The sequence below is a fragment of the Hyperolius riggenbachi genome, chromosome 2 (assembly GCF_040937935.1).
Source record: "Hyperolius riggenbachi isolate aHypRig1 chromosome 2, aHypRig1.pri, whole genome shotgun sequence".
NCBI lineage: Eukaryota > Metazoa > Chordata > Amphibia > Anura > Hyperoliidae > Hyperolius > Hyperolius riggenbachi.
Window position 1 is genome coordinate 202,015,672 of NC_090647.1, and position 124,650 is coordinate 202,140,321.

Here is a 124,650-nt window from a genome sequence, read left to right on the forward strand (position 1 = left end):
CTCCTTCAGATGGGCACCCTCACTTAGGGACAAGTTAGTAAGGTCAGATTTGGGTCCTTGAGTTGACAATGTAGGCACGAGAAGGAGGGGAACTTTCCCCTGTAGGGATTGTGTCCAGTGCGGAAATGTTTTGGGTGGTGACTCTGTCCGACACCCTCTGAGTGGAAGAAATTTCCCACTGAAAGGTTTTTTTTGACCGCAACTCTAAATTTGTAGTATATTGCATAAAGTGCCCATGTGGGCTATTATATGTGGGCCAAACCACTCAGAGGGTGAAAGATAGGATCTCTGCCCACAAATCCGCGATTAGAAAAAAACGAATGGAACAGGCAGTTTCTGCCCATTTTACTGAAAGGTCACATGGGGAGGCATCATTACGCTTCCAAGTATTATAGCAGATTCATAGACAGGGGCGTTCCTAGGGTCCTTGGAGATCGGTGGCACCTGGGGGCACTAGGTGGGGGCTATGTGCGCGGAGCGGCAAAAATGGGCGTGGTCATGCAGTGAGTGGGCGTGGCCATGGGTGGGGCCAATCGTACATTAGATTAGGACAGTGGTGACAAACTTTTTGGAGGCCCAAACTGCAAGCCATAAGTCACTTATCTATCGCAAAGTGGCAACAGCAATTTAAACTAAATACTATACAAACGTTTTAACACATACATGAACATTATGGAAAATCCAAGTTGAAAAACTGAAAAGATAAACAATTTCATCCATCCTACTCCTGAAAAATTATATTCTTTTTTTAGAACCTCCCAGTTTTATTTTCTGTTTTAAAATGCTAAAAAAGTAGGTTTAATGCTATTGTCTCATATGATGATGATCAGGGGCGTCTGTGCCATTAGGCAACTATAAATTTTTGCCTATAGCGCAGTTGGTGGCAGTGGGCGCTCCTCTGTGGGTCAGTGTTTATTTATTTATTTTTTTTTCCTTCTGCATTCAGCCAGCCAGGTCGGCGCCGGCTGTGACAGGCAGCTCAGCCTGTGCCCGGGCGCCGCCTACTGGTCCGCCCCCTTCCTCGAGTCTTCTCCATTCAGAGCCTCCGAGTCCGAGCAGTTGCAAGCCTGCACGCACGTTAGTTTATATGTGCTGTGCAGACAGTGCGTGCTGGATGCCGCCTACTGGTCCGACTCCGCCCCCTCTCCCCGCCGCCCCCTCTCCTTCTCAGACTGTGCTGATTGCTGAGCGTGCGATCGCAGCACGCTGATTTATTTACACACTCGGCGCCGCCCCTAACTCCGCCCCCCGCCTGGCTGTCACACGTGGGTAGAAGTCTAGAAGAAGTGACGCACCAGGGCGGCTGGCTGCTACATGCAGAGGCGACACCGGCTCACAGAGTCACAGTGAGTGCCCTCTGCTCTGCCTCTGCTGCTCGCAGCTATTGATCATTTTTTTATGCCCCCCTGGCTGGCCCTGATTACCCCCCCCCCCCCCACGCTCACCCATATATCCCTTTACAGGCGGTCAGTGGCTCCTCTCTGGGTTAATGGATTAAATAATATAGGCATTGGCATATAGCATCATGCCTGCTGCGTGTGGGTTTGGGCAGTCTCAGAGTCAGAGGGAAGGAGACATACATGCTGCACAGTGCACAGAGTGTGCGCACACAGTCTGCAGAGGGGAGACAGACCCTCATAGTGAGTGGCGACTGGCGTGCCCCCCCTAATATTATATGCCCCCCTCTCCCCTGGCTGGCCCTGAGATTTCGGGGGGGGGGGGGGGGGGCGCCACAGGTTTTCTTGCCTGGAGTGACAAAGTTGCTAGAAACACCCCTGATGATGATTCAGCTTTTCCCATAGTCTCGCAGTTAGCAATCATGTGACCCCCAACAAGACAAATTCAGCAATCATGAGGCCCCTATCAAGACAAATTCAGAAATCATGAGGCCCCCAACAAGACAAATTCAGCAATCATGAGGCCCCCAACATGGCAAAGTCAGCAATCGTGAGGCCCCCAACAAGACAAATTCAGCAATCATGAGGCCCCCAACAAATCATGAGGCACCCAACAAGACAAATTCAGCAATCTTGAGGCCCTCAACAAGACAAATTCAGCAATCATGAGGCCCCCAACAAAACAAATTCAGCAGTCATGAGGCACATAAATAGACAGCATTTCACATAAATAGGCAGAATGCCCCCTTAATATGGTAGACACCTCTCACCTGGCTTCTGAATTCTCCTCTACTGGCTGCTGTACCTGGCAATACTGTTTTTGGCTGGATTGGGGATGATGTGTGAGCTGAAAGGCCTGGCAGTGATGCTGTGGCCTGGCTGGCGGTGATGCTGTGGCCGATGTTGTGGCTGGGTTGGCTGGCAGTGATGCTGGGCTGTGCTTGGCTGGTTGAAGTAAATGCTGGCCTGACTGGTGGTGATGCTGTGGCCTTTTTGATAGTGACTCTGGGCTGGTTGGCTGGTGGTGATGCTGGGCTGGCTGGCCTGGATAGTTTAGGTAGCGACAGGTGCCCCCTAGTTAAGGTAGCGCCAGGAGTACCCCAGTTTAGGTAGTGACAGGAGCCCCCCAGTTCAGTTAGTGACAGGGGCCCCCCAGTGTAGGCAGTTACAGGAGCCCCCAGTTTAGTTAGTGACAGGCACCCCCCAGTTAGGTAGTGACAGGCACCCCCCAGTTAGGTAGTGAGTGACAGGGTCCCCCAGTTGGGTAGTGAGTGACAGCAGGGACCCCCAGTTGGGTAGTGAGTAACAGCAGGGACCCCAGTTAGATAGTGAGTGACAGCAGGGACCCCCGTTAGGCAGTGAGTGACAGCAGGGACCCCCGTTAGGTAGTGAGTGAGTGACAGGGACCCCCGTTAGGTAGTGAGTGACAGGCGCGCTCCCCACCCCACCTACCTTGCCGCGTCAGACCTCAGGATCAGCGGGCGACCCGACCAGATAGAGCGGGCGCTGGGCACAAATATGCGGAAGTGATGTCCACTAGGTCCTAGCGCCCGCTCTATCTGGTCGCCCGGCGCCCGCTCTATCTGGTCGCCCGGCGCTGATCGAGGTCTGAATGGCAGCGGGGACAGCGGAGCGGCGCAGGACAGAGCGGGGCAGCGGTGGCCGGGAGATCAGTGGCACCCCAGGACAGATTGGGGGCACGGGCCCCCCCAAAATAGGGCTAGCGACGCCCCTGTTCATAGACCAAGGAGAGGTGGAGATCGTTTAAAATTACTCCTTAAGGGCTGGTTCAGACGGACGCTTGCGGAGCGTTTACCGCAAGCGTTCGGACCGTCGCGGTAAACGCTCCCATTCAAGTGAATGAGAGCGTTTACACCAAGCTTTTGCGCGCTTTTACCCGAACGCGGCGTTCGGGTCCCGATTTTCGCGAGCGTTCGGGCTGCCCCTGGAAGCAACATGTAGCTTCCAGGGAGCGGCCAACCGCGACGGCTAATGTTCCCCTACGGGAAAAAAAAACCGCAACAGCATCACGACGCGACCGAAGGCTACTGAAAGCCTGACCGCTCAGCCGCCGCAACGCCCCCAGACGCGACGCTACGCAGACGTCCGTCTGAACCAGCCCTAAGGCCGAAGCATGGTGGATCAGACAATTGGGGACTTTACATCCCCGGGGTCTAAAATGGGAATATGACCTGTTACCTGTAATCTGACTTTATTGATTAATGTAAAGGTTGATCGCCACATTGCAGCCCATTCCATATTTTTTCACTATTTTTGTCATTTTGTTTTTAATTAACCCCTTTATCCCTCTTTTTATAAAGTGTTTTCATTAAAAATTCTTTTTTAGGATGATAGGATGGGAGTACTCCACATCTGGTGAACAATACCTGGATATTCTATTCTACTTTGCTGTCCCTCAAATGAAACCTAAATGCGGCGGTATGTATGGATGTCCAGGATTTTTAGGACCCATGTGTCTATTGGTATTTGATGAGAGCTAATGGCAAAGCAGAATTGTATTTTTGAGGTGCATTCTCTTATGTGGCCACTAGATGGCATTGAATTTATCCATGCGTACATATGTGTAAGTGATGCGTAAATTTGTGCGCATGACGCTAATGCGTCTTGCGTGATAATTATGGGACGTTTTGGGTTTTTTTTTTACGCGTCTAATGCGACCGTTTTTATGCATGAATATGACGTTTTGGAGTGTGATTGGTAGACATGACGTTTTACACACTCCCAATTAACGGCTTTTCAAATTTGTCTATCCAGGTATGTGATTGGATGTTTTGGAGTTTGCTTCCAGTTCCCCATCAGGTCCACCTCTGTTGCGATTGGCTATAGCTTAGGGGGGAGGGGTATAAATAGGGTTTAGGCAGGCAATAGTAACATGCTTTCAATCGACAAAGAGCGGTTTATCCGTTTAAAACGGCGACAGTTCGTTGTGACTAGAATTGGGCTGCAATGGAGGCGTAACCTATTCTGGAGGAAGTCCTCATGCCATTGTATGCAGCTAAGAGCTATACTTACTACCAAGAGCTATAGTTACATTCTGGGAGTCCGGATGTCATGGCTATTTTTATTCACTCTTTTTTGTGAATAAATATTCTGCTTTTTAAGAATTGGCAAGTGCTGTTCCTCTTTACTTTTTTGCTTGCATCAAGTCTGTATCAGCCACACAGGCTAGACCTGGCACAGCCGTTGAAGCAAGATAGGTGTGCTGTCCAAGAAGTACGAAACATTCAATACTCTTATTATAGTGAGTGCCCTATCATTACACAATGTTAGAGAGGGTGCTAGGAAGTGCAGTGAGTTAAGGTGACCATTAACAATATTAACAATACCCTTTACTTAATTTTAAAGGATACGTCCAAGGTAACTAAAAAAAAAAATGCACTTACCTGGGGCTTCCTCCAGCCCCTGGCAGCCGTCCTGTGCCCTCGCTGCAGCTCCGGTGGCTCCCGGTCTTTTCCGGTGCAGATGTCGACCTCGCCAGGGTGGCTTCCAGGTCGGCTTCTTCTGCGCTCCAGCGTGCGGATCACGTTGTTGCGCTGATGTCATCTGGACTGTACTGCGCAGGCGTGCGAAAGAAGCCGACCTGGCGAGGTCGGCATCTGCACCGGAGGAGACCATGTGCCACCGGAACTGCAGCGAGGGCACAGGACACCTGCCAGGGGCTGGAGGAAGCCCCAGGTAAGTGGAGTTTTCTTTTTTAGTTACCTTGATCGTATCCTTTAAGGCCTATATGCAGTTTGCTTATTACATTTTTTTTTTCTCAAAAACATGAACTCAGTGCACTTTTGGGGAGAACATTAATCCACATAGGACTTAGTAGTCTTGAATATTACTCCACTCTTCTAACTAACCATAAACAAGAATGGTATTAATGGATACAGGCACACAGTCCAACACCAAAATTGCAGTTTAAAGGATACATCAACAAACTGGAAAAAAAAATAGTTTCACTCAGGCTTCTTCCAGTCCCTAGAAATCTGTTAGGTCCCATGGCACAGTTCTGCTGTGCACCAGGCCTCTGCTCTACCCTCTGTAAGATCGCGGCCTGCGACCTCTCATAATCGCTCTCCTGTTGCTGGGATTGCCTTGCACTTGCGCAATTCAATCCTCTGCACAAGCGCAGGGCGCGCGATCATGACCTGCCCATGGCCAGAAAATCCCAACCTGGCCACGGGTCGCAATCTCATGGAGGGGAGAGCGAAACCCTGGCGCAGAGCGGAACTGCGCCATTGGACCTAACACACGTCTAGAGGCTGGAAGAAACTCCAGGTGAGTGAAACATTTTTTTACTGTTTGCCAGATGTATCCTTTAAGCATCATTGCACTCAAATGCGATGGCTATAAAATTATCTGTTGGCTAAATCAACCACTTTTTTTTATTTGTTGGCTGAATAAACCACTGCTTTTTTATATCTCTTGGTACAATAATACCATGTTAAATCTTCCCTGATGTATTTCCAGAATCTGCATCTTTTTCCCAAGAGAAGAGTAAATTATCTCTGCTGCAATGTGAGGAATGACAGTGTCCCTAATGCAGTACTGATTTTCAATTTTTTGTTACAAATAAAGCCAGAAAAACTCTTATAGAGGCCATGATCTTTTAAAAGTTTCATACTTACTGATGGCCACACTGTAGCACCAAACAGGTCTGTGGATTCCACTATTTTTATCTCATGGTCCACATATTTGAAACCTTCCCAAGCTACACAAGTGAGGTAAGGTGGTACAAAACGACGCTCCAGGATTTTGGGCACTAAATGCTCATCTTTGATGTCATTATCTGCAAATCATTTAAGAAGGTGTGAAAGATTTATAGATCTGCTACATATTCTTTTTCATACAGACTAAAGTTCTTGTAATTTGTTTAGACATACAGTACGCGGTTAAAGGGGAACTGAAGAGCGAGGTATATGGAGGCTGTCATGTTTATTTCCTTTTAGACAATACCAGTTGCCTGGCAGCCCTGCTGATCCTCTGCCTCTAATACTATTAGCCATAGCCCCTGAACAAGCATGCAGCAGATCAGGTGTTTCAGTGGTTCAGACTTATAAGTCTGATCTGACAAGACTAGCTGCATGCTTGTTTCTGGTTTTAATCAGATACTACTGCAGAGAAATAGACCAGCAGGGCTGCCAGGCAACTGGTATTGATTAAAAGGAAATAAACATGACAGCCTCCATATACCTCTCTCTTCAGTTCCCCTTTAAGCAGCAGGGAATGCCATACTATCCAAGGAAAAAAATGAAAAGTAGGGGAGAATATTTTGATAATTCATTTTTTTTTTAAAGTATCAAAATATGAATTGGTTCTTAATCGTATTGGAAAGAACACATAGACCATAACATTTAAAATCACTAAAAACATATGCTCTCCTGTGCCAGCATGAAAAAAGTCAATATAAATGCATTCAATGCTATCTAATAAAGTGCTATATGTTTACAAAAAACTGTGCAATATCATTATGTAGACCACAAACCACATGAATTTTCAGGATTTCTTCTTGATAAAGTGGGGTTGTGGTTGTGGAACCTGTGGAACAGTCCATTCTGGCATCCTAACTGCTACCTACCCCTCTCCAGCTCCAGCACCTGGTGCCCTCTTGTCCTACTTGGGTGATGTTTACACTTCTCACTGCCTCACACTGTCCCCAGCATCTTATGCAATTTACTCCTTGATCCATTGATCCATTTGACTAGTAATTTGTGTCATGTGATTTATGGTTTACGTAATGATATTGCACAGGTTTTTTTTGTAAATAGCACATTTTTGCATTTATTGGATAGCACTGAATTGTCTCTAGAACTTGGGTTCTGACAACACAGTGTGTTCTTATCTGAACACACCAGTGTGTCACAAATAGGTAGTGGTACGAGATAATTAAGATTATTGATGCATTTATATTGACTTATTTCATGCTGACACCGGAGAGCATATGTTTGTAGTGATTTTAAATGTTATGGTCTATGTGTTCTTTCCAATACAATAACAAATGAATAAATATTTTAATACTTTTTTAAACCAATGGAATGGTGCTTTATATATGGGTGACCTCTTCGCCCCTACTTTTCAAATGTGTCTAATACACTCATAGCACACCCCCTTCGGTTGAGTGAGGTTACATCCCCCCTCCCCCTTTCCTTATATACAAGGAAAAAAAAGACACACACATACATATATAAGTAGAAAAATATTTGTTCTACTTACATAACATATGTATGGTACTGCACGGGCAGCATGGTGGCGTAGTGGATAGCGCTCTTGCCCTGCAATGCTGGGTCCCTGGTTCGAATCCCAGCCAGGTCAACATCTGCAAGGAGTTTGTATGTTCTCCCCGTGTCTGCGTGGGTTTCCACTGGGTACTCCGGTTTCCTCCCACATCCCAAAAACATACAGCTAAGTTAATTGGCTTCCCCCTAAGCATACATAGACATAGGACTATGGTAGGGATTAGATTTTGAGCTCTTCAGAGTGACAGTTAAGTGGCAAGACAATATACTCTGTACAGCGCTGTGGAAGATGTCGGCGCTATATAAATACTAAATAATAATAATAACATAATAATTGTAGTGTCCACAATTTTATTTCAGTGAATTGTATATAGTAAATATATGAGTGTTCTCGTACTTCTGCATTTGCATCCCCATGTGACTACCGGTATATAGTATGTGTGGCGCATGTGTGACATCACACACACGCCCCCACATGCTATAATGCCGGTAACCACACGGGGGATGCAAATGTGGAAGTACGAGAACACTCAGCGCAGATGACGGCAAGTAAAACATACCTGCAACGGGGGAGACATATAACATTAGTGGGACAGCGTCCGGGGTGGTGAGGTAGTGTGACAGCATCACAAGGTTGATTCCCACAATATTTCATGCTAAAATCGATTGAGAATCGGCCTGTGATTTATGGGGGCCAACAGATCTCTCTCCAATCAGATTCGATCAGAGAGAGATCTGTCTCTTGGTTGATCGGCCGCCAAATTTTCTAGATGTATGGCTCCCTTAAAACTAATATTTCCTATTAACTCTCATTAGGCACATTCTTTTCAATACCAATCACATTCTGCATAGTTTTGATAAAAAAAATGTAAATGAATTTTGATCTTACCTTCTCCCTCAGTCATTGTGATGAAGACACGATCAACTGTTTGGTTAACTTTTTTAATCATGATTGCTGTAGGAAAGCAAAACGATTATTATGTTTATTCTTAAAGTAGCTCAATAAAATACATTTAATAGTAGTGTCTGTAAAACTTCTTAATCCAACCTAAATTATTTCACGGTACCTATCCATTCAGCAGAAAAATGCACAGAATGAAGCCTCAAAACTCTGACCAGTGTGACCTGGACTCATTCCACTTTACAGACACACACCACGGGGTTTATTCACTAACAATAGTGCTGCCAAACAGCGCGAGAAAATTACTGTTATGAGCGCTTGTAGAGCAGCGCAACTTACTTTTTACTCCGAGCACGCTAGGCGTGCTAGTGGCAGCATAGCGTGCATAATAAGCACAGTCAGAGGAGCAGGCGCTGAGCACACGCTATGCTGTGGCAGTGTAACATAGGGAGTGCTGGTAACTTATGCCTGCTCCTTGCCAATAACTGGCAAAGGACCTTGCATAAACGCTGCCTGCCCTGATCTCGGCCTGTCTGACCACGCATCGGTATTGTGATTATAATTTCGTCTGGATTGCCTCAGCCCATAGGCCTCAGGTGACTATTCAAATATACTGTGTCTGCATTACCTTTCTGTGTTTGGTGAATGCTATATGCCAGGTTGTATGCCACATCTACCTGCAGGGTTGTGTAGTTTATTGTTAGGTAGGAGTGTACGCAGGTGTTAGGGCTGGGTTATAGGTCAGTCATATGAGCATACAGTCTGACCTATAGCAACAGCCAGACAAGCCTGACAGTAACTTGCACTATACGCACAACTTATACGTGCATTACTGGCTCCGCATTAGTCAGCAAGAAATGCACATTGGTTATCATTCATAAAGCATTTCCGCATGCGGAAATGCTTAAAACAGCTGACTTTACCGAACACTCGAAAAGTATTGCATTCATAAAGGCTCTTTCCGCATGAAAAAATGACACTACCGAGCAGAGTGATAAAGCACCGCCTTGTGCAGTGATTATCGGAACAAATGTAACAAAATGTAAATTCATAAAGAATACCGCAAGCAGTATGAGGTCGGGAAGTACCGCTCCCTCTGATGATCTGATACCAATGTAAAGTGAACGGAGACACAGACCTCATAGGCAGCTGCAGTAGAGCGGAACACGGACAAATGTATCAACTCGGCTGCTTCCTGTGCTTCCGCAAGCCTACCGCCAGCCTAGTTTGGGAATCTCCGCACTGCTATCGCAACTGGATACATTTTTATGAATTCTCACCCAGAAGTCTAAAATACCGGCAGCGGTGTTTTCCCGCATTGATTCTCCTTACCAACAGCTCCTTTATGAATGATAGCCATTGTATCTGTAAAATATATGTTGTGTTTTATAATGTGTTACGCTATTTATGTAACCCCCATTAAGCATTACTGTATGTGTGCTTTCTGTGTAAGTAAGTATACTGCATTTTTCTGAATACAACCCAAACTACCTACCTATTGCACACTATATCAGAACAGCATTATACAATATCTGGGACACATGACATGAGTAGTTTTAGGAGAGTAGAATCTATTGGTACTTGGATAATGCTTTGACATTTGGTGATCATCATCAACACAAGCAGTCAGCCTGGCAAAAGGCTAACAACCTCTGACATCATTGACAGAATATTTTGCAACTTAACAGCAGTTTTCTTTTAGACCAGTCATTCATACATTGTCAGCTGTTGCATGTTGATTAATGTTATATCTACAACTCATTAACCATTAGAAGCATGACATTTTGAATCAGGATGATACCATTTATTGCCTAACTTAGAGGTAAACAAAAAGTAAGCTTTCAGCTAATAAGCCTTTGTCTGTCTTCTTCTTCAGCAACCAAATCTGAAGATGGCTTATTAACCGAAAGCTTACTTTTTGTTTACCTTTAAGCTAGCCAATAAATGGTATCATCCTGATTCAAAACGTCTTGCTTTTACTGGTGGCTAACCCATACAACACTCTACTGCTTCTATCAACCATTAGATAAATGTAACTAAAATGTTAAATCAGTAAGTCATTGCTAAATATTGTTTTGCCTTGTTTGTACACTGCTTCTAAACATCACTAAATGCAGATTAGTTCAGTATTGCCTCGTGAGGTTAATGCGGTTTTTAATGAAATAAAAATTAACCAAAGCATTAAACAACCCATAAATAACTAATAGGAAAAAAATATGATTAGTTTCCAATAATTAATAATTCAAACTTCTACTTTATTAATAGATGATTAGAAATTCAAACTTCTACTTTATTAATAGATGAGATAAACGTTGCCAGCCAAAGTTGCCAGATTGCGTTGAAGTGTACCGAGTGTACTAAAATCCAGGGATATTGAAAATCGATCAAACAGCAGGGCTGCACTGTTTAATGCCATGCAACACTATGGGCCATCAATCTACTTCTCCTGCTCCACCCCTGATCAACCAAGTTTTCCATCCTGCCCAATCGATATGTTTGATCGATTTTTGGTCAAAATTGACTAAGGGCCTGTACACACTGCTGCGCTTTTAAAATCGCATGCGTTTTTTAATCGCAAGGTCTTTTGAAAAATCATGAAAATCGTGAAGACCTGTACACATTGGTGCGATGCGATTTTTCTATTTTCATAAAGGCTTTGCGATTTTAAAAAAGGAGTGCAAGTGCAGCAGTGTGTACAGGCCCTAAAGGTTGATTAATCTGACATTTTTGTGTAATTGATTCCTAGCAGATTTGATCAGAGTGTTCCAATCTGCCAAGAAGTGAAAAGGAAAATCAATAAGTGTATGAGCATTGTAAGAGTTCTTGACCACCTGGGTAAGGTTTGTTTCAGTTATGAAGCCACACCTCTCTGTCTCTTGTGCTTTATAAGAGAGAGAAGGGAGAGAAACTGGCAATTACCCTCTCATCAATTACAAGAGACACATGAAAGTAGGGTGACGTCTTGCTTCCCTGCAGAGTGCTGAGGCTCCCTTGATGATCAGAGCAGAAAAAAGAAACCCACCCATTAGAGTAGCAGGAAAAAAGGGCACCGCCTGAGGGTGAACGAAAAGGGCGCCGCCATAGACTTTAATGCAATTATCGTTAATACGGCAAAAAAAGCAGAAAAAAGGGCGCTGCGTTACATATCGTTAACAACATTAGAACATAACAGTTTGTGAAGTATGTTATCGTTTTAGAAGCTTGCAATGGTATATTTTTTTTCATATTATTTTGTTTGTTTGTTATCAAAGATATTATCATTTCTATGTGGAAAAAGGTGTTTCTGCAGAGGGAGTGGTTAGGGTTAGGCACCAACAGGGGGAGTGGTTAGGGTTAGGCACCACCAGGGCGACGGTTAGTTTTAGGCACCACCAGGGGGGTGGTTAATGTTAGGAACCACTGGGGAGGTAGGGTTAGGCACCACTGGGGGGGGGGGTTAGGGTTAGGCACCACCGGGGGTGGTTAGGGTTAGGCATCACCGGGGGTGATTAGGGTTAGGCATCACCAGGGGTGGTTAGGGTTAGGCACCACTGGGGGTGGTTAGGGTTAGGCACCACCAAGGGGGAGTTCTGTGTGAGAGTAGGATTGGGTTAAGCTGTATTGCTGAAGTACCGATTTTTAACGTTAATATCTTTTTGCTATTATTTCCAGTCTGTTTTAACAACAGTATTTATCGTTAACAAAGTTTGACAACGATGTTTATCATTATCAGATTTCGTTATCCACTAGCGCCATTTCATTATCCAGCCGGTCCCTTTTTTCATGCACGCATGCTTAGTTACAATTATGAGTTGCATAAGGTGGGAGAAAAGTGAGAATTTTGACAATTCCTACAATTATATTTTAAAAAGCTATAACCAAGCATTCCGCCTTTTCCACTTATGTAAAAAGGAACCTGCAATTTCTTGCAGGAAGAGCCACTAATAATTGTCCTGGAGCTGATAAAACATTTAAAGGACCACTAAATTACTCTGTAAATTTTAAAATGCATACATATAAATGTGCATTTCACCCTGCGTAAAATGAACTGTAAACTACTATTTTCCTACGTTGCTTTCAGATCTGTCAAGTTTTGTACTCTTCATGGGGGATTCTCAGTTATTTTGTTATTTACAAAAGCACTTACTGAACTGCAGTTGCAACTGGCCCAACTGGCAAAATAGTGTGCAAATGGGTAGGAAAGCTGACTGACATCTTAGTTACAGACAGTCTGGACACAAAGGAGAAACGTTTGCAATTCATAACTTTAAAAGCACACAAAAATGTAAAATGTATAAAATACGGTTGTAGTTTTATTCACTTTCCAATTCTATATAGCTTCATGGAGTTATGCTTTATAAACATCATACACATATGATAGAAATGTTTTTACATTCTGTATATGAACAAAATTAAACATAATGCAAATGCTTAATAGCAATTTACGCCTTTATTCAACAAGTTGTAAGGATCCATTCTGTACTGTATTAATATCACAGCATTAAGTGCACTTTTGCTTTAAGATATTAGTTTTATTTGACATTTGCATCAGCTATTTATTCTCTGTGACATGACGTACCCACTTGACGACTTCCATACAGAGTTATGCATATTAGTGTTTTCATGCTGGGTCATATAGCCATATAATAGGACACTTTACCTTGCACTTGGCACACAAAGCCAAGGGGATGTCAGGGCAATCCATACATTCCTTGATGAAAGACTTTTTGGATGTTGGCCTTACAAGTTTTCTCCAGAGACCGTTCACTGTAAGTCAGACAGTGCTAGTGTCACACTGATGTTTCCCCTACAAGGACAAGGCTAATGAATGGCGACAGCTGCACCCTGGACACAAACTGGAACATCCTATCTGAACATTCCTGAAAAGGCTGAGGATGAAGTTCTGCTGAAGACAGCTCATTCTGACCAGAGCTCCGGGTGTGGGGGGAAGAAAAGACTGGCACTACACAAGACTCTGTACTCTTCTGTATTATACCTTTGCTTTTCCATGGTCCACACAGGTTATGATTGTAAATTCATAACATTAAATTTCACTCAGTCTCTCCTAAAAAGTTATATAGTACAGCAAAGAAATTCAAATACATAAAAAAACTGAAAGAACTGTTAAAACATCTGAATTTGTTAATGCCCAGCTAAACCCAAAACTGAATAAGGCAAATATTCTCATTGTATGACACATTGATAGGGCTGCTCTCCTTGTGAAAAATCACTGGCTCTTGAATTATAAAGGGGTAAAAAAGATATACTGTATATACTGTCTCATGCTTTAGGCTATCTGCACCTGCAGCACTTGTATTGGCCTGAGAAAGATGGCAGTTGACCCACGAAATGCGTTGCCTGTGCAAGTAAATTTCTTCTCTTATGAGCTTGTTATTTGTCATTTATTTAAGGCTGTCACAGCTTGAAAAGGAGCATCCTATGCTCTGAAATGTTGCTTTTAGGTGTTATTCTTGTAATAAAGAGGCATAATTGAATTGGATGATGTCAGCTCCTTTTTGTTACATATGATAAAGTGCAGCAGAAACAAGAGACACTAGGGGGAGGTCCCTGCCCTTGCGAGCTTATAGTAGTGGGGGTGGAGACCAAGCGGTTAGCAGAAGAGGCAATGAGCCTCCAAATAAGCTTGTCTGAAAAGGTATGTTTTAAGAGTACATTTGAAGGTTTCCAGGCTTGGAGTATGACAAATAGGCTGTGGGAGAGATTTTCAAAGGAGATAAGTTGTTACTGAGAATTCCTTGATGCGGGGATGAGAGCAAGTGGTGACCAGGTTGGACGACAAGAGGGCCCCTTGGGCGTAGTGAAGGTTCCGGGAGGGATGGTATCTGGTGGAATGAGGAAATGTAATGAGGTGGCAAATTATCTAACGCTTTGTATGGTAGGGTTTAGGAGTGTGAACTGGATCCTTTGGGTAACTGGCAGGCAATGGAGGGATTTGTAGAGAGGGAAAGCATCGGAGGAGCAGGAAGAGAGGTGAATGAGATGGGCATCATCAGTAGGGACTGAAGAGGTGTCAAACTGCTTTGTGGTAGACCACAGAGTAGGGTGTTACATAAGTCAGGGCGAGATATGATTAGAGCATGAAAAAAGCATTTTTGTAGCCTCCTGTGAAAGGAAGGGATTCTAGGGAGATCTTTGAGATGAAAGTAGCAGGAGGTTGTTAATGTGTAAATTTGTGGTTTCAATGAGAGCTCAGAGTCCATAGTTAACCCCAGACAGCAAGCTTTAGGCGTTAAGGTTATTTGGGTATTTTCTAGATTGATAGTAACTATAGGTGGGGGAGCAGTTGGAGAAGGTAGAAATATAATTTCTATTTTGCTCATGTTCATTTCCTTTTTCACCTTGATTATAAGGTCCAGACTCAACAAGTATCTCAATTCTCTGATACATAAGGATGAGGTGGGGATTTGTTGCTTTTACCATCCGAAAAATGATCAACATAATCGGGGGTTCATGCCCAACAATTATCTGTATTAGCTATTTTGCTCATGTTAAAGGGAACCTAAAATGAGAAGGATATGGATTTTTCCTTTTAAAATCATACCAGTTGCGTGACTCTCCTGCTGATTCTGTGTCTCTAAAACTTTTAGCCACAGCCCCTCAACGAGCATGCATACTGAAGTCAGATTCGATTAGCTGTATGCTTGTTTCAGGTGTGTGATTCAGCCACTACTGCAGCCAAAGAGATCAGCAGGACATCTAAGCACATTGTATACATTGTATTGTTTAAAAGGAAACCTCTATATCCCTCTCAGTTAAGATTGCCTTTAAGTTTGGGAGGATGACATGAACGTAGAGACAGCAGAGACTCGAGATAAAAGTGTAGAGAGGTCAGAAGCGGAGAAATAGATTTGGGTGTCATCAGCATAGAGGTGATACTGGAAACTAAAAGTGCTTATTAGTTGTCCCAGGCCATGAGCGTAAATGGAGATTAGAAGAGGTCCAAAGATAAATCATCAATGCACAGAGGTCACCAGCTGTTTTGTGCACTAACACATCAACAGGACCCTAGACCAGAGTTGGTATCAATTGTCAATGCAGAGAGGTTGACAGCTGTTTCCCATATTAAAGCTTTATCAGGACCCAATACCAGAGTATGGATTAATTATTAATGCAGATAGGTTGACAGCTGTTTCCCATATTAAAGCTTTGCCAGGATCCAAAAGCTGTTTTGCACATTAGTGCTTCTGACTCCTCTCACATACTACCTTAAATAACATATCACTTTATTACCTCCTACTTACTCAACACATACTGTAATCATGCCAGTTAAGATTAAATTGTTGATGTTTGTTTAAGTAGACACCTCTTGTAGATTTTTTTGTAGTCATCAGGTGGTAATAGAAGGTGGCTCCCCTTTAGTAGGGTTACAAATACAAGCCTTCTAGCGCTCCCCATTGCTTTATTTTCAACATCCTGTCTACCAATTAGCTCTCTGCCGTGGCAGGCAGCTGACACAGCTGAGGAATCACATTACAACTTGTGCTTAGTCACAGATGAGGGGGAATTAGACAGGCTAAACTCTCTAAATATATAAAGGGGGTATTTCCATACGTTTTCTTTCTGCCTTGTGCAAAAGTTCAGGTCCACTTTAACTGGGGTTTAAAGTGGATCCAAGATGAATTTTTACTCATTGCATAATTGTGTTCCTTTCCTATTGTTTATAGGGCATTCCTCAAGTCAAATACTTTTTTGTTTTTGTTTTAGTACTCTAATTACCTATAAACTGAACAAGCCTCGCCCACAGGTTTCAGAGAGCCTTGGCAGTAGCAAGGGCTCATGGGAGCTCAGTCTGGGCAGGAGGAGGGGGAGGTATTACTAGCCAGAGATTTCAGAGGCAGAGGGGAGGAGGGGGGATTAGGTTTTTTTTTCAGAGGCTGAGTGCTGTGTGTAATGTTTACAAACAACATGGCTGCTGTCATTGTATCAAAGGAAGAAATGATCATATTCTATTGAAGCTGTTTTCAGCTAGATTTGCTGAGTAAACTATCTAAACTTTAGATAAGATGTATAGACAAGTTAATTGTTGTAGTTAGTTTTTCATCTCGCATCCGCTTTAAACATTTTCAGATATGGCTAATGCAATTTCTGACACTACCACGAGAGATGCCACAAGAGTATGTACTTTTATTTTCCTGTTTTACTGGGCGTATTTAAGTCAACTACACTTTTACATAATCCCAAGTCTTTTTAGATATCTTTTAATAGTGATGCAGTGAATGGTACAATTGTGTTAAATACATTTCTTCAAAATGAGACAGCACACAAATTGAAGGCTTGCATAATATTGTAGAAATGAAATTCACAAAATAGTAAATGCATGTGGTGCCTATGATTGGTTTTAGTTTCAGCTTTGACAATCTTGTAGAAGGTATCTATATCCAAAAGCAGGCTATTTTTAGAGTTACAAAGCATTGCTATATCAGCCTCTGTAAAAGTAGCCGATCCGCCAGCTGAATTATTTGTGGCTGGCAAAACAGTCATAACTGTAAAAATGGCAAGTGGTTATTAACAGATTCTTTGCTCTAGCAAACACAGGGGCTTCTTATGAAGGAATGTAACTTTACATCTTTCATGGTGAAAGTAGGCATCTTGCTATCAACTAATAGGGTTGGTCTATGAGATGCAAATAGTTCCATGTCGATGCAAAATTGTATGCTAATTTTAAGCAGATGTATGCAGCTTGAAAATGGACTAATCAAATGCTGCTACTGACCTTGAACTTACGCATTTGAAAAATGATTAGCAAATTAAAAAAAAAATCCCTTTGTCAAGCATCACATGGCTGCCACTTACCCTGTACACTAACTGCAATCATCCACACCCATGCCGCTGATGAAAGCCTGCGTGTGGCACCACAACCGCCACAGACCACACTGACTAAGCAGGAACATACCCTACGCGAAGTGCACATTTCAGAAAATGGTGACATGCAAAGTTTGTACGCCACTGCCACTCAGAATGCCAGCAGCTACACCATTCCGCAGTGCCAGCAGTCGGTGTTCTCTATTCCACAGTGCCAGGAGATTTGTGATTCTTTTGAGAATCCAGCATTTATTGGGGTACATATATTCAGTGATGTAAGCGGCCTGCTCACCAACAGGCACTGTGTTTAACTGGCCCAGTTTCATATGCACACTATCCTATATAATAAAACCCTACTCTCTCTGCGTCCCGTGTCCCTGTGAGTGTCCCATCTGCGCTCTGCGCACGTGAAGGGACGCAGAGACAGTGAGGGGGAGTGACGTGAGCCGGACGGCCAAGGGGCGGGCGCACGCGACGGGGGCACGCGCGCGGCTCGGGTGTGCGTGCGCGGTGGGCGCATGTGCAATGAAGACCTAGCCCGTTTTTAAACGAGCTTAGGTTCACTAGTCTTATACAATAAAATGCAAGTGTCCCTGCGTCATCAACTGAATGGTGTGTCCCTGGCTTTTTTGTTCTGAGCATGTGCGCAGCCAGGGCAGTTAGGACAGCGGCCGGGGAGCAGGGACACAGGGCCAGATCTGACAGATTGCTGTGTGTGGTTCACAGAGGTTCTCATTGCATTGAGGAAAATAACAGCTTTTTCCAACTGCCAAGCAAGCAGCTCCCTGTGTGCATATATTTCAGACAGTGGGATGGGGAACGAGCAAGCGGGACATGTATGTGCGCGCATTGCGGGGGGTTGCGGCTGTGACCTAGCGCCCGTTTTTTAACGGGTGGGGCTTTTTACTAGTTTTAAATAAAATTTGCAACACCTGCAAGGGGGCCACACATAACTAGGGCACCTCATAAAAATGCTGAACCTTTCAGCACTGGAATCGTTAAAAGATTGCTGCTTCTTATTCTTTGTTTTACATGTGTCCTAATTAGCAGCTTTACCACCTAGTATCCTGTTGCGAGTTTGGTAAAAGAAGATTGCTACTGGTTGCATCACAGGTGGGCTTTGATTGCAGCCTATCAGCAGCCACTGAGAGGTTTATATGTAAGGCGTGCAGCAGAGGGTGACGTCACAGAATTTACCCGCAAGGAGAAGGTTAACGCTCCCGCCCATCCTTAGTCGCAGTCCAAAAGACTTTATTGGGGGTGTGTTACCTCTGAAGAATGGCAAATATAATGGATAATATCGCCCAGTCGGGTGAATCATTTTGTGTTAATTAAATAAAACCGTGGTTTGGTTTTTAAATTAATTTTGAATGTATGGTTGTTGAAAAAATATGAGCCTGAAAATTTGTGCTTAGTAAATAATCGATCTGTAAACCCCAATAAAGCAGGCCGCAAACCAGGGGCATAACAATAGACCCTGCAAGGGATGCAGCTGCAGGGTGGCCCAGAAGCCACAGGGGGCCCCGTCCTGAGAGACTGACAACTCAGGGCAAGGAGTGAAAAAAATTTCTGCTCTCTGAACAATTGTTCTAATGACTACATCCGCTCAGCCACCGATAACGAATCATACAAAGTTTGGTAGAAGCAAATGAAGGGTGGTCCGTTGTTGGTCGAGAGCAGAAATGCACACATCAGACAAACAAACAAACGTTGATTCCGGTGATACCTTTAATGACTAACTGTACATGGTTTATTGCAAGCTTGCAATAAACCATGTACAATTAGTCATCTAAGGTATCACTGGAATCAACATTTGTTGGTTTGATGTCTGCAAAGTTTTGTAGACTAATATTTGTAGACAGACCCTATTCAGTGTGCAGGGGGAGGGGGCCCCAACCAAAGTTTTGCAGGGGGGGGGGCCAGTGATTTCTAGTTACGCCCCTGGCCGCAACCTATTATATCCTCAATCATTGTAGGGTTCTTATAATGTTACGTTTTATTTGGCTAATAGGAAATGTATTTCCATGTAAATGTGCATCTCACTGATCATCTCTGGCCTGTATATACATGTGTAGTGCTCTCTCCAGGTTCTTTTATCCACTGTGACTGATGGAAACTACTCTCAGCTCAATGAGATACAAATAATCCCGGGTTGATGAAGAATTCTATTTTCAAGCTGCATAAACTTGCATAAAAATGTGCATAATTCTGCATCAACTTTGAATTATTTGCACCTCGCTGATCATCCCTGCTCTCCCCTTCACAGTTTATGAAGACTTTCCAGCTCACTGGCCAACAATCTTAGCACTAGCAGGCTGAGGGTATCCTACATGGACCAAAAATACTACAGGCAGTGCGTATTGAAAAGGCTTTCAGTTAAAATGCAAAGATGCCATTCAGAGATTCAGCATAATTATTTTATAGTGCTTAATGAAAATAGAGATGCCGGAAATATTAAGAGAAAAGGATTTAGGAAGCAAACATAGTAAGTGGATTAAAAGTGGAAAAAAAAAAGAAATACTACAGTTCAAAGTCCACATTGTATTTGGTAAGGTACAGAATCCAGATCAACTTGTACAATAAATCTTAACCTTTGTATCAAGAATCCCTATGCTCCTCAGATTGTTCCTGGTAATTTTACTGGTGAAGGAGATTTCTAGAACAGCTCATTAGCGACAGTCAATGAAATAGTAATTATTGAGTTATGGAAATCTTAGATTCATTTAATGCAAGTTTACAAAGTTTGTTATTGGACCAATCAAATGAAGTAGCTGTTGACCTGGACTGGTCTAATCCTAAACAGCATAAATGTAACATATTATTTGCATCATCCCAAAATTATTAGCATTTCGGTTCACCACTCCTACTGTTTATGCAGCCCATTTTACCTGCTACCTGCAAAAGGGTTTGTTCATTAACGCTACTACAAAATCCATTTCTGACCTTTGTTACAGCAGAAATTACAGTGTTTTTGGAAGCCAACAAGCTCTATATTAAAAAATTCCATTAATTTATAAAAAAAAAAAAAAGTAAAAAATGGCAACTAGTGGATCATTAGAGATAGCCGCTAGTAGAATATCAGTAAAATTACCAATATTCTACTACTTACAGTAATTCCGATAGTAAAATATCAGAATCCTTACACATATTTTACTATGACATAACCTAACCCTACTCTCACACAGAACCCTCCCTGTACCGATGCCTAACCCAAAGACTGCATAAACTTACATAAAAATTTGCATAATTCTACATCAACTTTGAATTATTTGCACCTCACTGACCATCCCTGCTCTCCCCTTCACACTTTATGAAGAATTGTATGTCTATTTATTAAAAAAAAAAAAGTGGTGTCTGAGCTTCAGCCTTCAGTCATTTTTCACCTTATGAATCCGAGCAATTTTCACCTCCCATTCATTCGCCAATAACTTTATCACTACTTATCACAATTAATTGATCTATATCTTGTTTTTTTCCGTTACCAATTAGGCTTTCTGTGGGTGGTACATTTTGCTAAGAATTATTTTTTTCCAAATGCATTTTAACAGGAATATTAAGAAAAAAATTCATTATTTCTCAGTTTTTGGCCATTATAGCTTTAAAATGATACACACTACCATAACTAAAATCCATGTATTTTATTTTCTCAGTTGTCCCGGTTATTACACCATTTAAATTATGTCCCTATCACAATGTATGGCGCCAATATTTTATTTGTTAATAAAGGTGCATATTTTCAGTTTTGTGTCCATCCCTATTTACAAGCTTATAATTTAAAAAATAATAGTAATATACCCTCTTGACGTGCATATTAAAAAAAGTTCAGACCCTTAGGAAACTATTTGTTTTTTTTTATTGTCATTTTTTAAAATTAAACATTTTATTTGGGTATATTTGGGAGAGTGTCAGAGGTAAACCGTTAATTTTAAATGTAAGTGTATATCTAGTTATTAAAAATGGTCCTGCAAGCGTAACATGTACGCTTACAGGTAGTGCAGAGGAAACGTAACACTTAGAAAGATCACGGCTTCTCATAGAAGCTGTCGGTCTTTCTAACGGGGACTTAGATCAATGAAGGCGAACTGTGTTCCCCTTTATTGATCTCCAGGCTAAAGGGCAGCAGCACGGGAGTGCGTGCACGCAAGCGGCCGTGGGAGCACGCAGCAGAGCAACAGCAGACTTTTGGACGTAGCAGCGTCCAAAAGGCTTAAATGGTTAATCCCCCCGCCCCCCCTGGTGGTGCCTAACCTTTGAACACTGTTAATCCTGCTCAGGAGATTTGGGCGCAGCCAGCGCCACCATAGGCCGTAATAGGAATTACGGCTATAGCAGCGCACAGGGAGTAACTTTGGCGCTGTCAGAAGACGGAGCTGAAGTTACTTTTAAAACACAATAAGTCGGCTTCCAGCAATTGCTGGAAGCCGAATTATATCATTCCCCACCATCCATGGCAGCCTGGAGGGGGAATAGTATTTAGCGCAGCCAGGACTTGTGCAGGAGCAGGATCAGCCATATACCGGCTGTATCCTGCGCCCAAGTCTCCTGCGCCGATACCTATCGTACGCCAATGCCTAAACTTGCCCCCACATGGTGCATAACCTTAACTCCTAAAGGACCTTCCCACACCTATACTAACACTACAAACCCCCACCTCCCAACCGTAACCCCCAAATTGTTGCCCTCATAGGCGGAAATGTTAAAAGGTGCAATCAGCGGCTCTAAACATTTAATAGCAACTATAAACAGCTAAATAAGTGTTATAAGTGGCTATAAATGGTAAATAGCAGCTATAATCAGCTAATGCTTGATATTTTATCGGGCACCCAAATTACCATTTATAGCCACTAATTGCGGCTTTTAACATATGGCGGCGCTGTTTTTAACAGAGCGCCTCTGGTGCCCTTTTGACCTGTTTTAATAACTCGTGCACAAACCTGAAGCAAGAACTTTTCATTCTCAATCCAAAGCAACCAGGATTAATTATCAAAGTTTCTCAAAGCAGGAATATAACAAAAACTACAATGGCGCAAACATTTTTTTTCCCTTTCCTTTCAGCATTCCTCATTATGGCTAGAAGCTTTGCCATCTTTCAGACAATTGTATCAATCAATCAATCAATCAATCAATCAATCAATCCAGGCATGCTTTGCCAGAACACATGGAATTACTGTGACCACACTCACTCATTGTCAAAGCACAGACCCGGTCTCTGTCAGCATCCCTACCCATCTACTTCTTCATTCTTGGAAAATATTTTTGGGCAGTACATATTATCACTAAGATCCCTTGCAACACTCACGTAATTGGAACTCAGGAGTTTGAGGAGTTACAGTTTAACATTTTTAAACCTCTGCTGTACCTGAGGTCCAATGCACCTGGAGAACACTAAACATGCAATTCCATTATTTACCTATCCTGGAAGCCAGAACACTCTTTGCTCTTGTCACCATGGCCGCTAAATCATTTCTGAAAGTCTTAGTATGGCAGCAGCGGGAACTCACAACAGTGGAAGTAGCGGAGAAATGTAATCGGTGTGGAGAAGGTTATGGCTGATGTTCTAAAAAAAGACCCCATGACTTTGTAAGAGTAAAAAAAATATTGCAAGAGGTCATACATACATTACAGACCAGCAAAAGGTGACTTTACCTTTCATGCTCTTGAGCAAATTTGAACACAATATTTAATTTGATGCTAGCCGTTTTTTTTTCCCCTTGGTATTGCAAAATGATTAAAGAGGAACTCCAGTAAAAATAATGTAATAAAAAAAGTGCTTCATTTTTACAATAATTATGTATATATGATTTAGTTAGTGTTTGCCCATTGTAAAAGCTTTCCTCTCCCTGATTTAGATTCTGACACTTATCACATGGTGACATTTCTACTGATGGCAGGTGATGTCACTGGAAGTAGCTGCTGCTTGCTTTTTTGGCAGTTGGAAACGACTGTAAGCAGTTATTTCCCACAATGAAACGAGGTTCACAGACAGGAAACTGCCAGGTATATGGTCCTCACAGTTTCCTATGGGAGGGGTTTCACCACAATATCAGCCATACAGAGCCCCCTGATGATCTGTAAAGCCTCATACACATGGGCCACAATTGTCGCCGCAACCACGTGGCACGCGCGTGTTGCGGCGACAGGTCGCCTGTGTGTATTAGGCGCGCGCCCCGAACCGTCCCTACTAAGAGCTGTCGCCAGGCGATTGACATGGTCAATCGTTGGCAACAGCTGTCGCCGCAACTTCGCCGCAACAGTCGCTGGTCCGCCGTGTGTATGCGGACTAGCGACAGCAACACACACGAGTGAGCGGAGCTTCCGGCGGGGGGGTGGGACCTTCGGCGACAGCTTCCGCCGAATCTCTGTCCCTCTGTGCGCCGTGTGTACGGCTGTTGCACAGAGGGACCTGGCGACGAGCGGTCGCTGCATTTTGGGGGGGGGGGGCGATTAGCTACTTTTGTGCCTCGTGAGTATGAGGCTTTAGTTAAAAGGGATTGATTTCTCATGTAAACCGGGCGGGGTATCAGCTACTGACTGGGATGAAGTTCAATTATTGTTCATACCTTCTCTTTAAAGGCAAAGGACAAGCAGGTTTTACATTTGCACAAAGACAAAGGGTATTAAATATCTTATGCAATACAAAGCATGTGTTATTAAACATAAGAAGTCTCAAAATGTCCATATAATCAACCGGTTAAAGCATACCAGAGCTGGAGTCTATATTAAAAGCGTTCTCCGTTCTCTTCCCATCACCTCCTCAGTGCCCTAATACCTCCACAGCAGCTCAGTTCAGGTCGCTAGAGTTAGGCGGTGGTGCACAGGCGCGCGGCCAGGAGCGCTCTGTGAGTGTGCACAACAGCATGATGACTCCTGATTGATAAAGGGATCCATTTTCTGATGATAATTTTGCAAATTCGTTTCCTTTATCAATCAGAAACAGATCAGTTAGGAAATAATCGCCTGATCTCAGTCAATCGGACCGGAAGTTGCATTGTGTGTTCCCAGCATATAAAATTAGAGCAATTTTCACATGTAGTGAAAGTGGATGTCTAGATGTACTGGTAATATACCATGCAAATTAAAATGCGCACATGTGTTGTAAAGCACTCTCAGGCCAAATTCTAGACATAGTTAGCAGTACATACAAATATAACAAGTACTATGAATTGTATTGCAAATATATGCCTTTTCTTGCTATAAATATTAGCTCATGAATAAATACATACTTTCCCCATAAATCGGAGCCCAAGGTGCTATCTCTTTAAAACCATAAATGGAAGTCACAGCTTTACCACATGCAATCTTTCAATAGGACAGTCTTTCAAGTGGTCAATCTAAAACCTAATGCATAAATCATTAAACTGCATCCTGGGAAAGTAGGTAAGCCACTGCAGGCTAACCTCCTGGATGTTTATAAAAGTGCACTTATGCAATAATTACTGATCAAATACTCCTTTCAGCCATAGCTGAAGCTCCATATAGTTCTTGCATATACAGTATATGCAATGACTTGCATATATGGTTTTAAAGGGGTAGCACCTTGGGCTCCGATTTATGGGGAAAGCATGTATTTATTCATGAGCTAATATTTATAGCAATAAAAGGTATATGCAATACAATTCATATTATTTGTTAAGGTTGGAGTGTGCAAGAGCCCACAAATACTATGTTTTTTTTATAATAGTGATCAGTATATACTAGTTATTAAGAAATTAAAATTATATTTAAATAAACCCAGCACAGTATACAATATACCCACTGGATGTGACTTCAGGACAGTCTTGTATAATGCCCGGTACATGAGAACTTCATGTCTGTTGCATATAAAAAATATTACATTTGCTTTATTTATGTACTGAAGGCATTTTGCAAATTTTGCACTTTATTTACCATGATGTTTTACCTCATGCAGTATTTAAATGACTGCTTCATTATTTCACTCAGTATTTTAAGGATTTGTACAGTTTCTCATTCATTAATTCCAAATAATGTGGGGGATTTGGTAGTCCAAATCCCCCACAGAAGTGGTAACAGAGGAATACTGTTGCTTGAAGCAAAACCGGTGGCCGTTTAAGTTTCAATGAGACAAATAAACTATACTGCTTTTTAGCTAAATATTGTTTTTTATCAATAAAACATTTTTGATAACTACTGTAAGATCATCGTTGATGTCTTATTGTTACACGTATGTCTCTCTCATTGCTGATCTATGCCTCTTTTTGCCGCTCCTAACTTGTATCCTTAACTTTCTTTCTCGGTTTGATCTGACCTAATTTCTCTAAGGTTAGCATATAATTGATTAGTATGCTTGTTTTTAAATTGGTGGTTTTTTTTGCTATTTATATGTTTACAATGTTTTCTTTGAGGCACTCTACAGGGCTGAACCCCCCCCCCCCCCCTAGCTCCCATGCCATCTGGTTGCCAAGGTAACCACACTGGGGATACAGCGTCTCACGTTACTGCTATTTGACTGGCTTGGGTGAGCCAGCCTGTGATTGGCCGAAAGTCCTGTGCTAGGGTTGGTCAATGTGACCCTTGTATGTACCTGGAAGGGGCATTCCTGGATATGGCAGTAAATAGCAGAGCTGAGCGGATACTCGGTGGCTGGAAAGAACAGTGAGTAAACGTATTTATACATGGTGGGCTCAGCTGTGCGGTTTTAACCCTATTTTGGCCTCTGAAGAAGCGGGGAGAACCTCATAAAAACAGCTGTCAGGCTGATTTTTCACCCCCAGTGTTGTCTGATGATTTCCTAAGAGCTGAAATAAATCTTCTACTAGTAACTAGTGCCTGGAGCTGTTCTCTGTTCAAGATTGGATTTAATTGTCCCTGCCAAGGGTCATGGTTTGATGCATCTGGATGGATCTATAGGTGTGGATGCCAGGCAGCATTGAGAGCTATCCACCCACATTTCTTCTATCTACTGTTATTTCAGTGCATTGAAAATTGAAGCCAGATGTTATATACAGGGAATGCAGAATTATTAGGCAAATGAGTATTTTGATCACATCATCCTCTTTATGCATGTTGTCTTACTCCAAGCTGTATAGGCTTGAACGCCTACTACCAATTAAGCATATTAGGTGATGTGCATCTCTGTAATGAGAAGGGGTGTGGTCTAATGACATCAACACCCTATATCAGGTGTGCATAATTATTAGGCAACTTCCTTTCCTTTGGCAAAATGGGTCAAAAGAAGGACTGTCAGGCATGGACTTACCCCCACTGCGGCTAGCAGCATGAACGCCGCTCTCGGGGCGGACGTCATCGGGACTCCGAACTTCCGGTCCGCCTCGGCTGCCAGCGCCGCCGGCCAGCGTTCCAGCCGCATGTCGTCACAGCAGAGCAGGGCAACACGCTCACGCACGGAGCGTCATGCCCTTTATGCTCTAAGGAGGAGGCTTTCCTAATCAGCCTTGCTGAGTCACTCCCGCCCCCTTTCTGACGTCATCTGGGGGGTGGGGGTTGCTGGGTTGACAGCCTGCATTTAAGCAGCAGACTGCCAGTGCTTTTTGTCCGCTGTAGCGATCACACTCCTGTGTTAGCTCTCGGATCCACAGAATACTTATATATTGGTTACGCCAATATATAAGTACTGGAAGAAATATACCATTGTATTTACCTGTGCCTTTGACCTTTTGCCTGTTCTTGACCTCGAATTTTCTCTTGATCCTTTTGTACCGCTGCCTATCTGATTTACCGTTGCCAACCTTGCTGTGCCCTCGTTTATTCTCTTGCCTATTGTCTCTGTACCTCGTACCTCTGATCTCTGTTGCCGAACCTTGCTTGTCGACCATCCCCGTCAGCGGGCCCGTGCCGCTGGACGGAAGTCCGTGCTCTGTGGGCCCTCGTCACAGAGCAATACGCTATTACTGTTTGCACCAATCACTACACATTATTTGGGTGGATAGAGGTTAGTTAGTATATCGGATTATCGGTGAGACTGCAGATCACTTATAATCGGGTATATATCTGTATTTCCGGCGATACTGCAGATCACCGGTAATCAGACACTCTCTGTCCTCACCGATTGCTACAGAACGTGACAGTACAGCGGACCATACAATATGGAAGCTCTGGTCCAGCAGGTTAATACTCTGACGACAGTCGTTACTCAATTGAGCCAGACCGTTAAAGACCAGCAGGTCCAGCTCAACCGACTAGCAGAGGTTGTGCAAAACTTGCAGGCGCCAGTTATTCCCGCACCTATATTACCTGTCGAACCTAAAATGCCGTTGCCCATACCGTTTTCAGGGGAACGTTCTGATTTCCGTAATTTCCGGGATCGTTGTCAGTCATATTTTCTGATGCGTCCCACTTCCTCTGGTTCTGAATTACAAAGGGTCACGCTCATAAAGACCCTCCTACAGGGCGATTCGCAGACCTGGGCCTACAGTTTACCCTTAGGTCATGAGGCCCTTAACTCTGTTGAGAAATTTTTTGAAGCCATGGCGGTCGTATATATGACGATCCAGATATTTCCGCCACGGCTGAGAGGAAACTAAAAAGACTCAGACAGGGTCAGAACTCTGTTGAGACTTATGCTGCGGAATTCCGCAAATGGTCATTCTCCACCAGGTGGGAGGCACAGTCTCTTCTGGATAGGTTCATGACGGGGTTGGCTGACTCCGTGTCGGAGTTGATGTTAAGTCACCCTGAACCCAGAACCTTGGATGAGGCCATAAGTCTTGCAATTAAGATAGACCGCAGGGTACGCTTTCACAGGTCGGCCAGACAGCGACCCATCATGCGGTTTCAGCCTGCCACAAGTCTTCCTAGTTCCCCTTCCACGGACGAGCCCATGCAGTTGGGCCACTCCAAACTATCTGAGACAGAGAAATTGAGAAGGAGGAAGAAGGGTCTGTGCCTATATTGTGGGGAAAAAGGTCATATCGCGTCTGTTTGTACCAGGAAGGCGGAAAACTTCTCCGCCTAGGGTTAGTCGGGGGTACTACCCTAGGCGAGAATTCTGTACCTCCCAGAGATAAGGTCTTATTACCCATTTCCATTTCCTGGGACAAACAAGACAAGTTACTGCAGGCTTTTATTGACACGGGCGCTGCAGCCAATTTTATGGATTCAAATCTGGCACTTAAGTTAGGCATACCGGTCATCCCTTTAGAAAAACGTATCATAGTCACCGCCATTGACGACTCACCATTACCGGATAGTCAAGCTGTCTCTGTCACACCTGAGTTAACTTGTACCGTGGGGGTTTTACACTGCGAAAAGCTACGATTTTATCTCATTAGAATGCCGTCTTGCCCTATTATTCTGGGCTTGCCCTGGTTACGTTTGCATTCTCCACAGATTGATTGGGCTTCTGGGCAGTTGCTGTCCTGGTCATCTTACTGTCAGAAGCACTGTATATCTAACGTCCCGCTTCGTTCTACTCACCTAGTTCTTCAGGGTCTTCCTCAGCATTACGTATCTTATGCCGATGTGTTTTGTCCACGGTCTGCTGATTCACTACCACCTCACAGACCGTATGACTGCCCGATTGAGCTCAGACCTGGGACCATGCCCCCCAGGGGTCATCTTTATAACCTCACTGGCCCCGAGAAAGTGGCCATGAGGGAATACATCCGGGAGAACTTAGACAAGGGGTTCATCCGCCCCTCCAGGTCACCCGCTGGGGCAGGGTTCTTCTTTGTAAAGAAAAAAGATGGTGGTCTGCGGCCCTGCATCGACTACAGAGCTCTCAACGCCATCACGATTAAAAACCGTTACCCGCTGCCTCTGATTGATGATCTCTTTACTCAGGTCACAGGTGCCCAGATATTTACTAAGTTAGATCTCAGGGGAGCCTACAATCTGGTCAGGATTAGACAGGGTGACGAATGGAAGACAGCGTTCAACACTCAGGACGGGCATTACGAATATTTGGTCATGCCTTTTGGTCTGTGTAATGCCCCCGCTGTCTTCCAAGAGCTGGTTAATGATATTTTCAGGGATGTAGTGGGGAGGTTTGTGGTTGTTTATTTGGATGACATCCTGATCTTTTCTCATAATATCAAAGAACATAGGTCGCAGGTTCAGTATGTGTTGCTTAAATTACGCGAAAATTCATTATATGCCAAATTGGAGAAATGTTTGTTTGAGGTCACTGAGGTTCCATTTCTACGTTATATGATCTCCAGTTCCGGGTTATCAATGGATAACAGCAAAGTCGCGGCAGTTTTGAACTGGCCTCAACCGGTTGGTCTGAAGGCTTTACAACGATTTTTGGGTTTTTCTAATTATTACAGAAAATTCATAAAAGGGTATGCCTCTCTGATAGCTCCTCTTACTGACATGACGAAAAGAGGGGCTAATACTATCAACTGGTCTTCTGAGGCCATCTCTGCGTTCCAAAGCCTAAAATCAGCCTTCTGTTCCGCCCCCATTCTGCACCATGTCGATTCTTCCAGGCCATTTATCGTGGAGGTAGACGCATCTGAGATTGGTGTTGGGGCAGTCTTGTCGCAGTACTCCGGGTCACAAGGGAGACTTCATCCCTGCGCTTTCTTCTCAAAAAAATTTTCTGAGGCAGAAAGGAATTATGATATCGGGAACAGGGAGTTGCTGGCAGTAAAGTTGGCTTTTGAGGAGTGGCGACACTGGCTTGAGGGAGCGGAACATGTGATCACAGTTTATACGGACCATAAGAACCTGGAGTATCTGAAAGGGGCTAAGAGATTAAATCCTAGGCAGGCACGTTGGTCTTTGTTCTTTTCTAGGTTTGACTTCATTATCACGTTCAAACCTGGAAGTAAAAATATCAAGGCAGATGCTCTTTCCCGATGCTTTGACATAGAATCAGTACTACCCTCTGAACCAGATCCAATTTTATCTGAGAAAGTTGTGTTAGCCAGTATAGACTCAAGTGAGGATCTTGCTTCTGCCCTTCTTCCTCATCAACCGGACAGTCCGGCAGGGAAACCTCCTGAGCTTATGTTTGTGCCTTTACAGTTCAGATTACAGGTACTGCAGCTTTTTCATTCGTCTAAACTAGAGGGTCATCCTGGAGTAGCCAGAACCAAAGAGTTGTTGTCTAGAAGTGTCTGGTGGCCCACTTGGAGGAGTGATGCTGAAGAGTTTGTTGTCTCTTGTGCAGTATGCTCACGGAGCAAATCCTCACGAGTATCTCCGGTGGGTACCCTCCTGCCTCTACCCATACCCTCCGAGCCCTGGACTCATATATCCATGGATTTCGTGGGAGAATTACCTCCTTCGGATGGTAATACGGTGATTTGGGTTATTGTTGATCGATTTTCTAAGATGGCTCATTTCGTGCCTTTGAGGAAATTTCCCTCCGCTAAAGAACTGGCAGATCTTTTTGTGATCCACGTTCTTCGCCTTCATGGGGTTCCTGAGAACATAGTGTCTGACAGGGGGGTGCAGTTTGTCTCAGAATTCTGGAAGGAATTTTGTAGGGTACTGGGGATCACCCTCTCGTTTTCGTCCGGTTTTCACCCCCAGACTAATGGTCAGACAGAGAGGGTGAACCAGTCACTGGAACAGTATCTCCGGTGTTATGTGGCGGACAATCAAACGGAATGGGTCCAATACTTACCATATTCCGAATTCGCCCATAACAATCTTCGGAGCTCTTCCTCGGGGTTTTCACCCTTTCAGATTGTTAATGGAAGATCTCCAAGGTTTTCTCCCCTTCCGGTCTGTACTTCCTCTTTTCCTGCCCTGGAAGCCTGGCAGGAGACGCTAAGATCTCGTTGGAAGGAAGTAAACGCTAATTTGAAAAAAACAGTTTCTCTCCAGAAACGCAGGCTGACCGAAGGCGTTCACCCGAGTGGGAGTTCTCTCCCGGAGATCTTGTCTGGATCTCTACTCGGCATATCGCCTTGCGGCAGCCATCAGCGAAACTTGGGCCTAAATTTATAGGTCCATATCCTATAGCCAAAAAGGTCAATAGAGTATCTTATCAGGTAACGTTACCCCAATCTATGCGTGGGGTAAGAACGTTTCATGTGTCTTTGCTAAAGCCCGCGGTACATGTGGACTCTTGCCCTTCCCCCGTTATTGTGGACGGCGAACCTGAGTATGAAATCGAGAGAATTCTGGATTCTCGTTTTGTTCGGAATTCTCTCCAGTATCTGGTTCATTGGAGAGGATATGGTCCTGAGGAGAGGTCCTGGGTACCAGCACATCGACTCCACGCACAGGAACTCATACAGGAGTTTCACGACTCTCATCCTGATAGGCCTTCATTAGCGCGTTCGGAGACCACGCCTCAGGGGAGGGGTAATGTTAGGCATGGACTTACCCCCACTGCGGCTAGCAGCATGAACGCCGCTCTCGGGGCGGACGTCATCGGGACTCCGAACTTCCGGTCCGCCTCGGCTGCCAGCGCCGCCGGCCAGCGTTCCAGCCGCATGTCGTCACAGCAGAGCAGGGCAACACGCTCACGCACGGAGCGTCATGCCCTTTATGCTCTAAGGAGGAGGCTTTCCTAATCAGCCTTGCTGAGTCACTCCCGCCCCCTTTCTGACGTCATCTGGGGGGTGGGGGTTGCTGGGTTGACAGCCTGCATTTAAGCCGCAGACTGCCAGTGCTTCTTGTCCGCTGTAGCGATCACACTCCTGTGTTAGCTCTCGGATCCACAGTATACTTATATATTGGTTACGCCAATATATAAGTACTGGAAGAAATATACCATTTTATTTACCTGTGCCTTTGACCTTTTGCCTGTTCTTGACCTCGAATTTTCTCTTGATCCTTTTGTACCGCTGCCTATCTGATTTACCGTTGCCAACCTTGCTGTGCCCTCGTTTATTCTCTTGCCTATTGTCTCTGTACCTCGTACCTCTGATCTCTGTTGCCGAACCTTGCTTGTCGACCATCCCCGTCAGCGGGCCCGTGCCGCTGGACGGAAGTCCGTGCTCTGTGGGCCCTCGTCACAGAGCAATACGCTATTACTGTTTGCACCAATCACTACACATTATTTGGGTGGATAGAGGTTAGTTAGTATATCGGATTATCGGTGAGACTGCAGATCACTTATAATCGGGTATATATCTGTATTTCCGGCGATACTGCAGATCACCGGTAATCAGACACTCTCTGTCCTCACCGATTGCTACAGAACGTGACAAGGACTTGACAGGCTCAGAAGAGTCAAAAATAGTGAGATATCTTGCAGAGGGATGCAGCACTCTTAAAATTGCAAAGCTTCTGAAGCGTGATCATCGAACAATCAAGCGTTTCATTCAAAATAGTCAACAAGGTCGCAAGAAGCGTGTGGAAAAACCAAGGCGCAAAATAACTGCCCATGAACTGAGAAAAGTCAAGCGTGCAGCTGCCAAGATGCCACTTGCCACCAGTTTGGCCATATTTCAGAGCTGCAACATCACCGGAGTGCCCAAAAGCACAAGGTGTGCAATACTCAGAGACATGGCCAAGGTAAGAAAGGCTGAAAGACGACCACCACTGAACAAGACACACAAGCTGAAATGTCAAGACCTGGGCTAAGAAATATCTCTGATTTTTCTAAGGTTTTATGGACTGATGAAATGAGAGTGAGCCTTGATGGGCCAGATGGATGGGCCCGTGGCTGGATTGGTAAAGGGCAGAGAGCTCCAGTCCGACTCACACGCCAGCAAGGTGGAGTACTGGTTTGGGCTGGTATCATCAAAGATAAGCTTGTGGGGCCTTTTCGGGTTGAGGATGGAGTCAAGCTCAACTCCCAGTCCTACTGCCAGTTTCTGGAAGACACCTTCTTCAAGCAGTGGTACAGGAAGAAGTCTGCATCCTTCAAGAAAAACATGATTTTCATGCAGGACAATGCTCCATCACACGCGTCCAAGTACTCCACAGTGTGGCTGGCAAGAAAGGGTATAAAAGAAGAAAAACTAATGACATGGCCTCCTTGTTCACCAGATCTGAACCCCATTGAGAACCTGTGGTCCATCATAAAATGTGAGATTTACAAGGAGGGAAAACCGTACACCTCTCTGAACAGTGTCTGGGAGGCTGTGGTTGCTGCTGCACGCAATGTTGATGGTGAACAGATCAAAACACTGACAGAATCCATGGATGGCAGGCTTTTGAGTGTCCTTGCAAAGAAAGGTGGCTATATTGGTCACTGATTTGTTTTTGTTTTGTTTTCGAATGTCAGAAATGTATATTTGTGAATGTTGAGATGTTATATTGGTTTCACTGGTAAAAATAAATAATTGAAATGGGTATATATTTGTTTTTTGTTAAGTTTCCTAATAATTATGCACAATAATAGTCACCTGCACACACAGATATCCCCCTAAAATAGCTAAAACTAAAAACAAACTAAAAACTACTTTCAAAAATATTCAGCTTTGACATTAAAGGGACTCCGAGCTCACCCAAAAAAAAGAAAGTTGTACTCACCAGGGGCTTTCTCCAGCCCAGTGCTGGTCGGGAGGTCCCACGCCGGCGTCCTGGCTCCTCTCCTTCTCCCCGCTCCGGAATGGCTGACAGGCCGCAGCCTGGGCGACACTCGGCAGAGTGTCGGGCTGCTCCTTCCGCGTATGACGCGGCTGACGTCACACGCCAGCCGCCTCGCGTCATCACGGCGGCCGGCGTGAAAGTACTGCGCATGCGCGCTTTAATCGCGCATGCGCAGTACTTTCACGCCGGCCGCCGTGATGACGCGAGGCGGCCGGCGTGTGACGTCAGCCGCGTCATACGCGGAAGGAGCAGCCCGACACTCTGCCGAGTGTCGCCCGGGCTGCGGCCTGTCAGCCATTCCGGAGCGGGGAGAAGGAGAGGAGCCAGGACGCCGGCGTGGGATCTCCCGACCAGCACTGGGCTGGAGAAAGCCCCTGGTGAGTACAACTTTCTTTTTTTGGGTGAGCTCGGAGTCCCTTTAATGAGTTTTTTTGGGTTCATTGAGAACATGGTTGTTGTTCAATAATACAATTATTCCTCAAAAATACAACTTGCCTAATAATTCTGCACTCCCTGTAATTAGCAGTTGACTCCCTGTAATTAGCAGTTGTTTTATGGTGAACTCATAAAGTGTATGACTAAAAGATTATCCAGATAAAAATGTGTTGATTAGGTATCATTTTTTCTTAAAAGCCTCAAAGCAAAATCCTTTGATGCTTAATTTCAAACTTTCCAATTTCCAATCGGACCTGAACTCAGAATGTCCTCTCTGCTTTATTACAACTTGTGATTAGACACAGATGAGGGGGCATTAAAGTGGATCTGACATCTGAGATTAACTTTTACTCATTGCATAATTGTGTTCCTTTCCTATTGTTTATAGGGCATTCCTCAAGCCAAATACTTTTTTGTTTTAGTCTTAATACTCTAATTCCCTATAAACTAAACAAGCCACGCCCACAGGTTTTCAGAGAGCCAAGGCACTTTCAGACAGTAGCAAGGGCTCACGGGAGCTCAGTCTGGGCAGGAGGGGGGGGGGGAGGGGGAGGGGGGGGTATTACTAGCCAGAGATTTCAGAGGCAAAGGGGAGGAGGAAGGAGGAGGGGGGATTAGGTTTCTTTGCTCAAGATGCAGATAAGCCTGCCTCTGTGTAATGCTTACAAACAACATGGCTGCTGTCATTGTATCACAGCAAGAAATAATCATATTCTATTAAAGCTATTTGCAGCTAGATTTGCTGTGTAAACTATCTAAACTTTAGATAAGATATATATACACAAGTTACTAGTTATAGTTAGTTTTTCATCTCGGATCCGCTTTAAACAGGCTACACTTTCTAAATACATACAGGGTGCATTTCTCTAGGTTTTCCTTCTGTCCTGTGCAAGAGTTCATGTGGATTTGTGTCATATGAATGAAATTATGAAAACGATTTATTTAAAGCGGAACAAAACCCAGGACTTTCTCTCTGCTCTAAAAGAGAAGCAACAGTATAATATCCTTTACAGTAAAACATTTTTGTTACGGTTTACAGATCTCTTCAGAGACGGTGTAGAACTTTTTACTTTTTCTGGGAGCACATACAGGGTTAAACCTCCTGTGTTTACATATACCTTTGAACTTGGCACAGATCATAGAGAGGCTCAGCTCAAATTACAGTGATTTATTGCTTCCAGATAAGGGAGCCTGTTATCTGTAAATACAAACAGGGTGAGTTCTTCTTTGTTTTCCTTCATACTTGTGCATAGGAATGGTGCCCATACACTTACACGATTTCCCACCGATAAACAGCAAATTCGATCACTGTGATCGAATCTGCAGTGAAATCGATGCGCAAACGCTGACCGAACCACCGATTTCCATCTGAAATCGATTGCCGTCAATCTGTGCGCGCAGAAGATTTCCCTCGATCGCCGGCAGGTTGGTAGTGAGTCGATGGCGCAGTTCGAATGTCTGATGACCGACGCAAGCGGCAATACATTACCTGTTCCGCCGGCGCGTGTCCCTTCGCGCGCTGGGCTCCGGCTGGCTTCGCTTACTTCCTGTTGGGAGAAGTTTAACCACTTGCCGACCGCACGCTTATACCGTGCGTCGGCAAAGTGGCAGCTGCAGGACCAGCGACGCAGTATTGCGTCACCAGCTGCAGGCTGATTAATCAGGAAGCAGCCGCTCGCGCGAGCGGCTGCTTCCTGTCAATTCACGGCGGGGGGCTCCGTGAATAGCCTGCGGGCCGCCGATGGCGGCTCGCAGGCTAAATGAAACACAAGCGGAAATAATCCGCTTTGTTTACATTGTACGGCGCTGCTGCGCAGCAGCGCCGTAAGGCAGATCGGCGATCCCCGGCCAATCAGCGGCCGGGGATCGCCGCCATGTGACAGGGGACAGCCTGTCACTGGCTGGACAGGACGGATAGCGTCCTGTGCAGCCCGGTTCACCAGGGGGGGCCAGGTAGGAGAGGGAGGGGGAGGATTTTGACCGCAGAGGGGGGCTTTGAGGTGCCCCCCCCGCAACACCCGGCAGGCAGGAGCGATCAGACCCCCCCAGCACATCATCCCCCTAGTGGGGGAAAAAAGGGGGGTGATCTGGTCGCTCTGCCTGCACCCTGATCTGTGCTGGGGGCTGCAGAGCCCACCCAGCACAGATCAGCTAAAACAGCGCTGGTCCTTAAGGGGGGGGTAAAGGGTGGGTCCTCAAGTGGTTAAACAGTAGAGCTGCCTCTACTGTTTAAACTTCTCCTGACAGGAAGTAAAATAAAGCTGGTTCCCAGAGCCCGGAGAAGAGACAGCGGAGACCGGGGGACTTACGCCGGCCGGATCAAGTAATGTATGCAGGGGACGGCGGCGGCAGCTCCACAGATTTTGAATCGATTTTCTTAGTGAAATCGATTCAAAATCTGTTTGCAGTGTAGGCAGCCAATAGATCCCTCTTTGATCAGATTTGATCACAGAGGGATCTATCTGCTGGTTGATCTGGTGGCAATCGACCAGTGTAGGGCAGCCTTTAAGCTTTATTTCCATGAATGCTTTAAGTAGTTTTCTTCTTTTCCCTCCTTTTTGTCCCCCCCCCCCCCCCCTTATACATTAGTATTTATGAGTCATTTCACTCACAAATTGGTAATTTAACTCAAAAGTTGTTACTTTAAGTAGAGTTCTATGGAGAGCTGGACCTTGTGAAATATATTTACAGGATTCAAATACTAGAGAGTATAAAAGTGGATATGCATATACATGGACTGTCAGTAGCAGGCAGGCACTACTTCACTTGTATGGTAACTACCTGGGCTGGTCACTCCCTTGCATCTTGCTACACAGGTAATGTCTGCATTTGGAAAGGGAGATATGGAATAAAAAATAAAATAAACAGAACTTATTGTTTTATTTTCTATTTACCACTCCTTTACCACAGCATTTCAACCCATTAGCAGTGCCAATAGCATTATCTTGTTTGAGATAATTGCACTACTTTTGACCTCAATCGGCAGAACTCATTGTGCTGTAAATTCTTTGAATGCCTAGGAGAAATATAGAGAAACTGAAAGCAGAATTCCTCTGCTATTGTCTCACACTGCCCCCTAGTAACAAGTGACCATAAATATATATTACAGCAGTACTAATTAGAAACAAGAAAATGTAACAAATAAAAAAATATGCTAACATAAATTGGTCTCTAGAACTCGCAAGCCTCTAAATCAATTGGCTGCTAAAAGGTTACACAAAGGCAAAAACGAAGATATTTCCAAATTACTTTTTTATCATGAAAAAATACACATGGCAGTAAGTCTGTAATATTGTCAGTGTGACAGTGTTCATAGTTCAGTATAAAGATGTATGGTTTTATTCAGCTGACTAAATTGCTTAGATATAGGTTATAATTCCAACATTCATAACCAATGCTAAATTTCATTTCTACATAAATGAGACACAGAAAGTTCATGTGCAGCATATGCTCTATGACAGTTCTGACATATTCCCAAGCTTATCTCCTTCTTCCTCTGGAGGACCTTGGCTTTCTCTTGTTGCCCTGAAACACGGGCTTGGCAGAAACCTGCACAAACATTTCCTCATCCTCGCTTGAACTGCTGGTTTCTACTTTTCCTGCCGTTACCGGGACGTTGGCACTGCCATCTCTGCTTGTATTTGGTCCCTTCTGCTTTCCTGCACCAGTGTTTGTGTCTTTGCGGTCACCATCAGAGTCAATAGGTGTTTTTTTTTCAGGAGAAGCAAATGTTTTATTTGCAGGGCTAATAAACCCTCCTTCCACATATACTGCTGCAGAACTGACTGTTTCAGCCTTATTTTTCTTCTTCCCACGCTGGGATTTCTTACTATTTCTGTTAGCTTTACTTCCTTTGTGGTCTCCATGGGAATTTTCTTGCTCCATCAGCGTAGTGGCTTCTTCTACCTCTGCAGCATTACTGTCTTTTTCCTTTCTCTTCATGCAAGTTACAGCTCTACGCAGCCGCTGACTCTTCAGAACATGAGTCTCTTGCTGCTCTACGTGGAAGAAAGAATCTATCCGGGGCTGGCTCTGACAATAAACAGATTTTAACATGAATGCATTAATACACCTTAAAAATGCCCTATGTAAGCTTGTGTATAGGGGCTCTTTATTTCAAAGGGCCAGCACATCAATTTGCACCATTTGTTTTAAATGATATTACAGACTTAAAGTGAATGGGAACCGGTTTTTAAAACTTCATTTGAATAGAGGACATTTCAGCTTTTTATTTTTCTCTGTTATTGTGACCACTTACCCCCCTCTTGCTGCCTAATTGAGCAGAAATACGCTTTTATTCACTTTGACTGTTTCAGTCGAAAAACTCGTGGTTTGGAGGAGGCAGAGCTTCTTTCCCCGGCTCTGTCATGTCTGACGTTCTCCACCCCCTTCCCCGCCCCTCCTGTCCACGTTCACTTGATAGCGCAGCTCTGTGGTCTCCCTCACAGAGTGCGCACGTCCTCACATCACGTCTTCCTGCTCACTCAGCATCTTAGGAGACGGCCGTTCCGTTCTCTACACTCTGCTGTGACACGTGCACACTCGCGCTCTACAGTACGTGCACATGGCCGCGCTGCACACTACTGTCCTCTCGCAGAGCCAAATCTTGCGCAGCTACAAGCGCTGTTAGGCATACAGGAAAAGGCTGCTGACCCGGAGGATAAAGTAAAGGTCAGTAGCCATCTTGGAAAGCGGGGGAAACGATTATGCGGCAGAATTACCAGTAATACCAGTAAGGCACTATGTTTTTAATTTGCAACAAATACATGTTTTTATTTAAAAAAGGAAAAAATCGGATTCCCATTAGCTTTAACAGAAATCTATAATGAGCAGGGTATAAAGGCTGCCATATTTACTCTACTTTCAAAGAAAAAAGGTATCAGTGCATGCTTTTATTTTATCTCCAGAGGGTTGAGTCACACAACAGGAACAAGTTAGTGAAGCCAGAGCACCTGATCTGCATACTTGTTCTAGGTCAGCGGAAACCGCTCTGAATCCGCAGAGTTTCCCCGCAGGCAAATCGCACAGGGAAACTCTGACATAGGAAACTATAGCGCCGCCGGCGAATCGCTTATCCTAGCGATTCGGCCGACACTGGCCACAGATTTCGCGTGGGAGGCTGTGAATCCCATAGCCGTGCATGGCATGGCTTCTGGGATTCGCCTGTGATCCCGCACACCCGGAAGTGCCGCCGCGAGTCTCACTGATGCGTGCGGCAACAAGTGGATACGGGCTGTCAGTGCTACAGGTTGAAAATCAGCAGCCAGGCAGCTAGGTAGGATTTTTTAAAAGGCATCGAAGATATCAGCTTCTGTTTCCCTCAAAATACAGATTTCCTTTAAATCCCAGAATAAATATGTGTATGCCTATGGGAGATGGCATCAGTGAAATCTGTAGTCTTCCTAAAGCTACGTACCAATGGCACAATTTTATGAATGTTTTTTCCTGCAACAGGTAATTTTTTGAGTTATGTGTGATCGTTTTCACAATCTCGCGATGTGGGTATGTGTGCACGACTGAGCGAACAACGCTTTGTGATGCAGGGTGATAACCACCATCACAGCGTATCGGATCATTAAGATCCCTGACTAATCTCGCACAAAGTGCTGCAATCGTTTCAACTCTTGTTTGCGCCCGTCGTGTGCCTTCGCGTGTTCCCGTGGGTCGAAAGTTCGATCGGGGAATGCTCGTTTGTCGGGCTGCGTCACTGAGTGTTCCCTGATCCATCTAGCAGAGGGTACAGGGTATAAGTCTACACATTTGCTGCCATTTGTTTTAGATACTGTATTTATAGAACATAACATGGAGCGTACTGAATCATACCCATCATTTCCAATAAAAAAATTCAGACAAAATGCCATGGGGGCAACCCAATTTCCAAGTGTAATTCCAACTGTGTACTAATTCCAACTGTTTGCATTTTCAAAGCCTCAGAACATGCTGCTGTCAGAAAGCTGCCAGACAGGCTGCCAGGAGGAGGTCAGCGATTACAGGGGGCTGGAAGAAGCCTCAGGTAAATAAAAGAATACTTTTTCAGCTTGGCTCGGTATTCCTTTAATTAAGTAATTCTCAAATCAAATCTCTGGCACCAGAGCAAGATGCAAGACAAAACTGTGAAGGATTACCTGTTGTGTATTTAATTGTTTCAATACTGGCAAGAGCACGTCATCCGTCTTTGACCGATACCAACCGAAGCGGCTTTCACAGAATGTATCTGATGTTAAGAAATCATCACCATTTTGATTGTAAAGATTCAGTTCATCAGTTTCATGATGATTGCTATATTATGTAATACATATGCTTCAGGCCCCATTTACACTTGCAGGTGGAACCTGCGTTGCGTTACTTTATTTTTCCACAAGGGGACACAAAAGCAATGGAAGTCTATGGAGACTTTCACACTTGTTGCAGTCCATTGAGAAAAGCTAGAAGTATCTAATCCAACGTAAGAGCTGCAGTGTGTTACTGCAAACACCACACTTAATGCATGGAGCTTGGGGTAATACAAGTCTATGGGCAATGCACGTAGTGTAAATGACAGAGTGTGGTGCAATACGGCGAGCATGTGCGGACCAACGGGAATCCCAATGACATTACTCCTGCCCAGCAGGAAGTACGTTACTTGGGGGGCTATGCATATGACCCTGTCCGCGCACTCTGCCACAGGGTCATATGAGTGACATTTTTTGCGGTGTGAAGCAGGAGCCGCATCACGAAAATTTGAAACTGGCCTCAAAGTTATCTACTTTTTAAGATAAATCAGACAAGAAGACGACTGTCCAACTATCGCTCAACCATTATGGCAAATACAAGAAAAGTGAGTGGGGGGGTGGGGTGGGGGGATTGTCTGTTTTTTAATGTATTGATATTTTTCTATCATTATATTAACCACTTTACCCCCGCCCGTACCAATTTCTCCGTCCCTTTTTCCATCCTTTAACCCCCAGGGACGGAGAAATCCGTACTTTCCGCGTTCCCGACGCTGTCGGCGCTCCCGCTCGTAAACACGCCGCCCGCCGCTAGTAAACACACCGCCGCTCGCTCGCCCGGAGATCAATGAACGGGAAAATCCATTCCGTTCGTTGATCTAAGCCCCACAATGATCCGCTGCTCTCCTATGGGCAGCGCGATCATTGTGAGAAAAAACTCACGTGTCCAGCCTCCTTATACTGCTTGAATTAAAACAAAAAGTTACTGTGGCCATCTTGTGGCCAAATAGTAAACTACACCCTACACATTTTTCACATACAAATAAATGATTTTTTTTGTAATTAAAAAAAAATTAAAAAATTTACAATTAAAAAAATACATAAATAGTTACCTTAGGGACTGAACTTTTTAAATATTTATGTCAAGAGGGTATAACACTGTTACTTTATAAACTATGGGCTTATAATTAGGGATGGACGCAAAACTGAAAAAAATGCACCTTTATTTCCAAATAAAATATTGGCGCCAAACATTGTGATAGGGACATAATTTAAATGGTTTTATAACCGGGACAAAAGGGCAAATAAATTTCATGGGTTTTAATTACAGTAGCATGCATTATTTAAAAACTATAATGGGCAAAAACTAAAAAAATAATTATTTTTTTCCCCACATTTTTCCTATTTTCCCATTAAAACACATTTAGAAAAAAATAATTCTTGGCATAATGTCCCACCTAAAGAAAGCCTAATTGGTGGCGGAAAAAACAAGATATAGTTCATTTCATTGCGATAAGTAATGATAAAGTTATAGACGAATGAATGGAAGGAGCGCTGAAAGGTGAAAATTGCTCTGGTGCTCAGGGGGTAAAACCCCTCAGTGGTGAAGTGGTTAAAAAAAACAATTATTTAAATCCCTATAAAAGTTTAGGTAAAAGGGCACTATGGCGAAAAATTGTAAAATGTAAAATATGTGCAAACATAGACAAATAAGAAATACGTTCTTTTCAGAGTAAAATGAGCCATAAATGACTTTTCTCCTATGTTGCTATCAGGTAGTAAAAATCTGACATTACCACAGGTTTTGGGCTAGTCCATCTCCTCATGTGGGATTCTCAGCAAGGCTTTTATTCTTTATACAGCTATTCCCTAAAAAGAATTTAAAACGATGCTGCCCAGCTTCCCTGCTCGCTACACAGTTTTTTTGGCAGTTGGACAGAGCAACTGCCATTCACTAAGTGCTTTTGAAAATAAATAAATCCTTGAGAATCCCCCCCATGAAGAGATGGACTAGTCCAAAACCTGTCGGTAATGTCAGATTTCTACTACTTACTGTAAGTGATAGCAACATGGGAGAAAATTAATTTATGGCTCATTTTACTCTGAAAAAAACTCTGGAAAAAAACGTACTTCTTATTTGTCTATGTTCACACATATTTTAAATTTTACAATTTTTCGCCCTAGTGCGAATTTTTTTTTTATCACAGCAAGGTTATTGGTCACAAGCTCAGCACACATGCACACGCACAAGCACTGTTTAGCCCAGGTGAATTGGTGAGAGCTATGCACCACATTACAGTACAGAGAAGGGTTGTAGCACTAGTCCTGATATGGTTTTTTTTTTTGCATTAAACTTTAATACACATTTATGACAAACCATTTTTTTACGCATAAATTAGCACACGCTCCCTTCCTAATATGAATCAGGCCAAATGATGTGAGCCAATCTAAAGGAAGGTTATTATATATTCAGTTGGCTTATAACAAAGCTCCAAAACACTAAAGACTGTTGGCTGTCCATTCGAACTATATCCATTAAAAACCATTTCAGCCTTCTGGACGTAGCAGCAGCTTGATTCCTCTCCCCTGCAGAAAAAGCGACAACTTCTCTCAGAAGCTTCGCTTTTTCTGGCTCTTGCGTCCCCGTGCGTCCCTCTAAGCGTATATGTTACGCTTAGAGTGATGTCATGTAGACAAACTCATGGCTGCCATCTTGTGGCCAAAAAGTGAGACTACAACTAAATGTAAAAAAAAAACAAAAAACAAAAAAACACATCTTGACATAAAAAAAATACTGTTTACATCCCACCCTCCCAAAAATACCCAAATAAAATGTTTAATATAAAAAAACAAAAAACATTACAATAAAAAAAACAACAACATGTAAATATTTACCTAAGGGTCTAAACTTTAAATATCAGTGTAAAGATGAAATATTTCTATTTTTTTTTTTTTAATTTTAAACTTGTAAATAGTGATGGATGCAAAACGGAAAAAATGCACCTTTATTTCCAAATAAAATATTGTCGCCATACATTGTGATAGGGACATAATTTAAACGGTGTAATAACTGGGACAAATGGGCAAATACAATACGTGAGTTTTAATTATGGAGGCATGAATTATTTTAAAACTTTAATGGCTGAAAACTGAGAAATAATGATTTTTTTTCAGTTTTTTTTTCTTATTCTTCCTGTTAAAATGCATTTACAGTAAAGTGGCTCTTAGCAAAATGCACCACCCAAAGAAAGCCTAATTGGTGGCGGAAAAAACAAGATATAGATCAGTTCATTGTGATAAGTAGTGATAAAGTTATAGGCTAATGAATGGGATGTGAAAATTGCTCGGATGCATAAAGTGAAAACGACTGAAGGCTGAAGTGGTTAGAAGAGTTTGTTGTAGGTATACGATGATAATAATGGTGTGAGCAAAGTAAAAAAATTACCCATTTTATGAGTAATTTTAGTTTCTCCCAGATCTTGTCAAGACTCATGATGACAAACCAACTGTTAGCTGTACAGATGCATCATGCCCGTTTCGCCCATTTCCAACTGGCTGCTCGTGGCAGAAGTATCTCTGTCAGATGTGCCAGTGTGACACAAGTGGACCAGAGCCAAAGCTTGGGTACAAAATTAGATACTTACCTAAAGAAAGGGAAGCCTCAGGTTCCTATTGAGGCTTCCCTCTGTATTCTAATGTCCCCGTCGCTGAGCGCATACCCCCAAAGACTAGCGACAATGCATTGTTGCTAATCACCTCAGTGCCATGCAGCTGTTCTCCCTGTATTGTGGCCGCATGAGTGCGCTTGCACAGTAAGCTGGAGCCAAGGGCATGGTGCTACTGCTCATGCGTGGCTATGTTTGCGTGTCTATTGCGCTGCCACACTGCAAGACAGGAAGTAGTGCAGCCTCGATCTGGAGAGGAGCTCAGTGACGGGGGACATCTAAGTAGCAAGGGAAGCCTCAATAGGTTCCTGAGGCTTCCCTCTCTTAACCACTAGGCGACCGCGTCATGCCGATGCACGCAGCGACAGCCCCAGGACCGCCTAACGCCGATCGGCATAAAGCCCTTGGGGCGTGGTTTGCAGGAGATTGCGCGCGCCGATTCATGCTCCGCTCCGCCTTCAGTCTCCCCGTAGTGATAGCCGCTTGGAGACTGTTAGACAGCTAAACCGCCGTCTATTAACACAGTACAGCACTGCGCTCTAAGGCAGCGCTGTACTGGGGACAGCTGTGTAACACAGCTGTCCCCCTGGGGGACACAGGAGCGATCCGCTGTGATACGCTGAAGCCTATCACAGCCGATCGCTGTAATTGGCTGATGGGGGGGAAGGAGGGTGGGAAAAATAAATAAGATTTTTTATAATAATAATAAAAAAAGAATAGTATTTGCAAAAAAAAACAAAAAAAAACAAAAAAACATTGGGGAGCGATCAGACCCCACCAACAGAGAGCTCTGTTGGTGGGTAGAAAAGGGGGGGGGGATCATCTGTGTGCTGAGTTGTGCAGCCCTGCAGCGAGCCCTTAAAGCTGCAGTGGCCCAATTTGTGAAAAATGGCCTGGTCTTTAGGGGGGTTTAAGCCTGTGGTCCTCAAGAGGTTAAGGTGAGTATCTGATTTTAATCCCGAGCTTCGGCTCAGGATCGTTTTAAAGTGTAATTTTTGCAAGTTATAACAAAAAAATAAATAAATATCTACTGGAATTTTAGTGTTAAAGTTACACAGATGTAAAGTGTCACATGAAAATGATACTTGTCCTTATGGCAATATATAGCGGAGCAATACAGTAAAGGATATTTTCTTATTTGCTCCAAGTCTGGCCTGCCCCAGGAAAACGCTCCTTGTGAGTCATCTACCACTGGTTTCAGATATGCATCAGCTACAGCCTTGTTAGGAAAGCCAGGGTGTAGCTCCAGATCCCGGAGTTTCTTCTTCACTTTGGTATCATTTGGATTTGGCCTCATTTTCTTATTTGCTTGAGCTTCTGTCCACCATTCTCTAAAGAAAAAGAAAAAATAAGTTAAAGCCATCCTCGCATACTCAAAGACACCCTGGCAAATGACTATCTCCTGTAATCCGAGCAATCGGTAAGCAGCTGCTGCCTCTACAGTGCCATGTCTTCCAATAGGGCTGTTTTCCACACAATCGCATTGCAAAACACTAGGTACACTTTAAACTGATGGAAACCAAACAGGGATGTTTCCATTAGTGCGCTTCATTTGCTATGCGATTTTTCGTTTGGTGTATTTTTCATACGACTGGCCGCCTATAAAAAGTATAGGAGCGCAGGAAAATCACATAGCAATTGCGCTGCTATGAGATTTTTCCACAATTGAAATTATTTTCCTGGCTTTTTTTTTCTCTCTTAGAAATCACAAACTGCAATTGCGGCATACATCCAACTGATATCAAGACTGAATCGCAGTAGTGGAAATAAGTTTTTTTTTGTATGTGGAAAACAGCCCATATGCCAATATCCTTTAAAGTGAACCTGAGACGAGTAGTGTCTCCGGTTTCATACTTACCTGGGGATTGTCCCTCACTGTCTGCAACTGTCCCCGAAAGCCTGGCCGAGTCGCGCTCCGTTGCACATGCGCAGCGCTCCCGTCACACGTGCAGTACTTCTGCGCAGGCCGCTCCTAGAGGAGAGTGTGGCGAGGGAGCGCGCCTGGCCGGGCCACGTATGCGCGATGGAGCATTACTTGGCCAGGCTTTCGTGGGTAATTGAAAAAGTAGAAAAGCAACAGGAGCGCTCTCTGGTGCATTAACCTCTACTTTAATAGAATCGTAAAAGTTAAAATTACAAGCCAGTAGCGGGGATACATACTCCGTGCTCCGGCGGTGTCAGTCAGGGGGTGGGTGGTGTCTCGATGTCTGCGCCAGTTACGTCATTACGCGTTTCGGCGGCCTGCGCCTTCGTCGGAGTATCTATCCCCGCTACTGGCCACAGCGGGTTAGCAACGTGAGGTGATAGCATCAGTCAGATGGTGGATCGAGGTAGTCCTTGACATATGTGATATGCCTGAAAGTGTTTTAATCTTGTAAGTGTAATTTTAACTTTTACGATTCTATTAAAGAGGTTAATGCACCAGAGAGCGCTCCTGTTGCTTTCCTACTTTTTCAGACATCCACTTGTATTCCCACAAGTTTAAGGAGCAGCAGAGTCTGGGAGCAAAGGCCCCAATACTTTTGTCCATTGGATTGATCGCAGTGGAACATTTGTTTGTCTGTTTCGGGGATAATTGCTGGTGACAGGAGTCACCCAGGGAGATGGTGAGGGACGAGCAGCCTTAAGGAAGACCCGGGTAAGTATTGTACTAGAGACGTTTCTCATTTCTGGTACACTTTAAATACATTTTTTTTTAAACCTACAGCTGATATATTACAATTTGTGATATTCAGAGATTCTGTTTAAAGTTCTCTAAAGTGTACCTGAGACAAAAACCGTCTCAGGTACCATACTTACCTGGGGCTTCCTTAAACCACCTTGAGGCCGCTCAGTCCCTCACCATCTCCCTGGGTGGCTCCTGTATCCCATTGGATGGCCTGATAACCCGGCATAATTACACTTCATCACGCATGCGCGACTCATCCGCGCGCCCCCACTGCTGGGAGCGTAATGCGTCTGGGCACTCCCGGCCACAAGAGCATGGTGGGGGCACACATGCCTCTGGGCAGAGCATGCACAACGAAGCACGATTCAACCAGGCTAACAAGTCTTCCAGCGGGGAACAGGAGCCACCCAGGGAGACGGTAAAGGAACGGAGAGGCCTCAAGGGGGCTTAAGGAAGCCCCAGGTAAGTATGGAATCTGAGGTTCACTTTAAATATTTCTGAGCAGTCATACCAGGAAAAGTGTGCAGAAGGATATTTCATAGGCTGGTAAACTCACTGTGTATTGCCCACAAGGGAATAAGCTAACTGAATCAGCTGCATAAGGATGAAATTCTTATATTTATTACTATCACCTTGAAGAAAGGCACAAGAAAAATGTATTATTATTACTTAAAGAGAAACATCAACAATCAAAATAAAAATATAAAATTTACTTAAACTTCAGCAGAGATTCCAAGCCGTGTCCAGGAAATTCATTCAATACCTCCATGGCAGACACATAGCCAACAGAAGGTATTCCTTCTGTGTAATCACTGCCCATCAAATAAGCTAGATTAATTAGTTTATGTCGATCTAGTCCTGTAAATAAACAGCAATTTAAAAAAAAGGTTAATGTAAGCAGTAATATCATCTAAAATGACAAACAGAAAACAGATATATCATATTTGAAACATTATTAGAAATAGCATCTAGTAGTTTACAGTACTTCATATTTTATAAGTGAAGAATAATAAATCCTATTTATAGATTTTTTTTCCACAAACAGAAACCATTTGGCTTCAAGTGCCCTTTCACTGCCCAAGTCTACTTTCATGTATTTTTCTTTACACATCTATACAGCACTTTCACTTTTTTTCTCAGCATATTGCAGAGAATATTGAGAAGCTCACACCCCCTGCTGAGTCTCAAAAAGGGATCAGAATTTGCACACTATTTTGGCAGTTAAACTGAGCAACTGCAGTTTAAGAGGAACTCCAGTAACAATAATGTAATAAAAAAGTGCTTCATTTCTACAATAATTATGTATAAATGATTTAGTCAGTGTTTTCCCATTGTAAAATCTTTACTCTCCCGGATTTACATTCTGACATTTACCACATGGTGACGTTTTTACTGCTCGCAGGTGATGTCAGTGGAAGGAGATGCTGCTTGCTTTTTTGGCAGTTGGACCCATCTGTAAACAGGTGTTATTTCCCACAATGCAAGGAGGTTCACAGACGGGAAACTGTCAGGACCATTATCCTGACATCACACTGTAAGAGGGGTTTCACCACAATATCAGCCATACAGAGCCCCCTGATGATCAGTTTGTGAAAATGAATAGATTACTCATGGGAAAGGGAGTATCAGCTACTGATTGGGATGAAGTTCCATTCTTGGTCACGGTTTCTCTTTAAGTAGATGCTTTTGTGAACTATCTAAGAATCTACCATGAGATAGATTAATCCAAAACTACCGGTAGATATAACTGTCAGATTTTCATGGGTTAAGGTTAGGCATCCACCTAGGGTTAGGCGTGTGTGTGTGTGTGTTTGGGGGGGGGGGGGGGGGGGTTAAGGTTAGACACACACACACCTAAGGTTATGTCTTGAGGAAGTTAAGGTAAGGCGTGGAAGGGGTTAAGGTTAGACACCCACCAAGGGAGTTTTAGTGTTAGGCATCTCCTGGGGGGTGCTTAGTGTTAGGCACCACAAGGGAGGGGGGTGGTTTAGTGTAAGACATCAAGAAGGAGGGTTCTGTGTGACAATAGGGTTAGGGGAGTGCATAGTAAAATATAGGTAAAAATAACAGATATATATTTTACTATACGAATTAAGTAGAAGAATTAGAAGATAAAATTACCAATATCCTACTATAGTGGGTAAAAGAATATTGGTGAAATTACTGATATTCTACTATAGTGGTAAAAGAATATTGGCAAACCTATAGATATCCTACTATAGTGGGTAAAAGAATATTGGTAAAACTATCGATATTTAACTTCGTGGATAACAGAATATCAGTAAATTCCTTGCGGTGCTATTTTAGGTACGCTCATTCTTTCACTTCCTTAGTAAGGAGGAATTACTAGCGCATTTGTTTCATCTTTGTTAACAATGCTGCTGAGCTCAGATCAGCAGAGTGACTGGTAATTTGAACTATGCAGAAATGACTTACGAGCTGACAAACAGTAGCTAAGCCTATGGCAGCCACCGTAATGCAGAGACATGACACTGCTAACTGTGCTGTGTTTCCTGCAAGTACAGTCACTACAGTAAAAAACTACTTTAAAGAGACTCCGTAACAAAAATTGCATCCTGTTTTTTATCATCCTACAAGTTCCAAAAGCTATTCTAATGTGTTCTGGCTTACTACAGCACTTTCTACTATAACAGTCTCTGTAATAAATCAATGTATCTTTCCCCTGTCAGACTTGTCGGCCTGTGTCTTGAAGGCTGCCAAGTTCTTCAGTGTTGTTGTTCTGCTATGAACTCCCCTTTCCAGGCCCCTCTATGCACACTGCCTGTGTATTGTTTAGATTATGGCAGCTTCTCTCTTCTCTCTTATCTTTTACAAGCTGGATAAATCCTCCTCTGAGCTGGCTGGGCTTTCACATACTGAAGAATTACATACAGGCAGAGCTGTCTGCACTCTGCAGGAATAAACAGCCTGACACTTCAGTGGAAGATAGCTGCAGGGGGGAAAGAAACACACAAATGATCTCTTGAGATTCAAAAGGAAAGCTGTATACAGCCTGCTTATGTATGGATGTATTTTCTATGTGTGGACATACTGTACATCAATATACTTCCTGTTTTGGTGGCCATTTTGTTTGTTTATAAACAAACTTTTTAAAACTGTTTTTAACCACTTTTAATGCGGCGAGGAGCGGCGAAATTGTGTCAGAGGGTAGTGGGAGATGTCTCCTAACGCACTGGTATGTTTACTTTTGTGCGATTTTAACAATACAGATTCTCTTTAAGGACTCTGTGCATAAAACACATGCTTAGCATGCAAAAAAGCAAAGTAACATCAGCCTTTTACAGCAGTGTGTTCAGATTCTGGAAAAAGTAAAAAGCCAATGCTGAAATCAGGATAAGACTACTTGTGTGATTCATGTATCCTAAATTAAATTGATGTTTAACACAGGACTGCATCCAGAATACTATTATGCATTCTTGCCAGACTTGAACTGTTCGGGAGATATTTAGTCATGGTGTACTGTCACACAGTGTTCATATACCTCAGTGGAAAAAGATCAAATAGAAAATCCACAATTCATAGCTTAATAAGAGGAGAAAATCCCTAATAGAAAAATTCTACCATACTCGGCCCCAGCCAGTAAATACAGATGCGGAATACAAATGATTCGATGACAGAACACTAATGTTTGTACGAGGCTTTAGGCTGCAAAGGCACCTTTGTTCATTGTCGCTCTACTGTCATCTATAGAAGCAAGCACTACATTAGGATAAAAAGCAATAAACAAAACATATATTCTGGGGAATCTGCAGAAAATAACATTAGGAGAAGAAAAATAAATCCATGTAAACTACCAAAATGTGCGACATTGACACAAATCAATCCACTGATGTCATTAAGGGTTTAATAGGTATTATTGCTCTCTTACATCCATCACTGAAACATCACATAGGTACGGGTTGAATCTACGTTGGAAGGAGAGAGTTTTTAGGGGAATAAATGAGCATCCTTGCTCTCTAGACACCTATTCCTAACAGCAGACATTATGGTGGCACCCCGACTTGGCAGTCATAGACATACACTATACTTTATGGCAACCAAATGGTTAGGGGAACCATTGTTTCCAAACTGTGAGCTTCTTTGGTAGAAAGAGACTCAGGCAGCTGTAAAATCATCAGATCACCTGACCTATAAACTTTGGAATGTAGTACTAGTCCCCCTCTATTATAATAAATAATGCTCAAACACGCTCTAGTGTGTATGTAAGGAGACTAGACTAACACCTTGAGGAACCGTGTAACGGCCCATACTCACAGGCTACAATTGTCGCCCGTGAGTATGAGGCGTTGCACGGGCGCGCACCCGAACCGTCGCCCGTCGCTGATGTCGCCAGCCGATTGGCGCGGTCAATCGCCTGGCGACAGTTGCTGCCGCAACTCCGCCGCAACTGGCACTAGTCCGCGTGGGTATGCGGACTAGCGACAGCAACAAGCAGGGAATACATTGAGCTTCCGGCGGGGGGAGGAACAACAGCGACAGCTTCCGCCACATCAGTTGCCAGGTCCCTCCGCTGTGAGTATGCGGAGGGACCTGGCGACGAGCTGTCGCCGGCCTGTCGCGCACACGCTCCCGTGTGCTAGCGACAGGCCAGAAATGTTGCCCGTGAGTATGGGCCATTAGAGAGGGGTGTCAAACTCAATCTCATAAGGAGACAAAATGGGGGGTAAGCACTCTAATTACATCAGCTGCAAGATCTAAATTTGGCCATTGCACTGGTGTGCTCCTCTGGATGGGAAGGCAGCATGCTGTAATCTGCTAGAGAGCAGCAACCTGTGTTGTATACTGTATTCCACAAATCTGCTGAAATCCAAAAAAGTATTAGGTTTAAAACTTGTTGCATATTATATGTAAAAATATTTCACCTGCCTCCTAGCATCATCTGCTGCTTTCCTATTTTACCAGCAGAGCAAGTCATGTACTAATTCACAGGTAATGGGTGATGCTTGCAAGGCGGGCATATACAAAGGGCACTGGGAAATTAGGGTGTAGGGTAAAGCCAAAAAATGGCTCACCCTGCTGTGACAAATTTCCTGGCCGCGTTAATTACTATTCCCCCTCCAAGGCGTCGTATAGTGGGGGTAAGACGCAATTCAGCTTCCAGCTAAAGTGCCATGCTGCAATTTGATAAATTTTCAATGGATTCCTGGCAGGAATCTATTAAAAACTGACGTGCTGTGTGTGGTAGGAGTCAATACATTTCAGAAAGAATTTGATCATTTGGATTGGGTGGAAAGATATAGGTGTATGGCCAGATTTATGTGGCGTCCTCAATAAAGACTGTTATTATCTATGCCAAGCGTCCTGTTTGCTCTACAATGCAATGGTGTAGATTTAATAAAAGATACTAAGTTACAGCTATTAATGCCGTGTAAATCTTATTTGACACCCTGGCTTTCTGTAACAACTGAATGTAGCTAGCAAAGATAAACGGCTTAAAACTCAATGGCATCTCTGGGCTGGGGATCAATTGGAGATCATAACTGATCCAGAAAAAAAGTTGCCTGCGATTAGATTGCAGAATTTGCCATTACGTCACATAACAGTCATCAGATTTTTACAAGGTCAGTAAATTTAGACGCTATAAATGCATCTTTCTATAGTGAGACCAGTATGTAGGCTTTGTTGTATTTATTAACCAGCTCGGGACTGCTAATAGTCAAAACTATGCCGCACTTGTGGCTGCCTAAGCCTGAAGTGTTGTATTTTTAACACCAGCAGCTCCCGAACACAGGACGCAATAGCGCGTCCCCACCGGCACAGATCTGTACATCGGTCAGGAGCCGTTTTTATTGGCTCCTGACCACTGTGAGCCAATCACAGTGATCAGGAAGTGAAAAAGTAAAAAAAGCATCTGGTCCTTAAAGGGACCAGAGGCTTTAAATAGGAAAAAAAATGTTATGCTCGTACAAACGGCAGTTCAGAACACGGTCAGAAACTCTTGGTATGAAATGATCCCCGTCAGGGTTGCCAACTCTTGCCACTTAAAAACAGTACATTTTTGTTAAAACCAGAATCAGAATCACTTTTATTTTCCAAAGATCTGTAGTCCAGACAATCATAGTAGATCAAGTCTAATCACACATAGCTAAAAGGTTAACAATGCAAGAATGAAACGTGTACCAAAATAAAACCTCAACACGCACACAGAGTTCAAATGAACAGGCTTAAATATCACAGTGTAAAACAAACCTCCCACAATAAGGAAAGCCGCATACCATGACATTTAATGGGATTCTCACTGGTGTAACAGCTGGTAACTTTAGAAAGATTTAACTTTGGATAAATGATATCTATGGTATGTTAACTAAGCCATAGTCCAAGCCAGAAATAATGGCATTAGGCTAGAAGCTTATATTAGCATTTAAGAAAAGAATCCTCTCACGGACATTGACTGTTTACAATATTCCTTAATATACACATGTACCAGCATACATTATGGCTTGCAAATGACTTACCCAGCTGATTCTGAATATCAGAAAACTGATAATATTCCACATATTTATTATGCGAAAAGAAATTCTTATAGACGTGTCGGGCCCCAAACAGCCAGATATCACTGTCATCTGTGATTGTTCCTGAGGTCTGGTCAGTTAGGTCTAAAACTGCACATTGTGCTTCTGCCTCCATAGGGGCTACGATATAGGGAATGCCAAACAGACGCAAGAGTTCCTTAAAAATAAATGAAATTAAGTTTACAGAAAAGCTTCATCCACCGTAGTGAGTGCTAATGTAGTTCCATTGTAATTAACTGTCTCATTCACAGTATGTTATTTATTCCTGTTGTCAGTGTACTGGCTAGGATACAGTCCACAAAGGATACTACAGTACAGGCAGTTCACTACTTACAAATGACTCGAGTTACAACATTTCAAAGATACAAAGTTGGCTTCATGTACAAAATATGCAATACTATTTTCTTTTTAACTTATTTTTGTTGTTAAATGTTACAGTATTGTATTAGTTTAAAAAAAAAAAAACTTAAAAACCACACTGAAAACAACCAAAAAGCATAGTTTATGCATAATGTCCAAATCCAGAGTTGTCCGAAAGTAAATCATTTATCCACAGTTCACTGTGTATAACACATGACTCAACCTACAAACAAATTCACCAATCTATTCAGAATGTTTGTAAGTAGGGGACAACCTGTACCAGCAAAAAGGATACTCGGGAGAGAGCTAGATTTCAGCGTTCAGAAAAGAAAAATGTTAAAAATCAGTTTTCACTCCTTGAACTTGTTACAAGTCAGGAAAACACTCCAAATGCAATAATAAATGTAGGACAACTATATGCAATAAAAAAAAAAAAAATAAATAAAAAAGATTACTTTCTATAGATATATCTACGTGGGTACACAAATATTGCATTTCTATTTACTGTATATACTGTATACTCCTGATCCATTGTGTGGTTAACATGAGAAGAAAAAAAGGAGGAGGAAGAATAGAAGATAGTACAATGGTTCAAGGGCCAAAGCACAATGTTATACACAAAAAATGTTGCCTGTATCAACCACTTAAATAGGAACTTCAGTGAAAATAATGTAATAAAAAGTGCTTCATTTTTACAATAATTATGTATAAATAATTAAGTCAGTGTTTGCCCATTGTAAAATCTTTCATTTCCCTGATTTACAGTCAGACATTTATCACATGGTGACATTTTTATTGCTGGCAGGTTATGTCAGTGGAAGGAGATGCTGCTTGCTTTTTTGACAGTTGGAAACAGCTGTTATTTTCCACAATGCAACAAGGCTCCCACTGTATGATGTCAGAATCATGGTCCTGACATCACACTGTGGGAAGGGTTTCACTACAATATCAGCCATACAGCACCCCCTGATGATCCGTTTGTGAAAAAGAAAAGATTTCTTGGTTACAGTTTCTCTTTAACTCGACTCAAAGGCTTCAAAAACATGCGGAGTGGCTTGCTAGAAAACGCTAAATAGTGGATTATTGACCACAGCACTAACCTGGCTTTCTAGGTACATCTGCCCTGTAACAGATGCGGCTACACGCTCCTGCTGCTGCTTCTGTGCCTGGAGAGAGGTCTGCTGAACAAACAGGTTGCTCTCAAGCACCTCCAGTTCTTCCTGTACAAACAATATATAAAATCAGAAGCATATTACAAACCAGACTTTATAAAGACATACAACAAATCATGCCAAAATGTGGATAAATGCATGTCCAAAATGTAATCATTCTTTTCTAACAGCCGATAGAAAGGTTTTTAAAGCATCTAGTTAAACATATCAAAGCATGACCTTGACATAAGTATGAATTGGAATTGCACATTAGAATTACATGTCATATGTGGCAAACCATAAACAAGCTTTATTCAGAACATTAAAAGCAGATACAATTAAAAATACATAGGTGAGCTCCTGCTCCATTCAGCCATGCTACACGCATTTCCCCCATATTGCCTGGTGACCGCAGTTATAGGTGCCTACTCTGCTAACACATTTGTCAAGTCTCGATAATGGACTAGCCAACCGTGGGAGTATGGGAAATGTGTGCAGCCTGGCTGAAAAGTGCAGGCGTGCTCTTGTGTGTTTTTAATTGTATCTGCATTTGTTCTTCTAAATGGAGCTTGTTTATGAGTTCCTGTATAGTATATTTTGCAACTATAAATCATACTCATCTCAGGAACATCTTGTGATACGTTTTACTGTAGGTTTTTATTTTTAATCAAGGGTACCCTCTCCATAGCTAGGGAGTTGATGTGTTGGTGGGCAGTGCCTTGTGCATTTCAGCTTTCAGCGCACACCTTACCTGAGACAAAGCTACCCAAGTTCATGCTGAATCCACATACCTCTGTGCATTGTCCATTCCTCTCTCCTAGTTCTCTCCCCCCCCCCCATCCCCCACGTTGCCATAATCACTTTTTCTCTGCTCCATTCACTTTTCTTAAAGTGGACCTGAAGTCAGAACTTCCTCTATGCTCCAATAGATAAGCAACAGCATAATAACCTTTAAAGACAAACATTTCTTTGTTACAGCTGATACAAATCCTGCAATAAATAAGAAACACAGAGAGCCCAATATAGTGTAGTATGTATTGGAAACCGTGGATAAATATAAGTGTGAGATGATTATACTCACAAACATGGGTTACCTCTTCGGCAACCACTGTAGATGCAAGTGAGGAGATTCGACCTGTCCTCACTCAGGATTAAGATGTTGCTCTCTGTAGATCAGAAAAGTAGGGGTATGTCACCCCCCCCCCCCCCCACCAGGGGTGGACACAGTATTATCGTAAGAGAACAGAGGCGCCAGCAGGATAAAAGGTAATAAAAGTTTTAAAATTTGCTGGGAGGCAGTGGTGGACTTACCTCCAGAAAGCAGACTCAAAATACTGTCATATTGTTAACATTCTGTGTTTACAAATTCGGAGCTCCACTGTGTCAGAGGAGATTCCTGAACTAACACAGCTGAGAGATCAAATTGCTGTGGTGATAAGTCACAGATGTGGGGGAATTAGACAGGCTAAACTCTCTAAATACATACAGGGTTAAATTTCTCTATGCTTTCCTTCTGTCTTGTGCAGGAATTCAGGTCCACTTTAAGAGGAAGAAATAGGGGGGAGACTGGAGGGAAAAGCAAGCCTGCTTCTTCCTTGAAAAAGTCTAATTTTACAAGGAGTAGCTTGGGTATTTACATTATGTGCACCCTGCCTGCTGATATGGGCTAATTAGTGAATTTTATTACCGCACTTATATCTTGCCACTCATGGCTTGCATCTTCCTCGTCTCTGGGTCCCTCTGCCTGCTGTGGTACTACATCCTGGTCCTTTGCTGTTATAGAGTCCTCCAAGTTTATGCCAGAACTCTGTGATGCATCAGCAAGCACAGACTCTCTACTCATTGCTTTAGGCGCAATATCATCACTAGGTAATTCAGGTCTATGAACCAGCTGTGAGTTACCATCTTCTGAATCACTCTCCACTTCAACAAAACTACCTGCAGAAATAACAATAAAAATAAATAAAACACAAGAACAAATGTCAAAATAATAGCATTCATCTGTTAGTAAGAAAGAGCATTAAAAGATTCTATGCGTATTTTCAGACACAATAAACAGTTGGTAATTATAACAGTAATAGCTGAATATTTACATGCAGACAAAGACAAGTATAACAGGCCACTGCAGAAAAAAAAATGACCACTAACCATCAGACTCTGAATCCATTCCTTTATCCCTGTCTGGTATACTTTCTGGAGTCATAGGAACATAAGTAGCATCTGGAACATCACTAGTCTTGTGGCTGCCTGTATTGCTTGCTATGGAATCGCTGACATCTTGCTCTACAAGGACCACTGCGGTTGCATTGCTGGTTTCTGCAACAACTTCTGATGACAATTTGTGGTCTGCAGACAATTGTGATGCTGGTGCTGATACAGAGGCCTCAGGTGTCTGGATGCCGATTCTTTCATGGTCTGAAGTCTGAAGCTTTCTTTCATTTTCAGCAGCAATTGCCTCAACATTAGTCTGATTGTTAGACTGTTTTTTAGGTGAAATTAGGATGGAGATTTCTCTGTTTATGGGAGGGTTAGCCTGATGTCTTTCTAATGCAAGAAAAGGTACTACAGAAGAGCTTTCAGCACTACTTGGAAGGTTTGTCAGACATGGTTCAGTAAGTGCATCTGTAGAATGGGAGAGATTGGACTTCTCTACAAATGCAGTAGAACTGACTTCCTTTATTTGAGACACATTCAACTGCTCAAGGGGCTCAATCTGTTTCTGATTACAAACTGGAATGTTACCTAACAATTTTTCATTGTCAGCACTTGTATGCTGAGAGTCGGGACTATGTGAAATGTTAGCCCTTGCTAGTGATACAACAGGGGTCATTTGTTTTCCAACCTCACTAACCAAAGCAACATCCTCCTCATCTGAACTACTGATAATCAGCACTTTGGATCTTGGCTGTTCCTCATCATCTTTTATGTTGAGAGTTCTTTTCTTGTTCACCACAACTTCATCCTCAGAAAGAGCCTGCTGGATTGCATGCAAGGTTCTTGGTGAGACATCACCATCTACTGCATAGACAGATTCTCTAGACATCTGTTTTCTGGAATTCATTTTATCGGTTTCCTCATCAGAACTGTTCTCCAGCATTGCCTCTTGTATAGCAAAGAGTGTTCTAGGGGAAGGTGGGGTGGCTTCAGGCACTGAGTGTGCTGTGGCTTCTGAAACAGAGTCCTTTACTTTCTTAGATTTGTGAGCAGACGCCATTTTAAAATCGAGATATGTCTTTGGCACTGCATCTGAGCTAGTAGCTACTGCTTGTTCCACAGGCTCCTCTTTTTTATCTGGAGTCTTCGACTGAATCCCTATGATGAAGAAAAAAATCATATACTAAAAATCAATGAAAGCTATAACTGTCTTTAAATTCTTAAAAGTTTAACTCAAAGTAGAGTGCTAAATTCACACGTCAAAATACTTTTATTTCTGTTTAACCAGTGAGGCGAGGCCGGCCAGTATGTCTAAAGTTCCGTACACAAGCTAGCTAAAATATGGCACGCACAAACGAACAAGGTCATTCAAATGTCATTTCCCAACAAAAAGAAATGACAAGTAGTTTAAACGACATTGTCTACATACTGATATTCCAAGCGATTATGTCAATGTATAAACTACATGTGAAACGGAAACTGACATATCACACGACGTGTACTTGCTCTGGAACAATGTCATTTGGATGACTTGTACACACTGGCTGATTGCACGATTTCTGCCCAAAAATCAGACGAACTGATCTATCAGTTGGATCAGGCAGAATACCCCGTTGCTCGTCGTTGTCGGCTATATTTTTCTCAATGATTGTTGTCCAAAACTGCGAAATCTGTCGTTCGGATGTTTCAAATGACTTTTATCTAGTATGTGTACAGAGCTTAATTCTGCGGTTCCTCTCTCCTGATCAGAGCCCCCTTTCCCGGCCTGCTGATAGGACAGGGAGGTCAGCAGATAACAGGTGAGACATCGGAGCTATAGAGCCAGCACATAAATGCAAACTTTTAAAAACGTATTTAATAGGAAATTAAAATGATCCCAAAATAATCAGATTTTTTGTTTAACAAAATTATGTTATATAATCAACAATTTGATTGATCTTTTATTTGATAAAATAATCAAGACTGAAAGTGTTCACAGTTAACTGATTGTTCATTAACTGTCATTTACAGTTAAGTTACACATACACTCACTGATTCAAGCTGATAGAAGAGCAACGTTGACTGAAATAACCACTCGATACAACCGAGGTATGCAGCAAAGCATTTGTGAAGCCACAACACACACAACCTTGAGGTGGATGGGCTACAACAGCAGAAGACCCCACCGCGTACCACTCATCTCCACTACAAATAGGAAAAAGAGGCTACAATTTGCACAAGTTCACCAAAATTGGACAGTTGAAGACTGGATAAATGTTGCCTGGTCTGATGAGTCTCAATACAGTCAGAACTTGGCGTAAACAGAATAAGAACATGGATCCATCATGCCTTGTTACCACTGTGCAGGCTGGTGGTGTAATGGTGTGGGGGATGTTTTCTTGGCACACTTTAGGCCCCTTAGTGCCAATTGGGCATCGTTTAAATGCCACGGGCTACCTGAGCATTGTTTCTGACCATGTCCATCCCTTCATGACCACCATGTACCCATCCTCTGATGGCTACTTCCAGCAGGATAATGCACCATGTCACAAAGCTTGAATCATTTCAAATTGGTTTCTTGAACATGACAATGAGTTCACTGTACTAAAATGGTCCCCACAGTCACCAGATCTCAACCCAATAGAGCATCTTTGGGATGTGATGGAACGGGAGCTTCGTGCCCTGGATGTGCATCCCACAAATCTCCATCAACTGCAAGATGCGATCCTATCAATATGGGCCAACATTTCTAAAGAATGCTTTCAGCACCTTGTTGAATCAATGCCATGTAGAATTAAGGCAGTTCTAAAGGTCAAAGGGGGTCAAACACCGTATTAGTATGGTGTTCCTAAATATCCTTTAGGTGGGTGTATATGTGATTATTTAACTTCTGAATCAAAAATGGAATGCAATGATGAGTCACAATTCAAATGTGTGTGGCCAGCAGTGCATTTCTTAATACAGAAATCAGATTGCAATAAGGCTATAGATTAGTCATAATAATATATGCTGTTCATTGCTTTTCTGAAAAAGCCATTGGTACCATATCTCAAAAGGCTATGGGCACCAGGTCTGTAGGTGTGTTTTGTGCCTGAGTGCATAGAACTGTACACAATTGGTTATTAGTAAATAGTGCGAGTTTGCGCCCCGCACAGTATGCATTCAACGCTCATAAATCTGTGGATCTACAAAGTGCTAAGGAAAGTATTTAAACACCACTATGACAACAGTTCATTGCTGCCAATTCCCCCTAGTACTATTAACCTGGCCATCCTTTCTCTGGCTTACCTCCTGCTGCCAAATCTTGCTTGTTTGACACCTGCTTAAACCTTCTGTCTGATCTACAACCTCCTCTTTGTCTGACACCTGACTTGACCGTCTGCCTTTTCCTGACATCAACTTGTATACCACCTGCCTCAAACCTCAGCTTGTTTACCGATCATACATGCCAAATACAACAACCATCTGTGTGTTATTGTATTATCTGAATATGCTGCAAGTCCAAAACCTCCAGCTCATCAGACTGCTCACCACCAGTCCTGACCTCAGCTTGTCGTTTGAGTGGTCATTAGACTGCATCCTCAGAGTACAGTCTTGCCACTGATGACAGAGAACATGACCTTGAGTCCTATAGTGGTTGGCTCCCTTGATACTATACGCCTATCTCTTTCTTGCACTTGTTGTGAGATGGGAGGTGTTCTGAACAAACAGCCTATTTCTCAGCAGTACCCTGCGGTTCAAGAAGAGATTGAGCTCAAAATACAAGGTATGCTTAAAATAATACGATATGGTAAGTGTGGTATGTATACTTCTGACCACACTTTCCATCAAAACCTTTTGGTGTAGCTCATGGTTACAACTACCTGCAGTATACCCATATTTTAAAGGGGTTATTATTATATCAAGTGTATACTGTATACAATATACACTTAAAAGAATGTTGTTAGTTTTATGCCAGAGTAATAGGAAATTATCCTAATGATAATGAAACAAAAACACTTAAAGTCAAACCTGAAAGAAGTTACTGAAATTAGAGTTTTGTATTAATGAAGGAAAATAAAAACATCTTATGATATTGTACAGCTGGCGGCTTTGTCATACTAAGTCATTTTTGCTATGTGTACTTATACCTTTAATTAGAATATAATGAGATGTATCCTCTGAGACCAGACGGTTGGTCTCAACCTCTTTCATAAATCCCCCTTCTGTCTCAAACTGAGCACGGACTTCGCCTGAATGCTGCTGGCTCATCTCTTTTCGCACATTATCGAGGCACCTGTTCAGATTGTTTTTCTTCAGCAGTCCTTTCAGCTGATACTGGGAGAAATCATCAGAGCCCTTCAAAAGAGCACAGCAATGTCAAAACTGCACATTGTAATCCTTTATTTCATGTGTGCGTCATTTGCAGCGCTAGCAGGACTCTTAAGCCGATAATGAGCACATACACTGGACAGTATTTATCAAAACTAGGTAGTATTTACCGTATGTCAGCATAACTGGAATAGTTTGAAAAATAAACAGATACCAGATTGATTTCTTGTTTCCTTGACTTTACTTTTTATGGTGAAAAAGAGCAAAACCTTTGGCTGGCTTCCTGATCATCGCACAAACATGCCAACTAGATGTTGCGTTCCAAGATGCATGCTGGGAGAGACAGTGGTTTGCAAAAGTATTCGGCCCCCTTGAAGTTTTCCACATTTTGCCATATTACTGCCACAAACATGAATCAATTTTATTGAAATTCCACGTGAAAGACCAATACAAAGTGGTGTACACGTGAGAAGTGGAACGAAAATCATACATGATTCCAAGTATTTAAAAAAAAAAAAAACCTGCAAAGTGGGGTGTGCGTAAGTATTCACCCCCCCCCCCCGAGTCAATAATTTGTAGAACCACCTTTTGCTGCAATTACAGCTGCCAGTCTTTTAGGGTATGTCTCTACCAGCTTTGCACATTTAGAAATTGAGATGCTTGCACAATCTTCTTTGCAAAACAGCTCCAGCATAGTCTGATTAGATGGACAGCGTTTGTGAACAGCAGTTTTCAGATCTTGCCACAGATTCTCGATTCGATTTAGATCTAGACTTTGACTGGGCCATTCTAACACATGGGGCTCGATTCACAAAGCGGTGCTAACCCAGTAAAAGATTTTAGGCGTGATAACCATTGCACCATGCTGGTGAAAAGCCAGTTTAGGCGTGATAAGTTTAGACGTGATAAGGTTAGATAAGTTTAGATTGCGCGCAAAGTCCCGCACGCAAAGCAGCGCCATTAAACTCTATGCGAAGTGCATCAGACTTTACTAGCGCAAAATTTTTGATCAGCTGTGCACTGTGGTGCTAACCCAGTTGGTGCTTAAACTTATCACGCCTAAACTGAGTTTAGGCGTGATAAGGGGCTTTTCACCAGGGTGCTAACTGTTAGCACCGCTTTGTGAATCAAGCCTATGGATATGTTTTGTTTTAAACCATTCCATTGTTGCCCTGGCTTTATGTTTAGGGTCGTTGTCCTGCTGGAAGGTGAACCTCCGCCCCAGTCTCAAGTCTTTTGCAGACTCCAAGAGGTTTTCTACCAAGATTGCCCTGTATTTGGCTCCATTCATCTTCCCATCAACTCTGACCAGCAGTGTTCGTTTTCCGCCACACATAGCGTTTTGCATTTTGGCCATAAAGTTCCATTTCAGTCTCATCTGACCAGAGCACCTTCTTCCACATGTTTGCTGTGTCCCCCACATGGCTTGTGGCAAACCGCAAAAGGGACTTCTTATGATTTTCTGTTAACAATGGCTTTCTTCTTACCACTCTTCCATAAAGGCCAACTTTGTGCAGTGCACAACTAATAGTTGTCCTATGGACAGATTCCCCCACCTGAGCTGTAAATCTCTGCAGCTCGTCCAGAGTCACCATGGGCCTCTTGACTGCATTTCTGATCAGCGCTCTCCTTGTTCAGACTGTGAGTTTAGGTGGACGTCCTTGTCTTGGTAGGTTTGCAGTTGTGCCATACTCCTTCCATTTCTGAATGATCGCTTGAACAGTGCTCCGTGGAATGTTCAAGGTTTTGGAAATCTTTTTATAGCCTAAGCCTGCTTTAAATTTCTCAATAACTTTATCCCTGACCTGTCTGGTGTGTTCTTTGGACTTCATGGTGTTGTTGCTGCCAATATTCTCTTAGACAACCTCTGAGGCCGTCACAGAGCAGCTGTATTTGTACTGACATTAGATTACACATAGGAGCACTCTATTTAGTCATTAGCACTCATCAGGCAATGTCTATAGGCAACTGACTGCACCCAGAGCAAAGTGGGCTGAATAATTACGCACATCCCACAGTTATTTATTTCTAAAAAATGTTTGGAATCATGTATGATTTTCGTTCCACTTCTCACGTGTACACCACTTTGTATTGGTCTTTCACATGGAATTCCAATACAATTGATTCGTGTTTTTGGCAGTAATATGACAAAATGTGGAAAACTTCAAGGGGGCCGAATAATTTGGCAAACCACTGTATATACCAGCAGAGGCTGCAGGCAACTCCAACCACTTTCTGCTTCTTGATAGCTGGGTAAATGAATAGGCTGTCTTTCTTTAAATCAAGCTTTATTGAACTGAAAATTTAAAAAGTTACAGCAAGTTCATGATGAACCAGAACTCCTAGGAGTGTGTAAGGGGCTAAAAAGGACCAAAAAGCCCTGTTACAAAAATGCTATGCAAAACAGAAATTTGCCTTCTTAAAACAGAAGGCATTTGCGACTATTTAGGTTGGAGTGAGCATACAAGGTGTCCCACAATGCATTACTGATGAATATGCAAACCGTCCCTTTGTTGGCCCTGAAAGCTAAACACCTCCAGAACCACTGGAATGCAATGATGTGCCAGCTTGCTAATTGTACAGTTAACAAGCTGACACATCATTGCATTCCAGCAGTTCTGGAGGGACACGCATCATTGCATTCCAGACGTTCTGGAAAGGCGCATACCGGTAGCCCGGAATCCGGCTGGATTGTGGACTTCATAGTGGCACAATGGAGGGTACCTGAAGGACATTTAGGGAGCAGATGGAATACAGGGCGCTGGAGAAAGCCACAGGTAAGTAAACATTCTTTTTTTTTACTTCATTTCAGGTTTACTTGAAATGTGATTTTCTGTTCGTTTCTGTACAAATAATATATGATTGTCTTTCCTTATTTCACTAGAAGTATGCAATATAAGCAAATTTCTATCATTCCCAAAGCACTACATTACATGTACTGCTTTTAGCACTTCACCTCTTGTGATAAAGAAGCTGCACTTCTATGAAGCTCTGGAGATGTAGGTCTGACTTCTCAGGCCAGGCGCATGTTGAACTAGAGTCAATTTTGAGCAATTTCTTATCAGCAAACAATCAGCGTTCTTGTTTTAGGCTAGGTTCACAATGGTCAGTTGTATACCTATTGTGTTATAATGAGTGTGAACTGTAATGGAGACTTGACATAGAGAACTGTAATGGAGACTGGACAAGCCTGCATGCAGCGAGTTAGAATAACTCAATCAGTTACAATGCAGTACTGTGAACAGGTCCATAGAATTGAATGGGCAGAGAGTTGACAAGCAGCATTATTCTGCCAAGCAACTGAGAATTTTGAACTAGGCCTAATCCTTATCAGAAGCCTGACTGGTTAGTGTGGTCAATTGCAACCCCTTTGTTCCAGTATTCTGTGGACCTGTCCTGATAAATCCTCCCTGTAGTGTTTCTGTTATTACAACACTGGGACTGCACAGGTAGCTACAGCAAGAAGCCCCTAATTCTTAAAGTGGAAAATCGTGAAGATTGTTATGCACACAGGCTGAATTCAGGAACTATGCAAATTTATTGTCCCATCACACACAATAGACAGTATCTGACCGTAATCGCCAATGATCGGGTTCAGGGCCAATCCTGTCCCCTTTGTCAAGGCATAGGGAAGACAAACGTTTCAAACAGTATAATGGCAATAACGGACAGATACTGTCTATTGTGTGTGATGAGACAATAAAATTGCATAGTTCCTGAATTCAGCCTGTGTGCATAACATAATCTTCTTGACGATTTCCTGATATTGTTGCCAATTGGGTTTCAGCACCAGCCGACCGGTGTGTGAGCCGATCTTCACGATTTAACCCAATTAATCAAATTAATAAATGATTTAATATATCAATTAATTAAATCAAAACACGCTTTAAGTGGACCACTCTTTGTACAGCAGACAAGGAAAACACATATAGTTACTAAGACGTTCACTCTATGGGCTTGATTCACAAAAGAGTTCACAAAACGCGAATTTTCATGCTAAAACGATACCGATTTCGAGGGAAAATTCGCATTTGCGAAACGGTATAGTTTCGCGCGCGCAATGCGAAAATTCGCGCAAAAACGCCCATGCTAACAGTTAGCACTCTTTTGTGAATCAAGCACTATGTGTGCTTAGAGAGATCAGCTTGTGTAATTAGCTGATATCAGCATGTGTAAATCAGGGCTGTCAGCTGCGCAGCTGTTCTGTAAACACTGAAGGTTAACCCTTTTTGTGGAATTCTAGGACGTAAATACTGTAGGTTTAGGAGTTCTATAAGTTGTAACAAATAAATGTTTTTTTTTATTGCTGTTGCTTATATTTTAGAACAGAGAGGAAGTTCTGAGTTTAGGTCTGCTTTAAATACGCCTTGGAACTAACATTTCAATATAGACAAGTTCCTTTCTATCTATTAGTGCACATTCCCTTTGAATAACAGACATTGCCTTTGCCTTTTAACACAACATCACTAGACCACTAAAAAGCCATGAAAGAAAAGTTGTTTAATTGAACAAGATGTGTAACTGGCAATTTCAGATATATACCCTGTCATTAGGTACCTGGTCTGAGCTGTTTGTGACAACTCACCATTTAAACACAGTGAAAACATTAAAACATTGCTGATGTATTATTCAGACTGGTATAACTAGACTGTACTACACAACTGCACACATATTAATTAATTACTTATTTATTGGTGCTGTACAAGAGAGCCTAAGTCAAATTTTATGTTGTGCTGCATCCAAAGGCATTCAGGCACAAAAAAAATGTCAAGTCAAGAATGTATAAAGAGAATTAGGTCTTCTTCTGCCATGCATGCAAAACAATCTCCACACAGTTGCGCTTATTTCAGTACCACATACCATACTGACTTTTCTATTGTAATCTAAATTAATCTTGTTCTGTTATAAAACCTCAACACAACAGCATAGTCTTTGGGATCTGAACTGAAAATGTAATTAATTGTATGTAAAAAATCAGATGGAGCCCCCTACTGGTTAATTCATGTATTACCTAATAGATTACACCCTGTTTCTCAAAAAAGGTTTTTATTGTTTTCCATAAGAAAGTAACAGCCAATAACATGTCAGTAATAAAACATATTACCCTGTTTCAATCAAACCAATATAACGCCAACAAAATGGGATCGCAGACAACCATCCTCTGAACACAGTCGGAAGTGAGAAAAATATGGAGGCTGACATATTTATTTCCTTTTGAACAGAGCAAAATACCTGGTTGTTCTGCTGATCTTCTAATACTTTTAGCCATAGACCCTGAACACGCATGCAGATCAGATGTTCCTGACTGAAGTCTGACTAGATTTGCCGCATGCTTGTTTCAGCTGTGTAATTCAGACACTACTGCAGCCAAATAGATCAGAAGGACTACCTGTCTGGTATTGTTTAAGAGGAAATAAATATGGCAGCCATCATATGTTCTCTGCATGCTTAAACTGAGAACCAGTGTTAATCTATGGGCTAGGTCACATCTAAATGCATTTTTTGCATGCAGAAAAAAATCTGACAGCTCTGTAGCACTGTGTGCCGTTTTGCCATTAATACATTAGCTGTTCTATAAAGTTCTTTAGTTCTCTCTATCTCCTGTAAATACAGAGATGTGAGACATCATACATTAGTGCTGACGCGTTTGTATTTGTAACGGAATGGGGGTGGAGTGGGAGGAGGGCTCTGGCCTGGCCTAATTGGAAAGGGGGGCTTTGGCCACAGTGCTCCACATCGCATTCCAGCTCTCCAAGTGAAGTGAGCTCCGCCTTCCCCTGCCGCAGTCCGCATATGTAAAGATTCACATTCCAAAATTTGAATGTGTCAACACTGTACGTTACAAATGTATCTAAAGTTATACTGCAATCTAGTGCAGATTTGAGAAAAAGGACTCATGCTGATATGGGCATGCTCAATACTAGCTCTTAGGGGCTAGATAAGGGACTCCATTTAAAGAAATTGTGAGTGAGAGGGATATGATATCATTGCTGCCATATTTCTTTCCTTATAAACAATACCAGTTGCCTGGCAGTCCAGCTGCGAAGTGACAGAGACTCCCCATGTAATGTTTTCCTCCCCCCATGGGCCCGAGGTGAGTGTGGAAGCAGCTCACTTATCCGCCTCCTCCAGTGTCTTCTCTCCATCGCCAGGGCACCTGGACCCCGTGACCCCAACTCATGTACATGACATTAGGACATACGGGATACAGGCGCGGCAATGGAGAGTAGTCTCTAGAGGAGTGTGCGGTGGATAGGTGAACTGCTTCCACACTCATCAAGGGCCTGGGGCAAGGAAACACACATTACATGGGGGGAGACTGGCCAGGGGTCCATGGATCATTGAAATATTGAATGCTGCCGCACACCCAACCAATCCCTTTCGAGCTAGATCTTTCCAGCATGGTGGATCGATCATTTCAATCAATTCAGTCAGAAATCAATCAAAACGACTGAACGGGCATCCATGTTGCAGCGTCAATCTCTGCCAGATACCGCCATTCTGATCGAATCGGCTGGATATTGATTCCACAAATCAAGTAATGTTTTGGCACCTTTAGAGGCAGATGATCATAAGGACAGCCAGGCAATTGGCATTGTTTAAAAGGAAAAATACAGTACGTCAGCCTCCATATTCTTCTCAGTTTAGGTGTACCATTGAATTTGGGGGGGAATTAAGTAAAGGACAACTATGGTGAAAATGTTTAAAATTTAATACATGCATATAAATGTGCATTTCTCCCAGAGCAAAATGCATGATTAATTACATTTTTCCTATGTCGCTGTAACTTACAGTAGATAGTGAAAATATGACAGATCTGTTAGATTTTGGACTAGTCCATCTCTTCATGGGGGATTCTCATGTATTTTTTTATATTCAAAACCACCTACTGAACTGCAGTGACCAGGGAAGACAGAGAGCGGCGCAAGAGGGACACAGAGGTATGCGACTGTGCAAAGTACATGCCTTTGTGTCCCATTTTTAGTCTAGGAAATCTGCCACTTTAAGCCCATGGTGGGCAAGATGACTTAATTCTTAGCCTCCTGATGCTGTTTATTTTGTCCAGTGCCCCTCCTGCTCCCTGTCCCCAGTCCTCTTTGTCCCTCTGTTGAATATTCTCCAGGAATTCTCCCTAAGCGGTTACGAGCGTGTTAAAGACTGCGCACACACGGGTCTCGAACCCCACATGAACAGCAAAAGGAAACACTCATCCGTGAGCGTTTTCTTTCACTGCGTATGTGCTGTTCGGAACTTGAAGATGCACAGTTCAGAATTACTCGTCGCCGTTCTGGGAAACTTCTGTGAAGAGGGGGAAAGAAGAAAAACAAGAAACAGCATCAGAAGGCTAAGCATCAGGTCATCTAGCCCTTAGTTTAATAGTTTTTATCCGCGTCAGGGGTGCTTTAAGAAAGACTCATAAATGATTGGTGATGTACAGATAGATCTATAGCATCATCTTGGTTTGAAACCACATGCACTCTGCAAAAAGGTAAATATCTGATTGTTACACCAAAACATGTAAGTTTTGTACTATGAAAGAACTTGAACTTTAAATGTATATTTTGAATTAAATGTATATTTTGTTTCGCGTACATAATAAAAGGGAGAGACAGTAAAGCATGGCTGAAGACTTAAGGGCAAGTTACCCAGTGTGATGACAGCATAAAACCATATGAATGGAACATCCTTGTCACTATACCTCTGGCATGGCTTCAAACAGTGTTCTCCTGCGCTTGGTGAACTCCTTCATGTCAGTCAGGATCTCGTGCTTCATCTCTGGTGGAAGGCTGTGAAATTCCTCAGAGTCTACATCCACTGAATGAGGATTGGCAAAAAATTCTTCCTAATTATAGAAAAGCAAGCATGTTTATTCTAAACTTTTACAGAACTCATGACTGAGTTTATCATTAAAGCTCTAATTTAACCTCCCATTTTTGAGTGCACAATCCGTTTTGCCTATACGTTTTGCATTACATCTATTTAAAACACCTGGTTGGCTAATTCCTCTTGAGACGACATTGAGGTTTTACGGGAGAGAAAACGGTTTACACCCCTCCCCTCTAACCAAGCCATCATCACCCACACATAAAACAGAAAGAAACTGGGTGGGGCAGCAGCCAGTCTCTCCTTGTGAGCACAGATCACCTGACACTGTCAGCCCACCATCTGCTAAGTAACTCTTTGTAACCAGGACTGTAAAAAAAGAAAAATTGCAGCAAAATAGAAGTGATCGTGCTGCAATTTTGCCATGATTTTACCGCAAGTCAATGTGAGCATTTTCTTTTAAAAAACTAAAACGGTCCAAAAAGCACTGTGCAGTGTGTCTCCAGCCTCAGTCATAATGTGATTACTAGAGGAGTCTGTGGACAGATTTTACTGACTGATCAATCACATACAATTTCTTTTTTTGCACTCCTATCATCCAGTATAAAGATTGCCACAGGAAGCTGAAAAGTTATCTTTCATTTGAGTTGACTTATTTTCAATGTAAAATTTCAATATCTCATCCAATAAATTAATGGAAATAAAAAAACAAAAAAAACAAAACAGGATACCTGGAGAATCTGTTTTTGACTCATTCGCTCCTCCCATTCCTGCTCTTCTTCCTCTTCAGAGCTAAAAATAAAAATGTGATTTATTATTTTTATTTTCAGAAAAGAAAAAGCTTAAGAACAAAGAATTGGCTATCTACTCACTAGATGTGCATCCCTGCTGTATATACAGATACGCATATTTGTCCTGCCAGTGAAAGCGGATAGTTACTGCTGTTCTGGAAAAAGCGGGGAAATATAGCTTTCACTGATATTATGGAAGGCTTGGAATCTGATGAAATGGGATGATGTATAAAAAAAGTCCTTCCCCCCTGCAATCCATCAATGTGCAAGCTCCCCCCCAAAAAAAACAGATCTACTTACCTGGGGCTTCCTCCAGCCCCTGGCAGCCTGTGTGTCCCTCGCCGCAGTTCTGGTGTCCTCGCCAGGTCGGCATCTTCTGCCCCTGCGCGCCACTTGTGATTGTGCTCATGTGGTCTGAAGCATTCTGCGCAGGCACAGTACACTCCAAGCCATGTGAGTGTGATCGCAAGCAGCGTGGCCAGCACAGAAGAGGTCGACCGGACACCGGAGCTGCAGCAAGGGACACACAGGCTGCCAGGGGCTGACAGAAGCCCCAGGTATGTTAAGTAGATCTCTGCGCAGACATTAAAACCAGGAGCTATTCTGTTTCCCAACCCTGTAATATCCAGGCTTGTGGGCATGGAGACTGGCCAAATAAATTGGTTGAAATGCTCCATGCACGCAAGCCTGAGCCCCTTACTATCACTCACACACTACACAAGCATACAGCAGCTGCTTCCCTCTAATAGGGACACGTCTCAATTTGCATAGTTGGCTGCAGCATAAACTGTTGGCCGGCTACGTTCAAAAGTTATGACACCAGTTCATCTTGTGTGTATACCTAGGTACAACACATTGCCAGTCAGCTGTTTAACATAATATCAGAGTGCTTGCATGTGTGTGTGCCACTTGCAGATTTCTCCATCACCTCAACCACGATATGGCGCACTTCGCTTGCTACAGTCAGACCTGCATTGATGCAATGTTTCAGCAAGATCAGACTTTGGCCTCGGTTTGGTATAGAGGCAGTCAGCGGTGGTTGCGGAGCTCCGCGCTGTACAGCGCCGTCATCTGCTTTCACATTAGGAGGTTTCAGCAGGTGAGTAAGCAAGCTCAGGTATATGGAAGGTGTGCATACATGTACTACCGCGGGTGACTCCATTCACCGACACGTTTCACGTCACAGGACGTTTCCTCAGGGCGTCTGATTATCTGTGTTTTTAGGCTCCATGAGAGGAGCACATTTGTGTCCTTAGTGCTGTGCAATAAAATGTATGTGATTTTGGACAATTCAGAATAGGTGTACTAGGCCAATTTCTTTCATTTAATATATCGCATAATCACGGCTTCACTTATCACTTAGTCCAATAAAAAACACAAAATCCATCATTGCACAGCACGGCCTGCTGACCATATAAAAAGCCAATTTTTTCATCATGTTAACCACTTGACGACCAGGGGATTTCTGTCTGATCTGTGCTGTGTGGGCTCTCCAGCCCGCAGCACAGATCAGGATTATGCCAGGGCGATCAGACTTACCCCCTTTTTTCCCCACTAGGGGGATGTCCTGCTGGGGGGGTCTGATCGCCGCCAGCTTGCTGCGCTTTGCGGAGGGGAGGCTCTTCAAAGCCCCCCTCCGCATCGTTTTCGGCGCTCCCTGCCTCTCCGTCCCTCCCTCTCCCTCCATGGCCTGCGCAGGACGGATATCCGTCCTGCGCATTGAAGGATAGGCTTCAGCCTATCATATGCCGGCGATCCCCTGCCAATCAGAGGCCGGGGATTGCCGATCTGCCTTACGGCGCTGCTGCGCAGCAGCGCCGTATGATGTGAACAGCGGGGATTTCTTCCCCGCGTGTTTACATTTTGCCGGCGAGCCGCGATCGGCGGCTCTCCGGCTGTTCACGGAGACACCCTCCGTGAACGGACATGGAAAGGCCACTCGAACGAGTAGCCGTTTCCATGGAAACCCGCAGATGACCAGTTTACGTCAATCGGCGTTAGCTGGTCGGCAAGAGGTTAAGTAGATCTGGGGTTTTTTTTGGAGCTCGCACCTTCCCTTTAAGGAGATTCACAAAGTTAGGTGAGATCTATGCAATGGAGACAATTACGATAAAAACACTTACTTTTGGCAACATGGAAAAGTCTTAAAACATAAGTTTATATTGCTGTACGTGTTGAAATTATTCTGGACGCTTCCCGTCTCAGTGGTAAGGTTACAGGAACACACCAAAACGGACAAAGAAAGATTAAATGCTCACATTTGTTCAAACCCCTAAGGTTCTCAACGTGTGGTACGTGTACCCCAGGGGGTACTTCTGATGGTTCCAGGGGGTACTCGGGCTAGATATAGTTCACCAAGAACAAATTTAGAGTTTTAGAAAATGATAAATCTTATTTAAAGTGAACCAAAGATGGTTCACTAGCGCTTATTTATACTTACCTGGGGCTTCCTCCAGCCCCATGGGCAGCGCTGAGTCTCTCACTGTCCTCCTCGGCCCGTCCGTTAAACCGCTATGACTCCCAGTAGTCTGGGCAGCCTCGGCCTTCTGCGCATACGCCGCTCGGCCCTGTGCACACCCCTCATCGCACTCCTGTCTACTGACGTGTTCTGCACCTGTGCAGGCACTAAACACTCCAGGGAATAGGAGCACGGCAGGGGTGCATGCGCAGCTGAGCCACACATGCGCAGAAGACCTCGACTGGCGGTGACTGACCAGATTACCGGCAGTCATAGCTCCATAATGGAGGGGCCGAGGACGGCTAGGAACTCAGCGCTGCTCATGGGGCTAGAGGAAGCCTCAGGTAAGTATAAATTAAGCCTAGTGTACCATCTCTGGTACACTTTAAACAACACCAAATTAGTATTTTAGCTAATTAAAAGCAATAGTAAATGCTTGGAAATTATTTAAAACCAATTAATCGTTTAATTGGAAATTAATTGGAAATTGTTTAAAACCAAATTGTACTATGATTAAATATATGTTTGTCAAGGGGTACTTGTGATAATGTTTACTGCTAGGGGGTACTTGGTGAGTACAGGATTTTAAAAGGGTTACATACCAATACAATGTTGAGAAACAGTGTTCTAACCACACTCTCTCTAAAACAAAAAACATTATTCACTAGTGTTTTATGTCAATCCTCTGTTATAGTACTGTATATTGTAAAGCAAGTTCTACTCAGGTTTCGTGGGGAACAGTAAATTCGGGCGCCTGAGGCAAGTGGACAAATCGGGCGCCGCCATTCACTCCCATAATAAATATCGTTTAATGGGCGCCCGACAGGAAAAAAGGGCGCCGGAGAAAAATAACGTTTTATAAGCGGCGCCCGGAGACTTTTACTGTTTTATAACTGCTTCTCATGATTACACATTATTTTATGATTTATAATTTTTTAAACATTATTTTTAAACGAAAAACAGTACAATCTTTTTTAAAACATTATTTTTAAACGAAAAACAGCACAATATTTTTTTCACACGTTATTAATGCTTATCACAGGGGGGTCTTAGGTTTAGGCACCACCAGGGGGGTCTTAGGTTTAGGCATCAACAGGGGGGTCTTAGGTTTAGGCACCACCAGGGGAGTCTTAGGTTTAGGCACCACCAGGGGAGTCTTAGGTTTAGGCACCACCAGGGGAGTCTTAGGTTTAGGCACCACCAGGGGAGTCTTAGGTTTAGGCACCATCAGGGGAGTCTTAGGTTTAGGCACCACCAGGGGGGTCTTAGGTTTAGGCACCAACACGGGGGTCTAGGGGTTAGGGGTAGGTACAGGGAGGGTTACTTACTATTTTTTTTTAAACGTTATTATACGTTTCACTTTTTAAACGGAAGATTAACGTTTTCACAATTGCCAATTTCATGCACATTATTTAATTATTTATAACTTTATAAAACATTATTTTTAAACGAAATATAGTACATTATATTTTTAAACGTTATCCATGTTTATCGTTTAAAACCCGGCGCCCTTTTTTCCCAGCGCCCCTTTTTAACGTACGCGGTTTCGTGGCAGGAATTCTTCTTACAGACTCCCTGACAGTTCCCAATAAAATGTTGCCTTCTTAAAACAAAAAGGTATTTGCAAGACAAATACAAAATTACCGATATTCTACTATCGGCATTTCCTTGAGCCCATTTTACCAGGCCCAATAACCTGGAATGGTAAGGCCATTCGTTATTTCAACATCAATTGTGATATTACAATAACGGCTATATCCAGCACCCAAATTACTAATCGCTATTTTTACGCAGATGCTTCTGGATGTGTGCCTGGCTTTCAGGGGCATAAAGATATGATTTGCATATTCGGGAGTGATGCATCATTGGAAACCACACTTGCTCACTTAAATCTAAAATATTACAAATATCTTCTGTTTAATATTATATTTAGTATCACTTTTTTAGTAAGAGGCTTTTTGGTCTCTTTTTCCTCTTATGTCTAGTGGTTCTGGGTGACCATGAGCTTTCTGGGTACTTTGCAGTTCCAAATAAATAGTAGATGGGGCAGGGTTCCAAGTACAAAGGGTGCTCAGATATATCTAAATAGTAGATGAGGCAAAGTTCCAAGTACAAAGGGTGCTCTCATATATATCGCTGGGCAGCACCCAGAGCCTCAAACATAGGCTATAGAAATAGAACAAAGAAGGCAGCAGTCAGGGCGGGAGGGAAATTCCCTGATATACTGTATCTATTGACAATATCTATAGAATTGATGTCTCATTCAAAATACAAAACTTTACACACTGTTATTAATACAACTATGCAATAAGCTTGAGATTGTTCTATTAACTTGTTTTAAAATGTAATTTTTTTTTTAAATTGGACATGAGCTGTGAGCAGTCATTTGGAATTGTGAATTCTCTGCAGATGCAAGTAGCATTACTACATGAATGAAGGGAAGACAAAGTAAAAAAATAAAAATATGGAGTACATCCGTTTACCCAACAGTGGACTGTTGCCCAGGGTGCTATGAAGTAGAATTCAGACAATAAAAGGCAATTTTGCTAACGCTATCTTATGGAGAGAGATGTGTTAGCAACAATACTGGAACTTCATTAGTTGTATAATTTAGTAGAAATCCAACTAACAATCACTGTCTAGGACTCTAGGTAAACAAAACAGAAGACAATCAAGGCATAAAAAAATACATTTACAGTGTACCTATTTTTTTCATTTTGTTCTAAAGGGGGTAGGGCAAAAATATCTTCCTCTTCTTTTCTTCGTATATGAGACAGACTTGGAAACTCATTGCTGGTAACATAAGAGCAAAATGATTACATAAATCTGTTGAGAATGGAGAAATGAATATGTGAGAGTAGCTAGAATGTGCGGTGTGCACCTCTGCTTGTTTCCTGACAGGGCCGCTTTAATGGCTTGTCTCTTCAGAAAGGTCCTTAGCAACTTGTCATTTGTTTTCTTCACTTCATTGGCTGCAACATCTTTCTTCTGTCTTCTCTTAGCCTAAGAAAAAGAATATAACTTCTGAATGGATCAGATTTAGGAATACTATATAACGAGTTCCAGATACCTGCAGCCTGTGGCAATAGTGTCACACAGGCACGTATTTCAGTATTATTTTCAGAAAGGTAATGTTTCATAATGTGACAGTTTCATGCTAACATTTTCATATACTGCCTATGGGGGGCCCAAGGGATATGAAACAAAATTAGCTTAAAAGGACCACCATCCTGTAACAATGTAAAATGCAATATACATGTGTACACATACTTATAAAACATTGATTTCTACCATATTACAATGCACTATGAATTACTGTTAGTCTATGTTGTTGTTTTTGTTTGTTTGTTTGTTTTTTTAACACTCCATACAAAGATGCTGACCAGCCTCCCTTCTCATTTGCAGTCTGTTCCGGTAGTTGAATTAAACAACCATTCAGTAAGTGCTTTTGAAAATACAGAAAACCACGAGAATTGCCCATGAGGTTCTTAATTTTTGCTAACATTGCAAGGGATAAATTCACTCCTCTCACTGCACTAATATATACAAAATACACCCTCTAAATAAACAACCCGACATGTTTCGGCCCCTCTATAAATGGGGGCCTTCATCAGGGGAACAAAAAGTGCTAAACATACAAGGTGCTAAGTACTAAAATGCATTAAAATCAAAACATTGTAATTTATCACATCCAATAACAGTAGGATAGTATGTTGGCCTAAGCAGCAGCTGACTGCCAACATATTATTACATTGTTATTTGATGTGATAAATTACAATGTACTGATTTTAATGCACTTTACCACTTAGCACCTTGTATGTTTAGCACTTTTTGTTCTCCTGACGAAGGCCCCTTTATTTAGAGGGGCCGAAACATGTAAGGTTGTTTATGTAGGGGAGTGTATTTTGTATATATCAGTGCAGTGAGAGGAGTGAATTTATCCCTTGCAATGTTAGCTGAGGATATTACTATTCATTCATATCACCTTTCACTATTTTGTCACCAAACTAGTATGTGTTACCAGCGCTACTACGTTTTAATATTCCATCTTTAAAAGGACTCCGAGCAGTGCAAAAACTATGGAAAGATGCATATCTTTTTAAAGCTCTCTTTCTCCTCTTTCCAATGATATATAAACCGCCACCCTACGCCTTTTAGTTTTCGCTATTTTCGCGACTGAAATTGCCGCGGCCGCGATTTCAATCGCGAAAATAGAGAAAACTAAAAGGCGTAGGGTGACGATTTAGGGGTCGCCAGAAAGAGGAGAAAGAGAGCTTTAACTTGATATCCATCTTTCCATAGTTACATTGTATTACACAGGGCGACTTTTTCTGCTGAATGGAGCTGCTGACTTTGAGAAAAAGTCGCCCTGTGTAATACAATGTAACTATGGAAAGATGGATATCATTTTAAAGCTCTCTTTCTCCTCTTTCTGGCGACCCCTAAATCGTCGCCCTATGCCTTTTAGTTTTCTCTATTTTCGCGATCGAAATCGCGGCTGCGGCAATTTCAATCGCGAAAATAGCGAAAACTAAAAGGCGTAGGGCGGCGATTTAAATATCATTGGAAAGAGGAGAAAGAGAGCTTTAAAATTATATGAATCTTTCCATAGTTTCTGCACTGCTCGGAGTCCCTTTACTTAAAAGTTACATTTAATTTTTCCTCTTTCAAGGCTAATCTGTGTTTATATGAATGCAGCTATGACAACTTCATGTAAGTAAGCAATAACATTTCTGGGAGACCTGGCAGGCACTCGGGTAAAACTGAAATTGGCAGGTTACTGTGCTTGAACACCCAGTAAACTATGTGCTCAAGACTAAAAGCAATAGCTTGCAAAAACATTCAAAGAGAAAAAGAAGGTCTGGCACTATAGTTTAATAGCAGCAAAGCAAAAACAAGACTTGTGTGGCATGATGCAGTTGTAACAACAAACGTGCAGTGGGAGACTGATCATACATTAGAAAAGTGTCTTCCAAAAAGATTTCAAAGCAAAAAAGTGAACGTTTGCTGTACCTGGGTGATGGGAGGTGGCAGGTGAGGGCGCCAGTGGGTGCACGGCCCCACGACCGTTTCACAGGGCTAAACGCCAAGCCTCACCTGAGGTTGGATGTGCCATCACATGCGCACATCCAACCCCAGATGCAGACAAAGGGTTAACATCCTGTGCTTATATATTAGCTGTGTCTGTCAAGGACTGCCGAATTTCTGTGGTGGCACTGCAGAGAGATCAAATTACACTTGTGATTACTTAAAGATGAGGGGGAATTAGACAGGATCCTCTCTCTAAAAACACACGATGCATTTCTCTCTGTCTCCCTTCTGTACTGTGCAAGAGTTCAGGTCCACTTTAACTACTCTACGACCGCTCCACGCCAATGGGCGTGGCCGCGGCGGCAGCATCAGGTCCTGGAGATGGCTACTGAAGGAGATTGCGCGCAGGCTGCGCGCACATGTCCTTCTCGGGGAGCGGAGCTCCGCCTCGCCTTCAGTCTCTGCCGCTCGGGAAATTGTTAGACGGCGTGATCGCTGTCTATTTACATGTACATCGCTGCGATCAGCAGCAGTGCTGTACTGGGGACAGCCGTGTGACACGGCTGTCCCCTCCTGAGGCTGGGGAGTGATCGGCTGTCATAGGCTGAAGCCCATGACAGCTGATCACCCTGATTGGGTGGCGGGGGGAGGGAGGGAGCAGGGTAACAGAAATAAAAAAAAGGTCTTTTTATTAAAAAATAAATGAAATATTTATATAAAAAAAAATAAACAACATTGGAGAGATCAGACCCCACCAACAGAGAGCTCTCAGAGAGCTCTGTTGGTGGGGGGAAAAGGGGGGGGGGGGAAATCACTTGTGTGCTGTGTTGTGCAGCCTTGCAGCTTGGCCTTAAAGCTGCAGCGGCCAATTAGGGAAAAAATAGCCTGGTCTTTAGGGGGGTTTAACACTGCGGTCCTCAAGTGGTTAAGAATTAAAATTGTGTATTTTTGGTGTTGAAATATTAATTTACCGGTATGTATTATCTAGTCAATGTTTGCCCATTTTAAACTCTTTCCTCACCCTAATTTACATTCTGAAATTTATCACAAGTGGCAACATATTTAGTCCTGCTAGGTGCAGCTCTGCGGAATGTCTGTTTCCTTCCGAGAATTCCAAAGCCGGTGAAAAAAATGCCTGACCTCTGAGAATACCTTGGCAGGATAATTATTTTATGTATGTTTCTTCACAACTTCATATTAAGCACTTCATTTGTGATCACATCATCTTTACAAACGTTATACCTTATCTCACAATAAGCACACTTTCTTATAGCAAATGAAAGTAAATTACTTACTAGAGTCTGTTTCTTCAGCAGAGGGGCTTCCCCATCAAATACAAAAATGGGGTGGATTCTAAAAAATAGTAACTTGCAAAGTCTATGGAACAAGGTGAGCAAATGAGCATTTTGGATGGCATTTCCCTGGCGGTCTCTTGCTCCTTTTATGGCTTGATTCAGCCAGATGCTTATATCTTGATTTGTGGTTAAAGTCAAACTTTACACATCATTGATAAACAGTAAACAGAGTGAGCTATTTAGCTATATTTTCAGCTGCTGGTAAACACTTGTTTATATTCATAGCCTTTGCGCATATTTTTGTAAGCAAACATGGGATTAGAAACAAGCTAAATTAGCTCATTATTACTACAGTACATCATCAGAGGTTATCTTTAGGAAAATCCCACAAACCAATTTTATGCTCTAGATGCCTATACCCAGAATAACAGTGTCTGAAGGAGGTCATAGCCCTTTAACCCTTTGTTCCTATTGGTCCTTCAGTGTGATGGATGGCTTCATTGACCAACAGAGACTCTTAGTTGCACTTATATCTCTTACATGCGGCCTTTGAAACTGCAGAAAATGTAAAGCTTCAGTTTCAACTGGAGTTAACTCCTCATTAAGTAGATCAGAGCTGTCCCAACTCCACTCCTCGAAAGCCAAATCTATGCCAGAGTTTAGGATGGACAGAGAAATGTGTTCTACTTGTGAACCACACCTTTCCCGATTCAGTCCCATAAATTCATTTGAGCGTTGCCAAAAATGTGTGAGGACCTCGAGCTGAATAGCACTGATGTAGATTATTATTATATGCTTAATTAATATTGCCAAATGTTACTTCAGGAACAATATAAAATCCACAGCTGAGTGCTCTGCTCTACAATGGGGAGAATCTGGTGGTATTATCACTTTTGCTGCCTTTTCTTACCTGCATTTCAGACCCCACATGCCACTACATGGATGCAGGGAAGCGTGTCCATAGCAAGATCTTTAAAGAGACTAACATAATAAAAACCCTCTGTGGGATACTTACCTCGGGCTGAGGAAGTCTCAGGGTCCCGATGCGGAGCAGTGCTTTTCAGCGCTGCTAGATTTGGGCGCAGCCGGCGCCTCCATAGACTACAATAGGAATCATTCCTATTGCAGCGCTCAGTGAGTAACGTCAGAAGACGGAGCCGAGGTTGCTTAAAAACATAATAATTCGGCCTCCAGCAATCGCTGGAAGCCAAATTATTTCATTCCCTCACTATCCATGGCGGCCTGGAGGGGGAATAGTAATTAAATCGGCCCGGACTTGTGCAGAAGCAGGATCAGCCATATACCGCTGAATCCTGCACCCAAGTCTACCGGCGCCGATTTCAAATGTACTCTCCCGATGAGGCTTCCCCCTCCCCTGTAGCTTGAGGGAATCCAGCGCTGGCTCCTCCAACAAGCTTAATATATTTACCTCGCCGGAATCCAGTGCAGGGGCAGTAGCAGCTCTTCGTTTAGGCTAAGCAGAAATAGCCAAGCCTATCCGTTCTACTGCGCAGGCGTAAAAGGACTCGCACCTGCGCAGTAGAGCGGTTTAATCAGGTTCAGCTATTTACGCCTTAACCCGAATGAAGAGCAGCTAGTGCACCTGCGCAGGATCGCGATAGGTAAATTTTTACTTCACCACGATTCGTGGGGACCCCGCAAAGCAACGGAGGGACGGAGTAGCTTCATTAGGATTCAGAGGCTTCCTCCTCCCAAGGTAAGTACCCCCCAAGGGCCCTTTTTTCCTTACAGATTTTCTTTTTTATAATGACAAAATCATTACAAAGACCCTGGAGTGGTAAGCGGTTGGAGCTCTGGGCTGCAGACAGCCTTGTTTGCCTTAGCGCTTGTCCCCACCATGCATCTACATTGGCTATACCATTGCACAAAAAAAAAACCTCAAAGGTTCTGATTTGTCATGTGCAAAGAAAATTGGAGCAAAAGTTGCACAGCTGCCCAGATCAACCAATAGTAATGAATCTTGTATTTAATTGCTGGGTAGCTACTCTGCTTCTGTTCAGTTTTCTGTGTATCTGTTTTAATAAAAGACCCAATAGCAAATGCATTCTTTGTACAAGGATACCAACAGCAAGAATTTTTCCTTCTAATGTTTCTGGATTAACTGGTCGTCCGGAACATTCAAGCAGCTTCCACAGTCCTTGAACTCCCATACTGGTATTGTTTGTTGATTACCTCACGATTTGCCTAGAAATTCAAGACAAGACAAGACACAGAATATTTACAGTATATCACTTTTCATCTGGGAGACTCAAAGTGCTTTAGGGCTGCATCCACTTCAGTCACACTCCAGGGGCGTCCGGGATCATTAGGGAGCCTTGCCCAAAGATTCCTTACTGTTTTACTTACTGGCTTGAGCCGGGATTTGAACTCTGGTCAAAAGCTAAAATCCCACATTAAAAGGCATCAGCCTGGATATCAAAAATGGTTCTGCAGACCTGGCCTGGTCCTGCTTTAAGTGGCAAAGTCTGTGATGATTATCTAATTTTATACTATATCTGGGGTCTCAAACTCGCGGCCCGCGGGCCATTTGCGGACCTCGATACAATATTTTGTGGCCTGCGTCGGCAAAAGCTTCCTTATAGTTCGCTTCAGTGCTCCCAAGTAATCCGCCGCATCCCGCTCTGCCCCTTCCAGGAAATGCCGGCGGATTGCCCCCCGAGCGATTTGGGGACTCTGCAGCCCACGTTTTGCGGCGGGGACACGGCGGGAGCTGCTGATAGACTTTTTTTGTGAAATCCCTTATGCGGCCCAGCCTCATCCTGACTTTGCCTCCTGCGGCCCCCAGGTAAATTGAGTTTGAGACCCCTGTACTAGATCATCTTTAGGATAGCTGAAAAACTAACAAATTTGATGCTTTACAATTGCAGTTGATCTTCCAATAACCTGCTCTATGGTCATATTTGAGGAAAGCAGTTAATAAAGGACACCTGAAGTGAGAGGATATGGAGGCTGACATATTTATTTATTTCTAAACAATACAAATTGCCTGGTTGTCCTGCTGATCCTCTGCCATCCAATACCTTTGTTGGGAGATGATGAAGCAGATGTGCTGGTGAGTGAGACACCTGATGCAGCAGATCAGGTGTTTCTGACATTCATGTCAAATCTGACTGGATTAGCCGCATGCTTGTTTCTGGTGTGATTCAGACACTACTGCAGCCAAATAGGTAAGCAGGGCAGCCAGGCAACTGGTATTATTTAAAAGGAAATAAATATGGCAGCCTCCATATACTTCTCACTTCAGGTTCCCTTTAAATAAACATACAGAGCAGCATTAGAGCCATCCAAATAAATTCATGACACAATAAAAAAAAAACATTCACAAATCATTTTGTGAGACATTATCTGCATGCACGACTATGGTCCGCACCTCCACAGTACCACAAAGCTTCTCATGCACAAGCGGCTTCATGCTACTGCATAGGTGCAGACTGTGTTCCCTCATGCGCAATACACGGGAAAGGAGTGCAGCCACAACAACAAATGCAACACTCGCTTGTTGGATATGTTTAGAGGGCCCTTGCACAGGAATGGTGGGCTCAACGAGGATTCTGGAAGCCTCTGGATTATACAGAGGATCGCCTCTAGTGAGAGAAATAACCCTTTACCTTTTGTGATTTTTCTGCAACGACCTTTCCGCGATCGTGGTTAGCGCTTCTATAGCACTAACGCATTTGCCGGGAAATCACCTGAAAATGTTGCAGGCTACACGTTTGCCAATTTGCGTTAATCGCTGGCGATTAACGCAAATTGCCCAAGTGAGAACGGGCCCATAGGCTATTATTGCACTAGCGCTTTAAAAAGCGCTAGCGCTTGAGCGTTTCACCAAAATCACCGGCAAAATTATCTAGTGTGAATGGGCCCTTACAGGTTCACTTTAAGCATTGTACCTCCCCCCCAGCACAAAATATACTTAGAATCTCCCCACATGTAAATAAGCAGTGTGAACTCACCATCACAAATTTAAATACGCTACCCAGAAGCAGTTGAGCAGGGGGGGCACAAAAGAATGACAGATAGTCAGAGTGGCCCTATGATTCTTCCCCCCCCCCTTCGAAAAGTAGGAGTTTTTGGTGCATGCTGCGTCATTCGGCTCACTCCCACCGGCACACACACTTCCCTTCAGCTTGGTCACTGATCTGTGTTTTCAGAAGGCAGGCACAAAACATGGGAGCCAATTATGCAGCCATGTGCCCAGGACATTCAGCAGCCCACCTAGGACATCTGGCACCCACCTGGGACATTGCCTGGGACTGGGGACCCTAATTCTGGGACATGTCCCAGTTAAACTGGTCACTGTCTGCAACACCACACTGTAAACTTAGTCTTATGGGTTTATTTAAAGTGTAACTGTCGGGCATAAAATAAAAAAATTCTTTATTTTTTATCTGGTAAACAAGTAATAAGGATGCTAACCAGAAAATCCAAAAGTTAAAATCTCTATTACTTTTCTTGTTTATAAATGATCATTCTCCAGTTTACTTGACTCTTATTTGGTACATTGCCGCACAAAGAAAGTTGCAGGGCATGCTGGGTTGTCTTTTTTTGCTTTTTTATTTCCCCCCTGACTTAACTAATGTACAGAAGCAAAAAAGGACAACCCAGCATGCCCGGCAGCGTACCAAATAAGAGTCAAGTAAACTGGGGAATGATCATTTATAAATAAGATAAGTAATAGAGATTTTAACTTTTGGATTGCCTGATTAGCATCCTTATTATTTGTTTACCAGATAAAAATAAAAGTTTGCTTTCCTAAAACAGAAAGAATTTGCAATAATACAGGTTGGAGTGAGCTTGAGATGTCTCCCAGAGCAACACTGCTGAATATATGCAAATTGACCATTGTACCCTTAGAACCTGTATTATCGCAAATTCTTTCTGTTTTAGGAAAGCAAACTTTTGTTTTTCTTAACATCTTAGTAAGGGGGCTTTTAGGACCATTGTAGTCCCTTACACACTCCAATGAGTTCTGGGTCACCATGAGCTTGCTGGTTAGTCTGTGCCTCTCAGATAAAAATAAAGAATTGATTTTTTATTTTGTACCCGACAGTCACACTTTAAAAGGAATGTGTTATTTTACCCCGAATATGGTACTGTCCTATATCTAAAAGTGAAGTGGGATCATTTATTTAATGGAGCAAAATTGCCTTATTTCATTATCTTTAATAGATGTGTCTTTTTATTGGCTAGTTAAAAAATAACCGAAAAGCATATTTTTTGTATAAAAATTTAGTTTGTATCCCAGTAGGACGATATAGACTCTAAAATCAGAATTACATGCACTGCAGCACTACTTTCCAAACACACGTCTATGTACTACAGCGAATGGAGCAGAGTAGGCAATAGCGATGCCTCTGGGTAGTTTCCCATGCAATTACAGCACACACGCACATTGTTCGCTGCACGTACAAGCCTCAGATCGTGAATGTCCGACGGTGTGGGGTTCACAGCTCACCAATTATACAATCCAGCCCCGTACAGCACATCAACTCCAACATTTTTTGTTACTGTTACCAACACTTCCTGTACAGCGGCACCTTATTGGCGTAGAGGCAATCACATGGCACATAAGGGTTATTTCTTACTGGGAATTGTAGTCTTGATCGTAGGAAACACCACACGCTGTTATATATGTGCTGTAGGACTACGACTACAACTCCCACAATCACTTCAGTTGAAAATGGCAATTTATAACCAGTAATATTGAAAAGCTAGTACCATAAAGCAGAAGCCTAGAGCCGATAGGTTGTTGTAAAGGAGGCTGCGCAGTGCGAACATGTAGTTCTTAGCTTGAAAATTCTTTTATGGCTGCAGTCCAGCCTGAGCTTGTAGTAAAGTAACCTTTGTTGAATCAGCGAGGCTCACAGGCCAGGGATGTGTCCTGAATCTGCTTGGCAGACCCTCCATATGTCTGCTACTTATTAATCATTTCTAGTGTTAGAAATGTTCCTGTAAGAGCTCAACAGTTGCAGAAATACTTCTATAGAAAGCTGGCATCATGGAGGAAAGTGTGACACTACTGAGTGGGGGCTTATCAACTGAGCTAGAGGCCGCTGGACTCCTTATAGAGGTATCATTTGGTCACTTTGCTTTTATCGTCTGTACAGCTAGTTATGTTGCTCATGCTCATTGTGTGGCTCCTGGCTCGATGCTCCCAGTTTTCCACGTTGTCTGATTCTTCCCCATTAACTCCCATTGCAAATAGAACATTCTGTTTCTTTTGTGTCACACCCAAGGCCGGTGTAGTGAAAATGTTTGCAATTTTGTTAGATTTTGCAACCAGCTGCATTTATTTATAGCTCCTACTATCATGAAATTCAACCCAACCTAACCCTATCCTTACACCCCATTAACACCTGACCTTAACCGCCCCCCTCCCCGCCGCAAACCCAGTGATAAAATGAAAAATATCAGCTGGTTGCTAATAATTACAGATGGGATTATGAAAAGAAGCAGCACATGTGCAGTATGTACAGTGCACATGCGCTGAACCCCAAGTTGCAAAATCTGCTGCGTTGCAAAATCTTTCACTACACCGGTTTTACCATAAGGCACTGTAGGCACGTGTGTACAGGTGCCTGATGATAGAAAGACAGCTCACCCCCCTCCCCAAGCGCCTCCTTCCCTATGCAGAGTCCCGAACAGAGTGTAAATGAGAGGTTACTCACCCTCCTCTCGGCATTCCACTGACGAGATCTCCCTTCAGTCAGCGGCACATCTAGCTACTTAATACTGAGGTTCCAGTAGCTACCTAATGCTTGGGGGCACCTTTAGCTACTTAACCTTCCTGGCGGTTAGCCGCGCAGGAGGTTTTCTCCGGCCCTGCTCGGCCGATTTTCTTAATTTTTTTTTTTTTGCTGGACGCAGCTAGCACTTTGCTAGCTGCGCCAGCACACCGATCGCCGCCGCCCCGCACCCGATCGCCGCTATCCGTTGCGGAGCACGCCCCCCCCCGACCCCGTGCGCTGCCTGGCCAATAAGTGCCAGGCAGCGCCGAGGGGTGGATCGGGACTCCCAATGACGTCACTATGGCGACGGGGGAAGCCCTCCAGGAAATCCCGTTCTTTGAACGAGATTTACTGATCGGAGATCGCCGAAGGCGATGGAAGCGGGCTGGGGGATGCCGCTGAGCAGCGGCTATCATGTAGCGAGCCCTGGGCTCGCTACATGATTTTAAAAAAACTGCCGCGCTGCCTCCTGATGGAATTTTTCATACCGCCAGGAGTGTTAATACTGAGGGTACCTCTGGCTACCTAGGCACCTGTAGCTACTTATGAAGAGCATGGGAAGTAAGGGAGAAGTGACAGCTGGGACAGACAGCACACTTGCGGTATGGTGCGGTGGGGGTTTATAGGTTCATCTAAAGTGCCATTACATCTGTGCCTGTGAGCTCCTGTGAAGTGAAGCTGGGCCTGGTCACACTAGCCTCTTCTATTTCCCTGTGTAACCATGTGTAGTTTTACTTGCTGCTGTGAGGTCTTCCACTCTTAAAGGGAACTTAAAGTGAGAGACTTCTGGAGGCTGTCATATTTATTTCATTTTAAAGGACAACTGAAGTGAGGGGGATATAGAGGCTGACATATATATTTCCTTTTAAGCAATACCAGTTGCCTGGCTGTCCTGCTGTTCCTCTGCCTCTAATACGCTCAGCCGTAGACCCTGAACAAGCATTTAGCAGATCATGTGTTTCTGACATTATTGTCATATCTGACAAGATCAGCTGCATGCTTGTTTCTGGTGTGATTCAGACACTACTGCAGCCAAATAGACCAGCAGGGCTGCCAGGCAACTGGTATCGTTTAAAAGGAAATAAATACGGCAGCCTCCATATCGATCTCACTTCAGTTGTCCTTTAAACTATGCAAATTGCCTGGCTATCCTGTTGTTCATCTTGCTTCTAATACTTTTAGCCATAGACCCTGAACAAGCATGCACATCAAATGTTTCTGACTTCAGTCAGATGCATGTTTCAGGTGTGTGTGTGATTCAGACACTACTGCAGCCAAAGAGATCAGCAGGACTGCCAGGCAACTGGTATTTTTGAAAAGGAAATAAATATCATGCTGCGTCACACCAGCATCTTCTATTTTCCTGTTTAAAGGATACCCGAAGTGACATGTGACATGATGAGATAGACATGTGTATGTACAGTGCCTAGCACACAAATAACTATCCTGTGTTCCGTTTTTTCCTTCTCTGCCTGAAAGAGTTAAATATCAGGTATGTAAGTGGCTGACTCGGTCCTGACTCCAGTGTGACCCTCACTGATAAGAAATTCCAACTATAAAACACTTTCCTAGCAGAAAATGGCTTCTGAGAGCCAGAAAGAGATAAAAAGGGGAATTTCTTATCAGTGAGGGTCACACTCAGGGCCATCCCTAGACTTTTTGCCGCCTGAGGCAAATTTAGAAAAAATTTGACGCCGACCCCCCCCCCCCTCCCGCTAAGCCGGAGGGGTAGCGGGAAGGACGGGGGTATTGGGCCTAGCGGTGTATTGTAAGTGAAGTCAGTGGAGCGCACACTGGAACGTGGAAAAGGTGAGTCCTCCCCGCCCGTGCCTCTTACTATCGGGCATCGGCTGCTTCCTATTTACAGCTGGAGGGGAGCACAGTTCGGGGGACCCCCCCCCCTCCCCACCGCTAGGCCCAATAACCCCGTCCTGCCCGCTATTCCTCTGGCTCGGTAGACCCCCCCCCCCCGCACCCACGGACGGGCGGGTGCCGCCCCTAGAAGTTTGCCGCCTGAGGCAAAAGTTTCACCCCACCTCATGAGCGGGCCGGCCCTGGTCACACTGTAGTCACTTCCTGTCTGAGTCAGGACTGAGTCAGCCACTTACATACCTGATATTTAAATCTTTCAGGCAGAGAAAGGATAAAAAAAAAAAAAAAAAAAAAAGGAACACGGTATAGTTATTAGTTTGCTTGGCACTATACATACTCATGTCTATCTCATCATGTCACATGTCACTTCAGGTATCCTTTAACCATGCAGTGGCATAGCAGTAGGAGTGCAGAGGTTGCAACCACAACGGGGCCCCTGGACAAAAGGGGCCCTCCTTCAACCATCTTATTAGCTTTTCATTGGTGCTATATCGGGGCTTCTACCAGCCCCCTGCAGCCGTCCTGTGCCCTCGACATCACTCACGGATCCTCCAGTCCCCCACTGTCAGCTAGTTTTGTTTCGCCGGCAGGCTTGGCCGCACACAACCTTCTTCGCATTCCCGTCCGCAATAATGTCCTGCACAGGACGCTATTTCGGATGGGAACGCGAAGAAGGCTACGCGCAGCCAGGCCTGTTTGCAAAGACAAAACTAGCTGACGGTGGGGGACTGGAGGATCTGCGAATGACTGCGAGGGCACGGGACGGCTGCAGGGGGCTGGAAGAAGCCCCAGGTAAGTAAAAAGGATTTTTTAAATCATGGCTTAAAGGACTCCTGTAGTGAGTAGAATATGGAGGCTGCCATATTTATTTCCTTTTAAACAATACTAGTTGCCTGGCAGCCCTGCTGATCCATTTCTCTCATCCGATCTGACAATAATGTCAGAAACGCCTGATCTGCTGCATGCTTGTTCAGGGTCTATGGCTAAAAGTATTGGAGGCAGAGGATCAGCAGGATAGCCAGGCAACTGGTTTTGCATAAAAGGAAATAAATATGGCAGCCTTCCTCTCCCTTGAGTTGTCCTCTGCCCAGCAGAGAGTATGTCACTAGCCAGCGGGCCATGCTATGTATATGATCCTGTCGCTGCTCTGTGGTGCAGAGTCATATGAAGGCTGATTTCAGCATCACATCCATATTAGGTGTGCAACCGGCAACTTTCAAGTTGTCACAGTACACACTAAAGCCTGGTACATACATCTAATTTTGGCCAGTCACTGGACAATTTTACCACATAATAGTAGTAACTAAATTACATGTTTTTTCCATTAGATTATTTTTTTTCTACTTTTCTTCAAATTACTGTTGTTTTTTTTTTGTTTTGTTTTTTTAGGGAGATCCACTCTGGAGTGCAAGACTTCTTCATACAAATCCTCAAGCAATTAAGAATGTTCACACAAGGTAATCTTGCAAAATGTAAGTTTAGTACAAAATCTGCAGTTGGTGTTGACAGTTATCCATAAACTGTGAAATAAGTTTGAATAAGATTTTATTAATCAACTAGTGACCCCTAACAGGCTAGGTCTGTCACAACTCCACTGCGTGCACGCACACGTCATGCGCGCACACCCGCCCCTTTCTGGCCCCGTCCTCCCTCGGCTCTCCTCAGTGTCTCTCGTCCCTCCCTGCACATGCGCAGTAGCGCAAAACACGGGATACACACACACAGCAAGTGAGGGATGGGACGCAGAGACCCTTGCACATTATTATATAGGGCTAGGTCTGTCACTGCGCATGCGCCCGCCACGCACGCACATTTCCGACCGTGCGCATGCCCGTCACGCTTGTGCCCGCCTGCCGCGCTAGCGCCCACTGTCCGTTCCTTCGCCCATCATCCCTTGCCGCGCGTCACTCTCCCTCAGTGTCTCTGCGTCCCTGCATACACTCTTGACTAAACTGCTTTTCACCACTATTAAATTAGTAAGGCATCATGTAGTCAAACCGCTAACAATCAACATAACTATGGCTGGTCACCCCCTGCTGGAATCCTGCCGGCCAAACTCTCATATCTATGAACATACATAAATTAACCAGCAGCCATGCTAGTTATTGCTAGCCCCAATGCTCACCTTCCAGGATAAGTTGAAGTTTATTAACCTGTTGTTGTGTCCAGAAGAAGAGTTGTATCATTACTTGCAATCATGCTTGCAGGGGCGGTGCTAGCCCCAAAGATCAGCGGCACGTGCCATGGATCTATTCTGGGGTGCCCCGAATGCCTCCAGCCGCTTGGTCTCCAGATTCTGCAGACATCTTCTCTTCCAAGCTTCTCCCCCTATTGTCTGAGAATGAATAAGATGCTAGAACTTGTAGCCTCTGATTCTTGGATGCTATGGGGAAAATCGCCAACTACAGAAGATGTCTCCAGACTTGGAGAACAGATGGAGTAGATGAGTGGTTCCTCCTGCTGTTCTAATCTGCTGGGGATGGAGAGGTTGGGAGGAGGAACAAAGAGGACATATACAATGATACATGCTCCCTATGGAGGCTCCAGGCACCACAGCTTCCAGCATGTCACCACAACACCCAACATGCCCCATAGAGGCATCACAGCACCCAGCATGGCACTACACAACACACAGCATGCCTCATAGAGGCATCACAGCATTAAGCTTGGCACCGCAGCATCCAGCATACCCCATAAAGGGACCAAAGTGCCCAACATGGGACCACGGTACCCAGCATGCCCCTTAGAGGCACCACAGCACCCAGCATACCCTCACACAGGAACCAAAGCACCAAGCATGCTCCTATAGAGGCACCAAAGCACCCTGCATGCCCCTATTGATGTACCTTACTCCCAGCATGCTCTTGTTGAGGCACCACAGCTCCCAGGATTTTGCTATAGAGGCACCACAGCTCCCAGCATACCCCCATGGAGCTGTGGAGCCTCTTTGGGGGCATGCTGGGAGCTGTGGTGTCTATATGGGGCCATGCTGGGTGCTGTTATGCTTTTATGGAGGCATGCAGAGAGCTATGGTTCTTCTATGGGGCATGCTGGGAGTTGTGGTGCCTCAATGGGAGGCCCGTGGGAGCATGGTAGGGGGTCCACTAGAAGATTAAGGAATACTATGGGGGTACTGACAAGACAACCTGGCAGCAGGCCACCTCACCCAGCAGAAAGCCAGGTAACTGCCTAGCCATGTTTAAAGGGAGCCTAAACTGAGGAGGATATGGATTTTTCCTTTTAAAATAATACCAGTTGCCTGACTCTCCTGCTGATCCTGTGTCTCTAATACTTTCAGCCACAGCCCCTGAACAAGCATGCAGATCAGGTGCTCTGACTGAAGTCAGACTGGATTAGCTGCATGCTTGTTTTAGGTGTGTGATTGGGCCACTACTGCAATCAAAGAAATCAGCAGGACTGCCAGGCAACTGGTATTGTTTAACAGGAAACATCCATATCCTCTCTGTTAAGGTTCCCTTTAAGTGACACTGCCTATTTATGTATAGTGAAGATGGGGGGGGGGCTTCATCCAACATTTTGCTGGGCAGGTCTACTTAGACCGCTGTTAAATTCATGTGTATTTGGCTCCACCCATGACCACACCCACATTCTGGTGCATGGCCACACCCATTTTTTGGCCCAAAAGTGCCCCCATCTCTTAAGATCCTAGCAACGCCCCTGCTTGCTTGTTTCCATAACAGCTGTATTCAGTATTTGGCTGTGTATGTATGGTTAGATCTAGACTTCCTAATGTGTTTTGCTTTATTGTTGTAATTTGTTATAACTGATTAGTGCATTCACATCAAAACTGGAGAACGAAAAGTAGTAAAACGTTCACACTTGTACATCTTGGAGGGAGTAAGACCAAGTGCATGGCAGGATTTACCGGTACGTGGTCCAAGTGTAGATGAAGTCATCATACAGGCATACTATGTAAGAAAGATGGATTTATCCCCTCATGTGAGGGAGTACACGCCTGCTGCTGGCTCCGTATGCCTGTTTGCTGACTCTCTTACTCAGTGGAATTGAAGCAATAATTTTAAATTAAAATGTATTTACATATGTTTTGTTTAACCTTTACTTTGTGTTTCTTTTGCATATAAATGATTTGCTTATTCACCTTTTGTTTCAGTTATCTGAAGAGTGGCTCTGAAGTTCTAAGCACAGCAACCTATCAGGCCAGCATTAAAGGATTCATGCAGCACCTTGGTGCAAATGTGGATGAGGCAGCCAAACTCTTTCATGTGGCCGTGAACCTGGCCAAAGAAGCTGCAGAGGAATTCAATATGCAATCCAAAGGTCAGAGCTCATCTATGGCCTCAATAATCATTGAGTTGTAGATTTGACCAGTAGAGGAACCAATGATTTCACCCAAAGTAGCATAAGGAGTTCAAAGAAAGCCTAGCAGGGAGGGCTGCAGAAGTGCACAATGCTTTGCCTGTATTTAAGGTGATGATGCAGTTGTATTAAGCCATTCAATTTATTTTAAAATTTCTTTGATGTGCTCTTAAAGTGAATGGGAACCGCATTTAAAAAAATGAGACAGATACTTACCCAAGGAGAGGGAAGGCTCTGGGTCCTATAGAGCCTTCCAGCTCCTCTCCTGGTCCCGTCCGTTTCGGTGCTGGGTCGCCCGGTAGCAGTATTTGACTAAATTAGACAAATACTGCTTTACCCGGCCAAAGGATGCTTCAGAAGTCTTCAGGGAGCCCGAATGCTCCTGAAGAAGGAAGGCCCTCTACTGCGCCTGCGCAAGCACGCTCTCTTGCCAGCCCACGCCTGTGCAGTATGGAGCCGCACGTCTTCAGGAGGACACGGCTCCCGAAGTCCTTTTTTTCACCAAATGCGATCTTTCAATGCGATTTTTAAGATCGGAAATAATCAGAAGGTAATTATCGATTGTTCACATTTACTGAACGATTCTTTCTTCAAATTTGATCATAAAATCCTTTCGGATCGATTTTATCCTATTTAGCAATCGACCAAAAAATCATTCCTTATCGATTGCCTTCATAAACGGCAAATTTTAAAAAAATGCAATTCGATCATTAAAATAGCATCAAAAGATTTGGTGGAAAAATTGTACCGTTAATGGGCACCTTTTTAAAATAAACTGTGCTGAGAAAATGTGTATGGGCCAGAAATAATGACGCATAATATTGTAGACTAGTTGCAGTAATTCTTAAGGCACATACACACATCAGACTATAGTCTTTGGAAAATGAAAGATCAGACCAATCTTACCCCCTTCCATGTAGTATGAGAGCCATACTCTACACAGTCTATTCTATGGAGCTGAACTCCCCATCAGACAGAAATCTTTGCAAGATGCTGCACACAAAGATGCTGTACAGACACAAAAGATCAGTATCTGCAAAATATCTGTTCCTACCAAAGACCCGTTCCTGCAAATTGCAATGATAGTCTATGAGATCTGCAGATCATCATACACACATGATTTAACTGACATTCATCTGCAGATCAGATCCACCAGGATGGATTTTCAGATCTGCAGATCTGCAGATGAATGTCAGTTAAATCATGTGTGTATGATGATCTGCAGATCTCATAGACTATCATTGCAATTTGCAGGAATGGATTTTTGGCAGGAACAGATCTTTTGCAGATACTGATCTTTTGTGTCTGTGCAGCATCTTGCCAAGATTTTTTCCTGATGTGGAGTTAAGCTCCATAGAAAAGACTGTGTAGAGTATGGCTCTTATACTACAGGAAGGGTGGTAAGATTGGTCTGTGATCTTTCATTTTCCAAAGACTATGGTCTGATGTGTGTATGTGGCCTTAGATTCCAGAGAGTGTTAAAATATGCCTGTCTTGATAGAAATGAAGCAGCAGTTCTGAAAATATTTGTAATGTTTGTTTTCCATTTCATGTGGAATAAACTTTTTTTTTTTTTCTTCTAAATGATTCAGATAGGTTGTTTTAACACTTATCTACCACACATTTTGTGCATATTTGTTCCAGTTGAATACCTCAGGCAGTGAAGTGGCCACTGGAGAAGCATAATAGCCACATTACTAAATATTCTTTCATGGATTATGGCCCTTAATATATTAGAAAGGTTATCTTATTTATTTCCTTTATTTATATCAGGCAACAGTGCCTTACAGATCCTATGTAGGAATCATTATCTAATGTTTCTAACCCAGTATGAGGATTTTTTTTTTTTTGGGGGGGGGGGGGGGGGGGGAGCCAGTTAACCTTGGTGTTTCTTTTTGTCTTCTGTGAGAAAACCCACATAAACATGGAGAACACTCAAGCTCCATGTCTTGGCTGGGATACAAACCTGTACAGTGGCACTGCAAGCATTAACTATGGTGACAGTGTAATGCTCTTGCTTTACAGTGTTTGAGTCCTGGCTCCATTCCTTGCTTGCATATTATTTGCCTGGAGTTTGTATGTTCTCCCTGTGTTTCCATGAGTTTCCTCCGGGCATGCTGGTAGGTTGATTGGCCTCTCCCTAAGAAACTGACCTTAGACCCTGGTAAAACAGATTATGAGTGGGGTTCACATTCAAAAATAGTACAGAACCAGTTGGAAGAGTATAGGTGCTGCCTAGTGAGTTATTTTTTTCAGCTGGATACCATATTGACCTTCTAGCCCATGAAGGGCATTGTCCTTTTGTATCTCAATCACGTGTATTTGTCAGAACATCCCTGAGGTAAGCACTTCTTCTTTTACCATTTTGTCTTTTTTAATTTTTATATAATTGGGAATGCCTTCTCCCTTCCTAGTGTACATAGTCATCACCCTCACAATGGTTGCTGGACCAGCAACCCGGGTTTGTGAGTGCCCTTTTGCTTACTCTTATACCCATTATCCAAGTACAGAGTACACTATACGAGGCTCATGGTCTCTCGGTATCTGTCTCCTTGGAAAGGCACACGTCCTCATCCACCCTCAGTCAGTACACAACTAGGGTAGCCTATTGAGTGCTCTTTCGATGGCCACTGCTTTACTGCCCAAGGGCTTTGAGACATACAGGAGAAAATCACAAATGTTATGACTTTGTATTCTATCCCTTACATGGACAACAGTGGCTGGACAGTGTACTGGTTAAGGGCTCTGCCTTTGACATGGGAGACCAGGGTTCGAATCCTGGCTAGGTCAAGTACCCATTCAGTAAGGAGTTCAAGGCAAGACTACCTAACACTGCAGGGTGGCCTCTTGAGCGTGTCCCAGTGGCTGCAGCTCTTGAGCGCTTTGAGTCCGACAGGAGAAAAGCGCTATACAAATGTTCAGATTATTATATTATTATTATTATTAACATGGTGGATCAGTGTATTCATCACTGTAACTAGAATAAGCTGCACATTGTCTAGGGAATACACCACATAATACTGTCAGCAGCTTCTTGGGCTTTTTTTTTTTTTTTTTTTTTTTTTTGTATTTCAGGTACATTAGCAACATTCTGCTTTTGATTGTATTTTTTAGAGAAAAGAAATATAATCGTTGCTGGATCTATTGGTCCATATGGAGCATTTCTCCATGATGCCTCTGAATACACAGGAAGCTATACCAGAGATATGAGTATAGAGGTAGGTTCCAGCATCTCATTCAGTAGTTTTTATGATCAAGACCAAGCAGAAACCAGGCATAAAATATGAAATGTACCCATGGTTTTAGTATGTCTCCTTGGTACAGTCTACTGCCTTAATTATGTTTTATCCTGCACTACACTGCAATAGGTTAATCCTAGCTAAACGTGATGAATATGAGGATCTGTCAAATGTTTCATGATGGTAAATCCTTCACTGTTTGGGTTCCTGTTATTATACCTACTGAATATTGAGGCACTATGTTACTTTTGCACTGTTATATTCTGTATCCTTATGGCTCTACAGATTTCCGGTGGCTCGTTTAATGTCTCCCCACCCCCCCTCCGCACACTTGCATCAGCTCTGATGTCACTCCCCCTTCTTTATATACACAATTTGGGAAAATATGTGTGTATAAAACTCGTTAAACGCAGATTAAAGTAGAAAAATGAGGTGGTTTACCTCAATGACGAAATCTTTGTATAGACAAAAGATTTTTATTTAGCACAGGCTAAATAATGTCTCTTTCTCCAGGGTGCCAAGACACCCCCACCACTACACTCCCTCCTTTATATGCTCTTTTGGACCTAATTTTCCTGATAAAGTAATGTTAGCGGCCCATATTTCTGCGAAAGTTACTGATAATATGAAGGGATTTCATAATATCTGGTCTCCCTGGGTCACATGGCTGGAGAATAGCGTCCTTTCTTGTATTCTACATTTCTGATGCATGCTGGGTATCTAAATGGCTATTTGTTATATTTCTTAAAGTGGCTGCTTAGTTTCTGTTGATTCTGTTGTTTTTGAAGTTTTTCCTTACTGGTCATTGTTTTGCCTTTTTTATGTTCATTATTATTTTAATAAATTAATGTTATTTTGCTTCCCAACTCTAACTAACCCTTGTGTTTTTTTTTTGTTTTTTTTGGGGGGGGGGGGGGGGGGGGGGCATTATGGCATTTCTGTATTTTAGAACCTGAATAACACTCTTTTGAAACTAAAATATAAAATGTATGTCAATTAGTAGGTGTCCTTTATGACTCGCGGTTTTAATTATTCTTTAATACTTTTACTGTTGCCTAGTCCAAGCCCTCCCTACTTGTAGCACCAGTAATGGCTGCAAGCTTACTGGAATGGTGTCAGATTGCTGCTAACTTGCAACAGATAAGTATCCTGAGAGCACTGGGTGGCTTTTCATGAGGCAGAGCTCAGCAACTCCCTTCAGAGATCAGTGTTGTATCCGACAGGACTCAAGCAGATGCAGGGCTTGCCTATTGGCTACACACTCAATTCCTTCTCCTAGGTGGCGTAATTTGAATTTGCAGGAGAATTGTTATGTGAACAGATCTATAATCAAACCATATAGGTTATGTGTCTGCTTTATTAAAAATGCAATGTATTGCAGAGATTAGAAACTCTTTAAAGTAAACACGAGGTGGACCATTTTTGTTTAAAAACAAACAACCCCCCCCCAAAACATGCTACCAGATCCGGGGGGCTAGCCAGATCAGGCAGCACGATTACTGCTGCCCCCGACACTCCTGTGTCCTGCAATTACAGACTTTAGGTAAAAAGAACAAACAAACATGGCCACAACCCCTGGGGTCATGATGCTGTAGCTCTAGCTTTGTGTATTTCGGCACAGAGCAGGGAAGTGGGGGAGAGGCGTGCCAGAATTTAGAAGGGTCTTACAGCTGGGGAAGGGGCGTTCCTTACACCTGAGTGGGCAGTTTGCAGGAGTGCTTCTCCTGCAAGGGAAGCCCCTTTCCTTCAAGATTGACAAGCAGCTTGTCATCAATTTCAGGGGGGCACAGCGTGGAGGTGGTGGTGGGGGGCTATGAGAGCAGTGCTTAGGTGACACAGAGGCATGGCATGGAGCAGGGAACATCTGTGTCCCATCTCCCACCCTGCGCTGCCTCAGGTAGACTTTAAGTTAGTTAAAGTGGACCCAAATTAAAAATACAACATTTCACACCATAACAGAAAAATTCCCCTTCCCATGGGCTAAAAACTCCCTACCTTACTTAGGAATCACACTAACTAAACATACAAAGGACCTCTATAAAACCAACTACCTTCCTCTCATCTCCATGATCTCAAATGAAATATCCAAAATCTCCAGAACAGAGCTATCCCATGTAGGACGAGCAAATGCCTTTAAGATGATTGTTGTACCCAAAATTCTTTATATTTTTAGAACAATACACATTCCAGTCCCGAAATCCTTTTTTAATAAAATCCAATCTTTACTAGCCTCCTTCTTCTGGAAAAGGAAAAAACATAGAATAGCTATTAATACTCTATACACCCCAAAAAAAGATGGAGGCTTTGGCCTTCCCAACATCTATCTCTATTATCAAGCTTCTATACTAGAAGCATCTAAGCAATGTTGGTCCCCCTCCACATACAACCTTTGGGTTAAATTAGAACAAGACTATCATAAAATGGAACTCAAAGCCCTCCTCTTAGCGGTCGTTTTAAACCTACCCTATTCTCTACCCCAACTCCCCTCTATGGTCGCCACCATAAAAACATGGAAAGCCTGCTGTACCACCCAACATCTCAATCCTGATCATATCCAACTAAAAATTCCAATTTCCTTACTTCAGTACTTTATCCCCAACCTCTCTACCAAATCCTGGTCCAAAGCAGGCATCAACCACATTAATAACTTACTGGAAGATAACACCATTAAATCATTTCCAGAATTAGAGTCCCAATTTAAACTCCCAAAAGAGGACTTCTTTAAATACGCCCAACTCTCTCACCTCTTCCCCAAGAAACGGATTACAATTCCCTCTCTGCCCAGATCACTCCATGCTCACCTCCATTCCGCCCTGCAGCTCAAAAGAGGCATTTCACTGTGGTACGACTTCCTTATACATATTAACCCCTCCCCCCTTCAAAAATATGCTACCCACTGGTCAAAAGAAATAGGTCATAACATAGATATCAACCAACTAATTAAAGCCAATCACATCATCACTAAGATCTCCTCCAATATTCTACATTGGGAAACGCTACAAAAAATCATCCTTAATTGGTACCTAACTCCAACTTCCCTCGCCAAATTTACCCCCCAAAACTCTAGCCTATGCTGGAGGAATTGCAACTCCCCAGGTACTCTTTTTCACATATTGTGGGAGTGCCCCCTAACGCAAACTCTATGGGGTAAAATAAGTAAACTAATAGAACAAATTAAGGGATATGCATTTATAATCACCCCCGAGCTTGCTTTGCTCCACATAGATCTTAACCTGCCTAGCGTTCTGGACGAGCTGAGGTCGTCCAAAGAAAACTTGCTGGAAATGTTCTGGACGAGCTCAGCTCGTCCTGCACTTTCCCCTCACGCTGTGATCAGCAGCGCTGCAGCAGCCTCTGAAGGCTGCTGCATGCTTCTCCCTAGGGAATCCCTAGGGAGAGAATGTGCTAGGGCGAGCGGGGGATCCCCCTTCTGTGCGGGGTATTTTGGGCTGGGGGATCCCCCTCTGCGGGTGAGGGGATCTCCCTTCTGTGCGGGGTATTTTGGGCTGGGGGATTCCCCTCTGCGGGTGGGGGGATCCCCCTTCTGTGCGGCGTGCGGGTGGCCTCTACCCCTCCCCTCCCCCATCCTCTCTTCCCCCCCCCTCCCCCTTCCCCCCCTTCCCTGTCTAAGCCCTTTGAGCAAATGGAACTACTCACCCAGGGGCCCGCTCCAGCGCAGCACTTCTTCTTCCATCGCAAAGTCCCGTCTGTTTACAGTTACATTACGAGACTTGGTGACGTCACCAAGTCTCGTAATGTAACTGTAAAGAGACGGGACTTTGCGATGGAGGAAGAAGTGCTGCGCTGGAGAGGGCCCCTGGGTGAGTAGTTCTATTTGCTCAAAGGGCTTAGACAGGGAAGGGGGGGGGGGGAGCGAGGATGGGGGGGGAGGGGTAGAGGCCACCCGCACGCCGCACAGAAGGGGGATCCCCCCACCCGCAGAGGGGGATCCCCCAGCCCAAAATACCCCGCACAGAAGGGGGATCCCCCCACCCGCAGAGGGGGATACCCCAGCTCAAAATACCCCGCACAGAAGGGGGATCCCCCCACCCGCAGAGGGGTATCCCCCAGCTCAAAATACCCCGCACAGAAGGGGGATCCCCCACCCGCAGAGGGGGATCCCCCAGCCCAAAATACCCCGCACAGAAGGGGGATCCCCCCACCCGCAGAGGGGGATCCCCCAGCCCAAAAGTGAGGATCGAGGGGGGGAGATCGGGAGGGAGGGGACATCTGGCACCCTATACTCCTGGCTACACCTGGCACCCTATATACCTGGCTCCCCTATATACCTGGCTACACCTGGCACCCTATAACTGGCTACACCTACCTCCCTATAACTGGCTAAACCTGGCACCCTATATACCTGGCTACACACTTGGCTACCCATAACTGGCTACACTCCTGGCTACCCTGACATCTGGCTACACTCCTGACATCTGGCTACACTCCTGACATCTGGCTACCCTGACATCTGGCTACCCTGACATCTGGCTACCCTGACATCTGGCTACCCTGACACCTGGCTACATGTGGCTCCCTATACACCTGCCTTCACATCTGGGTCTTATACTCACCATTGGCGTGCTGATCCCTCGTCACGTACCTCTGATAGCTTCCCCAGTGCCGTCTTCTATGTCCGTGTACGGATTTTGCTTCTCCCTCAGCGATGACATGTCCCCCGCAGATTGGCGTTGATGACACCAGGGTCACACAGCGTCAACATCTCACTGCAAACATTTTTTTTTAAGTTGAATTCAATACAATAACCTGTATTGAATTCAATATTTTTAAAAAATTGATTGGAAAAAAAAAAGGTTGAAAATTATTGGAAATTAATTGAACCACTTTTTGCACGGAAATCCTGGGGAATCAGAACGCCAGGGAGGCTAACTCAATCCCAACATCTTCCCGCCCCCCAATCTCCCACCTAATCTGTGCCACTAGACAAGCCCTCCTACAACATTGGGGAACCCCCACAATCCCACCTCTTTCTAAAATTGTGTCGCTCTCTCTCAACAATTTAAAGCTTCAACTCCTCTCCAGGAAAAACCAAGACACATATAACTCCATTCATACGATATCCCTCTTAGGCCCGGTTCACACTTGCGGTGGCCCTCCGGAATCGCCGTGCCGGAGCCGCACCGCCTGCAGAACGGACGGAACGGACGCACGGCATAGCAATTAAAGCCTATGCGTCCGTTCACATGGGTCCGTTCTGCAGAACCGGAGCCGGACCGGATCCGGACTCCGGCCTCCGTTCCAACATGCGCTATTTTTTCCTCCGGCTCCTCCGGCAGCCGTATCCGGGGCGGAGCCGGACTGCACCATCCGGCCAATACACACCAATGGGAACCGGAGGCCGCACAACACACTGGCTGAGAAATCCGGATGTTCTACCCCACTTCCTATGCGGATTATTGCGGCGATATTGGATGGGGACACATGGGGAAGCATTTTGGAGTGGAGCAGCACAGCTGGATCCGGATCCGGAGATGTTGGCAGCATGTCGCAGGTGGAGGTGAGTGCTAAGCAGCAGAGGGCCTGATTCCACAGGTCCCCCTTCTGCTGACCTCCCAGACCCCAACTTTTTTTTTGTTTTTTTAGGTACTTTTGCCAAACGGATCCGGATTGCATCCTGATGACCACCTGATGCAACCTGACCGGATCCGGATCGGATCCGGATCAGAACCGTACGGTTCCGATCCGGATCCGGTCAGGTTATCCGGTCCGTTTGGCACACAACCGCTAATGTGAACCGGGCCTTAGACCTGTCAAACCTATAAATCTCATCCAAGGCAGCATTCACAACTTACCCTTACAAACAGTTAGACCTGAAAATCAAGAAACTAAATTATCTTATACACGGTGACAATTTTCAAAGACAATCTTCTGCTAATGTACTTTGAACTTTAGTTATTTTACACAGTCGTTTAAATTCTTTTTTCCCTTGTTCCCTTTCCCTTCCCTTTGTTTTCCTCTTGTCTCCACTTGGGTATACCTGGTTCTACTTCCCTGGTATATCATAATCTGTTATAATGTTATTTTTTGCTACACTGCTATACTATACTATACTATACTATACTATATACTAGTTAACGGTTACCTTTCTCACAACAAATCTACGATTGTTATTCAAATTGTAAATAATCGCAACATTAAGCTGTATTGTTATAAAATTCAATAAATATCTATTTGGAAAAAAAATACAACATTTCAGAAATCTATTTTCTAAATTATAATAATAAATAGCAGCCTTTTTTCAGCTGCATGATGACAAATATAAAATATTTTACATTTATTGGAGGAACCCCTCCCTTCCTTTCAGATTGCCGGGATTTTTCCGGCAAACTGGTGGAGTAGATGGTGTCTGGCAATGGAGGAATTGCTAATGGCTGCCCCCAGCTATGAAAAGAGAAGGGTGAAAAGCATGCACTGAAATGCTCATAGGCTTGAAGGAGTGTTTATTTATCTTTGTATGTGTCAGAGTGGTGCAACTAAATATTTTTAATAAAAAAAATGTTTGGTTTGGGACCGCTTTAAATGTTTTTTTTTTTTTTTTTTTTACTTGCCTGGACTTTAGCACGCTATTCACCAGCGGTTTTGGATGTGTGTCTGGCTTTCAACAGAATAAAGGGCGGATTTGTGTATTCTGGAGTGATGCATCATGGGAAATACACTTGCTCACTTAATCAGGGAGCGCACTATTCTGATTTGCGCATGTTCTGCCAGTTTGGCCCAGATGTTAAACCATTTGTGTTTCTTTTTTTTTTTTTCCCCCCCACGATTTTAAGTTTTCTGCTTTTTTTTTTTCTGCACAACACAAATGTTTGCAATTATAATAGATTCCCAAAAAATACAAATGAACATGAAAAATGCCATTAAGCTGAATTATCGCAAATACCTCTTTGTTTCAAGACTGCAAAATTATATTCAACATTATCGTGTGCACTTTCAGTGTCTTTTAGCCCCACTCCTAGTGGTTCTTGGTAACTAGATGACTATATGGGTACTCTGTAATAATGATTCTCATTTGCTTGGGCATCACACAGTGTGTTGTGTCTGACAGCAATTTTATTTTGTCTGTGTGCACAGGAGTTCAAAGATTGGCATCGGGTGCAGATGCAACATTTGGTATCTGCTGGAGTAGATCTGTTTGCGTTAGAGACCATCCCTAGCCAAAAGGAGGCAGAAGCCTTGATTCAGCTTCTCAGAGAGTTCCCAAATACTAAAGCTTGGCTGTCCTACTCATGCCAGGTCAGTGAATAGGAATCAAAAAAGTTTTTCATGTATAATTTAAAGGGAACCTGAGACAGGCTTCAAGCGGAACTGAAACGGCAAAAACAGTGTGTTTCACTTACCTGGGGCTTCTGCCAGCCCTGTGCAGCCATCCTGTCCTGCGCCGGTCCTCCAAGATCCTCCGTTCCCTTCTGGTATCCCTTCTGGTATCCTTGCCGCACTTGCACCCCCCAATCGCACTTCCCAGTCGGGAATGTTCTGCACCTGCAGGCAGGAGCGCGCGCCCACGCATGCGCAGAACCCCATGACTGACCAGATCACCGGGATGGATAGCTACTGAACAGAGTGGCCGGAGAGGAAAGCAAGGGAGCCCACAGACCTCATGGGGCTGAAGGAAGCCCCAGGTAAGTATAAATACAGGTATTAAACCCGTCTTGGGTACACTTTAGTTTAAATATGTAGAAAAAACAGTAAATTTAAAGTAAACCTGTAAGGGGAAAAAAGAGCCCCTGGGGGGTACTTACTTCAGGAGGAAGAAGCCTCTGGACTCTGAAGAGGCTTCCCCCGTCCCACTCCGTCTATCTAGCTCATCCGTTCTACTGAGCAGGCGCTAGCCATTTCCAAGCCCGAGCAGTTCTCCGCCATTTCACCGGCATGAGGCACGTCACAGCATTGTTTTGCCCTGTAGATGCTTCAGGGGTCTCTGCGCTGGTGGCGGAGGATGGGGAAAGCCTAATTAGGATCCAGATGCTTCCCCTCCCAAGGAAAGTACCCCCCAGGGGCACTTTTTCCCTTACAGGTTTACTTAAAGTATTCTCTGATACTAGATGTGTTTTTCTTGTTGTTTCCTTGTTTCTGGCACTCACTGCATCCACTTGATTACTATTTTGATTTGGTACCCACGAACTTTGGGATTGTAAGCTATTCTGCCAATTAGCAGCAAATATCAATTGCAGCAAAAGTAATAATAGTGTGGGTTGACCCATATGGCAGATGTGATCACATATGAACAATTTATAAATCGGAAGCCTGATTCCCCATATACCAGAATTTAGTCATGTTCCCCAAGATGGCTAAAAGAAGTAGCCGCGTGCTCTTGAGATATCAGAATTGCATAACCATATGCCTTCCAATACAAGCTTTAGCAGAGAGCAGTGACATGGCTGCAGGGAGCCATAAAGACCAGATACTCTAAGCTAGGATGGAGAAACCTGCTGAGACAACAGGCAAATTACCTCCTGCTGACTCCTAGTGGCAAATTTCCTGGCTTGAGGTGGGCCCCCAGATCTCACAATGGATTACCAAGGCTTTGGTTGCTTGTCAAGTGACTCATCCCTGCTGTTTGTGCATGCAATTATTAATAATAAAGCTATTTATTGAATTCTACTACATATCTGTATCCTGTATGATTTAGAGTGCATCATCTACCAGCTTTGGAGATAAATTTGAAGAAGCTGTAAAAGTTGCAACAGCGACACACCAGCTGGTGGCCATTGGAGTGAATTGCTGTTCCCCCGATCTTATTAGTTCTATCCTCTCTTCTGCCAACAAGAGTTGTAGCCTGGACACTGACTGGATTGTTTATCCCAATAGTGGAGAGGAATGGAATCACAGCGTGGGGTAAGTGATATGGAACATGCTATGGTATTTATCAGTGAATTGCTATTTAGAATTTGCTTTGTTCCATTTTTTTTTTCTTTTTTTGCTAATGATTTGTCACAAAAAAAAACACTTCACACTGTGAAAACAAAAGATCACGCATGGAAATGTGCTGTAAATTAGGAAAGCGACAATGGCAGTGCTTTTTCGATAGTGCTTTGAAACGTTCCCTTGATACATGAGGCAAATTAAATGACTGCAGATTTACTACCTGGAGCCTCCTCCAGCCCCCAGAAGCCTCTGTGTCCCTCACTGCAGTTCCGCTGTCAGCCACTCATCAGGGGTTTGCCGAGTTGGTGGCTTCTGCACATGTGCGAGTGTGCGCACGCACAACTCGCAGTCACGCTCCTATGGTGGGTCGGCGGACGCTATGGGGGGGACCCCAGAAGTGTGGCTCACAGCGGAACTGCGGCGAGGGACACAGAGGTTTCTGGGGGCTGGGGGAAGCCTAAGTTAAGTGGTTTTTTTTTTTTTTTTTTTTTCAGAATTTAACTAATTGAATTCTCTCTTTTTACCTCTGGAGGGCCTACACACAGTGTAAATAAGTCATTTTTGCTTATTTGCTTACATCTTTTTATCTCATTGAGCAGGCTGCATTGCAGTCTCCCATACACTTCAGCAGGGAAAGAGGAGAAACCAACCATGGGCAGGAGCTTTACATATGCTGTCTATAACATTTCAAGGCCACATTTAAAAAAATAAAATCTTTGTAGCCAATACTCCTAATATTAGGTACATATTATCAGGGTTATCCCAGTAGCCTCATTTTCACTATAGTGCTTCTTTGACCACACATGTGTTTTGATATATTCTGTTATACATAAAAATTCTATATTCTTGAACCAGATAGCATTCCCAGTTAGAGTAAATCAGTACACTGTGACTGCATCTCCAGCATCTCTGAGAATTTCCATAATTTCCTGTTTTAAAGCAGATACAGCAATTTATTCAATGGGGAAGAGTTAGTCCTCAACTTCTCATTATTGCTGTACCTCATTTCCTGTCCCTGGACTGCTAGTTTTTTATAGTAAAGTTAGAAGCTTGGATAAAACCCTGTTAATATAAACACAATGAAATGTTTCTGATTCCTACTTTGTATGAGGAAGGTATTTGTTTATTTGAAGACTACCATTGAATATCACCTAATGATCTGGAATATTATGGTGTTAAAATAAACTTCGCTTCAACTGAATATCTGTTTTAAAAAAAAAATCAAATGAACTTTTTTTTTTTTAAATATTCTTTATTGTACAAGGAAAACATAGTACAGTGTTAAATTGCAAAACAGATGAAATACATCATATTCAGGGCACAGTCAACGATACAGTAAAATATAACTTCCAGATGCCGATATATCCACATGTTCCAACTCATTACTCTTTTGACATAGTGTCCTATATATTATTATCTATGAGCCTATTGAGGCGCGGGTAATAGAGACAGCTTATACCTATGAGTAGGCCTGTGGTTATCAAACATGAGGAGAAACAAAGCTTGACTGTAGGCACTAGTAAGTAACTACATTTTCCCAGAGAGTTTTTAAATTCCTTTATTCCATATAAACTCCCCACCCTCCCCCCTTTCCTCCGGTCGCCCCACCCAGCACCAGCTATGTATTGAATGATATAATTCATATCTAGAGCTCTTGCTTCTTATTGAAACACCTAAGGGCCATATCCTGTTTATTAAAGTTTGTTACTGTACTGCAGTTATGTACCATAAAGTCTGTTGGAACTCCTCAGAGGTTCTGAAGTGGTTCCAAAATGACCATGTTTTTTTAAATAAGTCTACAGTGTTGGAAGCAACAGAGGTGAGATCTTCCTTCCATTAGTTCCGTGTGGTCCAGTTCCCTAATTAATTCTTCTGTTTCTGGAGGAGTTGTGTGCTTCCAGTGCCTCACTATGAGGCACTTTGCTGCATTCAATATGTGCCTGACCACCGAGCGTTTATAACTTTTTATTTTCCAATCATTGAGATGTAAGAGATAAAATTCAGGCTGGAATGGAACTGGTCTGTCCGTTATAGCCTTAAGCAGTTTTTCCACTTTCTACCAGAAGTTTGCCAAAATTGAGCAAGACCACATAATATGCAGCAAAGTGCCTTTTCCTGAGTGACATCTCCAGCACAGGTCATTTTGTTCAGGGTAGATATGGAGCCTGCTGGGGGTGTAGTACCATCGCATAAGCAGTTAACCTCTTTCTAAGGGAGGTTCATAGATATTGTGGGCAGCACGCATTTCATTACCTTCAGGGGGCTGCTCTTTAGCCCCCCCCATCTGTATGGGCTCCGCCCTCTTCTCTGCTGGGTACTGGCGTCGCAAATCACCCAGCCTGGAGATGTAATCACGTTAAAGGGAAGGTTCAAGCAAAAAAAAAAATGAGTTTCACTTACCTGGGGCTTCTACCAGCCCCATGTAGCCACCCTGTGCCCTCGTAGTCACTCACTGCTGCTCCAGTCCCCTGCTGGCAGCTTTCTGACCTCGGAGGTCAGGGCCACATTGCATACATTTTTACGCATTCCAGCTAGTGCAGGAACAAAAATTTACGCGTTGCACCACTAACACGTAAAAATGTATGTGTTAATGTTCCTGCACTAGCGGGAATGTGTAAAAATGTACGCAATTCGGCCCTGACCTCCGAGGTCAGAAAGCTGCCAGCGGGGGACTGGAGCAGCAGTGAGTGACTAGGAGGGCACAGGATGGCTGCATGGGGCTGGTAGAAGCCCCAGGTAAGTGAAACTCATTTTTTTTTTTTTGCTTGGACCTTCCCTTTAATGGACTACATCTTAAGGCATGGATTGCAGCGGTTGGGTCTGTGTGATATCACCATGGGCAGGGCAACTTGTAGCATCTTCTGCTGGGAGAGACATGGCAGATGCTAACAGACTGGAGGATAGGGAGCAGCACCCCGCAGGTCATAAAATGCATGCCACCACTCCCCCCCCCCCCACCCCCCCCCCCCCCCCACTTTCAACAGTCCACACTATTTACAAATCTAATATTTTTTCATATAAATAGGTGGTCAGGACCATTAAGTGTACTGATTTTTTTTTTTTTTTTTTAAACTTGATCATTCCTCTTTCCTATTTTGTCTGCTTAGCTGGCAAGGTTCAAAACCTGTGAAACTTCTCTCAGACTATGCTCTTGAATGGGTTCAACTAGGAGCTAGATGGCTTGGTAAGTGTAAATTGGGTATATGCGTAAAAAATCAAAACAAAAACAGGGAGAATTTAGAGAAGAGCTCCAGCAAATGGCCACTTATCTCTGTTATTGCAGTTAAAGAGGGACTCTACACAAATAAGGGTACATTTTTGTTGTCCAAAGTTTAAGACATTGCACTTTACTTGTCTGTATATTAGAAAAAACATGCTGAAATAAATAGCCTAAACAAACATACTGTCATTAAGTTACATTAGTTAATTAAAATAGATAGGTAATATAATCTCTTACCCACCCTGTTTTAAAAGAACAGACAAATGTTTGTAATTTCATGGAGGCAGCCATCTTTTTGGTTGAAAGTAGGTGACGGGGAGCATGAGACACCATTCCAACTGTCCTGTGTCCTCCTGATCACCCCTCACAGCTGTGCGCACTAGGCAACAAGAACATCAGAAATCCCATCATGCTTTGCACAGCATCGGGAGAAATGCCCGGGCAGATTTCTTTGAAGGGCTGGAGCTTAGCTTCTGTGCAACCAAAAATGAGACTTGGGGAAGAAAAACAAAGTTCTGATGCTGTGAAACTGTTGAAGAAACACTAAGCCTTTTCAGTTCTGCTGAGTAGATTTTTAGTCTGGAGGTTCACTTAAAAAAAAAAAAAGAATTTACCAGTGCCATAGCAATGCCATTCTGTGCGTAACCTTGTGTCCCATATAACAAGTGTCGCCATTGGTCATGTGCCTCTTAATACTTACAACTATCATAGCCTCCACCCAAGTAAAATGTTGGCATCCGTTTCCACCATCCTTTGTTACTGACGTCTGATTTAATGGGTACATATTTTGACGGCGCCGCTCAGTTCGGTGCGGGGAGAGTCGAATGACGGCTTTCTCCACTGCCGCTAAACTCTGAGGCGGCGTTAAATACTATTCCCCCTCCGAGATGTCGCAACTCGGAGGGAGATGTAATCCGAATTACCGCTACGCGGGGCACGCATCATAGCATTGCTGCTATGACGGCGCCCAGCTTTGGCACTCGGCTCTCAGAGCCACGCGCCGAAATGAACTGATCCATGATTTAATTTTAGGGCATATGTAATTGCTTGTCATTTCTAGTTCTGCAGACTTGAAACTGATCTAGTCACTATTGCTGAGACTTCCATTTCAAATCTTCATTTGTGCTGACAACACGCCATGCAATTTTCATTCAGATAGATGGGTCGATAATTTCCAACAGGTCCGATCTGATTTCCGGTCGGTTTTCTAATCCATTTGTATAGAAGTGATCAGAAAAACGATCAAAATCAGATCACACCTGACGGAAATTATCGCTCGGTTTTTTTGATTGATTTTCTGATCCCTAACCAAATCAATCAGGAAAACAATCGGAAATGAGATCTGACTTGTCGGAAATTATCTATCAGCTCATCTATCTGACGGAAAATTGCATGGTGTTTTCCCAGCATAATAAAGTTTCCTGTATTGTTAGTTAGTTAGCAGTTGAGTATTGTACCGTGTTAGTTATCAGTAAAAACAAGAAGTTTTGTGTCCAGATAATACCAGCACATAAATAACTAGGCTGTGTTCCTTTTTTCTTTCTCTGCTTGAAAGACTTAAACATCAGGCATGCAAGTGACAGTTTCTGACCTGGCCGGGACTGGGTCGGACTATAGCGTTATGCTGGATACACACGATGCGTTTTTGTGTTCGTTTTTGCGGTCGATTCGATTATTTCTAACATGATCGATTCGGATTTCGATCGTTTTTACCGTCAATTTGGCATCATTGACATGCAAATCGACGGCAAAAACGAACGCAAAAACGCATCGTGTGTATTCAGCATTACTCTTACTGATAAGGACTTACAACCATAAAACACTTTATTAGGAAAGGGTTAAAAAGAGTCAATAGTTTATAGATTTTAGTTCTGGCATACTTCAATGAATGTGTCATTGAGCAGAGACAATGAAACAGTAAAAATGTTAAAAGTAGTTTTAAATATAAAATAAAACTGTGGGATATATAAAATAGTCACTTTTGGGAGAATCCATACAATTTGTTTATCTCATCAGTTTTTTTTTTACCTTTTTTGTTTCCTTTAAAATTAAATATGTCAGCTTCCATATCCCTCTCATTTCAGGTTTCCTTTAAAGCGTAGCCATAACTTTTTTTTATATTTTGGGTAAATGTTCCTTTTTTATATATTTAGATATCCAAATGTATGTCATTAAATCTGCTCTGATGGTTTTGAAATTGTCAATGATTTTACAATGCTTGTTGATTTCTGTGTATTCTTGAAGGAGGCTGCTGTCGGACCTCTCCAGCTGATATTGCAAGTTTACGAGACGTTCTACGAGCCGATGGTCCAGAAAAGCACTGACTATGATATGCAGGTTGCACTGAACATGGGATTATGAAAGTGGCAATTGCTGACCTAAATCAAAAAATGCTAACTTCCTGGCTGTTGTGATCTTCTGGCCCTAAAACTTCAATCACCAACCTAGAACTAGTATGCAAATTGGGTGTTTTGACTCCACTCTGCCTAAACTACGGTAGCCAATTGCTAATTTCAGGCGTGACTCAAACTGCTCAAGCCAAGAGATCAGCACGACAGCCAGGCAACATATCATTTTTAGAATGTGTGAGGTGTTGGCAGTTGTATAACCGTTAGTAAAGGACCACTGGTTCTTTTGTTTTTGTTAGTTTTTTTTTAATTAAATTTCAAGAACAAAAATAAAGTAGTGCAACTTGATTCTACCACAACGCTCATAGACAAGGGAGCATCAGTAACACAAAAAAAAAAGCAAAAAAAAAAGCAAAAAAAAAAAGCAAAAGAACAACACAGTGGCATCTGAGGGACAAAGCAGCTGTCCCTACAGTGGATCCCCAGTCACCACCCTCCTGCCGTACAAACATCCCCCCCAAGTCAGGAAAATGTCATTACTTAAATTCACAAGAAATTGTACCAACAGAGTATTCAATTAGAATTAGTTTGACTAATCCAGGGCTTCCCGATCCTGGTGAATTTTTAAAGGGAACTTCATGCTATATAAGCAGCTTTGTAGAGACTTAGAGATATTGATTAATTTTTTTTCCAGTATTGAATGGAAGGTAGTTCAGGTGATTTCCAGTTCAACACTATAGCTTTCCTATAATGAAATAATGTCAAGCCAATAAGTGATCTGTGATCTCTCCTGTTCGCCAGTGAAGTAGTTAGGCCAAGAAGACACCAAGTAGGATCTGGTTGAACAGTGATTTTAGAAACATCTGCAATAAACTTACAAACTTGTGGCCGGATGGGTGTGATTTCAGGACAAGTCCAGAACACGTGAGCAAAGTCGGCATCTATGAAGTCACAACGCCAACATTTACTCGCAAGAGATGCATCAAATTTTGCCAGCTTAACTGGAGTTAAATAGGCTCTGCGCAGGATTTTGAACTAAATAAGGGTGGCCACTAATGATCCAATCTTTTTCATCCAATCTTACCAAATCTATGTAATAGATGAGTAAACTGAGTTTATATATTGAATGAATACTATAGGCTTTCCCTTTATATTACATAGAAATGGTAAGATTAGATGAAAAAGATTGGATCATTAGTGGCCACCATAAGTCTGCCCCTGCTAGCATGAAGATATTCTTTTTCTATTCGGGCAGCATGGTGGTGTAGTGGTTAGTACTCTCGCCTTGCAACGCTGGGTCCCTGGTTTGAATCCCACCCTGTCTTTTGTGACCTTGAGGAGAGCTTCTCTACCAGCGTGCAGGGAGGCGGGGGAGTGGGAGGGGGCATGGCCAGGGAGAGGAAAGCCTGCAGGAACACCCCCAGTGGGCATTTTGAGCAGGCAATACCTCTTCTTCCATTACCCTCTGAAATAGCAATTATTGTCGCTAAGTTTGGGGGGGGGGGGTGATTTGGGGGGGGGGGGGTGAGTGCGGAGTTGGGGGGCAGAAAGCAGGGTGGGGAGACACAGGCATGTACTGCAGCAGGGAACATGTCTCTGTTAACCTCCTGGCGGAAACCCCGAGCCAAGCTTGGGGTACGAAAAATAGTTAAGAGCGGTAATCCCGAGCTCAGCTTGGTATAGCTAAACCTGATAGGGCTGTGCCTTGCCTGGGTCCCGTGTGTGATTTGGTGCTGTCCAGCGGTTCTCCAGGCTCCTATTGCCGGTCACCAGGATCCTCTCCTCTTCCTGGATCCCGGGGGCAAATCGGCGGTAGTTCGGGAGCGGCGTTACGTCATTGGAACCCGATCTCTTGCGCAGGACAGGAGCAAAAGAAGATGCACCCTGTCTGTATGCTCAGTTTAGCCTGTTTAATCCCACCTCTAGACCCGATCACTGGCACAGGGCAGAAGGTAAACATTTGAAAGCACAGGATATCAATATAGCCATTTGGTTCCCAACTGCTTCTGAGCCAAGTGCTTCTGCTGATCTGCCTTATTGTTACCGATTTTTGCCTGGATTTTGACTACTCTCTGCCTGCCGCCTGCATTGACCTCTGCCTGGATTATGACTACTCTCTGTCTGCTTTCTAAGATTGATAGCAAAGGGGTAAAAAATAAGTCTGAAAGGAATTGCACTTCTACTGCCCCAGTTGTAATGTCACCCTCTGTGCCATTCAATGTTTCAAAATATACCACACGCGGAAGGTGTATTAGGTGTATATGTACATACTACATAGTCTGGTGCCTTATTTATATAGGTTTTCTATTTTTTAAGTTTATTCATAAATGTAATTATTTCAACAATTCTGTGTTCTAGTGTTTTATTATACGTGGGATGCCTAGAAAATCTTTATTCTGACATATTTTGGTGAGCTAGTACTTTAGAATTGGAGGCCTAACATTCTTGGAAAAATGTACCGCTTTTAGACTCATAAATGCAGACAGAAATTAACTGCCAGGGCGGTTAAAGGGAAACTTAAAGAGAAACTCCGACCAAGAATTGAACTTTATCCCAATCAGTAGATGATACCCCCTTTTACATGAGAAATCTATTCCTTTTCACAAACAGACAATCAGAGGGCGCTGAATGACTGATACTGTGGTGAAACTCTTGAGTACGTACGCCTAGCAGTTTCCTGTCTGGGAACCTTGCTGCATTGTGGGAAATAGCTGTTTATAGCTGTTTCCAACTGCCAAAAAACCATGCAGCAGCTACATCACCTGCCAACAGTAAAAATGTCACCATGTAATAAATGTCAGAATGTAAATCAAGGATTTCAAAGATTTTACAATGGGCAAACGCTGACTAAACCATTTATACATAATTATTGTAAAATGAAGCACTTTTTATTACATTATTTTCACTGGAGTTCCTCTTTAAGTGAATTTAAAAAAAAAAGTTTAACTTACCTGGGGCTTCTACCAGCCCCCTGCAGTGACCCTGTGCCTGCATTGTCACAAAACTATTTCGGCAACAAAGCCAATCGCTGGCCACTGCATCTTCTATCACGCTTCTGTCGCCGGCAGCGTCCTGCGCAGTCAGAAGAGGTCCACACCTAATTTTTTAAATTCTATCAAATTTCAAAAAAAAAAATACTGTACATAAATTCAGATAGTTTTGGACTGATCCTTAAAAAAATCAGCCCCATACTGAAATCTATCCTTGTGTGGTCTGTATACCATGGATATCTTCATTAAGCTTCTAACACTTTCAGTGCTGTCCGACTCCTGAAACAGGTTTTCTCTAACGTGTTGCTGAGGTCAGTTGTACAGGATTTGAGAGAAAACCTTATGGTCGCAGACAGTAATAAAAGCTTTCAGTTTCCTACCTATGAAGATATTCCTGTCAAGATTAGTCCACTTTTACAGCAGAATGCTTTTAAAAAGGTCTTGTGACCAGTAATATTTGCATTCTTGATTTAGTCTGAATTCCTGCTGCCTATGGTGCTTCTGGTAAGTGGCCAGAAAGCCCTTGTCACTACAGAGCAGCCATTTCCACCTACATGGTTCCCGCTCTGCGACAGCTCACACTAGAAAGGTTACTTCTAGTAGAGGCCCATTATACACATGGAAACTCACAGCACAATAGATTTCTAACCTTTCATTTAATATCTGTGAGGAAAAGCTGCCGTGTGTACTGACAGCAAGGTGTCTGGTTCCGCGTCCAGCGTGGCGGTTTGCAGGCAGCAGCGTTCAGCTGGTGTGGCTGAGCCTGTTAGTTCACACAGGTTTAGGGCTACGCGCGCGCCAGAAGTCAGGACCTTTATGCCAGCAGGAGATGTGTCAGCTGATAAGGATGATCAGCTGATTCCTGCTGGACTCCTGATTGGCTAAGGGGTTCGGGCGGGGCAGCAGAGTCCTGCAACTATATATACAGCTGGCTTGTCAGTTGCTGGTTGTCTGCCGTTGCGATCACTACGTGGAAACACTCAGACCTTAGTCAGATCCAACAGTGTGTTTGAACCAGGAGGACCTGGGAATTCACACTGAGCCAGATTACTTGTGTGATTATTCTGTTATACATCAGACTAGTTCCAGAGTGTAGAGACCACGGACCTCACACCCAAGACTAGGGAACTTGTGTTATCATTCTGTTATACATCAGACTAGTTCCAGGGTGTAGAGACCACGGACCTTACACCAAAGACTAGGCATTGTTTGATATTTGTTATGACTTATTGCTTTCCTGACTATCCCTCTGCTTTCTGATTCGGTACCACGCATATCTGATATCTCGTTGCCAAACCCTGCCTGACTTGGATACTGAATCAGCCTTCTGTCTTTGTACTTTATCTGTCTGTGTGTTGCCGACCTGGCTTGCCCGACCTCGAGAGCTATCTCTCTCCACCTAAGAGATAGTCTCCAAGATCAGTCAGTGACATCCACCTTCAGGTGTCACTCACTCTCTGGTCCTTCCTACCTTCAGCCTGACTCCACCCCTTGGAGAGTGTCAGGCTGCTGGAAGGTTTCTGTACTCTCCACAGCAGTCTCTTCTGTACTGCTTAGGGTCACCTGTTCATCAGGCGGGTTGCTCAAAGTCATACTGTTACACCAAACACTCACCATATATATATGTAGAGGTGTCCAGAGGTTAGCACTATATCTGTATTATTGGCGATTCTGCAGATCATCCATAATCAGGTATAGATCTGTATTCTTGGTGATACTGCAGATCACCAATAATCAGATTTTCTCTGCGTGCTGACACCGATCGTTACAATATCCTTTTGAGGCAGCCATGGCAACTTTAATAGTTCCTGGAACTTGGGAGGGATGTATAAGCATAAAATAATCAATCCCGCTGCTGCTCTGTTATTAGTAATTCCGTCAATAAGTTTTTAGCAGACACAGGAATATTCTCCCTGTGCTGTAGCCTTGTAGGTGCAATTAAGCTCCTGTGCAGTGAAAGGCTTTTCAACACATCCATAGGCAAAACTTACAGAATAAAATCAGCAAAGCATCATTCACAGACATGTATTTATGCTTTAATACATCACTTAAAAAATGCATTAGTTACTCTTTAATGTAGTATTAAACCACACCTGAACTAATACAAAAACCAGAGTTAGTACCTGCTAACGCTGTTTTGAACATTCCTTCAGGGCAAGGTGAGACGTCGCTCCTCCCAGACGCAGGAACAGACAGCACTTCCCCTATAAAAAAGTTACATGGTCAGTACACCCTCAGTGCGTTAAGCCAAGTACCCGACAGGTGAACAACCTCTAACCCACACATGTGCTCCTATACCACAAAGACAATCAACACCTGGGTGGGATCGTTGCCCTGAAGGATTGTTCAAAACAGCGTTAGCAGGTACTAACTCTGTTTTTTCCCCCCACAATCCTTCAGGGCAAGGTGAGACGATTAACAAGTAATACAACCTCAGGGTGGGACCACCGCTTGAAGAACATTTCTTCCAAACGCTTGGTCATTGGCTTACATTGTGTCAATTCGATAATGCCGAATAAATGTTGAAAAGCTTGACCACGCAGCTGCCTTACAGATCCGCTCAGGCGATGCCGCTGCACAGTTAGCCCATGATGTTGCCATAGCCCTAGTTGAATGTGCCTTGAATGATGCTGGCACCTCTAACTGCATGGTTTTGTATGCCTCAATCATAGCCAATTTAATCCAGCTAGCAATTGTGGATTTTGAAGCCCTTTGACCTACAGTTTCTCCTGAATGCAAAATAAACAAAGAATCTGACTTTCTTATGTCTGATGTTCTGCTTAAATATTCAAGCACACACCTCCTAACATCTAGCATGTGAAACATCCTTTCCTTTTCACAACTAGGGTTCACGGAAAAACTAGGGAGTACAATATCTTGAGATCTATGAAATCTAGACATTACTTTAGGACAGAAATTAGGATCAGGCTGAAGAATGATCCTGTCATGAAAATTCTGAAATATGGACTTTTCATGGATAATGCCTGGATCTCACTGACCCTCCTAGCTGTGGTCACTGCAACTAAAAATACTGTCTAAAAATGGACACTTAAGCCAGGAAAAAAAGAGGGCACAGGACTGCTGCAGGGGGCTGGTAGAAGCCCCAGGTGAGTAAAACATTTTTTTTCCAGACTTCAGGTTCACTTTAAGTGTTAAAAACTTTAAGGAACACTCCTTTAAGGCTGGTTTCACAGTGAGACGTTAAAGTCCCACGTTACAGCAGCCAGTAACACAGCCTAACTCACAGCACTGTAAAATCAATGTGCCCACGTTGAGTTACATCGTAACGTTTAAACAAAGTGCTGCATGCTGTACGTTATACTGGGCTAAGCCATGTTAGACTGCTTGCACATGTTCAGTAATGTTGGAGGAGGAGGTCTCCCCTCCTCCTCCCGGCCAGCCACATGGCTAATTAATATTCACTGCACTGCAGAGACTGTGGTGGGACTGTAGTGTTGTCCGGATCATGATTCGACTCACAAAAAAGATCCGGATTAAATGAACGATTCATTCATTTGATCCGGATCTTTTTTGTGAGTTGAATCATCCAGGTCATCACAATGAAAGATTCGGTTCACAGTGGATGTCTGTCTGGAAGAATCAGGAACATACAGAATGTACAGTGCAGGGAAAGTCCTGTCTTGCTAATCATTTCACCCAGTCTGCTTCCCTAGTAAAATGATTCAAATGATTCGGTTCAAAGATCCAGATCTTTTCAATGATGCGATTCAAATGATCCGAATCTTTTAAAAGATCCGGACTTCCTATCACTAACCTGGAGCGGCTGCTTTGAGAGCTGCATAACGCAGCTCAATCTGACGTCCAACTTCAACACCACCATGCGTTGCGTTAGGGGCACGTTATGCGACCATAACGTCCCCTAAATCGCAACGTCTTGGTGTGAAAGTAGCCTAAAGGTGCGAAAGTACCCTTACATAATCCCTTCAGAACTATAGATAAATCTCAGGGAGAAACATAAGGCTTAAATACCGGGGACTTTCTAGAAATTGCCTTTAAAAATCTTATCAAAGGTGAGTAAGAAAGAGGAATCCCAGAAATAGCCGACAGGGCTGAAATCTGTACTTTTAAAGTACTAATTGAAATCTTTTTATCCCAACCGTCTTGGAGAAAATCCAACACTGCTGGAACAGAAAGGCTATCATATTTTGACTCCAACCAGGAATGGAAAGTTTTCCAGTACTTTAAGTAAATGTTTCTAGTTACCTCCTTTCGACTAGAAATTAAAGTACAGGCTGCTTTATCAGACACTCCCATTTTCTTAAGCAACATTAATTCAGGATCTAGACCGCTAAACTCATAATTTCTGGATGAGGATGCCATAAACCTCCCTGCTGTAGCAAATCTGGTCTGTTTGGTAGTCTCCAGGGATCCTCCACTGACAAAGCCCTGATCATTGCAAACCAACTCCTTCTTGACCAAAAAGGAGCAATCATTATCATTGGAGATCTGTAACCTCTCCATTTGCTTAGGACCTCTGGAATTAATTTCAGGGGTGGAAATGCATATAGGAGTGGAAAATTCCACTTCTGACTGAACGCATCCACTCCCAGACAATTGTCCTTCGGGTTCAAGGAGAAAAACTGTTGTACCTGAGAATTCTCCTCTGTCGCAAACAAGTCTACCGATGGAATCCCCCATCTTTTTGTTATCTCTAAGAACACTTTCCTGGTCAATGACCATTCTGCCGACAGAATTTTGTTTCTGCTCAATTTGTCCGTATCTATGTTTAGCGTTCTCCTGAGATGGATTGCTCTCAATGATAATACATGGCTTTCTGCCCATAAAAAAATTATTTCCGCTTCCTCCCGTAACAGGGATCTTGTGCCACCTTGTTTGTTTAAGAAGGCCACCGTCGTCACATTGTCTGACTGTATCAAGACATGAGAGTGATTTATCATTGGCTGTGCCTCCATCAATGCCAGATGGACCGCCTTCAACTCTCTCCAATTGGACGATCTTTGGGATTCTACTTTCGTCCATTTTCCCTGGAAAGCCCTGTGACCTATATGGGCTCCCCATCCCCACGAACTTGTGTCCGCGGTTAGAATAAAGTCTGTTGGATTTCTCCACAGATTGCCCTTTACAAGGTTTGATTCCATCAACCACCATTGAAGGGGCGACCTAACAATTCCTGAAATGGATACCTTGAAATCTAGAGTCTGAGGACGTCCGTCCCAATTCTCTAGAAAAAAATCTTTATAGACTCCTTATGTGAGCCAGTGCCCAAGGCACTGCTACAATTGTTGAAGACATAAGTCCCAACACCCGGGAAATCATTCTCAAGGTTGGTCTGGTCTCTGTAAACATTTTTTGACTGCTTGAGTCTATTATTCCCAAAAAGACCATTCTTTGACTTGGAAAAAGTGAGGATTTCTGTAGAAGCTACTGCTGGTCTAAATGAAGTGGCACTGGCCTCCCAAGCTCTCTTGAGATAAGTGTGAATTTTCTTATCTATAGGGTCCTTCAAATCCCCCAAATCTTCGAATGCCAGATCACCCTGTTTTGTAACCTGAGAAAACGGGGAATCTAATTTAGGACACTTATCCCAAAGCATGGAATCCTCAGCCAAAAAGGGAAATCTTTTTTTATCGCTTTAGATAATAAAAGCCTTTTTTCTGGCTCAGTCCATTCCTTTAGAATAGTCTGTTTGATGCCTTATGCACTGGAAAGACAAGGCCCTCTTTTTCTTCCATACCCTTATACAATACTATCATGGATAAATTAGCAGTAGCATCCTTATTTAATTCCAAAGTATCATTAATTGCAGCAATCAACATTTCAGTATTCTCAATACGGAATTTAAACAGAGCTAGATTCTGACTCAAGCTCCCGTGTATCTGAATCCTCAGAACTAGCAACATTATCAGTTATGTCTTGGTTCTCATTATCTGGCACTGAGACAACCCCCACATCCTGAGAAGTTGACTGGCCTGCAGTAACTAAAGAAGATTTAAAAGATGCTAACGAAGCATTCATCTCTTCTCTAAATGCATTTAATGTATCCTGCACAGATGGAACAGGCTGTTCCCCAATCACCTTATCCATACATATCTGGCACAAAGTTTTGGCATATGGCAAGGCCATTTTTGCATTACACACACGACATCTCTTATATGTAGGCAGCAGCAGCATTATCAGATAACTTTGCCTGCAAGAAAAAAACAGCCATACAGATGTCCCTGTAAATGCCACTTCGCCCCAGACAAATGTGTATTACACAAAAGCATACACAGAAAGAGATGCACCATCTCACCTTCTGCGCTGATGAGATGCTCTCCGTCTTGTCAGAAGCCTACATGCTGCCCGCACGTCCAGCACAAGATGCTGTCTCTCCACACTGCAGCTCGCATGGCTTTCCCTAAATCCCTTCCGGCCATCAGCAAACGGGGCGGAACCGGAAGTAATCGAGCGACAGACTGGCTGGCCAATAAGAGACAAGTTCCAGAAAACCCGCCGGAAACTACGCAACCTGGAAACCACCTCCGCTCCCACGTGCAAAGACGCTGCACGCTGCGCCGCTGGCTGCCAAACCTCCAGGTCCCGGTCCTGCTGAAAGCCTGAGGGCAAGCACCCATGCCTTTTACACTTGCCATCCCTCAAGGGAAAAGAAAGGTAGGCATATCCCACGAGATCCAGCGTGGAATGATAGGCTAGACTGCCTCAGTACCGCAGTCTCAGCCTATCCTAAGAGAATGTAACCTGCAGCCCAGCACACAGGTCCCACTCCTAGGGGAGATGCCGACCTGCCTGGACGCAGGAACAAACAGCACTGCAGGTGTACTGACCATGTAACTTTTTTATAGGGGAAGTGCTGTCTGTTCCTGTGTCTGGGAGGAGCGACTTCTCACCTTGCCCTGAAGGATTGTGGGAAAAAAAGATTTTTACTTACCTGGTGCTTCTTCCAACCCACCTGTAGTGTGTCAGGTCCTTCTGCATCTTCTGGGTCCCCTCCACTCTCCAGGAGCTCCAGTTGTTCCTACTGGGCGTGCACAATTCCGTTCACGTTTCTGCAATTGCGCTCCCATAGTCAGGAGCGTTCTGTGCATGCATGGTTCATTCTTTTGACAACCATGCATGTGCAGTAGGCACAACTGGAGCCCCAGTCGCACATATTTCAGAGCTAACAGCAAGAAGTAGTTATGACAAATTCTATATCGTAGTTATGACAAATTCTATATCTGCATTTAAAGGGGGCTTAAATGCTTTTCTTGCATTGAAGTACATCCACGATTATAATTACTAGGTAAAGCTCAGTGGTGTTGGTCCAGGGATTTTATCTGATGGCATCTGGAGTCGGGAAGGAATTTTTTTCCCTTTTGAGGCTAATTGGACCATGCCTTGTAAGGGTTTTTCGCCTTCCTCTGGCTCAAAAAGGATATGTGAGGCAGTAGGCTGGAGTTGTACTTTGTTCTCTGGTTGAACTTGATGGATGTACAGTATGTCTTTTTTCAACCCAAATAACTATGTAATAGAACAGAGGTAACCAAGAGGACGCCGAGTAACTTAACACACCACAGGGGGCTGAATAAAGCTCAAGGTAAGTAAATGTACAATATTTTGCACTAGTTTAGCTGGGTCACAAAAAAAGTCAACCAGTGATTGGCTGGGGGCCACTGAGACCACTTTCAGATGGGCGGCTGAATTGCGTAGTTGACGAGCAGTTCAGCGTCCTGTCTGCTGTCAATCAGTGCAACCCTGGGGCAGTTTAAATGCAGCCAAATTGCAGCAGTTGTAACGCCATGAGTGTCAAGCACTGACATTACCTGGCTGTAGAGGACTGCGACATGTGCAGAAGAGCTGTCCGCTGCTTGTCTGAAATAGGCCTTAAAGGACAACTATAGCGAGAGGTATGTGAAGGCTGCCATATTACCTTTTAAGCAATACCAGTTGCCTCGTTTCAGTTGTCCTTTCAGTCAGAAACATTTGATCTGCATGCTTATTAGTATTGAGGCCCTTTCCCACAGGTGGCTGAACTGCGCGCTCAGTGAGCAGTTACCTGGCAGCAGCAAGCATTCGTGGGAGTTGGACTGTCTTTTCACAGCCTATTTACTGCTTGTGGAAAAAGGGCCCTAAAGGTGCGTACACACACACTACTGTAATGAACGACGGGTCCGTCAGACCCTCCCGCTGGGCGGGCGTTCTGCCGACAGTAGTGCGTGTGTATAGTCTGTCAGCAGACTGTACACACGCACTACTGTCGGCAGAACGCCTGCCCAGCGGGAGGGTCTGACGGACCTCTCGTTCATTACAGTAGTGCGTGTGTACACACCTTTAGAGACAGAGGCTCAGCAGAACAGCCAAGCAATCTGCATTGGTTAAAAGGAAATACATATGGCACATCCCTCTCAGTAAAGTTTAACTACAGGAAAAAAAAATTGTAGTTTTGCACAGTGTTGCATTGGTCACAGACAGTTTTGGTAATTAATAGCTGCTTGAGGCAGATTTATCAAAACCAGTGCACAGAAAATGTATATTTCCCTTTCCATTCAAGAATTAGGCTGGAAGCATACTAGGCAGTGTAGAAAACATTTTCTACATTGTGCTTTTTTGAAAATTATTCAGAAAGTTATGTGTTTTCAAAAACACAAATCCTGTATTTGTTTTTACACGCAGCCTATAGACTTTCATAAGCGGCAAAACGCCTATTATGTTCCCAGCCTGAAGATCATTACTCCTGATCCCGAAGCATTTGAAAAACCTGACCAATGTCACACGTTTGATTTTTCAGAAATTATGAAAAAAAAATTGCTTAGGTATGTCCATATCCTACATAAAAATTGATCAGGAAAAGCAACTATTCCTGATCTATTTAATGGTATGTTGATAAAAATGGGAGATTCAATACAATTTATTGCTCAAATAACAAAACACTTGATTTTTTTTTTTTGTACAAATCATATGTGTAGTATTGCCGTAAAAACAAATATTTTTATTGTATAGTGTGTGGCTATTGTTGCAGAAGTAGAGCAACTGTTTAACACAACCAAACTGCTGATTTTGGGATCTGCACTACTTACAGTAAATTCTCTTTGCAATAGTTTTGATAAATCTGCTTGATTACCTTTTGGAAGGCTTCAACTTCCTGTCCCTGAGCCTTCAAGTTTCAGTGCACGCTTTGGTAGATCCCAGGAACAGCAATAAAAGATCTCCTCACCACTCTAAGGGCTCGTTTCCACTATCGCGAATCCGCATGCGTCCAACGCATGCAGATTCGCACGTGGTATGCAAGTGAATGGGTCTGTTTCCACTGTTGCGTTGGTGATGTGCGTTTTTTTGAGCGGTGAAAAAATGCACAAAAGAGCCAACGAATTTGCCTGAGAGTGGAATGCATGCGAATCGCATGCAATGTATTTAATAGGGAAATCGCATGCGTTTTCCCCATGCGGTTTTTGCCGCGGTTAAAATCGCATATACCTTCACCTATGCGAATTCGCGGCAAAAAACGCATGGGGAATCGCATCCGCATGCGATTTCATCAGCGGTGGAATCCAGGCGATTCCGCACCGCAATAGTGGGAACGAGCCCTAAGAAAATGATTTATTGCCGTTTTGTCAGTCACATATCTAGACAGAGGTGCATTCACGGAATCAGCCAGCCTCTGTCCCATCTCTCCTTACACCTCAGGGTCTAAGACAACATAAGTTGCAATGGATCAGAACAATCTTCAAAACCTAAGAATTTTATTTAATACGTCTTCTTTTAATAAAAACTGTCCATATACATAAGTTTTCAAAGAGGAAATGGTACAAAAAATTGCATTAATGTTAGCAGCAAAGCAACTTTACTTAATTGAAGTATGGTAGACCCACTATTGCTAAAGGAAGCGATTACATTTTCTAACGTTGGGAAAATGACAATAATAAAACCCCAAAACGTTCTAACCCCTTTCCACACTTCCCAAAGCTAAAATCAACCAATTCCCTGAAGTTTGGTTTTAATAGGTATGGATTAATTGTTCAAAGGAAACAATATGGTGTTTTCATGGTGTGGATTGACCGTAATAAATTAATGAAATGCAACTATAAAAAGTAGAAAATAAGTTTTAGTAGTAAGCAAAATCCTTTCCCTTTCTAGGTACAGTAAATATGATATTCCAGCATAAACATACTGTACAGTTTGGTATGGTAAATAATAAATACTGTATATTCCTGCGTATGACTACTTTTTAACCCTTGAAAATCTTCTGAAAAGTTGGGGGTCGTCTTATACGCCGAGTGTCATTGATGCTGGGTGATACGCCCTATCCTGTTACTGCCTCTCAGATCTCCATGCTGAGGGAGCGCAATCTATTCTTCCATACCGCTCTGATAAACAGGAAGACAAGGAGAGCTGAACAGTCTACTTCAGGAGAGTTGACCAATGCAACAAGTCAATTGACTATATACTGTTATATACTGGGTAAGACATACAGTACAGCACCAGTATCTGTTCATACACAGCACCAGTACATGATTTTTTTATTTTAATTTGGTGTGTGTTGGAAGAGGGGTAGTCTTATACGGCGAGTATATCCCAAACTCTATATTTTAGCTGGAAAAGTTGGGGGGTCGTCTTATATGCCGGAATATACGGTACATCTAATTTCCTTGCAGAAATCTATATAGAAAATGCCCCATACAAATCTGAGAATGGAAAGGTAACTATTGCACACCTATACTATGTTTCATGTTATCAGAAGATGAGGGGTGACGTTGTAAAAGGAAATGCAGAGATCTTTCATCTCTGCCAGTAAACCATGCATATCAATGCCATTAAATGTATTTGATACCATACCATGCTTTCTAACAACTTCATAATATATAGACAATAGTCCTTACATGTCTCCAATGCGTCCCAAGACAATGTATTACTAAATGTTATCACTACATGTGTGCTTTTGCACTAACTAATGAATGAATCACAGTAAATGGCTGGTTCCAAATAATTAAATATATGCTCCACTTGTTTACAAATGCCACTTATTCAGTTCCTTGTTAAAAGGTTAGTATAACCAGTCTGCAAGGTGTTAACCACCATGCCAGGAATTAATTGGCTAGTGTATAACTACAGAGGATTTAAACAGTGCACTTAGGAAGCTTTAGGAACCAGAGCTGGATTTTTTTAAGCAGTTGCTTTGAGTATCATTACTTCCGAGTATTCTTTGTGTCCACATCTGTCAACACGATGGTAGGTGGGTTAGGACAGGGTTGGGAAAGTATAGCTAGTGTTCGATTATGGTTGGGCATAGAAGAGGTACTGTATAGATTTGGTTTAGGAATGTCTTAGGGAAGGTCTGAAAGCCTCAGTGCCAAAAAGCCTGGGAATAAATGTTATGATGTGCACAATGTGTAGGCTTTTTTTATATAGTATTACATTATGCATTAAGAAAGTTTTGCTCATCTGACCCCAGAATGCTGTAAATAGTGTATATGATACAACTTTAATAAAGCCAAGTATATATGACTGAAAGATTTTCCTTGTCAGTCACATGGTTATAACCAGCTGATTGTATTTTTGATCAGATCTTGCACCAGAAATGTAAACAATGCATTGTCTTTTCAATTAATACAACATAAAGATTAACTTCTGATGCACTTTACTGGGAATAACTGGCTAATTATTTAGTGGAACGCTATGCTGCAATCAAAATAGATAAGGTAATAAATAACTTGAGGGCTAATTCACCGTACTAAGATTCACTGCAGAATAATTATGCATTACGCTGAACACTGGGAATCTAGCCTTAATCTACGGTATATCAATATTTAAAAGGTCGGTTATTGGTACATATTGTAGTTTAAAACAAACGTTTTACAAATTCTGCTTTGCAGAGGGGGAGGGGGCACACAGAGCAATCCCGGTCATGGGAGTGGGATTGAGTAGCGCACGCACCCCGAACCTGAAGTGCAGTAGTCCGCAACTGAGACTAGTCACGGACTTTACAGTGCTGAAAGTGGTGCACGCGAGGGGACTGGGAGGAGGGCAAGGGTGCAGATGGACTACAGGGGTTTCGGAAGAAGCTCCAGATAAGTAAATATCCTTTTATCCATTCGTCTCAAATACACAGACGCATAATACATTTCTGGCACCAGGTGGAAGAGTTAGTACCCTCTATTCCTGTCCTCTGAACCAAAACTTGCTTAGCAATTGGTCATGTTGGCTTTATTCAGCAGATAGCTATTGTATTTCCTCCACAGTGGGAGGCATTCTCCTCTCCAGTGTACAGTACATGCAGCCAGCAAAGTTCAGCAGACATGTCTGTGCATTAGACTGTTATCTTACAACTACTTTGTGTAATGCAATATAATTGCATTACAAACCTTGCGATTATATTGTAGTGAGACCTTCACATTGGTTCATTAGCAGTGTGAAAGAATCCA

The 124,650-nt window shown here is 43.3% G+C and overlaps 3 protein-coding genes across 8 annotated transcripts in view; 1 reads left to right on the forward strand and 2 right to left on the reverse strand.

The window, feature by feature from the left end:
* The window catches only part of LOC137544201 (protein-lysine methyltransferase METTL21E-like), a 41,131-nt gene extending 27,797 nt beyond the window's left edge, over nucleotides 1-13,334 (reverse strand). The window contains exons 1-3 of the mRNA XM_068265256.1: nucleotides 13,183-13,334; nucleotides 8,532-8,597; nucleotides 6,035-6,195 (exon numbers count right to left, since the gene is read on the reverse strand). Coding sequence (XP_068121357.1) covers nucleotides 6,035-6,195; nucleotides 8,532-8,592 — 222 coding nt within the window. The 5' untranslated portion in view covers nucleotides 8,593-8,597; nucleotides 13,183-13,334. The remainder of the gene's footprint in view (nucleotides 1-6,034; nucleotides 6,196-8,531; nucleotides 8,598-13,182) is intronic.
* A 24,174-nt stretch (nucleotides 13,335-37,508) lies between these two features.
* ERCC5 (ERCC excision repair 5, endonuclease) lies at nucleotides 37,509-84,313 on the reverse strand. Of its 4 annotated transcripts, none has more exons than XM_068268005.1 (16): nucleotides 84,235-84,313; nucleotides 80,712-80,833; nucleotides 78,629-78,804; nucleotides 75,184-75,305; nucleotides 75,006-75,095; nucleotides 69,785-69,845; nucleotides 68,929-69,072; nucleotides 61,049-61,256; nucleotides 56,934-58,097; nucleotides 56,473-56,723; nucleotides 54,735-54,854; nucleotides 53,218-53,431; nucleotides 47,455-47,599; nucleotides 45,202-45,404; nucleotides 40,325-40,407; nucleotides 37,509-38,231 (listed from the first exon to the last, which is right to left on the reverse strand). In XM_068268005.1, the coding sequence occupies exons 2-16, from the start codon at nucleotides 80,797-80,799 to the stop codon at nucleotides 37,680-37,682; spliced, it is 3,621 nt and encodes a 1,206-aa protein (XP_068124106.1). In that variant the 5' UTR covers nucleotides 80,800-80,833; nucleotides 84,235-84,313; the 3' UTR covers nucleotides 37,509-37,679. The 4 variants fall into 4 exon arrangements, with proteins under 4 accessions (XP_068124106.1, XP_068124104.1, XP_068124103.1 ...); XM_068268003.1 differs by lacking the exon at nucleotides 84,235-84,313 and adding an exon at nucleotides 84,105-84,192; XM_068268002.1 differs by lacking the exon at nucleotides 84,235-84,313 and adding an exon at nucleotides 84,059-84,174.
* On the forward strand, nucleotides 84,251-109,614 carry LOC137546055 (uncharacterized). Of its 3 annotated transcripts, XM_068268007.1 has the most exons (8): nucleotides 84,254-84,719; nucleotides 88,639-88,706; nucleotides 91,382-91,548; nucleotides 94,702-94,805; nucleotides 101,919-102,080; nucleotides 103,477-103,682; nucleotides 106,820-106,896; nucleotides 109,177-109,614. In XM_068268007.1, the coding sequence occupies exons 1-8, from the start codon at nucleotides 84,648-84,650 to the stop codon at nucleotides 109,254-109,256; spliced, it is 936 nt and encodes a 311-aa protein (XP_068124108.1). In that variant the 5' UTR covers nucleotides 84,254-84,647; the 3' UTR covers nucleotides 109,257-109,614. The 3 variants fall into 3 exon arrangements, with proteins under 3 accessions (XP_068124109.1, XP_068124110.1, XP_068124108.1); XM_068268008.1 differs by lacking the exon at nucleotides 106,820-106,896 and having other exon boundaries at nucleotides 84,251-84,719; XM_068268009.1 differs by lacking the exon at nucleotides 101,919-102,080 and having other exon boundaries at nucleotides 84,252-84,719.
* Nucleotides 109,615-124,650: the final 15,036 nt, after the last annotated feature.

Excerpts from the sequence above, each read along its gene's own strand:
- ERCC5 (XM_068268005.1), bottom strand. The coding sequence starts at position 80,799 with ATGGGAGTTCAAGGACTGTGGAAGCTGCTTGAATGTTCCGGACGACCA. Across the intron at positions 75,096-75,183 it reads CTGTCAGGAAACAAGCAGAG|CAATGAGTTTCCAAGTCTGT; the intron begins GTGCACACCGCA and ends TTATGTTACCAG. Across the intron at positions 54,855-56,472 it reads AGTGGCAAGATATAAGTGCG|GAAGAACTGGAGGTGCTTGA; the intron begins GTAATAAAATTC and ends TTGTTTGTACAG.
- LOC137546055 (XM_068268007.1), top strand. The coding sequence starts at position 84,648 with ATGGAGGAAAGTGTGACACTACTGAGTGGGGGCTTATCAACTGAGCTA. Across the intron at positions 84,720-88,638 it reads CCGCTGGACTCCTTATAGAG|GGAGATCCACTCTGGAGTGC; the intron begins GTATCATTTGGT and ends TTGTTTTTTTAG. Across the intron at positions 102,081-103,476 it reads GGCTGTCCTACTCATGCCAG|AGTGCATCATCTACCAGCTT; the intron begins GTCAGTGAATAG and ends TGTATGATTTAG.